Source organism: Caloenas nicobarica, chromosome 4, assembly GCF_036013445.1.
Source record: "Caloenas nicobarica isolate bCalNic1 chromosome 4, bCalNic1.hap1, whole genome shotgun sequence".
NCBI classification, from domain to species: Eukaryota; Metazoa; Chordata; class Aves; order Columbiformes; family Columbidae; genus Caloenas; species Caloenas nicobarica.
The window spans coordinates 24,334,843-24,456,738 of NC_088248.1; the positions used below are offsets into that span (position 1 = coordinate 24,334,843).

General features: G+C 42.8%; 2 protein-coding genes across 2 annotated transcripts; both read right to left on the reverse strand.

Moving 5' to 3' along the window:
- Positions 1-59,263: 59,263 nt before the first annotated feature.
- LOC135987981 (glycerol-3-phosphate acyltransferase 3) lies at positions 59,264-85,106 on the reverse strand. The gene is made up of 12 exons (XM_065633427.1): positions 84,898-85,106; positions 74,656-74,728; positions 67,110-67,380; positions 66,520-66,594; positions 65,929-66,018; positions 64,941-65,034; positions 64,419-64,534; positions 62,782-62,837; positions 62,215-62,300; positions 61,536-61,664; positions 60,995-61,074; positions 59,264-60,406 (listed from the first exon to the last, which is right to left on the reverse strand). The coding sequence occupies exons 1-12, from the start codon at positions 85,039-85,041 to the stop codon at positions 60,280-60,282; spliced, it is 1,341 nt and encodes a 446-aa protein (XP_065489499.1). The 5' UTR covers positions 85,042-85,106; the 3' UTR covers positions 59,264-60,279.
- Positions 85,107-104,031: 18,925 nt separating this feature from the next.
- Positions 104,032-120,597, reverse strand: LOC135988213 (glycerol-3-phosphate acyltransferase 3-like). The gene is made up of 12 exons (XM_065633989.1): positions 120,442-120,597; positions 114,417-114,489; positions 112,589-112,859; positions 111,365-111,439; positions 110,630-110,719; positions 109,623-109,716; positions 109,242-109,357; positions 107,663-107,718; positions 107,240-107,325; positions 106,321-106,449; positions 105,142-105,221; positions 104,032-104,684 (listed from the first exon to the last, which is right to left on the reverse strand). Exons 1-12 carry the CDS (start codon positions 120,595-120,597, stop codon positions 104,570-104,572), a joined length of 1,341 nt encoding a protein of 446 aa, XP_065490061.1. The 3' UTR covers positions 104,032-104,569.
- Between the last annotated feature and the right edge of the window lie 1,299 nt (positions 120,598-121,896).

A 121,896-nucleotide genomic window follows, 5' to 3' on the forward strand; every position in this document is an offset into this window, starting at 1 on the left:
CTTTTTTATGAGCCGCTATTTTTTCCAAGTGTAAATTTGAACCTGCTTTACTATCGTGAGCAGCTGTTAGGCTGATATAGCCAAGGCAGGGCTCCCAGCAGCCTCGCGCTGGAAGTTGGGCACCGTGACCAAAAGGCTATGGCTTTACCGCAACTTCATTCTGCACACTAAAGCTTATGTTGCAGGGTAGAGGGAGAAATTTGGAGCTTGCTGGGCCAAAAAGCCAGCATTTCTGTGATGTTTGCTCTCCTTATTAAGTTCTTTAGACTTACCAGGTTTGCGTATCAAGGAGGAATTATTTTAAAACAAGCAGAAAAAAATAAGCCATTTATAGACAGTAGGTGGTGCTGACACTGGCCATCCAAGTTTGAAAGCCCTCATCCAGTTGAAGCCACAGCCTCCAGTTCTTTTTTGGCCCTGGTTTTCCTACTATCAACAAAAAAAGCGCTATCATCTCTCTATTGTATCTGAAGTCGTTCTGCCGGAATTGCTGAAGCAGTCGGCTATGTTTACCCATACATATATCCATACTTGTGCCATACCTGTCTCCTAGCCGTCCCAGTTACAAGCTGGCAGCTCATGTCCACGTGCACACTGACTAGCACTTTACAAGCCCTTTTCATATGCCTGAACAATATTTCATAGAACAACAGAATCACAGAATGTTAGGGATTGGAAGGGACCTCGAAAGACCATCTAGTCCAATCCCCCTGCCGGAGCAGGAACACCCAGATGAGGTTACATAGGAAGGCGTCCAGGCGGGTTTTGAATGTCTCCAGAGAAGGAGACTCCACAACCTCCCTGGGCAGCCTGTTCCAGTGCTCTGTCACCCTCACTGAGAAGAAGCTTCTTCTCATATTTAAGTGGAACCTCCTATGTTCCAGTTTGCACCCATTGCCCCTTGTCCTATCATTGGTTGTCACTGAGAAGAGCCTGGATCCATCCTCGTGACACTCACCCTTTACATATTTATAAACATTAATGAGGTTATTTGCTTTATAATACCACTGCAACTTTGCTAGTCTAACAGAACAAGCGAAACAAGACCTGTAGGAAGAGTTGCAGCTGTTAACAGACCCACAGGTATAAATCGGGGAAAGGCAGATGAGATTCCAAGACATTCTTCAGGTCCCCTAGCCCCAAGGAGTTTCCAGGCTTCAAAGCAGATCATATGTGTTTGATCTCATTTGTGTATGTACCTAAATAGCCTATGTTTCCACACTTACTGTTCCTTTTGTAGGGCATTGCTCGGATTTGTGAAAACAAGGTATGCCACAAATTACGGGACATGTGGAAACCACGCATGGATGTTATGTGAATGGTTTCTGGCTGGTTTCATCACTTCACTATAAAGGCTTTAATTGTGCTCGAATCACATGTGTTCATAGAGTTTAGACAGCTGCAGTGAGGCAAGGAAAAACTTTCAGTAATTCTCATCAGTCTATGTTTGCTAATACTGGAAAAATGGGATATATATCTCTGACCCTGCTTATTATGATGAAGGAAGATGTGTCACCTCCTAGCACTCAGAGAATGCCTCCCTCTGAATTGTGGGGCCAAATGTAATTACAGCAGTTCTCTATAGTGCTATGGTTTAGGAGGTATAATGAAGTTGGATAACTATGCATCAAGAAATTATGAAGGATGACACTGGTTCACAGAGCAGACTGGAAACTGAGCTAGCATTGGTTTTACAAAACCTTAAAGGAAACACGCAATAGGAAAAAACATTTCCCTAATCCTAAAATCTTTGTCAAGTGCCCACATTGGCTCTAACCTGACACAATCCTCTGCTAGCTCTTTACCACATTTTCTCTACCGTGACTCAGGTACGCTTGCTGCATAGTTTCATCCAGAACCCAACTCTCTGACTGCCAGTAGAACTTGCACTGATTTCTGCAGTGTGCCATGTAGGCTCTAGTCTATAATCAGCTTCCCCTGGATGGTAATGTCTTCCGGACACAGTGAGCATTAAATCTATTTGACCAAAACATTTAATAGGGAAAAACCTCGGTATCCAGCTATCTGTTCCTGGAGCTATGCTTTCCTTCTGCTTGTTAGTGCCAGCTTCATTTCCTCGTTGTTGACGTAGGATGTTGCCATTCCTTGACAAGACATGAAAAGCAGCTGACAAACTAACAAAGCTAGGAGGCTCATCCGTGCAATAGTGGAAAATGTATTAGAAAGCTGCTTGTTTTTTCTAGACTTTTGTGGCAGGCTTGAAATCCTTGTGTAGCCCTCCGCCAGTTCTTCCCTAGATTATTTGTCACACAGCTAATATGTTTGAAATTAAGATGCAGGGAGAGAAGAAGAGAGCGGTGGTTGATTTTTATAAGCAAAAAGGTCTGGAGTCAGAAGTGAAGCAGTTAAAGTAGCAGCAGCATGTTTACTAAGCCATTTGAAGTTGATAGCCCACACGGCCCGGCTTTTTTCTCCATCTTCGTAAACCGCAGTGAATTGATGGAATGACCTGGACTTGATCTTCAGGGCAATATGTCTGATGGCACTGCTGGATTGATAAATTGATTCAAAACTATTACCATGGTGAAAAAGCAATAAGGTCATAAAAATTGCATCAGCTGGCTAAGTAAATCCTGGCATTTCATGACAAGTAATGCAGAAGAATCGCAAGAGGATCTGGGCATGAGGCTGAATGAGTGAGCGAGAAATGACTTTGAAGAGCTCATCATCTCCGATCTATTCTTCCTGCCAGCGATTCATGCCTTCGCATAGTGCCACTTCATTATGGGGAAATAACTGTACACTTCTAGCATATTCCTGGCCGTCCCTGGCGGCCCCTGGAGGACCCTTAGCTGGTTAATACCTCATCATGGGCTTCATTGAACACTTTAATCTGCACTTGTGTGATCAATAGAATCCTGGTGTAAATTAAAAGGACAATTTCATGTAATCAAGCCTGTTAATGCTCATTTTGAAAACCATTATTTGTGGAAGGCATTTAGAAGAAAATTACAAAGCGACAGGCTGATGCACTCAGAGCCGATTCCAAAGGAGGTCTTTTTTTGGTGACACTGTGTGTGGATGGTGGGGGCTACCAGCAAACATATTGCCACGCTGGATAGGGGGAAGGGGGCAGGACGAGATGGAGGGGCAGTAAGAGAAGCAGTCCAGCAGGAATATGCGTCTGCCTGCTTGCCTTCACATGGGGAAGAAAATGAAATTTTCCAGTGTTCTATTTCTGTGGCAAATTCAATTACTGCGGGGACTTGTTCAAAGCGGTGTAACTTCCAAGAGGCAGAAATTGAAAACCTGGCAGCTAATGAAACGGCAAATCACTAGTAAGTTCAGACAGGGGCTGTCAGTCAGATCAAACACCTAGAGAAAAACAGCTGCTTCCTTCTCGTTTTCAACAGGCACAACACACCTTCCACAATGCACACACAAACACACCTTTAAAAAGCAAATCAAAACTTTATAGGGCACAGCAGTGATTCTTTTCCTAAATTTAAAATAATCATCAGCATGACGTGCCATTTATTCCAATGGATGCATAAGCCTGCTCCATCCTGGGAGGCAAATTGTGCTCTCACTGGGTACCAGAAGTTGCTTTTAAGCCAATGAACGATGATAACACTTGTCCAAAGCATGAAGCTGCATGTTGACCTGAGTGGTTCCAGTCTGCACACCTGCCTCCATAGCACAGCATCCTCCCACGTTGCCTGCCATTCAGAAGCTAACAGTTTTGAACCTCTGGGAAACAGAGAGATGGGGAAACCACAGAACACCTTTCAACTACTTCAAAACATAATGCGTGACCTCAGCTGGCCAGTGCTGCCTGAAAGATAGATGTCACTTGTCTAGTGTCTATTGAATGCATCGAACTGCCACTTTACCTTCTCTGCTTCTAGTGTATGGGTCCACCAGCGACAAAGTCACACTTTGCAGATGCAGTTCCATGTAGGTACAGGGCCCAGGCCCCATGACACTTTAAATGCTTCTTGCTTGTGCCTCCCATACACAGAATTATACCCATTATTAAGATCTTTACCCTGTAAAACCTTGTCCCTCTTCCTTTTTCTCTCAATTCCGGAACAGACTAGACTCTTTGTTAGTTTGTTCTTTTAATCTAGATGAGCTTCCTCACTGAGCTTCATAACAGCAGAAGATGCTGTTATAGACTCCGGTCTGAGCTGAATTCCAAAACCACAACTGGTTCCCAAGCAGTGGAAACTAGAAACTTGTCAACCTTCTAGGAGGTCCTTCTGTGTAGTCCTTTCAGAAATCTCTCCATACCAATATTGGCTGTTTCCTCATCAAGACATGTATTCATCTCCAGTTGTCCATACCTCTGCTGTCAGTGAACAGCCATTCAATAATCACCCATTCTCTTCTGAAATTAGAAGAAATTGAACCAAATGTGATCCATTTGACTTAATATCAGACAGCCACTCGCAGTGTCACCAGAGGGGAAAAGGCAGCCTAAATTCAGGGTAAACAGAATACAGCATGTAAAACCTACAAGTGCAAGGAACTGAATTTCTATTTCTAGGACAGGATTCAATGGATTTATACCAGTATAAGTGAGAAAACTTTACCAGCAAAAGCTATGCAAGCTTTCCCCCCCCAAATTATATTCAATGTAGGTCAGAAGCCTTGATGGTCAGGGTTTCAAACACAGAGATGAACAGTTATAAATGTATTCTGATTACACAAAAAATACTCAACTGACTTTCATTTTAATTGCAGCCACTACTTCCCTCTGGAAAATTCCAGAGGAAGGAAAACAGGCCAAACCAGAAAATATCTCAAACCCCCTCTATGTTGTCCCAAGTTCGAGAGATGCAAGAAATTCAGAAAGCAGCAATGCTAAGCTTAGCCATGTTCCAATGAGTACTCTGTGCACAAGTCAGTATGACATGATACCTCCTCCTGGCTTCCAGGTAGCCTAGTTTTCCCTCCATGGTCTAGATGAGAATCACAGACAAGTATTTCCTCCATCTTTTAGTAGCTATTCCCAACATAAGCCTTACGCAAGTAAAGAGTTCTCATCCTTCATAAAGGAATGGGCCCTCCCTTTCCCCTACAGTAAAGGCCATAAACAATCTGACCTACACTTTCTAGTATAGATTGATCTTAACATTAAGACAGGAGCGAGCGCCACCTCTCTCCTTTGTTTGCTGTTCATGGCGAGTACCACTTGGGTTCTTCCATAGGAAAGATGCTTATAAACACAACAGCCATGAGTCATCCACATCCATCGCACATCTTTTTGTGCCACTATTTTTCTCAGTGAAGTCATTTAAACTTCAGATGCCCCCCTTGCTGTCATCCAAACCATTGGGTTCAACTGCTCTGGTTTTGTTTCTCTTTTGAAAGGAGGCAACTTATTAAAAGGAAAAAGCTGGATGAAAATGGGTGGAAGGGGCAGGGACAGAGGAAGGTAGTTGTACTTAAATATATGGTATGTAAATACATTTTTTTCTATATAGCCAGACTTCTCAGAGGCCTATAATATGTTGGTTGCAAATGGTGTGCGGAAGATTTATTTTATTCATGCTTCTTTTTTCTGCCTAAGCCAGCCCAGGCAGTCATGGAGAGAAAAGCTAATTTGTCTAGGAATCACTGGGAATGTGCTAAAATGCTGAAGATTAATCAGAGGACAGAACGAAGCAACTCTTAGAAAAACTCCGAAGGAGAGAAAGCCACAAGGGAGGACGCTAATAACATGGTACTTCTGCTACTTATTTTTATCTCATTGTCTGTTTTGGAATGAAGATCTTTGCACTCCTCCAAAACTAAGAAAGCAAGAGCACTAAGCCTTGGTTAACGAGGCTCATCAGCAGAAGACGTCCTGTGAACTTGACAGAAGTTTTTCATTGTCTGTGAAAATTTGTGTTGGCTGTGCAGACAGATGTTCAAGTTCAGCATATTTATTTTGAGGAGGACTACAGAAAATGAAAGGAAGTGGGAACAACATGAGTGAATAGAGCAGAATTTGACCCTTTAGAAAAGGAATTCTTCAAACCGATTTGGAAGTAGCAAAGACACCTTGTGCTAACGAGAATTTAGATTTCATCTTTAGAAGTTTTACCAAAAGTTGCCTAAGAAAGTGATATGAGCCCGATTTTCCATTGTCCTGCATATTTGTAAAAGCCGATACAAGAAACAAACTAGGTATGAGATACTACCCAGTCAGCATACACTTGGGTCAAACAGTAAGAAGCTCTACGTTCCCTGCTCCAGGTCAATTAAACTACACAGCCAACATAGTGAATAAGAAATTTTCCTGGGACCTGTGCCAAGATGCAAAATCTCTTGTAGAAGTTAAAGGAGAAGCTTATCCCGTATTTATGGATACATAAATCAGATTCGAAGTCACTGCACAAATCCTAGAACAAAAAAGGAGACACTGGGATGATAATCCATGTTTATATTCTGCATCTAAGTTTTTAAATATATTAATATTTTTAAAGTGCGACTACCAAGTGAGTAATTTTGAACGTGATTCTTTCTTGTATTAAAGCTTGCACTATACATGGTTTTTGTCTAGAAATACTAGTTTTGGTTATAACTGAAGAAATAAAACTTGCAATCATGCTATCTGTCTTGATGACCCTTCCCAATAATTCTTCAAGCCAAGAATAAGTTCTGACCAACTCCAATGCAGACAGAGCTCTCCCTGACATTGAATTCCCACAGCCTCAGGAAAACGGGTGGCCAGAGAGAAGAGAGAGGCAGTGAGCAAAGCCTCTGTCAGTTCCCCAGTAGAGATCAAAGCGGCAACATAAACTCACCATCAGGGACACAAATGCTCTTGGACTCCTTTCACAGACTCCACACAGAAGCACATTCTTGAGACAGACCCATACAGAGCCAGACTTTATCAGTTTCCCTGTTAAAGGGACTGATTGTTCCACCCCTGCAGTTCTGACAGCCGTAACCCCAAATAACTTCTACACCCAAAGAACTGTAGTTACAGCAAACAGGCAAGGAGGTGGAGGAATCAAACCACTTTCACTTGGAAGCGATATAATGCCAGGGCGGTTTCCACTGCACTGCTGGTGAGCTCATTTGCATTACAAAGCTCTTCTACACTGTGGTTGATGTCAAGGTGCTGAAAAAATGAAAACTGGAATAATCCAGAGACAATTCACCGTGAGCACTCTGGCTTTCCTGGCATTTTATAAGCAGGAACAGAAGATATCCGACCACATTAATGCCACGTTCCACCCACTTCACTTAGCCAGTCGGTGCCAACAACCTCAAGTGCAAGCAGAGAGTCATCAGTGTCACTGCAGAATGCGTTTTGTTCTACTACTTAAAATGGTTCTGTGCTGAACTACCTTTAAAGTACGCACTACACTGTGCGAAGTTTACAACATACAAAACAAATGTGGGTTTTTTCCCTCCTATAGTCACAGGCTTGGTTTCAAACCCGCTCCACCCAAGCTGACCTTGGACTTCTGGCAGAGTTTTGCTGAAATAAGCACAGCTCTGCATAGGAGATGGCAGTTCAGCTTGGACTGCAAGACCGGGACTGAAACTCATGTAAAGGAAAAGAGAAAAATAGTGACTCTTAAAATGTGTGATGAAGACTTAGCATTTACTGGATAATAAATTATTTGCTAAAACTCTAAGATGAACTGGAGCCTTATAATGATTTTACTGTTAATTCAATCATTCTGGAGTTCTTGATGTTAGGTTAATTAATTGTTGTTGGCATAATTATAAAATATATTCAGTTTTATAATGGGTATAAAGTTCTGAAATATAAATTGAAGATACCTCAGGTTTTTAATAGTTGTTCCTTAACCTTTAAGGCATTTAGTTTTGTGTGGTCAAAGAAGTCAATGTCAGCTTTTTTCTTTTACATAGAGGACGTTATCTATGATATTATTTATTAGGCAACTGAACAGGTAGTGTTTTGTGTTCTTACTTTTCCCTATTTGTCCCCCTGTGATACTTCTATACCAAACATAGATCTCTTATAGATCATCCCATTCTGACACCCAGCAGATATACCAAGTACAGTCTCAGTTTACTCCATTTTGCCCCTTTTCAGTTTATGTAGAATAACCTTTCATAGAAGCTGCAGTACAACTGCCATGCAGTGGTCCAGGAGATGCAGTAGTCTTGTTCCAAACACCAAACTCCAAAACGTCCAGCATCTATACCTTACAATGACCTTACTGGCGTTCAGAGGCATTCTTCCCACTCTCCTACAACAAACAACAATGTTCCAGTAAGTATTTCCCCACGAGCAGATCATTCCCCCTAACCAGCTCAGAGCACAGTCAACTTCTTTCCAGCTTCACTGGGAGGCACCCCACAACTATGTGGGGATTTCACATTATTTCTGGATATCTTACCACTGTGAAGCCACACGTCCCTGAAGAAATTGCTCTTCATGGGGGGTGAGAAGCTGAAAGGCTTCTGAAAACCATGAAATCATATTGGATACTAAGAAACATGGAGATAGGAGTGGAACATGAGTCAATGGGATCACAAGCTCAAATAAATACTGTCTTTTTCACAATAAGTGAGAAATTATAACCACCAGCAATACTGGAGGTTGGTTTCTCTGCTTCTCCTGTTCCTGCCAGTCACCAGAGTGCCAGATAAAACTAATTCTCAAGGCATTTCTTACTGCCCTCCACCTTCCAGACAATAAATCCCATCTTTGGGATCCTTTCTCAAAATGTACACTGTTCTAGCAACAAACTCTCCCCAATGCAATCCCTGAGAGTCACAGTCAGAGCTCAGCTTCTCCCTCAAGGGTTTCCTGTAATCCATAAGCTCGCTGCTTAATTGAAAAGTAATGAAGATATCCATGCTTAGCATTTCCCACAAGACTGTCAAGCTTTTTCCTAGACATGCAAAGAATGCTTGAAAGTGCTCATATCCCTTGGGTGTTGCCAGGCAGCCTTGTTTACTGGCTGTCTAGGAAATAACTCTATCAGTCAGAGGTGGCTGCAGAATCTAAAGACCTGCCTGGTACTTAACTTGACTATAAAAAAAAAAATATTTATCCATTCTCCCTTCACACCAGCAGGGAAGGATTTAAGTTTCAGCTCAACATATGAACTGAAAAAAACCAAAATCACTTTTTATACAATCATATAAAAGACAGCAATGAACACAGCTCATTACTAGTTTTTGATAGGGCTTACCATGCCAGCAACCAAAGCAATGTGAGGATTATAACATTTCAGAGTGAAAGATGTCAAAACATGTCTGGGTAGATTTGAAGTGCAGTGTGCTATAACATAGCACAAAGAATTAGCTCGCTATGAGAAGCTGCAGGGTCAAAAAAAAAAAATTCGTAATAGGTCCTAGTAGCATCATCTCCACACCTTAACTTCAGCAAGACAATGTCTCGGCACTTCTCACTCAGAACTTACACTGTCATGCAAAAGAGCCCACCCAGATTTCTTACCCATTCCTGTTGCTCAACTTTCTTCTCTGGCTTCAGGCATGGTGAAGAATTTCCTTAGATAAACTCTGGCTGTAAGCTTGAGACTGTCCCTTATAGCTGTGTTCTTACTACATATCAAGAAAATATGGCATATTTTACGAGTGTGATCCCCTCTCATGCATGATTAACTTTTCCTATGGCAAGTGCATTACATCTGTGACCATCCCCTTCCAGGCGCCTCACACCAATACAAAGTGTTATGTTGCTGTTTCTTCCAATGCTTAAAATAAGTTTTGAACAGAGATCATCTTTATACTGAAAAGCAAAAGGCAAAGAGAAATGGACTTTTCTGTTCCCGTTTTCCCTTGAGCATGCTGAGCCGTAGGCCCACTTTTGGGTAAGTGCATTAACCTCCTCATCTGTCTGAGAGAATCACCACCAGCAGCACCATTTAAATAACACTGTTCCTCCACATATTGAAATTCATTACAAATTGATTTTAAGTAGATTGTCTTTTTAGGACTGACGCTGTTTTCTTTCACTACTGGGACAGGAAATTGTACATTTTAGGTTGGCAACAAAAAAGGAAAATGTATAGACTTCCACAAAATCCTTTTTTTTTCCTGCTTCGGTCACAGAATATTCTTAGGATCACAACTAGTAACAATAATAACTGATCTGAAGTATTTTCCTTTCATCCATGCATACTCTGTCTCCATCCATCAACAAGAACAAAGTCACAAGATTTATAGAATCATAGAATCATTTCAGTTGGAAGTGACCCTCAGGCTCATCGAGTCCAACCATAATCTAACCTAACTCTAGCACTAAACCACGCCCCTAAGAACCTCGTTTCAATGCCTTTTAAACACCTCCAGGGATGGTGACTCCACTACTGCCCTAGGCAGCCTGTTCCAATGCCTGACAACACTTTTCGTAGAAGCATTTTTCCTAATATCCAATCTAAACCTCCCCTGGTGCAACTTGAGGCCATTTCCTCTTGTCCTGTCAGTTGCTACTTGGGAGAAGATGCCCATTAGCCAAAGATATCAGCGCATTGAAGAGGCTGTGGGAAGCACTATTCTTTATTGCAAGTTGGCGAGACCTTTTTCCTAACTATGGAAAGGGATACACTGTATCCTCTGCATGTTTAAGCATCATTAAAAGTGGATTAAAAAATACTATCAAACCAATTTTATCGTTGCAGAAAAGAATATCACATGGGTGAATCAATATGCCTCACAAGATACATAGTGAAATGATACAGAGGAACCTACCAAATGCAAGAGTTGAGGCTGTGGATATGGCACCCAACAGTCATAAAATACATTCAAATTTTGCTGTAAACAGGAAAGGAGTAACTCGTTCTTCACACTCACAGTGGATAAGCCAAGAAAGAACGCGCATAAAGTGCAGGCAGAGGAATAAAAATGTTAGACATTAAAAAGCCTTCTAATGGGAAGGATGATGAAGCCCAGACAGGCTGCGAAAGCCTCCAGAATGGGACATCTTTAAACTCTCTTTTGATAGACATCTGTCAGGAATGACAGAAGTATTGCTGAGTCTGCTTGGGGCAGAGGAATGCACAGAACTGCTTTCAATGGTCCCTACTGTCCTGTTTTTCAAGAGTTTTTGTGGCTAGTTCAGAAATGCAGCTGCGGTAAAAATCATGGCAGTTAAAGAGGGAAATCCTCCACCTTTTTTTAGCAAAGGAATCTGCAGGTGCCACAGTGTCCCAGTACTGTTCCTATTTTGTGTTGAGGAACGACGCTATGAATAAAGTCTAGCAAGACTTAACAATGTTAATACTTTATTTTAAAGTTGATAGAGCAAGCCAGTCAAATGTGGATGCTGAATGCTCCCCCTAATTTATTTCAAATATTCCACTAGAAACTGTACAGCTACTCAAAGACAATTTCTGCTTACAGCCTATGCAGAAAAAGACAAGTGAGAGACAGACACACATCAGGATGGCAGGATATACCCTGAGACATGGGCAGTCATGTGAAACCCCAGATCTCTTTTCTGTAGGTCATGGTGGGAGGAAGAGGACCGCAGGAGTTCGTCTCACTAGAGGAGGTCATCTTGGCTATTTAGCCTGTTCTGGGCACCACACTGCATGTCGTGATACATCCTCCTCACGGACAGCTCTACAGGAGCTTGGCTGGTTTTTCATTTGGAAATTCGCTTTGCATTCCCAGCCCAAAGGCTGCAGCAGAGCTGGTAACTCTCAAAAGGGCAAAGGTAAGATTAGTTTTGATTGACTTTCAGCCATTTATAGTTTTCTCATGCAATCACGGCACAGGCGCTTCCTCAAGTGTACACACATTTTCTAATTGTAAACAGCTCGGTGAAAGGACCATCTCTGTCTCTAGTCTTGTATTCGTACAGCACCTAGCACAACACTGCCAAGCCCATAACTAGCATCTCCATGATAAACTGTAACAGAAATGTGAAATATCAAGCTAAGTAAAGAAGCAAGGATTTAAAGGAAACCTATGTGACTGCCAGAAACTGTAATTTGATAGTATATAAATTTGATGCTTTGTACATTTAGTAGTCAATGTTTCTTAAGGCAAAACACCAGACAGAGAAGTTTAGGGACTCTTATGAAGTCCTTTTTAGAGCTGCGTCAAAGAAACAACTTAGGAAAAAAAAATCTCCTCTATAGGAAATGTTTATTAAAACCTCCTTGGGGAGACTCAAGGGCCCAGTTCGTGAGGCTTACAGTTCAAGGCTCAGTAGAGATGCAAATTTTTAAAATGCTAAGTAGGCAGAGTTGTCTATTTGAATATTTGGTTCAAGAAAGTTCAGAGGTTGCTCCTGTGACGCACTATGCTGAGGCTATCATGGAAATCATGATAAATGTGTTTTCCAATGCACTGACCTGGATGTTAGCATATTTTTTTGCTGAATGTTATGGGGTACTTTGCCTACTACATAATTGATTTTCCAGTAAAGCTTAGACTCCCTTCTGATTCCAATAGAAATCTGCAAACCATTTTCTTTCTTATCATCCAGCACTGGGGAAGGGTGAGGAAAAATGGGGGAAGGAGCGGATTATGAAAATCAGGTAGGTTTGCAAAGTACTAAAGTACTAGTTTAGTAGCTCTAAGAATAATCTGTCAAATGCTTTGTGTGCATGTACATGCTCCTATATTCACATAAACAAGGACATCTGCAAAGTCCCAAAGGTCTTTGAAAGCACAATAACACTTAAACAACTGCATGCATGCCCAAGCACTTATCCAAGTATTCAAAGATATTGAAATGAGACCTAGTGAAAACTCACAGCTGGGATTATTTTTTCCTGTTCTATATATGTTAGTTGTACCCCTTCATCCTCTCACCTTCAGCACAAATATTTTTTCAATTTGCAGAATCCTTCTGCACAAAGCTAGTTTTTTATTCCTCCCAAGTTTTTTTCCACTATCAAAGCCTCCTGGGGAAAAAAAAAAAAAAAAGAAACTTTTGTATATTTACTTGCTTTTGAAACATATGAAAGATGTAATTTGGAAAAAGATCTCAGGACGTGCTATAGAGCAAGTTAGTATGTACAGTCAAACATATATAACAAATGCCACATACGGCATGCAGTGTGTAACTTGCCTGTAATTAGATCACCTACCATATGTAAAAAAAATCAATATTTTAGATCCCACTGACAGAAAAAACAAACAAAAAACAAACCAAACAAAAAAGCAACCAACCAAACAAAAAAACCCCGCAAAACCAAAAACAACAAAAACCCAACCAACCAACCAAACAAAAAACAAAACCAAAGAAACAACAAAAAAAACCCCACACCAAAACAACCATCTCTTCTACTTGATATATTCAAGCTGCAGAATTCATTATTTCAAGAGTGCTTTGGCCCAAGGCACTGATATGTATATTCACTCTTCCTCCCTATCAGGGCAGACGCCTTCTCCAGGCATTCAGAGAGAATGTGAGATTGTCTGCCAAACCAAAGGGAAGGCGTTAGGTGGGACATCAACCGGAGAGTCGCTGGGTTTCTGTTCAAAGCATCGAGAACAAACTGGCTGCTTGCTGGTCTCTCATATACGTCCCTCTACTAGCACGAGCCCATGCTATAATTTCTTTGACAGTATCTAGATATGCAAGATTGCCCCTTTCTAGTAAACTGAGGCTCTTCTCCAGAATAGTCCAAATGAAAACTATTTCCCAATATAGAAGCCCACAACCATTTTGACTCCTTTGTCCTCTGTTATAATTTACTTTGCAATCATACTTTCCTCCAAAAGATCACAAAGTACATGGGAAAAAAATGCACGCATTAACAGCAGCAATACATGGAGAAGGCATAAAGAATGGACCTAGTGCATCAGTGCATCTGTGGGCTTGCCAGAGCCCCATTCTAAAAAGGTTCATCCTATTCCAGCAGTGATGGCTTTGACTGCTTTAATTCAGAGGTACGTGTCCAGGAGCTAAGGCTGCCTTGTCATTGATGCACTTGACTGGCAGGCGTGGATCTTCCCTGTCAAAATACCCAAGTGTTTAAGTAATGACTAGTGCCACTTGAGTGGAAAAAACTAGGCGAGCTGTCAATACAATGGGTGTCAGAAGCACATTGTTACTCATCCTAATCACAGTAATTGTACACAGGGACAGGCAGGGAAGAAAAGGAAATGAATGCCTATCTGCTGGCAACAATGCAACTTCATTTAACCTTAACAGACCAGGCATTGATATCATTTCTTCCTGGCACTCCTGCGATCCTGATGTCAAAATAGCTTCTCATTTGCAATGTATGACAATTTCCTCACATCTGAAAAGACACTGCTGCAAGTCAATAGACTATAAATTGCACTTGGAAATGGGATCATCTTAACTAAAGCCTGCCTGCTTTCCCCAAGAGGCCCAAGCCCGCTCCCCCCTCCTTTTAATAATTTGTATGTTTAGGTGTTCGGTCAATTTACTCTACACTTGTAATGTCTTATAGCCAAGACCATCAATCAGACTCCGTGCGACAAAAATATCCTGCTACGATATTACAGGTTATTAAAGGGACGATGGGAGAAGACTGTATGCGTTCGCTGGGCCCCTGTTTTTCTCATCTCAGGAAACCTGTCACAGACCTAAGCTGGTGATTCATCTTCTCTTCACTATCAACAGGTAGCAGCCAAGAGTGGACTTTGATGAGCTGCTTTCACTGCTCTTTTCTCCTCCCTCTCTATCTTCCTCTAGCTGTCCCCATCCCATTTTTCCCTGCTCCTGGGAGAAAGCATGGCCCAGTCTCCATTGTGAAGTTCAAGTGGGTAATTAGCTCACAGCTTCCAAAGAGGCCGGCAAAATGTCCCAGAGAAGTTCCATGTCCACTGAAGGGCTTTCCAGAAGGTGCTCATCAGAGCCTGGAGCACTGTATTTTTTGAGGAAGCCAGATTCACCCCGTAAACATTTTGCATAAAGCAAATGTTGGCGGAATGCTACCATTCAGATATTCTTCTCCAAGATTTTTAAAAGAAAAAATAAGTTAAAATATACCTAGTATTCTTGTACATAAAAGAAATATATAAATAATTTTACTTACTAGGACTCACACCATTTTCTCTGAGCTTTATAGCCTAGGGCAAAGCGGGGGGAGTGGAAGGGCAACAGCTCACTCCCTGATTTCCCAAGCTACTAACTGTCTGCACTCAGGGTGTCTATTTATGACACTGCACATCACCACCAGAGCCACATGTCAATTCCAAAATTGAAAAAGAAAGGGCTGAAATAAAGTAATAAGCACAAAGAACAACGTGAGGCCTACACGCTGCCCTGGGATTTCTACAAGTGACAGCCTGGGTCAGTGAGAGTCTGAAAGGATGCAGCAGCCAGTGCACAGGTGCTGAAGAGGGATAAGTGATCTCTCTTCCCATGTTTAGTTCAGTGGGAGAGAGTGTCACCCTGACTGTTTGCAATATTCCAGCAGTCTTAACATTTTAACCCAAAGGTCTTATTCCAGTAGTGTAACATCTCCTGTCTTCCTTTGAAATAAAGATGATACTGTACACCTGACCAATAACAGCCATGCAGCATCCCCACGCTGGCAGATCTGACACACAGAGAACTTCTGGGAAAACCAGGTATTTATTTTCTGCACCACAGTGGTCATGAATGGGGACAGTGTTACTCTCACAACAAAATACACGACTGAACTGATGAAGCTCTGCTGAGAAACAAGATATGCGCAACCCAACTGACCTGTGTACTGAAGGATGTTTATTATGTACATACAGAAATATCTAAGTTACAGATAGACTCAGGCCCCATCACCTTCTCTCAAGCTTTGTCATATTCTAACACCTCTTTAATACCCTCAGGTCCCCATCAACTGATCACACCGAAAAGCTCCATGCTACCAAGAACAACAGACGGTATCCAGTGAGTGAACGAACTGCAGAAATCGACGTGAGACACACTGGTAACCACATCCCCAGGCTTGTTTGGGACCCAGTCTTTAGGAGAGCGCTTTATTTAAAAGTAGTCTGTCATCACCAGATACAGTCTGGCTTAGTACCCAGGAAACACACCAGGCAACCAGAGACGACAGTCCTTTTGGGCCTTTCTGGACATGGTATCTATTAAATGGTCACCAATTTCTGTGAGGGAGCTGACACACTGGTGTCCATGATCCTTAAAATCCTGCATTCCTCTCTCTTGCAACCTTTAAGAAGAAATCCAAGCTTGCTTTTGGAACTTGATTGTGTCTTGTATATAATTCAGTTACTGTTCTCTATTTTAATTTATTTAAATCTCTTCTTTTTTAAATCGATTTGTCTGGGTTGGTTTTTTTAGCACTAGCTCTCCTGCAAATGTGCAGGAACAGTCAGGGAACACACACAGCATTAACCCCAAAGACTTCCACCACACTTCTGACCACTGGTCAAAACATCATCATTGCCTGGCTGCAAACATTTCACGAGGTGGCACAATTGCACTGAGCTGAACCTATGGCAGGAGATGGTGAATTGCCATGGGTTGGTCTGCTAGTTATTACGTTTTTAAAGAGGCAGGTGCCTGCCAATAGCAGTCATGCAGTGAAATGAATGTAAAAATATCACAGAGAACATTTACAACACCAGTTCACAGTATTTAATCTTTTTAGTCTCAGATAGCTGTTCTACTATGCACTCGTTACTCAGATTCCTCCACAGATAGCATTGTCTGTGTAAGAAACAGTGCATTGGTCTGGACCTTGAGGAGGACATGCTTCCTACACCCCTGCCTTCCCATCCTGTGTGCAGGCTGAAAACCTGTTAGCCTGCCCTGAAATGCAGTTTCCTACTGATAAAAGGCAAGAAAACATTTCTCCCGGGCTATGTAGGGCTAGGAGGAGTTTTGCACCAGCTAATATGGACTAAGATGATGATCACATCATTAGACAGAAAAGTTAACAGCTTATGTTCGAAGAGATGGAACAATCAGTCCCAGAGAGGCCATTACACAAGTAATGCATGAGTGTGCAAGTTACACCGAAAGCTTTATGTGGAATAAGCGAAGAAAGTCTGGAAAAAAGTGTCAGTTGCTGTAAAGATCACAGGGCTCTCCTGATGACATTGGGGAGGAGGTAGTAGCGCACTCTCACCTTCAAGATGGTTTGGTTGCAGGACACAGCTCCATCCCGTGCTGTGAGATGGCCATATGGACAGCGGAGCCACTGTGAGGCTTCCAGAACCTGGCAGGCAGGGTAGGGGGTCACAACATGGGGTCCCTGCAAACCAATAGCTTGTGCTGGCTTTTTGCTCGCTATTAGTGGCTGACGTCAGCACGGTTTTATTTCCCAGGTGGGGAAAATGTAAAGGCAGGACAGGCAACAAAGAAAGAAAAGTGTGTCTAGAGGTACAAACTGATGGAGCCACAGATTTGTGTTCCTACCCGGATGCCTGTGGGTGCTGAGGCTACCTGGCACGAACTCCCTCCTCTCCTCCCAAGGTCAGCTGCCGGACCACGGACAAGCTCTGATATGTCCCAGCCACATCGCCATGACTCAGAGTGCCAAGCAAGAGCTGTGAGAAAATCCACAGAGGGATAAGGAAATGTGAATACATCACCAAGAGAGGCAGGATTGTTAAAACAGAGGACCCAAGAGGAAAAACAGCAACACAAGAAAATGTGTACAACACTAGAAGGAGAAAGCCCACAGCAAGCGGGGTACAGCCAGAACTGTCCTTACAGGGCCACGTGGCTGCCAGCCGCCTCCCCTGCCTGCCCGAGCCCACCTGGCCAGCAGGAGCCTTCGGAGGCGTCTGCCAGCCTGCGCATTCTGCCATGTGAGCTGATGAAGCATTTGGGTGGCTACGTGGTGTGGAGGCCCTGCAGCAGGGATGCTTCCCCCATCTGTCCTCCCTGTCTGGCAAAGCCACCCACTAATCCAACGGTGTTTTCACGCCCGTATACTTTTCTGTTTCTTCCATATTCACAACAAAGTCGTTATGCAAAAATGTTGCTTGTTTTTGTGTTTTTCAAGAGCGCAACTTTAAGCATGGCTGAGTTTTGTATATTGTTTATTAAAAGAAAAGGTCATAGCAGTTTTGCTTTGCAAGCGATTAAGGAGGATATTCATAAGGCTCAGATCCTCAGCACAAATTAATATAGCCCTCCAATAACCCTGGGTTTCACACTTCGCTTTTCATTAGCATGAGTCTTTTCTGTAGTTTAGGCAGCCCCACAAGAGGCCTGCAGGGCAACAGCCTTATCTCGAAGGCTGAGGATGAGGACAATTAATTTAGTGAATTATTTTCTTTTTTTTTTTTTGAGCAGTGGCAAATTTTAAAAGAGCAAAACGGTGTCCTCCAAATTACAGGCAATTTCACTAATTTACTATTATCTAGTGTAGCAGAATTTTGACAGCAGCAGCCACCGTATGACTTACCGTGAGGCATGTTGTAAGATGCTGTGATCTTTGCACAGCCAGCCCATATTTTTTATATTGAACTTTGAACACACTGTAGCATCTGCGCCTGTAGAGAGATGGCCCAGGAAACAGCTAGAATATTAAATACCCCGTTATATGTCTCCCAAAGGAGGCTACTGCTAATATTATACATTGCAACAACATTGTCTGAATGGTTTATTAATGGTAGCAAAACAGAGTGAATGCGACATACAATGATAATAACAATAAATGTTATTTATATGGTGCCTATCTGCAACAGCGCTCTAGAGGCCTCACAAAAATACACTTAAAATGCTAGCATTACAGTATTAGAACGTACCCAAAGCTTCAGCGAATAAAATGGATTTGGTGTTTAAAATGTGCTTTACTTATACGTCAGTGCCCTTAGCAGCAAATTTACATTTTAGATGGACAGACAGACTTTTTAAAAAATGACTGATTTTTTTTTTTCCCCATGTGTTTGGAAGCCAATTCGAGGTGATATAAAAAGATTTTGAGCCCAAGCCATCTGCAGTCAGGTTTGTTTTAGGACTCAGAGAAGATTACATGGAAAGAGAAGTTCCTGAAGCAACCAGTTACTTTGGACTACGTGTGCATGCAATTATAACTGCAAAGTAAGTATAAATGAACCTGGTTTTAAAACATACCTAGAGCGTGGGAAAGTCAAGATAAAGCCAAATGCCCCTCAAGTCCTTGATCCTCCTTTGATATTGCTGGATAAACAGTGCTGTATATTTGAGAGTCTGCCTCTACTCCCCATGCATTGCCAGCTTTGGAAACAACTTTCTCAGAGCTTATTACGTGTGTCAGGGTTTAGCTCCCCGAGCAGGCTGGTGCTGCAGCGGCTGCGGCTGCCTTCTGGCCCCTGAGCCCAGCCTGGCTTTCCGCAAGAAAGGGGCTGAAGCTCACAAACATGGACTGCTATATCATAACCTGCACCCCCCTGGTTCTCTTTCCCCTTCCCAAAACCTCTCAGCACCTTCTCACCAACACCTGGGCTCTAACCCTCGCACAAATTAAACGTGACAGATTCTCGGTGTCAAAATGAGCAATGCTGAGAGAAGCAGCAAGAGCCAGACTGCAAAGCCAACAATTTCCAGGGCTCACATCCCCTCCAGGATTACAGGGTCTTTCTTTTCAATATCTGTAACTTCAAAAGTTACCAGCAAAGAATGAATATTAGAGCTGCCAAAAAGCTCTGCAAATGAGCCTGGGGAAAGCAGTCAGGATGGAGGGGACAGAGACTTTAACTTAATGCATTTATCCTTAGTCGGTGATGACAGCAGGGTTAACTCACAACGTCAAACCCAACTCCTCATTCTTAAGTGCTGTATCTGATCAAACAGCCAAAATCGTGTTCCACCATTGTGCCTGGTATGCAATTACAGAGCCATCTCCTAGTTTTGTTTTGTTTTACAAAGTGTTGCAAGGCCCAGAGATAGCTGACCACATCTGAAAGGTTTATTAAGAAATACTAACGAGACTTTGACCAGTGCCCTATTTATCAGCTAAAACCCCTTCTGTATGTACTTCTGACAGCATCGCAGCACAGGTAAAAGGAGAAGGAGCTCATCTTTCTGCCTGAAGACTTCTCCCATTGAACATTCTGAACTGGGAATCAAACATCTCATGTTCCATCACCTCTTCCCATGCCAAAATAAATTTAAAATGGAAAACACTGAATTTGTAAGGAGTGCACATGGCATAACCCGGAGATATACTGTGCTCATCAAATGCTATTTTACAAAAGTTCATTTATATATATGTGTGTGTATACACACACAAACATATTTATCCCCATGCAGTTTTCTAAAACAACTACTGTCATACCACAGAGAGCACACATCTGGTCCAGATTTACTGTGCAGATGCACAACTGCAGGGAAAATCCACTAGTTTGAACTGAACATTGCCGTTGATAAAAAAAGGCTATTATCATTTATATACTTTAAACATACGTAAGTGTAGGGTTTTATTTCTCTGGAAACAAAAACCCAACCAAACAAAAAAAAAAACACAACAAAAAAACCCCAAACAACTGAGGTCACTTACAGGGAAAGGGTCTTGGACACCATAGAAGAGAATCTGGCAAAAGGGCACAACCTGCAGGTTAAAAAAAATAATAAATTATTTTTCAAAAATCAATCAGTAAAATTTCGGTGGACTCCAAGTTAGCAGCTGCATTTTAAGCCATCAGAAAATTTGGCCAGTTTCCTTGTAGAAGGTCTATCAATAACTACAGTAAAACTGGTTTTAGTCCCAGGGCTTCTCTGTGACCACACAAGGATCTTCCACCATCCCTCTCCACATAATAATCGTGGCCTTTTTCTTTAACTGTGAACAATGACAATTTCTCCATTATCAAAGAACCCGGGGGATAAAAATCATCCTGTCTTTGCATAAAACACCACTCGTTTTTATGCTTTATATAAAATAATAATGAATGTGGAAGGATCACTAAGTTCCAAATCAATCACAGTCTTTTGATGTTATTATTAACTGCACATACTCCATTCTTGTGGTTTATGGTATCATCAGAACCCCTCAATTGATTTATACCCTGATGATCTAGTTGTCTCTATTCATTATCCCATATTTAATTAATATATGCCTCAGAAGGAGTTGTCAAAAGACAAAGTTAATTATAACTGAAAAAAAAATCTCGTTGAAATCACGTCATATTTTAGTTTAGTGACAGCTCCCACAAAATGTCATTTTAACTGTTTTCGGGGTTTTTTGTCTGCTTCTCTGAATAAATACTATTGTATTTTCCCACCCAAATAATACAGAAGACTCGTCTCTGCTATTTACAAGGCACTTTAGACTGCAAACAGGTTTCTTACGTAATTAATCTTTTACTAAATATTTGCAATCTTTGAGCTACACTTAAAAATCTGATTCTGAGGACTGGAGAATTTGGCAATAGATTATTAATCTTATTCACCAAGCTCAAATAGCTCCCTTTATGAGGGCTAAGCGAGTATTATACAACCTGTGGGTAAATACATCGGAATTTTTATTCAAAATTATTCCAGCTGTGCAGGCAACCTTTTTTGAGACGCTTTCACCACGTTCAAACAAGTGACTCCTTCTGGAGGAATGTTTGCAGAAACAGTACATTTTAAGTTCACGTTGGAAAATATTGATACAAAATGAACATTTTAAGTCTTAAGTATAAATATATTCACTGTGGGAATTCAAAGTGTTACATTCATCCAATCAGAGGCGTGAGACTCACATATCCAAAGAAAGCTGTTTGGCTTGTCTTGACTTCGGAATATTTAAAGTGATATTTGTCAGAGCCCACTTACAAATAATATTCATTTTAAGATAGATTCACAGAATTTCAGTAAATTATTTTGAATTATGAATATATTGATGAAATCCTATCTGTTCCCAGGTGTAACTTATTAAAAGTAAAAAATACTAGTCTCAGAACCAGATGCAGTGAGTAAGCTCGGGCTGAATGCTGCCATGTATATAGCACTTGCACTCTTTCCATCACGTATGCCAATGCAAGGAAACTATTAAGCTGATATGTTCCATAATTGTCGTTTAGGATTCTTTTCTCATGTACTTCTGTTCATATGGGCACTGACCTTTGTTACTGCAGGTCTAATAGCAAAATCCCAGAATGATTGCAAAGTTAGAAATATAAAAAATGTCAAAAAATGACCTAAAACTATTCAATCCATTAAAAATGCCCTCCTTTCATATGCTCATACCTTCCATTACACAAAAACTTACTATATACGTCCTCTGCCCAGATTCCTTTATAGAAACCCCTGCACAGGGTTCAACCAGGCAGCTGATGTCCCTTTACTACAAAGATTCCCAGATGTTTTAGGCTGATGATTGCAGTCACCACCCCCCAAATTTTCTCCAGCGCCAGCACGGATACTTAAAAATCCATAATTATATAAATGTTATTCCGGGTCACAGGTCCACAGACCCGCCACAGACCACTTAAGACCTGACGGACCGCAGACTACCATGTGGAAACCAAGGATTTGAGACTCAGTTTCCAGCTGTCCATGTTTACATAGGGTCCACCAACTGTATATGAGGGACACCTATGGAATGGACAGTACTGCTGCAAAGCATCCGAGGACACCCACGTTAAGAGGCACAACTCTGCTCTTGATTACAGCACTGTATAGATAAAAACACTAACCCATCTATTTTATTTCCTGAAATCTTTCAGGGGGTATTTTTTGTCGTCAGCAGTTTCTTAAACAAAGTGGAATTTCAGACTTCATTTTTTCCCCCATCAGATTTGATGAGATTTTCTGGCTGCCGCTCGGCAACACTGCTGCTATGGGGTAACCCAATCCTTTCCTTGGAGTCCCAAAAGTTTTAAAGCTCTTCTGAAGGCCGTTTCTGGTTTGGAACCCATAACATTAGTATCCACGACAGCCATACCACATGGGAATGTGAAACTGAAAAAAATATCTGTGTCTGTGGGCAATAGTAACAATTAGCTTTTCAAACTGGAAAACACACCCCAGCGTCCTTGTCCTCTACAAAATTAACGCTGCTTCACAAGCCTCCTGGAGGTCAGCAGCCATTTATGTCCCCAGCAGGAACATGGCAAGCATAGATGTTATGATCTGCTGTAGAAAACTATACTATTCATGAAGACCTGACACCCCTCAGCCCCTAAAACTGACGTTTTCAAAACTGGGTGGACAAAACTAGATTCCTTGGTCAACATTTCAATATTTGATGCTTTGATCTTGCAAAGCATGTACTCATTCTTGTTTTGTGTGAAAGTCCAGTTCACCTCAAGAGGGCCACTGCTCCACTCACAAAATTGATCATAGTTTGCAACACATTCCTAATTATTTTTTGCCAAAAGCTGGTCTAAGGATACCACTGCAGGAAGTCTCTGCAGGACCCACAAAACCTCCATCCATCTCCCTTTTGTTACAGCATCCCTAAGGGCATCATCGTCCACATCCCCCACCACCCAGAAATCCCAGGGGATGCAATTTCTGGAGGTACTGTGAACATCTAACAGAGCTGGTCAACTTTTTCTTTATAAGTTATCCAGCAAATTGAGTGACATCAGTCTGGTTCATCAACCATTTCTGAGCAGACTTCAACTCTTTACCTGTTCATTTATTGTTCGTAACCATGGAGTCATAGAATAGTTTGGGTTAGGAAGGACCTCCAAAGCTCATCTAGTCCAACCCCCCTGCCATGAGCAGGGACGTCTTCATCCAGATCAGGTTCCTCTGAGCTCCATGCAGCCTGGCCTTGAGTGTCTGGAGATGATCTTTAAGGTACTTTCCAACCCAAACCTTTCTATATTTCTATGATCATGAACAAGTCATTCAAAAGAGGAATATGCTTTTGCAACATTTGACCTGTTATGATTTCTAAGAGTGAGACTGACCATAGAATACCACAGTTTATAACCATTCTACCTATATAAATGTATTTGTTGACTTTGAGTTTTCTTGCTTAATTTCTATCCTCATTCAATCCTTTTTCTTCTCCATACGCACACATTCACAGCTTTAGGATTTTCTAATACAGCTGTTTAGCCTGGCTTATTGGCATATACCAGTGAATAAAGTACCATGCCCTTTAAGTTATACCTCAGCTAGGACCAGTGGCCGGAATCAGAGAGCTGGTCTGCCAGGGTGGGAAGCAAACATCTCCCATCACCCTCTCAGATGCATTCCCTGCTCCAGCAACTGTATATTTAAGGATAGGATATTATTTCCTTGCAGTACTCTTTTCAAGTAATGCAGGAATACATGTTGGCACTCAGATACAGTGATAATGGATATGGGCTGAGGAAAAAGGGAAAACAAACCAGTATAGGATGGAGGGTATCGATATTCTTTCGTCAATACAAGGACACTAAAAACAGATTTTAAAAAAGCTTCGTCAGATAGCCTGTGCGCATTACCGCCACAAATCACCATGGTCGTCATGCATTTACAGAGGAACCTAGTAAGTAAATACCTCCACTTCACTTGTGTAGCAAAAACGGAAGGAAAAAAAAAAAAAAGGTTGTGAAGTGTCTGCTTGGGAGTATATACAAACTAAATCAAAGGTATTGTTCAAAATTTACAGCAGGTCACCTCTTCTTTTTTCCTATTTCTTTTCAATATCGAATGAAGGGCTGACCAGCAAGGTCAAACTTTCCTTATTAATGAGGCATTGCTAGAGCTTTGTCTCATTAGGGCACTCAGAACTATGCATTTACTGCAATTTGCAGCACTTAATAGAGAAAGGTCAGAGCGGGTTACGTTCAATTTCCACTTGGCAGAGGGAGGAAAAATGGAAGCAATTCATTTGCACAAATTTGAATAATTCTTCTCAGTCTCCTTTTCTTTATCTATGTCTAGATAATTCCTGCATCTTAGCCCACTCACAATCATCCCAAACCTGCCAACCGCCAGCTTTCTATGAAGGCTGTAATGGAGCTGACAGATTCTATGAATCCAGGTGTCAAAATAAAGCCATTCAGCTCACCCCCCTTCCCTCTCTCACAACAGGGAATAGGGGCTGCCTCTAGTGAGCTCTTAAACTTATCATAAATGTATCAAGATTGCTGTGGGCCATGAAACAGCTGTAGACAATTAATCTTTCCACAATTCTTCGGCATAAGAATTGCTTTCCCTGCGAAGTAACATCTGCCATGCTGAGGTGATTATTCATGGGCAATGGGCGCCACCATAGTTTTATGCATAGAGCCATCAGTGGCAATGAAGCAAAATTTATAGTTTTCCCTGGTTCAGTAAAAATAACATTTCAGCTGCATTAAAATGTCATCCATCAGCATTGTCCCAGAGCACGGGGCCCCATCTCACCCAGAGAAATTAAAAAGTATTCATTTTAATGCTAACTTGTGAAGCTTGCAGTGACATAGCTTTTTTTCCCCCCCACTTCTTTTTTTGTAAGCAATATTGAGCAGGAGGAGGACTGAAGGAAAAGGTTACATGGTGCAGCGAAGCTGAGGATTAAATGTGCTACTAGGGAGTAATGATATACCAATTACTGGGCTGCTGGTTCTTATTTATTCATAACCCCTGAAAGCTTAATCAAAAATCCTTGAATCAAATTGAACAACTAAAGAAGGAAAAGTTATTTCACAGGCATAATGTAATTCTTCAACTTTAAAAAAAAAAAAGACAGAGAGAGTGTGCCAAATGGATGTAAACGCAAGACGTGGCTCTTGCCAGAGTGGTAGGGTTAGTCTTTTAAAACATTAGCTTAAACGAGTAGGGAAATTTAAGCCGGAAATGTAATGGTCGTAATTTACAAGCAAGTTCCTATTCTAACTCTGAGAGTAAAGCTGATTAATGTCTGCTTTGGCAACGAGCTCAAGGGAGAGAAGTGTGCAAAACCTGACTGTGTGAGTTTAAAGCGCTCTGTGCTGCTCATGGGTGGATAACAACCCTCGGCTGTCCAGGTAGCACCTTGCTCTGGAAAATACCAACAAGGACAGGACTGCTCAGGAACCAAGGTGCCATTCACATGAGCAAAGATAGCACATCCCGGATTTAAGACTCTGTGTCTTAAGTTTGTCCTCTTCCACAGATGAATGACATTTTTCCTTGGTAAAGAAGTGACCAAAACAAAGAACAGATCACATCCACATCTTTTGGACCTGGACTGCATCGGCTCCAGCGGGTCCAGTTCACACTGCTGACCTACTACTCATGCTCCCGATTTATTTTAGAGTAAAAGAAACAGTGCTTAGAACAGGAAACTATTTATGGAAAAGGTTTCAAAATCTCCAAGAGCTGAATCTAAATATGGCTACATTAAAATTTTCAGGAAAATTGAGCTGACTTAACTTGTATAGCATATTAGTTCAACAGTGGTAGCAGTCTGCACACTCACACTCTTCTGAAAATGAGAACTACAAGGTATTTTATCCTAATCTTTAAAGGTAGGCTGTTTAAAAAGGCACAGCAGCAGCAAGATACTAGGCAAAGCACAGCACCAAAGAAGAGCTTCCCCACTAGAGCAGACTTGGTTCCAGGCAACCTGGAGCACACGCTGAGCACGTTTTGTCTTTACCCACCAGGCGTACCTCAGGGTGTCCACAAACTGATTTTACTGCTTTACCCAGTCAGTTTTTTCCTTTCCACAGCATTTCTGTACAAATAAGCTTTCCCTGAGGGTTCAAATCATCTGCGTTTTGTGTTTCTTTCTGTCATGGTCCACCTCATTACGACATGAGTGCCCACAACAGAAATCCAGGCTTGGACCAGCAATCAGATCTCAAAGCCTTCAGAAAGTAAAATGACACCAAAATACACGCTGCTGAGTCCAGATCAGCTCTAATTTCAATACAACAACTCTAGTAGGTAGGTGGACTATTGTTACACTAGTTAATTCTAAAGTACAGCCTGCTCTAAGAAAAACGCCTCTTTCTCTCATCTGAGAGTCTCTAAACAACAGCAAATGCACAGTAGGAGACAAATTCTCAGTCTAGTGCCTGTATCTGAGAAAGCAATTAATTACGGCCTGAGAGGAAAACCACATTGCCTTAGGTGAGAGGCAGGGCTCTCAGGTGCTGAGTGGTGGTGAGCAACTCCAAGGAGGAACAAGCAGGCTTGTGATGAATTGTTACCTAGAAGTTCGTGTTTAGCTTCATTCTTCTGCTTCCTGTGCAGTAAGAGGACTGGCTCAAGGCCCACGTCCAGGATGAACAAGGCTTGAGCTGATATCTAACAGATCCTACACTTTTAACTGTTTGCTGCAGAAAAGAAAAAAAACGTGTGATGCTATGAGACCTACCCCCAACCTGAGAACAAACAAAATCATTTTGATGGTTTGCATAAACTCTTTCAATGCCACTGCTGATTCACTGGAAAGGACAGGTTCAAGCTCTTGGGTCCTGACTGACCTCACCTGAATTATGAGGGGCCTCGCCTGGAAAAAATATTACTGTTGGCAAGATCAGAAAACAGCAACAGTGCCTGCCAGGCTCTCTTGAGACTTCAGCGATCAGCTTAAGTGGCACGCTAAAGCACACGAGACTCAAGGGCAAAGAAAATACTGAAGGGGAATCGCAAGTGACAAATCCTGTATGGATTCAGAGAGAGAAGGAAACAGCTAGAGAAATTATCTAAGAAATATATTCAGCTTAAGGAGAAAATACAGACTGACTTGTCAGTGTAGAAAGGAAAGGACATCCAATGTTTAGTAGGCTCTTTTTTGAGTGAGAAAGATGAAGTTTAAGGAGGCAAAAGAAACACCTATGAGAAGAAGCCAGAGAATGGAAAGTTCTAGGAAAGTTGGGAAGGCAAAGTATAAAATTAGAAACAAATTTGTGTGAAGGAAAACCACAAAGATAGAGCAGCAGAGAAAGCAGGCATCTGATACAGTGAATTGCCAGCAGTCATGAGACTTCACCATCTGCAACCTTATACTCAACCTGTGAAATTCCATCTAGGGAACAATGATCAAGATTCGTCCTGCCTTCCGCAGTCAATCTGAACTCCGCTGGATTCAGCCTATGTGCAGAAATAGCAACCTTTGGGTCCTGCTGCAGCTGAGAAAGCACAGTAACCCAGAGAAAGGACACGCTTTGCTTCTTCATAGAGATTTTTACTTTGATCTGATCGTGGACTGTATTTTTTAATCTTATAAAATATGGGTTTGGCTTATGAATATGCAGCTCTTTATGAACAGAAAAAGTACACGGACTGTGGATAACCAGCTTAAAAAACAAACAAACAAACAAACACCAAAAAACCCACAAAAACCCACAACAAAAAACCAAAACAAAACCAAAAAGCCACACATACACCAAAAAAAAAAAAAAAACCACACGCCAAAAAAACCCCGTCACAAACTCTTATTTTTTGCAGTCAGAGAGGCCAGGATAAAACAACTCAGACACTTGAACAAACAAAAAAAGTCTGCTATATTTCATATGCTTAACTCTGGGAATGAAAACAAAACAACCTTCATTTTGTTTGCTATGGAGCTTCCCGGAGACTTATATCAAACCATTTTAGTTACTAGTTCAGAGTTTTCACAAGCACTAAGAATGGACTCATGATCCATTCAGTACTGCACCTATCTCTGATAGCTGCAAGTATTAGACTCCTCGAGAAACCGCACAAGATCAAGACAGAGCATTTGTTCTCTGGGTGTTATTCCCAGTTTCCAGCAGAAAGTGTTTCAGGGATCTCCTGAGCCAGAGGCTGCCTCTTCCACATCACTCGTAATATCCAATCCCCCTTAACGGCATAATTGTGCTTTTGATGAACTAACACTTTCGAGCGGCTCTGGAGACCTGCCCTTAACTCAGTGCCATCCCTACCCCTTCCCACTACCACCCATCTCTCGAGAAGGGCATTTAGATGTCAGTCGGAGCTACTGGCAATAGTGCCAGGCAGAAGAACATCACGTGAAGGGCTCATGGAGAGGTTGGCCTTCCTTAGCTGTAACCCACCTTGAGGTCTCCAGCTTTTCCCAGCAGCTTTCAGGGTATTTGCCTTCGTAGGAGGCCAGGCCTCTCATGCATTCAGGAGAGAGACAACTCCTCCAGAACTCCCCTCCTTCAAGTCTCAAGAGAAGAAATTGGCTGAGGTGTTCGAGTAGGTTAGCAATACAAGCATGATCTGGCTTTCAATTTAAAAATGTTTCAACTCAAATGGTAAGCCACAAGGCTTTTAAAATTTGGCTCTTTTTTAAGGGGTACAATTACCTTTCCCAAGAAATGTTAGGACAAGACAATTAACCATGTTATTGATTTTCTAAAATAACAATCTTACTGTGACTTCATCAGGAAATGTGCTGATGCTAGGCCATAACTGCACTCACTGGCCACACCAAGTCATTTTTTCCAATTGGGAAGGTGTCTCTCCCCTTGCAGATGCCTGTGTTTCACCAGGACACAGGCTTAATACCTCGAGGGATTCATGAAGAGCTTTTAACTATCATTTTTCATCTGAGGCCCAGAAACCCCAAATGGAAGCTCATGCTTATAACACAGATCTGCACGGTGTTATCCAACATCCCTGCACAAATCCGCTCTAACAGAGTAAAAACGTGCAGGGAAGCGTCAGTCTCATAACCTACAGCATATTCTAGCAGCCTGGGTATGTCCCCAGGGTCTCCAGAGAACCTGCACCTGAGTCACTCAGCCAGGATGAAACTGAACCTCAGTGTCCTCCCATCCAAGGTCAACCATGCATTGGACTTAAGTCACCAGGCTCCACAAAGAAGTAGAACTGTACATCGCTTTTTCTGGGTGAACATGCCAGAGTCATTAGGAACAGTGTGCCAGCTCCAGCCAGAGAAGATACTGACAGGCAAAAAAAGAAAAGGGAGACCCTGGTAGATAATTGCTCTGTTAGCCACTTGACAGGTGAGGTGATGACGAGATCGCAGATGATCTGCTTAAAGTCATGTGAGACTGCCACCAACCCGGGAACTGTCCTCAGATCTGCAGTCACATTCATCCTTCAAGGTCTCCTTCATGCTCATCTTTCTTCTTGGTACATGGCAAGATGCACTTTCTCAGCAGCAACACAAGTGCACACTGAAAGAAGCAATTTAAGGAGAGCTGAGGTTCTTCAACTAATTTAACAAAATGGTCATTTTTTTCTGCCCAACCAAAGTCAATGCAAGGAGAGAATTTTCAGTGTGAAGGAACAACGTTTCTGCAGCATCAGATCTCAGCCAACAGCACCCATTCGTTCACTTTCTAGCAATAACAAAAAATAAGAGGTGTTCACATTTGAAGCCAAGTAGAGAGCAAATTAAATCTTTCTCATATTCTTCCCATAGGGTTGAACACTTTTTTTTAATATGGTTATTTACTATAACTTTACTTCATTAGTGTTAAAGGCATTATTTCATGTTAAATGTTGGGCGACTTTTAAAATAGAAGACGATGGGAAAAAATAGAGGGTTGCTTTATCAAACGCATTAAACTCTTATCTCTATTTGATTTTTAAAAATTGTGAAGCACAAATTATCTGGAGCTTAGCACTCAGTGTCTCTTCCTTGGCCTATAAAGTCAACAGTTATGGTGTTAAAGTTTAATCAATCCCATAAAATGTTACTCAGAAAGTGACCCCAGTGTTATGGCTGAAGTACATCTCCTACATTAAAAAGCACTTTTGTTGAAGCCAGAGCAGTGTTATTGAAAGAGAGAGCTAATAGGTATCTAGACAAGGTTGTTGAAGGGAGGTGGAAATACAGGAGAATGTTGGGAAAGGCAGTGGAAGGAGGAAAGTAAGAGGAGAAGGAACAGAAAATCCCTTTTTTCAAGTGGTTCCCCACAGAGCTAAATGTAAATACATGAATGTTCAGGTTGGAAGGATAAAAAGCTCTTCTGACAGTTGCTGTGAAGCAGAGTTCTTCGTGAATTTCACAGTAAAGCTGGATGCAATTTTCAGTCAACATGGGAAGATTACAGCAAACAATGCTGATGGCAACATCACTGTAGACAGCTGACAGGGCATGACTGATTTTTGCAAAGAATAGGTTTTTGGAGACTGTTCAGATTAGGTTAATTAAACTACGACTTTATCAGAACATTATATTTGTTGGCAAAAAAATAAAGCCAGAAGATAGCTAATTACAATCCGTGAACATTCTTTTTGATCATTATGATCCTGACTATTGATTCATTTCTGAATATCCAGCTATCTTCCACTGCAACATAGAATCATAGAATGTCCTGAGTTGGAAGGGACCCACAAGGATCATCAAGTCCAGCTCCTGTCCCTGCATATGACAACCCCACAGTTCACACCATGTGTCTGAGGGTGTTGTTCAGTCTCTTCTTGAACACTGCCAGGCTTGGGGCCGTGACACCTCCCTGGGGAGCCTGTTCCAGTGCTCCACCACCCTCTGGGTGAAGAACCTTCTCCCAATGTCCAACCTAAACCTCCCCTGGCACATCTTCCTGCCTTTCCCTCGGGTTCTGTCATTGGTCACCAGAGAGAAGAGTTCAGCACCTGCCCTTCCTCCTCCCCTTGTGAGGAAGCTGTAGCTGCGATGAGGTCTCCCCTCAGTCTCCTCTTCTCCAGGCTGAACAAACCAAGTGACTTTAGCTGCTCCTCATGTGGCTTCCTCTCCAAACCCTTCACCAACTTCGTAGCCCTCTTCTGGACACTCTCCAGTAGCCTAATATCTCTTTTTTATCCTGTGGCGCCCAGAACTGCACACAGTGCTCCAGGTGAGGCTGTACCAGTGCAGAGCAGAGCGGGACAATCACCTCCCTCGCCCGGCTGGCAATGCTATGCTTGATGCACCCAGGACATGTTTGGCCCTCTTGGCTGCCAGGGCACACTGTTGGCTCATGTTCAACTTGCCATCAACCAGAACCCCCAGTTCCTTCTCCACGGAGCTGCTTTGCAGCATCTCACCCCCCAGTCTGTATGTACAGCCAGGGTTGCTGTGTCCCAGGTACAAAATCTGGCATTTGCTCGTGTTGAACTTCATGTGGTTGGTGACTGCCCAGTTCTCCAATTCGTCCAGATCCCTCTGCAGGGCCTCTCTGCTCTCAAGAGTGCCAACAGCTCCTCCCGATTTTGTGTCATCAGCAAACTTGCTAAGCAATCCCTCAAGTCCTGAGTCTAACATGCAAGCATTAGACAGCATATACTAGGCCTTCTCTTGTATTCTACTTCATATATGTTTTGGATTAGAACTGCCAGCATCCTTCAATACCTACATCATGGTACATGATAACTCTGTTTGGGTATCATCATCAGTGAAGACAATGAAAGCACATAAACACTTCTGAGGAAGGCAATATGGCTCAAAATCAGAAGAGTTAAGCCTACCAAAAGCTATTTTCTCAGGGCTATGGATGAGGAGACAGCCACATTGCAGAGGTTATTTCAAGTTTGATATACCCTGAAGTGGGAATGTCATCTGCAGCATCATAACACAGTAAAGTTCTAGCATTTCAGTCTATTTGAACTAAGGTAATTAGTACTTGCTATTTTATTAAAAGGTTAATCCAAGCCTGATTTGGTGTGGATTCCAGTACTGCTATTCCAGACCGTCTTTGACCACAGTAAGGATTTGCTTGTAGTTCTGAAGAGGCAAACAGGAAGGCTCTCATCTTACGGAAAGAAAAAAAATTCTTTTAAGAGGTACCATTGCAAAATTCATGCAGAACACAAGGCTGGACAGTCCCCTCAGCCTGTGGGGCCCTCTGAGACAGAGGCCTCAGCAGCCGGCTTCCCTGCCATGGCTGTTCTCCTCCAGAATACGTTGCAACATCCAAAACCAAACATTCACCAAACTAATTTTAGTTACAGCCAAAATAACCATATGTTCGTTGTCAAGTGACTAATATAGAAGGAAACAGGTATCTTCTGTTTGAGTCATCGCAGGTAATTACTGACTCTGAGGGCTTTGCAGATTAGACTGCACATCAGAAACAAGAGCACAACCTGAAGAATAAATTATGACAAGTTATTTACAATTCCTACGTGTTTGCAGTTCTGCACAAGCCAATCTGTAAAACCTATTATGTGCTAGAACTCAGTTGAACAAACTTGAATCTACATCAGAACATATCATCCAGACTCATACCAAATTATATTAATCTGAAGTTCACTTTGAGCCTCTCAGTTCACATAATTTAGAATTCCTCCAAGTTTTGACAGTGTTCACAGTGGAGCTTTTGACTAGTTTAATCTTGAAATGTATGGCAATGCAAGAAATATTTTAATAAATGTAATCCTTTAATCAAAACGGATTATCATAGTAATAATTCAGTTGTTACTTCTAAGCAGCATTCATGGCTCAAGCACTGTGGCATTCTGGACAGTGTTTATACCTAACTTTGCCAAAACTTGTATTTGACATACCTATTCTGACTGCAAGGCAAAGGTATTTAATAAAATGATGAGAAAACCCACCTTTTTAACTGAAAGACCTTTAATTGTTCAGGCAGATGTGCAAACATGCAGAAGCTGACAACAATGGAGCACAACTTCTAAGATCCTCAACTTATTAATGGGTCCAGATCTCCAGAATGACCAAAGCTGCAAAAGACCAATTAATTAATTGAAGCCATCTTCCAGTCCACTGGGGCAGTTCATATACCTTTTTTTTTTTTAACCTCCAGGCTATCTTTAAACAGCCTTAACCACAGGTTTCCCTCCCTGCCAAGGGACTACTGCAAAGCCATGGCTGCCACCACCAAAGCTTTCCTTCAATATTTAACCTAAACATTTTGCTCTCCTTTTCATCTTGCTATTCTAAATTTCTATTTCCAATATATGATAAATAATTCTTTCACCTTTTACATTTTTTTCCATACAAGGAGTATTTGTAGACCATGATTTCTTGCTCAAAATGAAGATGTTTGTAAGGCAAATAGTAAATCATTCATCTCCCTGCCATGTCTCAGAATAACAAAAATCAAAGTGAAGTTCTCTTTAAATAATCTCACACCAAAATAAAGCTCTTTATTAATATCTTAGCAAGGAACATATTTCTAGTGAACGCACATATAAGTTCCAATGGGAGGAAGGTCTAGCATTTAGCAGAGATGCAATGAATGATGAATAAATAAATATAAGTATGCCTTCACTAGAAAATTTAGATAAGGATTAGAGTTTGAATCTCCCCAGCACAGAGGGAGGGTTGCTATTTCAGTATTCTTTTGACCAGTTTATTCAAATTATGAGCTAAAAAGGGCTTCTTTTTTTTCCCCCTTAAATAACTTATTAGTTAAAAGGATGTGAATTAACTTAGAATGAATGTTCAATTCATATAGTTGAATCGCCATCATCATTATTACAGGAAGCTCTAATCATTACGCAGCCACTAATATAAGACATTCCGCTAGCTTGCCTTTAATGAACATAACTCACATTTCACTTTAATGATTCTTACACCCGTGTCTCCTCTGCACCTTCTGCTTCTACCCAACCATGGGGGAAGGGTGGCCTACATAACTCTTTAAAGATGAAAGGTGGCCTTTTAAGAAGGGAGTCACTTCCAGTACCTCTGTTTTATAGGAGCTCACACTGCAAAGCCTTGGAGAAATCTGAAGTTCAGAAAGTATGCACAGCCATCTCTTTCCAAGGAGTCTCCAACTGGGCCACCCAAAATGGTGGGTGACACACCGAAGAAGTGATCTCCTCAAGGGGGCTGAACAGTCTGCAGCATTTTCTCCAGAAGAGTCACCTTCTCATCCTGCTCAGTCAACTCGCTGTTTTCTACAAGAGAATGCAGCAGCGTAAGCAGAGAAGAGCTGGCAGAGAAGGGGCTTGCAGAGGTGGCAATACAGAGATGCAAGGGTATCGGATTAAGGACACACAACCAAACAGCCTGTGGGAATATTCCAAAAAGAAGCCCCAGCACCTCACGCCCTCCTTTCTCACCCAAATCTAGCCTCACTGTAAAAACCACCTATTGAGATACTGAAGCTTGAGATGGCTAAAATAGGTCATGTGGGCCACTTACATCACCTCCTAGGGTCTTAAATATCTTCACAGAACAGACCATTTCTCAAAAAACACACCCAGTCAATCAGGTCAGAGTCAGAAATATCTCTGTGGCAATAATAAACTATTGTTTGAGAAGCATCACTAATAATAGCAAGAGATAAGCACAAAATTGGCACTTCATGTGTCTGCACATAAAAAACCCAACCACATTCATGGAGCACGGGATAAATGAAACTGCTAATTTGCACAGGACTTCCATCAAATTCCTTCAACTTTTGTTGCTAGTAACTACACAATTCAAGTGCAGAATTCATTTCACTACAAACCCCATCATTTAAACAGAATCCTACTCCTATTAACCTGACTACTAGACACAATTCTATGCTGTGTGTTATCACAGCCTTCCCAAAGGATAAGACCTGAATAGTTCAAGGCAGTCAGGTTCTGGTTTTATGGGTGGTGGTTACAGGCGTAAATAAATTACTTCTTTACACACCAAGATATTCTCTCTTGCACTCCTCAGCTGAATGGACTAAAACCTTTTACAGCATTCCTGGGATAAAGGCAAAGCAGAGACGACTTCACAGAAGCTCCCTCACGTCCATCCCAGGTGTGATGTCTGGCACATAGCCACAAAGCACCCACCCACCCGAGACCAGTGCTGAACAATACTGCAACCACTTCAAACAGTGGTGTTAGTCTAGAGGGAAAACAGCGTCATTATTAAAATGGGTTGAAAATTTTAACATTACACCTTGCTTCCCTTTATTTGGCAGTCTTTAGGCTTTTTCTTAACTTTTACACACATAAACTCCTTTCCTCCTGCCACTAAATTTAGAGAACCCGGCAAAGTTCAATCTCACTAACTTTCTTAAATGACTTTAATGGTCCAGAACTGATTTAACATCCAGCCTTAAGGCAGCACCATATAGAAATCAGGTTGGGTCCACTCCTGACTAAGAGGCTTAAAAATACAACTGTCATTCAAACTCTACAGGGGTGCTCCTAGCAAGGGACAAGCATGTGGCATAGGGTGCAGTTCCCATGTCAAGAGACTTGACTGCAAGCAGGGGACACATGACATTTTAAGAACAGCACAGGGAGAAAAATGGGTCTCTGATCCTGCACTAAAGCAACATCTTGCAGCCAACGAAGAACCCCTTTCCTAGTAACCAGAGAAAGAGAGGAGACTTCCCTTTACCCTATGCTTTTCGGCTACCACTATTTGTGACATTTATGCCCATGCTCGGCTTGGCATTTCTTATCCCTTTACAGCACATCCCTTGATGCCCAGTGCTCTTAAGAGGTGCAGGACTTCCTTCCATTTTGGTTTTGGAGGACTACAACTATTTCAGCTCTTCTGCAATTGCTTCCTATCACTCCTTAAATCTACACAACAATCTTTTCTCACTCTTTGGTCTAACAGCACACAAGTATTCCTGGAAATGCTAAACATCTCACACCCAAAATTCACCCGTGGTGTAGCTCAGCAGCTTGATCCACCACCAGCGCATTTGGCCTAACATGTTTGAACAGTTTTGGAACAGGAATGAAACAACAAGGTCAGCTAAAACAAAATTTCTGGTATTAAATGTTGACCAAAGCTTTTGGTGATGCCAGAATAAAATGGTTTTCTTTTTGATTTTGATGATAACAAAACTAAGATCCTCTCCTCAGTACTCACTCATTGCTGTCGCCCTACTTCACATCTACTATGACCAGGAATAGAAGCAGAATTGTTGATTATCATTGGAAAGACTGTTTTCTACGTTGACTTCCAGAAGGAAGAACCAGTTAACCCAGAAGAAAATGTAGTATGAGCGCAGATGCCTGTGAAACCATCCTGAGGCATCCAAGCACTGCCCACACAAAGTCCCTGAGTCTCTCAGGCCAAATTCAGACATTTCAGCTGGTGCCAAATAGCATCCTCCTCAAGTGGCTGCACAATAAGTGACTGTGAGCCCATGAGTTAGACTCTGACCCTCACAGGCTTGTTCAAGTTCGCAATTATCCCAAACTGTATTCTTGTCAACAACACACAATTTTCAATACATCACCTGATTCTCGAGTCAAATTAACACTTCACAGTCAGATTCTGCTTCCTAGACAGCTCTATCCTAATTGAGACTTCTGTGATTTTATTACAAGAGAGTGCAAGAGCTTTCACTTGTGATTTTAGCTGCAGGGACAGATAGATAATGAACTGCGTAGGTTTCTCCAAACAAATATCACATCCCCTGAATGCAGCTACCTGACAAAAGACATTAGACCACAGGAGCTGGGACTGTGCTTAAGCTCAGACATGTATTGTTAAATGTGACATGCTCAATTTATCATTAGTTATGAAGTGAAAACGGATGAATACACATTCAATTTAGTTCAGCTGCTTTCTTCATTTATCATACTCTTTCATCATCCATCATTCTTCCATGCCACCCTTTTGATTTGAACAAATAACACACTTTCATAAGTTTAATCTAATTAATCATAATTGTAAGGTAATCTTCACTTAATGAAGCGTATATTGGGCTTTATAAAGTTTGTTGCAATTTTAATAAAATCTGTTCAAGATAAAATCTACAAATGTTTTCAGTGGAGCCCAAACCAGCCCTATCTCTCTCCCACTCATTACTAAGGTTGATGATGATGTATCAGTACAAAGGGTTGCTCAAGCATATTGTTCTTTTATAGAACCACTGTTTCAATAAATTGGAAGGCGTTCATCATTTTATGAGACAAGACATGCAGTTTAAAAAGTTAATTGAAGCAGAAACAAATTAGAAAATCAACCTAAAAGATTTTTCACACATTATTGCTATGAAATAAACCACGCTCGCTATCTTGCGAGGGCATATCGCGTACCCAGGGCACTATAAATAAGTTGCTCCATAGCAGCAGAAGCAGTGTCAGAGCTACTAAGTTTTGTTGCACTGCCACTTTCTAGTAACATCAGTGAACATCTATCTTCAGGCATCAGACCAAGTCAAGAAGTCTCAGTTCTGCTCAGGACAACTTGAAAACTTTCAGTGAAGAAAGCCAAGTCATTGTGACCCCAGATTTCATTTCCCCATCCCACTGCCTGCGTTAGACAGAATTGCTAACCCCGTCTTCCTGTGATTTTCAAAGGTTCATAAAACATTTTGGAGCATCTGGTTGGAAAGGGCTGTGGAGATCAATATTACTTATGATGACTATTAATGAGCAATTTTATTTGATCATTATTAACATACATAGACTCTTCATACCAAGATTAACATAACTTCCATTTGCTAACACCATAGCATACTCATTTGTATCTGTTTCCACTCTTATTATTTCTAAGTTGCAAAATCAGAAACAGCACATTAGAAAATGAACTTCTGTTCCTACCAATGGGATTTCACAACTCTGGGCTGCTAATGACATGTGTCTGCCCTTTTCAAAATTGGGCTATCTGGCTGAAAGTTATAGTCCTTTGTTCCAGGGTTTTTTTCCCAAGTCAGCTCCCTGGTCATAAAGATTACCGCAGATGTATCAGCAAGTTCACACTCCACCCATTCAACCATTTATTCACAACGTAATGTCCCTATTTTCATTTTCAAGTGCCGTTTTACTAGCTTTACCTCAGCCTTTTTCCAAACTAGTGAGGAATTTCAGCAAGAGGAACAATTCCAACCATTGTATGCTGCGACCATCACCTCCCTCGAGATGAAGGCTCACCTGGCAAAAGGACAGGTGAAAAAATCAGAAAGCATCTATTCCAGCATCCTGTTCAGATGTGAGTCATTGTAGGACCCTTTTTCCTTTCATCAGGAAGGAGGAAAGACAATGTAGTTGTACAGCTGGTTCCCTGATTTACGTTGAGGAGCTGCAGAGCTTTTTCCTCCCACTTTGTGAAATGAATGTGTGATGGTTTCTGGCAGACTGTTAGACAAAATCTGACTGCAACTCTCCCTTGTTGCACACAAGATTAGAGCTGCGCAGCTGCCAGGGCTCCCTTTAGACCTGGCAAGTTATTTTACATACCGTACAAACAAGTGGCAGAAAATAGGGATTTGCTGGTTACAAAGACAAAGGCAATGCTAACAGGAACTAACTTCATGGCTGACATGGACTTACTGTGGCCAATTGCCTCTTTTAACAGCCACTTATTTCTGTGACTCACCCTTGGAAACACAGGAGTATAGGGCTTAATAATCCGCCAAGGACACAGAACACCTAGGCAGTACTGCCGGGAAGAGGAAATAGCACAATAGCGGTAACAAGTCCTTGTAGCTGGGGCTTGCTGCAATAAATTCATTTACAAAGGGAGCAGATACCCAGGAGAGATACCCAGGGTCAGCCTCAGACATTTCACATGCTTCTGCATTCTCCTGAAAAGAGAGAAATTGAGGTCTCAGCTGGTAAGGGAGACGAAGGTTGCAATGCAAGCTCTTCTCTCCATACAGCAGGAGTTTCCACATCTCCCCTGCTGGGAACATTCCTGCTGCACTCCCCTGTCCCAGCTCTCTCCTCCGCTCTCATTTTACCCACAAAAATTACGTGGGCCAGTGAGGATACTTATGGGTGGCACTTTGTTCCTTGTCCTATGGCCCTTTCTTTTTTTAATTTTATTTTTGACACAGAATGGTATATCCTCTAAGTCTAAGCTGCTGCAGCAGCCAGTGCAGCCAAAGCACTGCTATCAATTAAGTTAAGTACAAAGTATGAGATCAATTAATCATTCATTATCTTTACAATGCAATAGCTAAAGCTCCAGCGTAGGCAGTCCAATAATCCTCACAACCGCCAAGCTGCTCACCTTCTTCTAGGCTGGTTATTCATTATCCAGAGCATAACAGCATAGAAAATTCTTTATTTTTCAAGGCAATAAGTCTAGTAGAAATGACAAGTCTTTGAAGTTTGGTCCACCTTAAACATTTGGGTTTAAGAGCCTGTAAACACATTTAATCTTGAACGGGTTTAAGGCCTGATCCTGCTTTCAGTGAAAACAAAGGGAAAAACTCTTAGCAAGTGTGGCAGATGTACTCGACCCCCAGCACTTGCAATTCAAATTCTTTTCACAATGCTGACGAAACCAGGTAATCTTTACAAACACACTGGCCTGCCTGACGCACAACCTCTCTTCCAAGGCAGAAATATATAAGAATCCAATCCAAGAGATGCATACGCAGTGAAGAAAGCTGCCTTTGGTAAACTGAATGTAGGCAAGAAGTGCCTTCAGATTTCTGGTGTATGAAAGCAAGAAAGCACCAGCGCAAAACATCCCAGCTTCTGCCTTCCTTGCCCCAAAATGACCTGTGACCTCTGGTGCAGAACAAATAGCAAGATGGCAGCACAAATCACAGAAATCCCAGGAGGTGCATATGTTGGTTAATTCCATACTGGAAAAACATTCAGACACAAAATGATGCTAGTTGCCTGGTGGTATGGTGCACCTGTTCACTTTTTTAACAAAAAGGTACTTTATTATGAAAGACCTCGACTTTACAGAGGAAGATTCTGCAGGAAAAGAGGTAATGCAACACATCCCTGCTCCTTAAAACAGGTCAGTAACAGAAGAGAGGAGAGAAGGCAACTCTACAGAAATGGTGAAGCCTGTGACCTTAAGCTCTCAAAACAGGACCATTCAGAGTAATACAGAGCATTATTTAGAGAAAAGCCACCACCAAAAAGATAATAACTTAGATGATGCAAGATGATGCACTCGGAAGCTTTCGCAGGTCACTGAGTGCCCTGGATCCTATGCAGCTTTATTATCCAGCCGCAACTTTGCCACATGTCTGTAAACACCTGAGACATAGGATGGTATTCAAAGTCCAGTTATCAGCCGAAAGAACCTTGCCTACAGTCCGTTTCCTCTCTCTGGACGAGCTCCTTCCATACAGTAGGACTAAAGAAGCTCGTTCACATCTGGGAAATGTAAAAGACTAGGAATGATATTCCCCAAACGGCTAAAGAAATGTGGTCCAACTTTTCTAAATAAGAAATCATTCACGAAAGAAAAACAAACAAATGCACGACAACAACAAAACTCCTTTATTCTTACGAAATGAAGAAAATACAAAAAATCCCCTCAGAAACTACTTCCTCTCTATCTTTCCATAATTTTTTGAAGGAAACTAATGAGTGGGAAGATTCTCTTGTGTATCCAAGTGTCCCTCCTCCTGTGTTTCCTTGGAAAAGAGAAACCTTAACACAGTGGAGTTGTAACATGGTATTTTTGTTAAGATCCTTCCAAATTCAATTCTTCCTTCCCCACGAAGCACATATGAAAAGGAATTTTGCAGTTTTTCCATTGCAGTTTCCATAAGATTTCCAGCAACTCTCATGCAAAGGGGTAGCTTTCCTGGAGCAAACTGCATTCATCTGAGTTTTCCCATCCCTACAACTCTCACACCGTGAAGGACTTGAGGCTGCTCAGGGGTTGTGTCCTACTTATTATTGGCAATCGTGTCCACTTCAGTGCACTCATTGAGCCAGGAGGCTTCATCCGGTGAAGCCAGTGGAAGACCCTTCTATTTAAGAACTAATTTGTTATGAAGAACAATCTCTTGCATTTGGGTGTTGTTTGTCCAGGGAGTGCCTTTGTCATTTACTTGCTTGGTGCAAGGTATTTACTGAGCTCCGTGTTCCTGGCAGCACCACAGAAAGCACTTGGACTCAATTCATTAACGTTTAATATTATAGTTGCAATATGATCCGCTGCTTAACAAGCACTAGTAAACATTGCCTCTATATTATGCTGCAAGCACAAGATGAGTAGAAAATGTACTAAACATCATTTTTGTTACATATCTCTCAACACTAACTTTACTGTATGTGGCCATTATAACCTTGCTTTCAACTCTACTGCACCAGCTCATAAAATCTGCTTCAGCCATATAGCACTGTCTGCTCAGACACAGCACTAACATTTAATTAAACAGATACTTCATAAGAAAAGCACAAGGAAGGACAGGGACCCTTCCACAGTTTCAGTCAGACCGTAACTCACTCGTACACAAACATATCCACTGTTTCAACTTTACGAGCGCATAACAGCACAAAATCAACACCCCCCAGCTCCTGAGCAATGCAGGTGTATTTGCTCAACACCCATTCCCAACACAAGAAAGCATTTCAGTAGGGCAAGAACTTGACTATTAACACCGCCCCTACCCCCCACCCCAAATCTTAACACCATGTTAACATTCACTTTTTCTAAAGTGAGCAATTACTTTTTCTTTTGTTTTCCAGCTTCTGGTTAAAAAGGTGCTTTGTTGGAATTGTATAAAAGAAAATTGCCAGGGAATGGAGCTGATCCATTAACACCATGGAAGAAGAACTGCGTGCTTATGTATAAGTAGGGAAAAAGTGCAGGGAAAAAAGAAGTGATAATGAAGGGGTAGAGAAGGAAGGGAGTTGAGTGTTTCCTGTCTTCCGTATGTTGGCACCTTATCCAGCTTTTAAAAGGACTCAGTCTAGCGATAAAATTCAGCAGCGTCTACTTGAAAGGTAGGAGCAAACTTAGACCCTGACGATTACTAAATAAGAACATAATTAATTATTTCTTCAGCTGAATAGTCCTGAATCCTACCACAAATCAATCCACTCTTCTTGCCTAAGAAGCTCTGACTCTATTTTAGCTCAATGAAAACAAAATCAATGAAGGCCAATTATAGCCCATCTCGTTAGGGTATGCAAATAGTGCACCATATAGACGAGCTCCTATTGCCCTGCCGAGCAAGACAATTGTCAGGCAAAATGCAAACGTGAGCTGGTGCTGGCCCCTAGCTGTATGTGCTGTAAGACACCAGCTCCTTTCCAAGCTATTTGAAGGGAATGCAAAAGTAGCAAAGACCAAATGTGCCCAATAGCAGTTTTTCATTAGCTTCCCATCCATTAATTTAAGATGCCCACAAATCTGTCTTAAAGCAGATTCAAGGTTAGTTAAAAGAAATGGTGCACGTGAAGCTAGACAAAACTAAGCTAGTCTACCTTCTTTTCATCATTTTACATTAAGAAAAGGCACTTTAAGAAGCACATCATTGTCTTGCAAGGAAAGCATTTAATCCAACTGCCACCTACATCAATTAAGCATCTTGTCCTCTCAAATGACAACTGAGAGATTTGAGTCTCTAAAACAGATTTCTGGTTACCAACACAGACAGCAGTATACATCCACCCTGCCACCGCTCTCATCTGAGCCTGCTTTTTCCCCCTCACCAAACCTAAAATCATAGCATTTTAGGAAGCTTTGTCCTCTTCCCTGTAGAAATTCAAAAACACGGAGGAAAAGTTGGCCAAAATTTTCACAAAGGGTTGTATGCTCCTTAGCCGTATGGGGACACAAGGCTACTGCATGATGAACTGTTTTGAGCTGAACCGCTTTTTCCTGCTGATGCTCCACAGCTCTGCGTACCCCAGCCACAGGAAGTATTGACCACAGGACCCAATTTCACACAGCCACAAAAATCTGGCCTTTCTGGGTCCTGTTCACCCTGATCAGTTTTCCCAGTTTGCTCACAACAGAATCATTCCTTTCAAGGAGCTACCTGCAGGGACTGAGCTTCCCAGTTCTCTGGCTACAGCCCAAGCACATTTTTGGCCAAAAGCCTCCTGTGCAGTGGCTTTCTGCCCATGTAGTAGGACTCTACCCTCAGCTTCATAGATATCTTTGATAGACGGCTTCATCTTTCTATTGGTTACCTCAAAATTATGCCTGAATACTTACTTCACTGCCACACTTGCCAATGTTGCCAAGACTTGGCGGTGAACTACATAACAACAGCTACCAAAGGACTTAAAGCATGCAACCTCTGCAAGGCTAGGGTGCCATCGGTTTTGTTTGGGGTGTTGAAACTCCAATGTCACAGCATGGCCAAGGCTTTTGGGTTGTGTGTGTTTGGGGTTTCTGAATGTTTGTTTGTTTGTTTTTCATTTGTTTGGGGGTTTTCCATTGTTTTTGTTTGGTTTTCTCTTGTTATTTTTATGTTAGTCATAGTATAGTTAGGTTTTTTTAAAACGCCTTGTAAAGGAACAGAATTATGCTGTATTTGAAGCACGGAAGACAAACAATTACTGCTTTTAACACTAAATCTTGACACACACCTAGGAGATGTGACAAGCCAAACGTGGGGGTTCACCTGCTCCAAACACAGTTGACTCTCACTTCCTCTGCATGTCTGCAGGTAACAGCAACTTGTGTCCCAAATCGGGACATAAGCAGTTTTGCACTGTGGACCGCATTAAAAACAAACAAACAAACAAACCTTCCTATTTAAATAATGTACATTTCTAACTTCAAGAACTGAAATCTTTAAAGAAAAAAAGGAAAAAAAAAATTGTTCACTACTTCATAAGCAACTACATGCAATAAAAAGCACCCTCTTCAGACAGTTTTGGAAACACTGAGCAAACCCTTTCACAAAGTAACATGATACCTGATAGCATAATAGCCTCCTTGAAGCAGTACCCTTAAGAGTTTATTTTACCTTTCTGCTAAAAGAATAGTGTGAAATAACCACTCGTGTCAGGATACACACACCAACACACGCAATTAGAAGGCTGTGTGAGACACTGCAGCATGGGGATTGTGTAAGCTGTAATGAGGTCAGCTAGAATTGTCATCATGTGCACAAGAAAAAAAATTTCAGGGCTATCAAGGGCATTCTTGAGACAGCACTTCTCCTGTCGCATCCTGGGATGTATTTCTTCTGCTTTCTCTCAGGGTCACAACAAATTCAAATAGCAATTTTCTTAATGGCTAAGAGGTTTACTCCCCACAGAGTCCATCTTCTTAAGGAACCACAGTGACAAAACCAACAAACTTTATTCTTTATGTATTTACTCATCTACTTCTCTATTTTTCAAGCCTGCAGGAAAAGATGCTCCACAAACAGCCAGAACATAACAGTAGACAAGATGGGTGAACGCTGCCTTACTGATGGAAAACCTCAAGGACAGCAGCAAGCCCAGAGAACTGGCAGGAGTAACACACAACTTGCTGTGAGGAAAGCAGCCCTATGCAGAGGGCTAAAATCACAGATTCACAGAATCACAGAATGTTAGGGATTGGAGGGGACCTCAAAAGATCATCCAGTCCAATCCCCCTGCCAGGGCAGGAACACCTATGTGAGGTTACACAGGAAGGCGTCCAGGCGGGTTTTGAATGTCTCCAGAGAAGGAGAATCCACAACCTCCCTGGGCAGCCTGTTCCAGTGCTCTGTCACCCTCACTGGGAAGAAGTTTCTTCTCAAATTTAAGTGGAACCTCTTGTGTTCCAGCTTGCACCCATTACCCTTGTCTTACTGTTGGTTGTCACCGAGAAGAGCCTGGCTCCATCCTCCTGACACCCACCCTTTATATATTTATAAAACATTAATGAGGTCACCCCTCAGTCTCCTCTTCTCCAAGCTAAAGAGACCCAGCTCCCTCAGCCTTTCCTCATAAGGCAGATGCTCCACTCCCTTAATCATCTTTGTTGCCCTGCGCTGGACTCTGTCCAGCAGTTCCCTGTCCTTCTTGAACTGAGGGGCCCAGAACTGGACACAATATTCCAGATGAGGTCTCACCAGGGCAGAGTAGAGGGGAAGCAGAACCTCTCTCGACCTACTAACCACCCCCCTTCTAATACACCCCAGGATGCCATTGGCCTTCTTGGCCACAAGGGCACAGTGCTGGCTCATGGTCATCCTGTCCACCAGGACCCCCAGGTCCCTTTCCCCTACACTGCTCTCTAATAGGTCATTCCCCAACCTATACTGGAACCTGGAGTTGTTCCCGCCCAGATGCAAGACTCTACATTTTCCCTTGTTATATTTCATTAAATTTTTGCAACAAAAAATGCAACACCCTGCAAGCCTCAACAGTGGGCCCATATATAGGGATTCTTTCTTTGCCCAATTTCGTTTGTTGGTGATGTAGCAAGGCAAATAAGGCTAAATCAAGCAAAGGTTAATCCAGTTTAAGGTCACAAATTGTTAAACCGCTTCAACTCCGCAAAGCTGGCCCAGTATAGGTTTAAGTAAACAATTTTATCTTTTTGACAATAAGCTCGTATATGGCAGGCTTCCTAAACTGGATTTATATAATACAAGTTTCCTATGATTTAGCCAGGTCAGACTCAAACTATGTGAGAAACTGGTATGTGTTTCCACCAGGAAGAGACAAATGGTCCTATTAATATTTGCTCCTACAAAGTAAAACTCAAAGGGAGAGCAGCAGTAGCCCCAAAACAGCAGTTACCAGTTCCTGGTGCTGCCATCAGCAATGACTGTAAAACTGCACTCCACGCAGAGCCCACCAGAGGAGCAAGGTCTGATTTACTAGGTACAGATTTGAATAACTTCAGACTATCACAAAAATCCCCATTTCCCTTTGTATCTGATCTTCTACTACAATACTACCTGCACTTTCATAATCTTTAAATTTTTGGTTGGTTTTTGGTTTGGCTTTTTCATTTGTTGTTTTTGTTTGTTTTTGTTACTCTAACGCCTCAAGGGATCCAGTGCAAATTAGGAATCTCAATGTCATTGGCATAAACCTGAGGCCACACAGGAAGCACGTGGATCTGTTTTTACCAAATTACATGCAATTGTTTTATTCTTTTTCAATAAAATGTCCAATTAATTATGGCCCCCAAACTTGTATAGCTAAAGAGCTGGAAGAGTTGCTAATGGACCTCGGTGGTCAGAATGACTTCGGAAATTCCTTTATCTAGGAGCGCTACGAGAACATGAGGTAATGCAAATTTCCAGGAGCTTTTTGCCAGGCAATCAGGCAAAATGTGAAAATGGAGTCTGGTCATTTTATACTATTGTGTTGGCAGTTGCACTTCCCCCCCCACACACACCCTGAGAACTGGTGTGGTGGTTGCACGTCCCCCTCTCACAACTGGGGCCTTCAATGGGGCAGCTGACGGCTCTTTGTGGAGACCCAGAATCGTTAGCAGAGGAGGGGCCAAGAGCACCCACAGCCCGGAGAAGCCGAGAAGCTTCTCGAAGGCCCACAGCCAGATCTGAGCAGACTATAAATGGGGTTCCCACCGGAGAACCCCTTAGTGTGGTCTCCTCGGAGCTGCGGGTCTGCCGTGCTGCCGGAGTCCCTCCCCTTAGACGGAGAAGCCGTGCAAGGTAGCCTCCCGGGATGGGGAGCGCCTCACCTCCGCGTGTGGGTGAGTGATAAATTACTGAATATATGCTTTAACAAGGCCTTGTCTGGTAGGCGAGTGTAACTTCCTTGCCTGTGACAGGCAAGTGTTTATCTCTTACAGGCAAAACAGGGCAGAGAGGGCTCTGGTTCATTTTCTTGTGAGTGCGTATATGCACTCATTATTTGGGGTGCAGAGAAATAAGAATAATCTCCTAACCTAATATCTGAACCTGTATCTTATGTTATCAGAGTGCTAACTAATTGTATAAACCCCGTTTCTAATTGGTTTATTTGCGGTACTTTTCCATCCAGAATAAAGTTTGTTTTGGACCTTTTTGTCTGCCTAAGCTTATTTTGGGGTGCCTCCGTGACAACCATGCACATGACAGTACTTACGTCAAAGGCACGTTCGTTTCTTATGAAACATGTGGAGGATTCAAAGTGGTAAAACTTATCTACACAGTTCATGGTCTGACATTTTGCCAATGGACTCTGGCAGTATTTTGGATTCATAACCACTCTAGGCTGTGTGAAACTGAGATCAGTAAGTGGGACTTGAAACCTGTGTGTGTGTGTAAAACATATATGTATAAAATATACATATATGTATGTATATGTATAAAATATATAGAGTGCCAGATGCTCACTGCCAGTGTCCTGCTGGAAGATGCAGTATCTGAAGAGAACCTAAAATGAGGATTATACGCAGTTTAAAAGGATGTGAAATTCATTTGATAGAAATGTAGTTATGCCAGAGGCTGATTACTGTATAAAAATGATAACAGTAATTTAAACAAAGTAATGGCATGCCTTAATTTTGGAAATTGGAGATGACACCTGCAGTGGTGGTTAAATAAGACAGGCTGGTTAGTACTTGCTAGTGAGTACATGCATCTGACCTTCATCTTTTCTCTATACTATATATTAACATGACAGTGATGCCACTCTGGCTTGAAGTTAACTCTCAGTCTTAGCCCTTAGTACAAACCGTAGCCCTTTTGGGAAACCACCCCAGCCCTTTCAGTGTGCTTCGAAAACTTCTGCAAATACTGCAGTTAACACTCTGTTCAAGTAACTTCAGGACTGGAAATAAACAAAAATTTTGGAAATCCTAGTCCTGAGATAGCACAGATTATCAACTCCTCATGAGTTTTCTTAAATAGATAAATGAGGTTTCAAGGGAGAAGCAGGATATAAGACAAACACTGCTGCCATCCTCAATGTTTATTTTGAGCTCCTTTGAAACACAGTAAATCCTGCACTGACTGAATTTGGAGCACAGGTGGGTCTTGACCAAAACACATTCAAAACTGTGATAAAGAAAACATTTCAAGCTCAAACACAAGCAAAGCTTTTGCTCCTTCGATGCATGAAGAGGTCATTAGTGGTCATTAGACTGCCTAGCAATTTGAACACTACATTTTCTGAACAGCAAGGTATTTCAAAAGCCATGACTGCACTCCCTCCCCAGTCATGTCTTCTTTTAATTTCATGTCTTACCTGCAGTTTCACAGACTAGTGAAAGTCTGTGCTGCTTCTGAACTTATTAAGACTGAAGACTTACATTTGGGCACTACCTTTTCCCAAGGTACAGGGGACAATTTCCAAAGATCTTTTAGCACCTGAAGATTAAGATAAAGGTTTTTAGGCATTCCAAGACAGCATCTAATACCCACCAGGCACGTAACCCTACAAGCCTAAACACATTCCCTCACCCCTCAACCCCTCCCCAAAACCCCTGACAAAATATTTAACTTGCACCCTAAGCCCGCCCAGCTAAATATCAGTTGGGTTCGGGACTCCAGTTGATAATTGTTTTCTTCATACAGCTAACTTGGGCATTGGGGCTTTACTACCTCCTAAACAAGATTCTCCTTCTCCCTCCCCAACAGGTAAGGTCGTTATTATTGTAGCACGCGGTAAGAAATTTCTGCTGCTGACAAGAGACCATGCTTCTGAATTTCTATCCCTTCCCTAAGCACGAACCCAGCATTAGGAGTTAAACGCACAAGTGGAAGTTTGATTGCAATTGTTGGAAAGGATTAATCCCTGCCCAGGCTGCTGACATCTGCAGTGCAATAATTAAGTGGAACCACTGCACGAGATAAAGCATAAGGAAGAAAATTAGAGTATGCTGTGCAAGGGTTGTTTTGTGCTAGGGCTGTCCCCATGTGGGTTTGTACTCTATCACACTTACTTTATGCAATGCTGTCAAGCATTTGGATTAATCCGTTATCCTAGGGTGAAGTGAGGAGAACACAGGGCCAATCTCATCCTTCTTCTACACCAAAGTGTAACTAATTGCAGGAGACAGTGACTTGCTATTGTATAGGAATGGAGATAGAAAGACAGAGCCCACAGACAAGCAACATGAGAAAATCAAAACTGAAAGCAGACACAGACATCATTCTTCAGTGACAAAACTGGAAAACACATGAAGGCATGAAATCACACAGCCGGAGACCATTTGTGAAAAAAAAAGTTACAAAAAACACATGATAAGAAATACGGAAAGGTGGGAATCCTGATGAGCAAAGCACACACAAAAACCTGCTGCTGTTCAGTAAAGCTCTAACTCCTGTCAACAAATCACTCTGGAGGCAGAAAGTCTTAGCACGTCTAGCCTAACACCAACACAGGGTTCTAAACTCTAGTTGGAAATGCTCTGGTAAGAATCCTCTTGTCCTGGTTTTGTTTAAAATAAGACCAGTTCTCGTTTAGTGAGTTTTCCTTTCAGCTAAGTTCTTCTACGTAACTGCACTTTTCTGAATTTGGCTGCTTGTTTTTCAGACACTGTTCGCTCCGGAGCTGATAATGGTAGCAATGGTATGCAGAAGAGGCCCAGGTTTAGACTTACTGCTACGGCAGCCAAGGTTACTGATAAATTTTTTCACATCCTGTAAGTGAGAGGGGTGTATTTGCAAGGAGGGGCGGACAGAACAGGCAACTAAAATTGACCAACTAAGTATTCCATCCCATCCACATCATATACCCTATAAAAGTGGGAGATCACAAGGATCTCCCTCTTTTCAACCATGGCCGGCATCTGAAGAGGACCCTGCCTGTCGTGCCTGCAATCCCAGGCCTGGTTCCAGACCCTGCATCCCTAAATCCAGTTCAGATTTACTGCGGAGTCCAGCCCAAGACTTCCGGGTACCTGCCCTGCAGCCACTGGAGCCATGCCACCTCCCTCCTTAGGCAACGCTGAGCTGCCCCAGGAAATTCAAGAGTGGTTTTCTATATTTTGTATTATTTTCTCTATTTATTGGTAGCATTAGTAAAGCATTTTTAACTTTTCCAACTTGCAAGTCTCTCTCCTTTTTCCTCCTATTACCTTTCCTTAGTGGGGAGGGCAGGGGGTTAACAGAGAGCGTCTGCCACAGTTTGTTGTCTTCCTGCAGTAAACAGTGACACCCCTTTACATGAAAACTGCAAGAGCATCAAGACTTACCTGTAAAAGGCAGGAGTCTCATCCTAGCACAGTACCAGTTCATGCAAAAAGCCGGCCTCCCTACTCAAACCAAGAACGTTTCCACGGTTTTGTAAAAAGATAAGATTATAAGTTACACCTCAGGCAATTCATTGCACAAGGATGTAACTTGGGGAGAAAAAAAAACCAAAACAAACAAAAAAACCCCAACCACACGAAAAAACCCCACACCACTCAAACTTTTATGCAGTCATCAGATGAAAGATGGGACTGCTTTGTAAGGAAGTCTCTTTCCTGCAACATATTCATTATATGTCTGGATTAAGGTAATGGCCTCAAGATCCCAAAGTAAATTTCCTTTAGATTTCTGTATGACATGAGACACTTCTGGACTTATCAGAACTTGAAAGTTTAAGTACTAAGACAGGACATGTATTGAAGGTATAGCAAAAAACCTCACTCCTCAGATCCATCTTGTTTTAAACTGACACAACCCCAGTAACACAAACCAAGTTACACTGGTGGAATAGTGTCAACACATCATATGGCAGAGCAATTCACAGAAATTAATGGTTATTAACCTCTCATGCTCCCTCTGAAATTAAAACCCCTGTGAAGTTAGGTCTCTGATACATGCTGTGCACACAGAACATCTGGTGTGTGAGAAAAAAGCTGAATACAGTCCAGCCTGTGAGCTGTTCAATACCACGGCATAAGGACACACCAGAGTCACATGCTGCTGACGGGAGTACTGGAAGCATCTTGGAATTCAGTGGGGATCACTGGAAACATCTTGGAATTCAGTGGGGCAAGGTCCAGGCCAGGCAGCCCTTCCCAACACGCAGAGATGCAGAAGCTGCAGCCTGGCTCCATCTAGCACAGAAAGCTGAGTTTCCAGCCCTGTGCCACACCTAGCCTAGGGGGGAGAGGTAGAAAGCAGCCAAGGGCATATCTCTGTGCCTCCTCACCATGCTGTGGGGTAGCTCCACGGAAGCTTGGACACAGGCAACTCCATACCCCTTTCCCCAAAGGTGGTCCCATGACCAGCCTACAATTTGGAAAAGTGAGCCAAGCACTTGCCAACAGCGTGCTGTTTAACAGACGTAGCAGTCTTACACAAGTATCATACCTTGTGTCTGCTTTGTATTGAAAAACAGTATCATTTTTCTCAATAGTCAAAGGGTAAGAAGGGGTCACACAAACCGTTATAGAGCCTAAAAGCCAGATATTAATTTTGAAAGACCATAATAGCTTCATGATCTGTGCAAAAAAAAAAAAATTGCCATCATTCCAGATGATGTCTTACATGCACTAGCTTCTCTGTAAAATGAATTTACCTTTTCATTATTATTTACTGACTGTTCTTGTATTTCATTTGTATGGATTTTATCCAGCAAATCGGGGGAAAAAATAGCCTCAGAAAATCTAATAAAAAGATGGAGACAGTGAACAATCATTGGAGTCTGTATCTTGACTCTTGAGGTCACATTCCTGCCTTTTTTATTATGTTCATTTCAGGGAAACAAAAAATAACATTCTGGATGGGAAGAAATCAGAGCTGGTAATGGCATGGACACATTCATCAGGAGCAGCACTGCCAAAAAGCACAGCTGTGACACAATCAAGAGTTTACCCTCACTGTTAGACTTGAACAATGAGTTTGTCATGCAAATCAGTATGAAAAATCCCCAAGACTTTTTAGCAGCCTCCTAGTCCAACCACACATGCTGAGGCATGGTTGAGTCGAAACCCATATTATTTTGCAGCACATACTGGCCTACATCCATGCTCAGAACAACTACACTCAAACCTGGTGCCTCCCACCCCTCAGCAATTCAGAACTTTGTTCTCAACCACCATCCTGAAATCAGCAGAGAGACCAGAGCCCTTCAAAGCTCCTGCTGTTCATGAAACCTCATACAGACCCACTTGTTTAACTGCGGAACTGCGGTCAGACTGGCCTGAAAGAGCTGAAGAATATGATTAGTTAGCATTTAAACAAAGCTTTCTCAATGCAACATTGTCTGGAAAGGCTGATTAGTGTGTAGTACAAAGCAGGAAAAAAAAAATGCAGCTGTACAGAAACTATGATGTGAGGATGGCCAGGAGCTGCTCCCTCACCATAAAACACAGTCCAATAAAGATTAACAAGATATCACCCTGTAGTCTCCTACACCACTAAAGTCAGTTGGGTTCACTGGTCTTCATTAAAAATACGAGTGTCTCCAAACAAACAAGGATAACATAACCCAGGGGTGAGGTCAGAATGGGTAAAGCAGTCAACCCAGGATATGGGGAGAAAACAGCTTTGTGCCTTCACTGTCCTGAGATGCCACATGCCTCCACTTCCCATCTGTCTCACAAAGGCACCACCAGCACGGCAGTGGAAAGGCACATTTCTCCCCTTACTGAACCTGAAAAGTTGTGCAGAAGTGAAGGCAGATTAGTGAAAAAGAAATCAGGGGCGGGGAAATAGAAACTTAACAGTTTGAGCAGTGTCATCAAGAGTGGGCTCTTCTCCAAAAACTTACTTGAGTTTTGAGTTGTTTTCCACAGGAAATGAAATTTGCAGCACCATGGCAGTTGCGTCCCCAATAACTTGGCACTTGTCAATCGCTTTCCAACAAATTTTTAAAACTAGAGTAAAAGTCTGTAAGATCAATACAGCTCTAGCAGTTGCATGAACACAGCTAGCCCGAGGACGGATTTAATTCAGATCTCCACACAAAATAACGGAGACATTAGACAGGGACATCCACAGCCAAAACACCATGTTGTACCACAACTTCAGTTAGAGCTTGCAGCCTAAGTTGACGCACATATAAAATCAGGCTTCCTTAGTGCTAGCACTGATAGCATTTATCGAACAGCTACTTTATGTCCAACATCCACAAAAAAAATCAGTAACTAGGAATCTCCTTCAAGGGCATTAGTACTAGTACCTTGGGCAAAGTTTCATAGTTGAAGTCTGCTTTCATTTTAGTAATGTGTCTTTAGGGGGTTCTTTGGCTCTTTCCTTAAGTAACTCAACACTGCTTAAAATCCTTTCCATTCCTCAAGTGAGAACTTGCAGATTGGATATCTGGACTGTCCAATTCTTGAGACATTCTAGTCAAAACAAAGGAGAGCAGCAATATATCACCACGCTTGCAAACCTGGTGCTTAAAGTTGTATCAGTTATATCAGATAAATATTGAGGGTAGACCTAATCTCAGCCAGAAACCCCTATTGAACCATTCAGTAGTAGAAAGAACAAGGACGCTTTTAAGTACCTTAAAGATCAGGGTAAAACATAATTTAGACTTTGGCCCAAGAGTTTCCAGAACCAATACCGAATTCTTCATCACAAATTTCCAAAGGTTTGTGATTTGAGCATTTTCATTAGTCTCCTTCACATGTAGCATGAGTTTTCTACAGTCTGCATATATTTAATGTCTAATGTACTAAAAGCAGAGCAACTTAACAAGATACAAAAAGAACCCTTGACTATACTTACTGTGCTCAAGGTAGAACTAGCATGTAGATTTATTTCAGCAATAGGAAAAGAATTAATGATATTTGAATTGGATTCCATAACCGTCTTCAAAACCAACTACCTGCTCTTCTGCCCAAAGCCAGTGAGGAACATACCTGTTTTGTCAGAACTTGAAAGGGGCCATCCCTTCTCTAAACTCAAAGGTCTTCCTCTAAATCTAGACAAAAATAATATGTATTTAGGTCCTTAAATAAGAATCAATGCTATTATGTGCCCAGCACTAACAACTAAGACTTCAACTGCTGTATGGATTTCTTGAGCTGTCTCTACTGATCCAACCCAATTTAGCTGCAACATTTCCAAGGTCTATCAGGGGAAAGGAAAAAAATTGAACAAAAAGCTTTCCAAAGGCAGAAGAAAGAAAAAGAGTAGCTTAACTAGCAATGAGCCAAGTGATATCTTCAATTCGTTGTCCTTCTATTAGCCATTATGGTATATTGTATATTATATATTGCTGCCCTGTAAAAATACTTCTCCAAAGTTAAACTCATTTCCAAACCATTCGAATCATGTGGGTCCCACATCTGTAACAAATTTGGGGTATGTTCCATAACCATCTATTAGTAGTCACCACTACTCACTCACACAGCCTCCCTGAACACAACATTTGCAGAGGATATACAAAAAGTCTAGGGATACAACACCAAAAATGTATTGAGTCTTGCCAGGGACAGGGTCCAAGAACAACCAATACAACATTTTTCTTAGCAAAGCTGTATAAGCAACTGCAGGTTCAAGAAACCTCATCAGCTTATTCCTTTGTCTGCATCTTCAGCACTCATGCAGCAATTAAGAACTGAATGATGCCCCTTCTCATGGCCATGCAGATGCCATCTACTCATGCAGTCCTTAGTGCCACCCATACATCTAACCTACATCTTCCTTGTAAGTTCTCTCCAAAATAACGTAGATTTTGCTTAACAATTAGTTCAGAGGCTATTTGTAAATTTGTTGAAATCAGATTCTAAGGAAGTCACAAAAGTCCATTTGGCTTGCCAAACATTTCATTATGATGTCACTGTATTATCTTATCCTTGGACATAACAGGCCTTTTTGCCTTAAAATCCACTTTTGCCCTAAGCAACAAGCAAACTACAGACTTCAGGGCTTTTCCTAAAGCTCACAATCCTATTGCTGTAAACCTCTGCACGTATCAGGGTATCCCAGTGAGCACAGTAAGATTTCAAAACCCACTGCAGCATAGTTACTGATGATCAAATCCAAAAGCAGGAAGAAAACAGAGGGACATGAGCCTAATAAACTGTGAGGATTCCCTTAAGAATCATGTATTTAAGTCTTCTTCAAAACAATTCTTGGTCTATCTATAGATACATCACAATCTATACCTTAGAACTGTTATACACATATATACACACGCACATATATCAGTATTTATACATAGTAAGATTTTTAAATGTTTTATCTAGATTTTATTTCATGTGCCTATGCATGTGGATACAGGCAGGCACATTTTTAAAAAGATAAGCTGTCCTTGCAAAATTTCCTATGAGGAGCGCAATCCAGGGAAACTCAAACTCAGAGCTAATATCCCTAAGTTACGACAAATACATTCATTAGCCCAAAGCTTGCATAACTAGTTTCTCTTAATAGTAATAATATAACTCAGGTCAAAGTTAAACTAGGTCCACATCAGGTAAAAAAACCTTTACTGCGTCTCTCTTACCACTCTAATCCTTTTAATATACTGTCATGGAGGCATCCCAAATATAAGTTTAGGCAGACTACCACTCCAATAACATAAGATAAAGGTTCAGATATTAGGTTAGGAAATTATTTGGGGTGCAGCGAAATGAGGATCCAGAGCATGCATATACGCACTCACAAGAAAACAAACCAGAGCCCTCTCTGCCCCGTTTTGCCCATAATAGATAAACACTAGCCTACTGCGGTCAGGACTTACACTCATCTGCCCCAGACGAGGAAGGTACACTTGCCTACCAGGCAAGGACTTATTAAAGCATGTATTCAGTAATTTATCACTCACCCACACGCGGAGGTGAGGCGCTCCCCATCCCGGGAGGCTACCTTACACGGCTTCTCCGTCTAAGGGGAGGGACTCCGGCAGCACGGCAGACCCGCAGCTCCGAGGAGACCACACTAAGGGAATCGGCGGAGGGAACCCCATTTATAGTCTGCTCAGATCTGGCTGTGGGCATTCCAGAAGCTTCTCGGCTTCTCTACACCCCACCCCCTCGAGTGTGGGCCTTCCAGAAGCTTCTCGGCTTCTCTGGGCTGTGGGCGCTCTTGGCCCCTCCTCTGCTAACGATTCTGGGTCTCCACAAAGAGCCGTCAGCTGCCCCATTGAAGGCCCCAGTTGTGAGAGGGGGATGTGCAACCACCACACCAGTTCTCAGGGCGTGTGGGGGAGGAAAGTGCAACTGCCAACACAATCCACCCCGTGACCACAGTGATGATCTGACAGACCACTTTGGAGTGGTGGTGCGGTCACCTCTTGCCTCCGAAGTCAAAGGGGGCATTCTGTTGGTGAGTTTTAATGCCCACTGTGGATCACCATACCTTATGTGTCACCTCCTTGTTATCATTATCATCACAAATCAACCTGCTAATAACCAATAGAATAGTGCAAATTACAACAATTACAGTTAACAACAAATATCGGAGGAGGCTGGTTAGCCATCCTGATAAAGAAAACAAATACAGTGAAAGTTCTTATCAGTTGGTCCCCAGTATGGCAACAATTGCCCGTGTCCTCAGTTATTTGTCCTTGTAGTGGTTCTTGTGATGGCACCCAGATGCTCAGGATGTAGACACAGCTTCCAGCACTAATCTTCCTCAATGGTGTCACCCTGGTGTGACTCATTCCAAAGACTGACTTTAACCACCACACAGTTTCAGCTGGAGCTTCTTCCACCCTGTCTATATGTTGGAGCGGTCAGGATTGTTCATCTTCCTTTTTTTCCTACAAGAGAACACAAAGACAGACCTCGGTCCCTTTGGAACCGGGCTTTGTAGTTGTTAGAAGTCCAGGACTATCCACTGGACACTAATGCAGTGGGTTTTCCCATTTTACTGTTGCTTTCTGTGCCATCCCCTCGAAGAGGGGGGGCGGTGACCCTTTGTCTGTTAGCAGCCTCTCAAGGCAAGATGCCCTGATTTCGGAGAAAAGCAAATTGTGCTTTGTCTTCCTCCCTTGGAGGGGAATCATGAAAAGCATATCTTTGTTAATCACCACTGCTCATCAGACACAGGAAGAATGGGTGTGGCTGATTATCTTTTTTTTTTTTCAAGATCATTAATGACCTCCATAGCGCCTCATTTTGCTGCACTCAGCAGGAGATATTAGGAGTGCAAGTTATTTAGATAGCAGCAAAGCAGGAGCAATTTGCCAAACCTTAATATCAGCAGCTCCCTTAGGCTGCAACAGTGCAGAGGTATATTGCAAGGTCCTAATGGCAGCTCCCTCTGCCCCGCGGCTCTCAAATTCTAAGCACCCTTATCAGCTACTAAGCGGGCTGGGCGGTCCAGGTCCCAAGCCGCAGCTTCTGCTTTTTTTCCTCGACCTCGGTGGGGGGGTTGCTCGCGAGGCCGGGCGCCACAGCCGGCTCCGCGATCGCGGAGTGGGAGGACACTCGCGACTCGTTTTCTCTGTGTGACCTCCGGGGTCCCACACAAAGCAAGGCTTCATTACCCACATGCTACCTAAACTGTGCAAGACTTCAGCCCAGATTAATACATGTGCAGGAGGATTTCGGGGGTTCTGCTTACTAAGGTCGATGTCCTCCTGGATTCTCTCCCTGAGGGACTGAACACGTATCTTTAAGGCGTTCGGCAGCTCAAGCGGCTGGAGGTGGGTCGGATTTACCGGCGCAGCCACGGTGGGGGAAGTCCCCGTAAGCCTGTCTCAGACCCCTGAGCGCCCTCGACTAGCTCCGGCAAGCCTCCTGCACTAATGGTGTCGGTCTTTCCACCTTCCTCAGTGCGGGGGGAGCCTCGCAGCCTGTTCTCCAAACTCTTTTGTTCTCATCTCGTTCCCGGGGTCGGGGAAGAAGCCGCCCGGACTATCACTTGAGAACATATCAAGCTTCCAAAAGCCCGCAACTTCCTCATTCTGATCAACCCCCAGAAGTGGAACATGATAAACATATTCAGTTTGTATCTCGCCCGGCTCGTGTGAGAATTTAGATTGCAAGTCCCCGAGTTCAGGTTCCCGGGGCGCCGCGGAGCCGTCCGGATAAAGCCGTCTCGGGGGGGGAATTTCCACCTCGTGGTCCCGTACGGGTCTCACTTCTAACGAGAGGACGCACATACTTAGTCTCCACCTCCTCATCAGCACTATTTTCAGAATCTCCCCAGATATCTCCGCCCCAGTCCTCGGTTACATACCGGTGCTCCCGGCTCCCAATTACTTTCCGAATTCGGGGAGCCCTGGTGGGGGGGTGGGTCTTGCCCGGCTTAACAAAGACCATCTCCTTTGTTCTAACATGTTCTAAGCATGTGCTTTTCCTCCCAATAGCGATTCCACCCTCAACTTTATTTCTAACAAATCCAACCTCCTTCTCAAATGATCTATTTCCAGCTGCTTCTTACAATCACATCTCCCTGACTGGTCCTGTGTTTGCTTAGGGCATTCACGCAGGACAAACAGTAGCACACACGTGGCAACACAGAACACAGCACATGGGGCTACGATCATTTCGGGACTGAACCACCTCACTTCAGCCTGGATGCAGGCAGCCGCGGGAGGATTATTACAGCTGTAACCCCAAAATAATTCCATTTTTAATACCCTGCTCGCTGCGCCATTTAAATGTCATGGGTGCGTGGGGGGGAAGTGCAACTGCCAACACATATACACAATTTTCTTCTTTAAGGCCCAGCATCCTAAATCTGAAAACATTTATCTAAAGGGCCCATTCCCAGTATTTACTTCCAAGGTCAGACCTCCAGTGGGCTATACAACCACACTTCCAAGACAAAGTACAATCTGCAGCATGCCTATCTAATATTCAATGAAAAAAACCCACATTTGCCCTTGTGTAAGAGCATGTACTGAGGGATAATGGAAAACAGACTAGAAATCCTTATTTGGGAGACTCTATTCTAACAATTTTTTAAATTTGATTATCAGTCATGGAACAGTAATTTATTTTTCTTTTCAGCATTAACTTGAAAATCTCTTTGCTACAGAAAAAGTCTATTTACAAATGAACTCATGGTTTGTTACAAACCTAGAAGCTCAGAGTTGTTTTCCAGTTAATTATAGATTCATTAGTTGAATCTCCCTGATGCGACTTCATGTTCTAATTTCAAGTTCAGTCTCCACAATGAATCACTCCTACTCTAGACAGGAGAAACACTAACTTAGAGTCTGAGGGCAAAAAATAAAAAAAGGAGAAGAGTCAGGTTATGTCACAGTGACTGAAGTATCCATGACCCTAATTTTAAGTTTTCAGAAAGTATAACCTTTTTACTCACATTTACAGAAGAGTATAAATGCCACACAAGACCCATTAGAAATATAAAATTTATTTCTCTTTAAGACAGCAATATATTGCAGATTTGAACATGCCACATCTTGCATCATAGGTGACTTACGGATCCTATGTTTATATTATACTTGTGATAGCTATTGCTAGGCCAGATCAACACAAAATGTTATTTCTGGAGTGGATCTCTTGAGATCATTAAGCTGTTAGCAGCAACTTATGCAGAAGGGTAGTCTTGAACACCTACCATGTAAAAATTCATCTGTCATAGCCTACATTCTCCAGCTGCTTACTGTATCTTACCTTTACAGCTCCTGATCAAGAAAGCAATTTCAACAGTAGCAGTGGAAAGAGATTGAGGACTTGCCCCTTCCCTCAGGCAGCAGTTCTCAATAAAGGCAATACCATGTTATAAGGCCACCAAATTCCTTGTGGTCTTTGAACTGCAATTTTGGCAGGGCAGCTCCTTTCCTATCCTTTAGGGTCTGCAGCCCTTGCTTCCCTTCCCCACTTGCACATCCAGGTGCAAGCTAACCACAAGAGTCAGCCTTACAGTTCTGACGACATCCTAAAACATGTTATTTAAGTCATCTACAACTAAATGTCTGTGAGCAACAGGAAAAGACAAAACTTATGTTTAAAGCTTACAAGTACCATGAACAAGAGGTATCATCACAACCAGTGTCCTGGCAGCATGTTCAGTGTTCTTCCCTTCATTCTTACAGACTCAAAAACCATGGTGTTTCTACCCTTTTGTCCCTCAACTCTCCACACATTCAGCTCAAGAACACCAGGAGCTGCAGTGCATCATCATGAGGAGAGGCAGGGGAGTGCGAAGAATGAAAAGGCAGGAAGAGATTCAGAGACACTGCCCTTGGCAGGCTCTGCACCAGCCATACAGAGAATATGCATACATGACATGGGATTTTGTTGCTCTGGTTTTTGTGGTGTTTGGAGTTTGTGTGTTTCTTTTTGTTTTGTTGTTTTAATTAAAAAAATTCCTGCTAAGGCTGGTTGTGCAAAATTACTTTTCAAGAACCACCATTCAGTCTGATTCTGTTCCTGCAGAGAGACTTCCTATTGATCCATTTCTCACTAGCATCTTGCTGTAGTTTTTCTGTTGTTCTTCTTTGAAAGTATCTTTGACTTTTGCTCTTTTCAGACCTCCATCCCTGAAACAGAGCAAGACAAAAAAGTAACCCATCAAAATTGCTATTACTGTTATCAAACTGTATTATATTAACTATCTTGGTCAACTCTAGAGTCTCAACCTAAAAGCTTATTAAGAAGGCTTTTACATCGAGGTTTAAGGCATGTTTATTAAAACAAAATTTACCTTAACTTCACTTCTGCTCCTTAATCTCCACATGAGTCTCAACATTTGAAACAAGTGTGATGGGGCTCTCTTCAAAAGCATCAAGACTTCGGTGAAAAGGTGAAACTCACTGCATGACAGCTACATGCTCCAAATATTATATGCATTGGGTTTTGTTTGTTTGTCAGGTTTTTTTTGGTTGGGTGGGTTGTTGTTTTTGTTTGGGGCTTTTTTTGTCATTTTGTTTGTTTCAGAGGGTTGTGTTTGGTTAGTTTGGTCTTTTCACTTTCACATACAGGCACATGAAGTTACTCCCTTGTTTTCTCCCAAGTGGAATAAAGTTATGTTGAACATTATCTGTCACAAAGCTAAGGGAGGAAGCACCTGTCAGTCAAAGTCTAACAACAGATAGTCTGTCAAGTTGAACAAGGATGGCATCACTCACCAGGGAAGTTCAGTCAGTCCTCCTTGGCGAGCAATGGCTGATTTCACTCTGTTGGCAAACTGAACAGCATCTTCACCTTCCTTCAAGGGTTGTAAATTTGACATAATAAAGCAGAAAGAAGTGAATTGAAATGTTTCTATGACATTTTTCATCTGCTGCCTCTTCAAATAAGCTCACTGACAAATGATCCATCCCTTAACAGGTCAACACAATCTGAGGTTACAATGTGATAATTTACTTTGTTTTTCCCCTGAAGTGTTAAAATTCAGGGAAAACTTTTCTCCAGTGGGATAGAACATTAACAGCAATGCTATTGTGAACAGCAGCATATTTACTGCTGATAAAGCTGCATCAGGAAAAGCTAAGTCAAATCATGCAAAGCCAATGCTAACAGAAGTCCAATATAAAACTCCAATTTGGAGACACAGAGTGGGAGGTTGGCGTTTTGGAGAAAAAAAAGTGTGAAATCCATTTGCATGTCTGCACTTGCAGACACAGTTAGGTTCTTAAATAGTGATTAGCCAAACAGATGCTAGATTACCTTTCTAACCATTGGTGGCAGGTACCACACATTGCAAACGATGGCCCAGCTCGTCATTATTCGCAGCAGATAGCTCACAATGTTATATTTGCTGCTGTTCCAGAATGCATCTCCAAACTGAGGATCATACTGCAAGGGATCACAAAAACAAAAGATACTAAAATGATAATAAAATCATTTCCCCATAGACCATTACAGCCTGCCTCACACCTGAGGTGGATGCTTTCAGTCACAGGCCAGTCAGAAAACTCACAGTTAACACACCTGCTTAGAATGAGGCTTTACAAAACTGAGCCTGTGCTTCTAAGTGCTGCTTGTGATTACAGGACAGAACCAGCAGCAGACATCACTCATTTGCCCAAATAGCCAAAAAAGCTACCTCTGCTGCAAGTTGCATGCTTCTCTTCCCTTCAGCACTGGGAAGGACTATAGCTGATCTCCCTTCCAGCTTGCTGGAGGAAGAAGCTGACCCCACCAGGTCCTACCAGCCAGGCCCCACAGGCTTAAGGACTTCACTTTCTCATTTCAGCCATTGATAGTCCAGAAGTCAACCACAGCAGGTGGCCCATTACCAGAGCTCCTGTGCTTTCATTAGCAGCTCTAGTGAGACAGCTTCCTACTGCCTTGAAAAGAACAGACCTCAAACTTGAAAATTCAGCAGCCAGCTATTTCCACTCACTTTGATTGCAACAGGATAGATTGTGCCTCCTATTTCAAAGCTCCCCTTCTTGAACATCATCACAGATGTATTGTTTATGCAGGTGCCTGTTCAGAAGAGAAACTGAAGCCATTACTTCACACAGTCCAACACATTTCAGTAGCAACACCAACACACCAATCTTACACTCACTGAGGAGCAAATGCACGCCCTTTACAGGTAAGTTAAGCATCTCTCCCCAGTTGCTTTTGTTACTTGTGTTGTGACTGACTCCCTGAACAAAGCCAGGACACATGTGAGATAAAAAGCACAAGGCTGAGGTTATATCTGTAGAACAGTGAATTGATATTCACAGGGCAAAATAAAGGTTCTTCCCATTTTTTGGCCTACAGATTCTGCCAGCAGACCCAACAGCCAGGCCAAGTACTGTGTTGTCTTCATGGAATCTCATATTAAAGATGAAAAACAGGAAAATGCTAACAAAATCTAATCCAGAAGTTAAAATACATTCGAGCACCAGAAGCCATGAAAAGAGAACAGGGATGACATCTACACTGAATGGAGATAAGGAGCAGTTTAGCTTCTTACCTTCTGGAAAAATTAAGATTGGGAGCTTATTCTTATCCGCCACATGTTCCCTGAGTCTGTGGAAGCAGAAGAAAAGCTTAAAAAAATAGCTCCTTTACACTCTTCTTTCCTCATGCAAATGCACTCAAAATATATTTACTTATAAAATATTTTACTTATAAAAATATCTTTACTTACAACACATTTGTTTGAAATAAAATCATTTACTAGAGTTAGGTTATGGTTGGACTCTATCTTGAGAGTCTCTTCCAACTGGAATGATTCTATGATTCTACTGGACACAAATTTGTACTTGCCTTTCTGTTTCTGGCAAAGCTGAAGCTTTGTGCAAACCATCTCTTAAGCATCTGGCAATTTACACTGAGGCAACATCCTGTTTTCTTTCCTGCCTGCTATTTTATTAATGATTGTCAGGGAAACCAACAAATGTATGCCATTAAGACAGTCCACTGAACTCTCATCAACTAAACTTGGAAGAAAAAACACACCTCTTGTGCAGTTGTTCATCTAGGCTCTGCTTATTTAACAGCAGATTTCTTAAAAGAACGGCTCCTAAATGCCTACAGCTCACACTACTTGAATAACACTTGGATGACTTGGCAAAGCTGTCCTGCTGTGCAGAGGCCAATGAGGTGGTGAAGTTAACCTGTCAAAATTAACCTAGAAGTTCTTTCAAAATTAGGAAGAATTTCTGACACTGTAATACGGTGTTCATGGTTATGCCTTTGGTGACATTCTGCAGAAAACTGCCTTTGTTAGCAGCTCAGTCTTATAACTAGACACATTCTTTCCCCTCATCCAAACAGGTAAAGCTTGTTATTTCCAGAAGCTCCCAATTTAGAATGAAGACAAGGCAGTTTGTGCCACAGAAAGCTATTTTTCCATGAGTATTTCTCTTCAACAGAAAGTCCCAGAATTTGAAGTATCTTCACATCCTTTCAAAATGTGTATCTGAATTGATCAGATATTAGTTATTATGCTGATAGCTACCCAAATGAGATGTTTTGTGACAGTCTGCTGCAACCCAAACCTTACCAGAGCCTTTGGTCTGAACCTTTTCACTCTGTATAAACTTTAAGCCTTCCTTGGTGACCTGGGAACAAGACATATTGACCACAGTCTACTGTACCAAAGCCCACACAAGCAACTATGGTTTGGTCATTCTGAATGATCTGATTTGCTGCATACCTCCCTCAAACTCACTCCAAGAACCGCTGTTGAGCCATTACTACACTGCTTGCTTCTGCTCCTATCTACATGTACTCATTTGCAATACCCCGCATCAGTCCAGCCTACATGGAATTACAGGTAACTCGTACCCCTGTGATTAGCATTTTTAAGCAGCAGTCACCATTTGGAATAAGACAACTAGATATGGCCCATGCCAAAAGGTGATGCTTTCACAAGCTGGTCTGTTGCCCTCTCGGGATCCCAAGGTTCCAAGTTCCCTGTTTCCCATCGCAACCTCATCAGCTTCCCCGGCTTCTGATTTTCCAAAGCTTTAATTCCTCATCTGGGTCTCTGATTGTTCAATGACTCTTCAGGGATTATACACCCAGAGGCAGTCTGTCCGGCACTGGTAGGTAGCAGAGTGACACTACCAGCACTGCTATCCCCGGCTCCAACCCACACCTCACCTTTTTGTCACTAGATGGCGGTCTTTGACTTCCGAGCGTTCAAACCAAACGTGAGGACAGGCCTTGACTGTGGCGCTCTGAATAACTCCCATCAGTCCACCGTGAACCTGGCCAACCTGCAAGCCCAAGGCACATCAGCATATGAGACACCTGAAAAGCAGAACTTCCTCTTCTGCCCCCTCAAAAAAAAGGACCACAAACATACAGCAGACTGCAAACAAGGATTGGGCAGTGCCCACAAAAACTATGAAAATGCATTCACTTGAAAGGATCTAGACACATCCATGGAAGCGTATCAAGTATTTCACCAGATGAAGAGCCTAGCACTGACACTGCCAGGACAACTTCACCAGCACCTAACTTGCAGTTCAGCTTCAACACAATTTATACTTTTCCCCAGTGTTCAAGTTAACACCTCTGCTGTAAAATTAAGTACAGGACCCCACAACCAATACCCTGTAAGTCTTTCCCTTTCCTGGCCTTTCTGTCTCTCTGCTATGGTCATCATGGATCTCCTCATACCATGGCATAGCATCCGTCATTTGTCAACATGATCACATCTATCGGTGATGTGTGGTTGGCAACACAAATCCCTCCTTTCTGAGGTTTGTTTTCCCTGCAATTACAAAATTATTTTTGTTAGACTACTACTGCAATAAGCACCACATTATAAACACACACACACACACACACACACACACACACACACACACACACCAGTTCCCATAAAACTGGCAGGTGAGTCAGTATCTAGTGTGACATTAACCCGCAGGTCAGGAAAGAGCTGCCCCATTTCAAATGGGATACTCACACATAAGTAAGTATACACGCGCTCTTGCAATCTGTCCTGGTTTTGTTAAAAAACAGGTTTCTCTTTTAGTGAATTTCCCTGTCAGCTAAAGCCTTCTTACAAACTGCAGTTTTTCTGAAAGTTAGATACATGTTTTGGTAGACATAGCAATGGAATGCAAGGTCATTCATAATGATGCATCTCGCGAGATGTGCAAGCAGGAGGTGAACTGAAAATTGACTAACTAAAGTATTCCATCCCATTCACGTGATCCTCCACTTTTATATGAAGTATCATGAGGATCTCATCCCTTTTTCCTTATGGCTGACACTGGGAGAGGACCTTGCGAGTTGTTCCTGCAAACTGAGGCCTGGTGACAGACTGAATCCAGTTCCAGTTGGCTGCATAGTCCAGTCCAGGACTTTGGGTGACAGCCCTACATCTGCCGGAGCAGTTGCCGGGCCTTTCAAGATTGGTTTTGTATATTTTGTATTATTTTCTCTATTTTATTGGTAGCATTAGTAAAACATCTTTAATTTTTCCAACTCTCTTCTCTCTGTCCTTCTTTCCCTCCCAATCGCCTGTCCTTAGTGGGATGGGGGGAGAGGGAGGGGCTGAAGGGGGAAGTGGGGGGGAGAGGAGGTTAACAATACACCTGCCACGGTTTTGTCGTCACCCCACAATCAAACCACGACACTATCATAACATCAGCTCACTCACTTGTTATGGTAATGGATAGTACCAGACAGAGCTCTGACAAGGATCCGGGAGCACGTGAGGTGGACCACTTCACTCAGATAGTCTTTTACACTGAAAGAAATCACAGGCATCTGGAACATCCTGGAAAGCAGCTAGACACACAATATTCTCCAGCCTACTCAACACAACTCAGGGCTGAAATATTTTTTTGGTGTTCTAGAGCACAGAGGAATATTCCCAGCTCTCCCACTCACTCACTACAGCAGCTCAGTCAAGACATGTCCTACCTTTAGTCTCACTTACCTAGACAAAACTGTCATCTCCTCACTAGGTACTTTTTCTTCCAGCACCATTATCTTCCCTACAATGCTCCCTTTGAGTCTCTCATGACAGCAAGAGGAGCCCATTAGAAAACATCAAGCTCAGTGGTAAGCCTGGCAAGAAGCCACTGTCAGCCTGAGTTCAAAATGCTACCAAAAGCAAGGCCACAAGTTTGTGGAGTGGACTATCAGTAGTCTATCACTTGTAAAATCTGTCCAGTCTTAACTTTGAGCTGTTTGCACTGTGGAAACTTGGCAAGTTCATCCTTCGCACACTACACACAGTACCCACCTGCTGTTTGGCAGCTGTCCTACTACTGTTGTCCCCACAATCATTGAGGTAATCCCAATGGCAGCGAGGGTAAAGCTACAGGCAAAACAGACATTAAATCAAAATAAGTAGGTTTTCTCATTTTAATACCAGTTTCCCATTTAAAATGGAAATGTATTGTAGGAATTTAACTATTCCTCAGATATGTAACATACCCAGTCCTCTTTGACTTAATAATTCCCTGACACATTGCTCAAAATCATGGTCTAGCAAAGGCAGCAGATTCAGGTACCCCAATGCATATAGTGTCAGAGTTCAACTCAGAGTTTGAGAGTTTGCCCAACTTACACTTACTTTGCGAATGCACGTGACTTAAGGAAAGCATCCACAGAAAAGATAACTGTAGCTCTAATCTACTCCCCACAGTAAATAGCAAGATAAAAATGTTCTGAACGGTTTCTTAACCATTCAAAGGAGAGTTTAAGCCAGCTCATCTTCTGTATCTGCTAATGCTGCATTTGGGTTTAAGAAGCTGAGCTGATGCTTCCCAAGAAAAATGCACATTCACATGTTCCCAGACTGTTAAAATCCATCAGCACCCCAAAGCTTACCGCAGGGGCAGGAGGAGGCAGTACCGCACTATCACCCCAATGACCCACACAACAGTCAGCCGCAGGCTGATGTAGTGGAAGTTGACATTAGTCCTTGTGAGGAGATTCCAGGAGACCAGTTCTTCAGAGGAAAACCTTTGGGTGACTTCATCTTCCACAATGGCCTCAAACCCTTTTCTGCAGAAGTAGAATATGTCAGAGAATTCAAATTCTACTCGATGCAGATGCTCAATTTCTTTCTCCATAGGTGTTTCATCTCTTTCGATGATACCTTGGGAAAGAAAGGGTAAACCACATGAGGAAATAATTCTATATAGCAATAGTCATCTTCCAAATCATTTGCTGCTCTCCATGGCTCCAGGAAACATACTGTCAGAGCTCCTCCTATGATAAAGAGATCGGACAGGCAGTTGAACACAGCTCTACCCAGTTCTAGCTCCCCCCTTCCTCACGTGAACACTTTGAGCTGCAAATACATCAAGGTCTGTTTCCTACTGGACATGAATGAAGAAGGCAAACCCTTTCTCACCATTTGATAAGTCCTCAACTCAGAAACTTTATGCAAGACCATCTTATATTTCCCCGGAAAAATCAAGCAAGAACTTGTCCTCTCCATTCCCTTCTCATTCTGCTCTGTATATTTAAGGGCATTCAGTTTCCTCCATGGATGCCTCCTAGCAAGGTTCCACAGGAATCCATCTTGGGTCCAGCACTCCTTAATGTCTTCATAAATGACTTAGGGCTTGAGGGAATACTTAGTAAGTTTGCCGATGACACAAAATTAGGAGGCGCTGTTGGCACTCTCAAGGGGCCCTGCAGAAGGATCTGGACAAATTGGAGAACTGGGCAGTCACCAACCACATGAAGTTCAACAAGAGCAAATGCCAGATTTTGCACCTGGGACACAGCAACCCTGGCTGTACATACAGACTAGGGGGGTGAGATGCTGCAAAGCAGCTCCATGGAGAAGGAACTGGGGGTTCTGGTTGATGGCAAGTTGAACATGAGCCAACAGTGTGCCCTGGCAGCCAAGAGGGCCAAACATGTCCTGGGTGCATCAAGCACAGCATTGCCAGCCGGGCGAGGGAGGTGATTGTCCCGCTCTGCTCTGCACTGGTACAGCCTCACCTGGAGCACTGAGTGCAGTTCTGGGCGCCACAGGATAAAAAAGAGATATTAGACTACTGGAGAGTGTCCAGAAGAGGGCTACGAAGTTGGTGAAGGGTTTGGAGAGGAAGCCACATGAGGAGCAGCTAAAGTCACTTGGTTTGTTCAGCCTGGAGAAGAGGAGACTAGGAAGAGACCTCATCACAGTCTACAGCTTCCTCACAAGGGGAGGAGGAAGAGCAGGTGCTGAACTCTTCTCTTTGGTGACCAATGACAGAACCCAAGGGAAAGGCAGGAAGATGTGCCAGGGGAGGTTAAGGTTGGACATTAGGAAAAGGTTCTTCACCCAGAGGGTGGTGGAGCACTGGAACAGGCTCCCCAGGGAGGTATCAGAGCCTCAAGCCTGACAGTGTTCAAGAAGAGACTGAACAACACCCTCAGACACATGGTGTGAACTGTGGGGTTGTCATATACAGTGACAGGAGTTGGACCTGATCCTTGTGGGTCCCTTCCAACTCAGGACATTCTATGATTCTCCCTGTTCCCTAGGTCCATCTCTTGTCAGGCATTCTGGCTTCCCACAGCCACATCTGGCTGAGACATGCTCTGCTGTTACCTGCCAAAGCCCTAGACTGCAACAGCTACCCGACATCTGCACACAGACCAGCTTTGAAACAAACTCACCTGCCTTCCTTCACAGCACAAGCCTTTCCTATAAGCACAGACAAGACCATACTATTTTTTATTTTAGTGTAAATTAAACAAATAAAGACCCTCTAAAAAAACAAAGTCAAAGCAAGTTGTGCCTAAAGGTGCCTTGATGTAATTTATTTGGCACTAACAGTTGTGTTTCAGCTGAAATCTGCCCACATAATGCCTGGCAATAGAAAAGAAACCCGAAGAGTTTTTGCAGTACAAACAAAGTATTCCCTCTCCCCTCCTTTTTTGTTTTTTTATGCTTACAGTCTGATAAGCACAAATTTCTCACTTGTGTTTTCAAAGGCAGGACAAATTGTGTAAGATAAATCTAAAGATCAAGTAGCTCCTTTCTGGCAAGCTAATCTGGCTCCAGAAAATGATGACTGCAGAAATCTAGAATAACATTTGACCAGAACAACTGTCCCCTGAGACACGCAACTAGGATTACAGAGGTCCAAGTTCAGGTTGCCACTCCATCAGACATCCTCTGATAAATTGCATAATCTATGTTTCAATGTTGAGATTAAAAAATGGGAAAGGAGGAAGCACCCAACTGTTTCAAGCTACTAGGCACTTTCCCAGAAATACACACCACCCAGTGTGGAAATCTGCATCCCAAGGAGGCCTTGCCAGCAGGAAAAACTCCGTGAATATATTTGCTGTGCAAATCACATGCAACATTTAAACTACAAGTGATATGGAAAACATTTCTGTTGCACTGTAGCATAGACATCGGATCACACAAGAAGCTCCAAGACAGAGTCCCACAATTCACTAAGGTAAACACTGAAGAACAACATGCAAGACAAATGTCACATTGCAACAAAACCTACTGGCACCTTCAGATCTCAACTTGGCAGCCACAACCTACAATTCCACCAGCAGACCATCTCACAGTGCATTGTCCTATCACTAGCTTATAAATATAAACCGTTAATACGGCACACTCAGACACCCATGTGCCCTTCGGGACCTAAATTATACAAACACGCATCACAAACATTTAGCTGGATGGACTATGCTTATGTCATATTTTAAACCCAAACCAGAGCTCTAGTTTGTGGTTCAATTCTTCTCTCAGTCAATTCCTTAAACCTCTGAGCTGTGAAACATGCAGGACTGCAGACACGCCAGACCAGCCTGCCTGCCCTGTGCTGCAGCTGGGGTGCGAGACAAGTTGCAGCCAAGAAACTGGCCAAAAGGACTGTCCATCACCCACCACGCTAGTACCACTATTCTCTCCAGTTCCCAGGAGAACTGGGAATGCTTTCTCCTTTCCTGGCCCCCAGCTCAGCATCAGCCAAGCAGGTGCTTCCTCTGCCTCCTTGTTCTTGGCTGAATCCAGCCCAGGGTTCACGTTTAACACGCTGTTGGCACAGCCAAGATAGCACGGCTGTAACATGTCTCACTGCGCTGTCATTGTCACACGACACCCTCATGCACAAGCAGCCTTGGGACAAGGCACTCCAAGCCAAGATCTCAGTCATGCCTGAAGGTATTATGGACAGAATTAAACACATGCTGTGCAGGTGACGTACTTTGCCTTCTTTTAATCAGAGGTAATATTTAATGGCCTTTAATCCCTTGGCCATGGGCAGAGCTGAGTTTGCCAAAGACAGCTGAAAGGCAGCATCATGCAGTGAACATCGCTCAACCAAAAAACCCATAGCCATCACTTCACTCAGTGTCACAGCACAAGCTCCAAGCCTTTGAGCTCCCATACTCCAGGCAGCTAATTATACCAGGCTCAAACTTGACACTATCTACTTAGTCACATTATTTGCATAAGCCTTTCTTGTAATGGATGTCACTTTCAAAACTCTGACTCAAGAGCACTTTAGTGTTTTTAAACCCATCAACTTGAAGTGGACTGCCTTTTGACATAACCAACAGACTCTCCAACAGCTGAGAGCTGGTTATTCAGCCGCAATGAGATAGACAACCACCCATCAAGAATCTGCTCAGCCAGGAGCCACAACTGGGCCCAGCACATAAACACACTGCCCTCCAACACAGAGGGACCTTGAAGTGACAGCACCAAGTAATTCCCCATGCAGCAACTACATCAGCCAACATATTTCTTGGGACTATTCCTTCTCACACCACCAAAGCAGGGGCACTGACTGCCACTTCTGTCATCAGATGTGAAATACACTGGATTTGGTATTGCAGAGAAAGGTGGTGTCTCCTCAGTCATGCTCTCACTTGGCTTTCATGTCGAGGGACAATGGATTTTAAGGTTCTTGGGGAGGATTGTTTTTGCTCTGCCTGGGAACAAGAAAACTTGCCCTTGCATGTGCATCTGCAATGCTCCCTTCTATCCTGACCACCCTCCTAGCAAGGACTGGATGGTCAGGAAAGATGGAAGATGTGCTACATATTCCCCTTGAGTCAGATAGCACTTAACCCACACACACACACACACACACTCTTACCTTTACCCTGTTTTAATCAGCTACCCCATAATTCATTATCATCAGAAGTTTCTCCTCCCTCAACAAATATTGTTTAACACAATTGGGCCTCTCTGCCTGCTTGTGTTCTGTCACCTCAGGGAATGCCAATTTATATACTGCACAGTTAGACCAACACCTGCCCTGGTCCTCAAGTACTTTCATTCACATCCAGGAATCCAGACTCCTAATGACAAGTTAGTTAGTCTTATACTTAAAAAGCAATATACAGAGCACAACTCAGCATGGCAGGCTCCACATCTCTCCTGCTCCCCATACCTTCTCAAGTAAGGAATAGCTAGACTCCAGCTTACTGCAGTAAGAGACACATACACTTGGGAAAGGTTTTAATTTCAAATATAGGATAAAATAAAAGGACATTAAAATGTGTGCTTCAGGCCACCATTGTGATTGCGTATCCCCACCTATAAGATGGCTTGAACATAGCCTATAAACAATCATCCTTATGAATTACCCCAGGCCATTTTTACTATCACTAATGCTCCAGTCACTGGAGTGCACCCAAATTACTCCAAGTTATGAACTACACCACATTTTAGCATTATACACCCCTCAGTCACACATACAGGGGGAACAGCTACTTGTAGTTTTATTCCATAAATAAAACAGCTCAACACATAATCTACAACCCAGGTCCTCTCCTTTTACCTTTCTTCTCTAAAGAATAAAAACTAGATGCTGGAACGATCACATGTCTAAGAAGACAAAAGCTCCTATTGTGTAGATAGAGCAGCACACTTGGATCTCCTGCCCTCTCACTGACCCACAACATGACAGGACATCATCACCCTTACAGGAAGTAAAAGGATATCTCACTGCATCACTGACAACCTGTAAAACAGATAGCAGGGTACCAGCATTATTTGGAAGGATCACTCACTTGGCCTTCCCCTCATCCTTGAAAAACAAAACAAAAAAACCAACAACAACAAAACCCACCCAACCAAAACCAAACAAACCAACCAACCACCCCCCAAACCAAACAAATAAAAAATCCAAAACAAAACACCAACCACACAACTTTCTGGACACTAGCAAGTGATACAGGACCTATTTTTTTTCCTCAGCCACTTCAAAGTCACAAATTAAATAAGACAATTTTTAACCTGTTTTAAGAGCTGCTGTTGAATACCTCCAGTTTATTATTACAGGTATTAAGTGACAGCTGGATCTGCTACCATTGGAGCTTGTTTCATGCCTGGCCTGCAGATAGTACAATACCAGTGTTTACAGTATTGGCAATGATACTCCTTTTGGAGATGAAACACACAAGCAGTTCAGCCCCCAATACTGTATCATGTTCACATGAGATTATTTGTGGGATCAGGTAATGATTGACTTGACACTGCTGTTAAATGTCAAAACCAAGCAAATCAATAGCAATACCAAGGCAGTCAGGAACCAGAGGTGGGGGGGAAAACAAACAAACAAACAAATCCACTGTAGGAGATGATCAGATTCAAGACCCTCTAAGGACTCTGAAGGTGCACAAGTCCATGGGACCTAATGAGATGCATCTGTGGATCCTGGGGGAGCTGCTGGTGGATGAAGTTGCTAAGCCACTATACACCATATCTGAGAAATGGTGGCAGTCCAGTGAAGTTCCCACTGACTGGAAAAGGGGAAACATAACTCCTTTTTTAGAAGGGGGAAAAAAAAAAGGAAGACCTGGGGAAGTAAGGCCAGTCAATGTCACCTCTGTACCTGGCAAGATCATGGAGCAGATCGTCCTGGAACCTATGCTAAGGCACATGGAAAATAACAGCATGACTGCTGATAGCCAACATGGCTTCACTAAGGGCAAATCGTACCTGACAAATTGGGTGGCCTTCTATGATGTGGTTACAGTGTTGGTGGACAAGTGAAAAGCAACTGACAGCATCTACCTGGACTTGTGCAAAGCATTTGACGCTGTCCCACATGACATACATGTTGCTAAATTGGAGAGACATTGATTCAATGGATGCACCACTTGGCGGATCAGGAATTGGCTGGATGGTTGCACTGAAAAGACTTGTGGTCAATGGCTTGACATCCCAAGTGGACAGCAGTGATGAGTGGCTTTCCTCAGGCATCAGTATTGGGACTGGCACTGTTTAACATCTTTGTCAGCTACATGGACAGCGGGACTGAGATCGCCCTCAGCAAGTTTGCTGAGGACACCAAACTGTGTGGTGCAGTCAACATGCTGGAGGAAAGCAATGCCATCCAGAGTGACCATGGCAGGCTTGAGGGGTGGGCCTGTGCAAACTTCATGAAGTTCAACAAGGCCGAGTGCAAGGTCCTGCACATGGGTGGTTCTTTCCCTGACCCTCTGCTCTGCTCTCATGGTCCCTTCTGACCCAAACTACTTGTGATTCAGCCTTCTCCTGTTTCCTAGGCAAACTCAGGCTGCTTTCAGTGCACTTACAGATACTAAATCTCGCAGACAACTCTGACCTAGTACAGCCTATCATGACACACACACACAGTTTGGGTTAAGATATAGTAAAGGAACTAATTTCAAAATTAGGCTAAAGGAAGAAATAGAAAGACAGCTGAATAGTTGCTTCATAAGAAGTTTGCCTGGTAAACACTGAGGTCACTCCATCAGGCAAAAGGTGAATAGCAGCAGACTGAAAAAAGGGAACACGTATAACACCACACACTTCCATCCAGCAGTCCTACAGTGGGGGGGGCGGGGGGGGTGTGGGAAAAAAAAAAAAAAAAAAATCACTGAGCTTGGGAAAGGAAAGTGTTGTCCACTAAATATTCAGATCCTTACAGAGATTATTAAGTGTACTCTGATTCTGTTCGGACTGAGATAGATGGCCCACAGCCTGCAAGCAGTGACCTAAAGACAGGCTTCAAGACAAAAAAACCAAACCAAAACCAAAACAAAAAAACCCCACAACACAAAACAAAAAAACACAACCACACCGACAAGCTCACATTGTAACTTAAATGTTTCCCTCAACTTAAAACACTCTGCATCTTAAGCTCTGCTGTGTTTTGCCCAACTTAATGTTATTTCATACCCTTCATTTCCACATCCCTTCAATTTTTCAACCATTCAGCACAAGCCAGTAGAAGAACCATTTCATTCTGCAGGAACAGTTCTTGTGCCAGTGGTATTGCAAAACAATTAGATGTAACAGTAAGCTTGTAACTACCCCACCTCCTCTCCAGTTCTCTCACGCACACATCTAACTTCTACATTTGAAAAGGACTCAGTTCACCTACTTCAGCACATCAGTCATTCATTTGACTTTACCCCACGCTCTCACCGTTAGCAGCAGGACTCTTTAGCATCTGTGGCTGTGGCTTTTTAACACCTTTTTCTATCCGTATCGTGGCCCACTGTTGAAAAGAAAGAAAACATTAATTTCACAATGTAGTATTCACTTCAGAAAAAAAAGTCACCTAAAAAAGCAACAGTTAATCAAAGACAGGTTGTGATTTTCAAATAATATCTCCACTGGGTAATTATCTCCCTTCTTCCTCAGATGTGTCCACAAACCCATATATCACTCCTCTGAAGAAACACTGCCTGAGTGTATTTAATTTAAAAAAAAAAAAACACACAAAACACACCCTCACAGTGCCAGTCAGTACTTCCCAACTTTGCTTGCCAGTCTTCAGAAAGGCAACTCAGAGCTTCTCAGATGTTTTGGTTCAGACACACAGCCACAAAGAGCCCAATAGGCCACTGTCAGTCTTGCTACTCGCACACCAGCCACCAAGCCATGGCCACATGGGAAGCTCCCAGAGCTGCGCTGGACAACGGCCACTGAGCACACAGCACATGTTCACAGAGCTGACAGACACATCACAACTCAGCTTGTGTTTTTTCCAATTTGTTTCACCACACTGAAGCAAAAAAAAAAAGTCATAACTGGATTAAGTGAAACTGAGGTTTGCACACAGCTAACTCTGCTAAAAACCAAAACAGCATCTGAAGCCACGGAAAGCTTCATTAAAGTTCAGTTTTCATCAAAAGATGATTACACACAAGATTTTTCCAAGCTGGACAAAACTGAAACTTCCCTTGACTCCGCAAGTGCTCATTTCTTGGCATTTTAGGGCTCTGAGTAGCAGAGAAACAGGCCAAATCACCAGCTCTACTGCGCAGCTGCATAGAGCCCTTTTCCCTGCCCTTGGGCAGGGCTGCCAGCTCGCTGGTGTCACCCTGCTATTTTCTAGTGGGTGGGCTGGAAGAATGAGATTGAAATAGGTGATCAAGTCACCTCTGCTCCCCAACCAGTGTCAAAGCTTCCTGGTAGCTCTGCTCCCCGCAAATCCCAGTGGCAGAACCACACGGGCGTCAAGAGACTTCCTCTCATTACCAGCCCTGATGGGATTGGAGCCAGTTTAACCTGTCCCCAGGCCAAAAGGCTTCCTTGACCTTCAGCTGACTCAGTTCCAGACAGTACTTTTAAATATCCCTTCTACCTCCTACGTCAGACTTCATTTTTCCTGGGTTAATGATGACAACACCTTTGCCACCCCCAAGTCTGCCCTTGACAACAGGGCAGCCATTCCACCCTGGATCCTTTCCTTCCCCACATGGCAGTTTTGCCAAGGGATGGAAGGCTCAGCCAAAGAGGACAGGTTTTGTGGCCCTCCGTTATGCACATTAATTCCACCCCCCCCCCAAGACTTAATCCTGTTTCTAGGAATACTGCTACAATAGGGAGCTCCACAACAGACAGGTGACCTGGCAGAATTAAGCTCATATCAAAAGATCAGGATATTATCCTGTTCAAGCCTTAAGAACTTACTCTCCAGTCCCCCAGCAGTATCAAAGGCATACACAGCATACAGATGGGTCTCACTGGTCCGCACAAAAAGGACCCAAGTCAATGTTAAACCATGCAGCTTCCACCTCTTCAACAGAGTTGTGAGGTATTTGGGGATGCAGTTCCCTTTGAAGCGTCAGTATCCTGACTCACCCCATTATCTCCACCACAGCACTTCCCAGGAGTGGCCAGGACTGCTTACTAGATCAGATCTTGCTGAATCACAACGTATCCTACCAGTATGTTCACATCTTTTCTCAGTTCTGCTGCTGCTGAGGCAATAGCTGTTCCAGGAACCATTACTTATAAGAGTAACTCTGTACTATCCAGCTACACATTGTCATCAGCAGTGCTATGGCCTTAAAAGTTCTGGGAAATACTAAAGAGAAACATTGTTCAAGGAAGAAACTATTCACAATACTTCCATTTCTGCATTTCTTCTGCTAAATGGATTTGGTGGTATAGGCAGACCAGCAAATACACTGACACAATCATTCTCTGACCAGACTCGAACCACTGTATTCAACAAATAAAAATCTCTCCAAACAGGTAAGTCACTTATTACACAGAAGAGCAAGAACATACTCGGCTAAGGGTCTCAAGCCATATACACTACCTAAGAAAGTTTTCATCTTCCAAATCCTCTCAACCAGGTAATCAAAACCTGGTGCTGCCACCTTTTGCTTTGCAAAACCTGGCAGAACAGTTTCTGTTTGGTGCTCAGAAAGAGCGTGCAACACACTTCACATTGCTTTTGCTACAGAAATTTTGCAGTTACGAGTAAGCTCATGCTGAAGAGTGTCAGGAAATTTGAGCCTCAGCACAAGTCAGCAATACCATGAGGACACAGGCTATTGAGACATGCCTTTGTAATGCTGCAAAGCTTGCAACATCCTACTGTACCACAGTATCTTTTGACACTTTACTACGCAAAGGAGGCAGTGGGCTTTTCCCAAAGCTGATAGAAATTACAGGGTCATGTTACCCAATTAAGTTTCTACTGCTTAGATGCTTATTCCTGCTTCCAAACTAGTCTGACTTCTGGTCCTCAGGTTCATCTAGCTTCAGAAAGCTGCAGCACCCTACCTAGGGGGTGGCAGGGCAGGTGTAATGACTGGAGGGGACAGTGTCCTTTGTCCTCTACCCAGGAGATGGGAGCACTGCCACAAGCTTGACAGCAACGCCTCATCTTGTACAAAGATTGTACAGAGCATTCCAGGGGACAGCTGACTTGTGCTCCACAAGTCCACAGTTGAGGCAGTTCTACTTTTGGTGCCAGGGGTTTTAAGCATGCATCATAAAAGCAGCAAAGAGGAGACACCAAGGAGGAGACTTTGGGCATTCATAAGTGCCTGCATCTACCATGTGCTACTGCATAACCATTTTAAGTCCTCTGTATCAGCTTTCTTCTTCTGTCAATCCATCATATTTCCAAAAAACTACGCATATTCTAGCAATCAAGCAGTAAGACTTAAGTTCACTTCTTTCTTACTTATCCATCCACTTATTCTCAGGCACCTGCACTAAAGGCACTATCAAAGCCAAAATTTGAACTTTGATCAGGTGAAAAGCTTGTTTATATCCAGCTTGGAAAACAAAAGAGACACCACACACAGCAATGTGAGTAATTTTCCTTCCTTCCTGCTAGCTAGGGATTTGCACCATTCATCACTATTTCACCTGGTTTCTACATTGAATCATAGCTTTATGCTGCAAAGAGCTATCACAATGTAAGCTGATTCATCCCACTGAGAGTATGTGTGTTAAAAAAAAAAAAAAAATCAAAAAGCATCCTGAAACAGTATCATAAACCGTGGCCTCTGTTCTGCTAGGGAGATAAATCCAAAAGACCTGCCAGACTGCTTTTTGCTTATCACAAACATTAACAAATAGTTAAGTGGCTTCTCCCAGCTTGCAAGCTTGTGCTGAGTAGGCAGCCTTGAGTACCTTGGTGTAGGCCTAAGTCTTTAGCAGGGATTCTTGAAGCAGTTTTGGGGAACGAGTATGAAACTCCAAGTTCCTGACCAGACCAAAAATATTTCTGCAGCTGGGGCTACCTATAGAACTAATATGTCAAGTCAGAAAGCAGCATGATCACGGAAATTACAGAAACACCACCAAAGGTCCCGATTTCAAAATTTCGGTATTCAAATTGCTCAGGACAAAGTAGCTTGGATTTTTTTAATCACACACAGCACAGTCTTGAGATAGAACACCTCACTAGGCAAAGATAACATATCCGACCTTCCCTCCTCATCCTCATAAGAAAGGCTTCTAACTTATCAGCACCTGAAAAACAAACACACAGCAAATCAATAGCCTATACAAAATGGCCAAAGGATCCATTTCACTTACATACTGCTGAGCAATTCCCACTTATATAGGACTTATGCAGTACTTGAGAAAGACCCAGTTAGACCTTGGAGGCAAAAACCACATATTATTTACAAAAGATGTCAAAAAACATCTCATCTCCAGGTAAGCAACTATCTCCAAAACCAAGCTTGACATGTTTCATAAAGCACATCTAGAGATACTTTGTTAGGATCAATCACATGTCAAGTTATTGTGAACACTTCCAGGACTTACTCTGTTTCCCTAACAGATAGAGCTTTGTCTTTCACCCCATTATCACCTTTAAACATCAGCTCTGGCTTAGTAGCAATGCTTGACAATGCTTCAGAAGAGGAGACAATTATGATGATGACTGAAATCTGCAGTCATATGGTGTTAGATCACTGGTGCTCTCCTATTTAAGGGCATTGACAGGTCACATTCAGAGCAAAAGTTTATATGCTAGTTTAGGTGAGTGCTCCTCCTTGAAGGCCCTCCAAATCTCAACAACAGAAAGATTTCAAAGCACCCCACACACAATGCTACATCATTTAACGCAGCAAAATCTGAATGCCAATTATTGGGTTGTTTTGTGTGAGGAAGAGAGGAAACCAGCACCACGACGAACAACCATTTCCTAGTGAGGGCAAAAGGTCCTTTGTGGTCTCCCATGCCATCTTTTCCTCATTCTAATGGGACATCCTCCAAGCAGCTTTCCAAATTTTCCTGCACACGAGTTGTATAGCAAGTCCTTCCAGGTGGAGAGGTATCCAAAGAACAAGGAGTCCAGCTCTACAGGAAAGCACAGAGGGCATCAGCAACAGAAATGCCAAGTACCTTCTTTTACATCAACTTTGTGAAGTGTTACTTTAAGGCAAGCTCTGAATACAGGTGCTGGTTTTTTGGTTGTTTTGGTTGGTTGGTTTTGGTTCTGTTTTGTTTGTTTGTTTTGGTGTTTTGTTTTTTGGGGGGTTTTTGGGGGTTGTTTTTTTTTTTTTTTAGACAGCATTTGTTTACCAACAGGGTCGTTGACCAGTAAGATACTGCATGAATTAGTGATGCACATCCAGCAGACAGTAACCTCCACCTCTGCTAACCTTACTTACATGAAAGGAGCCTTGACGAATTAATCTGTGGAAAACATACATAATGGCCTTCACAGGACTGGGCTCTAGGTTAATACAACACAGGGACTTACTTTAAGATTATGTAGCAGATTTGCCAAAATACTATTCCAAAAGCCAGTTCAAGCCCTGTAAACAAGGGTACATCATTCACATCAGGCACATCTCCAAGACATGCTTCTTGTCAAGATCTGAGCTGGCAGCCTTCAGAGTTACCCTGTCCCTTCAGAGCTGTTTCTCCTCTGCCCAGCAGCCCTTGAAGGACACCAGTTACAGAGATACACAGGCCTTCATTAACACTGTGCAACAACATTAGTCAGCAAAGCTTGCTTCAGAGGCCAGCGAGTTGAGGAAACACTCAGAAACCCACAATGACTGACGTATTTACAGCTTACACATTCTCCTTTTCCCTTTCCTGCCCTTATAGCCAGCACCACACACAAACCTGACAGTGGTTCATGGGAAGAAGCTGCAGCCTAGCATACTCAGGACAGGAGATAGCAGCACATCTCACTTACCCTGCACAGCCACAACCTACAGCTTGACCACAGGCACCAAAAGATCCTTTTGGCCCTCTCAGGTATATTATTCTCAACTTTAGGTCCACTCACACTGACAGGGTTATCTCCAATGCAAGTACCTATGGCTTCACCTTCTAGATACCAAATAAAGTTACGCCCTTGTCTAGTAAAAGCACAGTCCCTGCAGGACAGCATAATAAGATATTAGAAACTGTTTCTTTTATAAGAGGCTGCTATAAAACCTGGATCAGTTACAGGGCACATAAAACACCTACAACTTCAAGCATCTGTTTTGCATTACAGCATGACTGGAAAAACAAACACCAAAGAAACGCTTTCACTGCTAACAAAAAGCCCCACAATTGAAGAGCCTGGAGAGAGCAGGGTGGGGGGGGAACAGGAACATCAACAAATCACTACCCCTAACAATACACAGTAAGCTAGTGTTAGTTTTTAGTCAGGGTGTTTCTTAAGACAAGTCTGACCTAACAATTTCACTTCCCTCAGGCTAGCTCACTTAATATTTCACAAGTAACACACACAACAGTCTAAAAAAACAAGAAATATTTTCATTTTAGAAAGATCAAGCAGAGCAGCCTGTACAAGTGTTGCTGACAGTCAGCCCTATTGTCTCATAGTTAGGCACACCCCAAAGAAGACCGCAGACTGGGGAAAAAAAAAAAAAAAAAAAAAGTCGCAGTATTGGAAGTAGTTCTTAAAAAGGTGACCTGCAACTCGTCAAGCAGAGATCATCACTCAGAGAGCACATCACCATCCCTACTACCAAGTATATAGGCACACCAGTCAAAGCTAGTGCTCCAGGTTTTCTACAAACTGATGGAAACAGAGAAACAGATTGCCCTGCGCCAGTGGCTGCTCTGTGGGCCTTAATGCAAGATAAATCACTTCCAAAAAGACTGGATTTCTCCACTGCTTGGCAAGAGATGGCAAATGCCATGCCTGTAGGTACCTCATCAACCCCAACTCATAGCAGAGCTTATAAAAGAGGTAATGGAATAAGATGGAAGAAAAATGAGACCAAGATGTGAAGACACTAAATTTAAAATTGGAAAGTATCTGATGATGTTTTAAACACGGAGAAATGCAGCACGCTGTCATGATTGCGAGAGGGAATCCTCAGCATTTCAGCAATAGGAAAGATTTCTGTGGCGATGTCACAAGCGTCACCATTATAGGTGACTAACTCAGACTAGCTCCTTGTAGGAACAAACAGCTGCCAGAGATGTTTTCATAGCAGTAATCCAACACTTAAACACATGCTAACAGGGTGCCAGAGATCCTTCCACTGACACTGAATGCGAAGCCACAGGCAGAAGAAAGTGAGTAGTTTCCTAAAACTTTGCTTAGTTTGTCAAGGCATTTCTGAAGTTAGTGTACCATAAGGAATACCTATATGATGGAGGAAGTAGGTTTTCTAATAACGAGTGCTGTACTGCATTCCTTTGGTATTAGCATAGTTAGTCATTTTTTCTGCTCTTTTTCCCCTTATCACATATGAAAATTATACATATGCAGTCCATATAAAGCTGGTTATCCCCAGGGCAGTACTTTGGGGTTAAATGTAACCCACAACACAGCTGGACAGCAGCATATCCTCAACAGTGCTGGCTAGCAGCACATCCTCAACAGTGCTGGCTGTACATGCTGCATTTTGCTTAGAAGTATGTGCCTTGCCAAGGAAGCCCAGCAGAAAGAAAAAGCTATTGTACACAGACTGATCTCCCTTGTCAATAATGTCAGAGAATCAAAGCACAAGCACACTTTGTCCTTAAAAGGAGCTTTTGCCTTCCCTTTTCTTGGACCATGCCTGCACCACTGGGCACAAGCTTCTGCCCACGTGAAACAAGGGGGAACAGATTTATTTTTATTGGCATGAAAAAATTCAAGCACGAGTCCAGAGTGCCATCTTCAACTCGCTCCAACCACAGCCTAGACAAGCGAGTGGCAGAGATTCATTTTTATATGCCTTGTTTCATCTGACTTGACAGTGGACAAGCAGACATACCACAGCAAACTGCAGACTCTCCACCTACTTGGTCCTTGGACTATGGTGCCAAAGTTGACAGACTTGGACTCTCACAACAGATTAGCTCTAATAAAGCACATGCTGTTACCTGACAACATATACTGTGTAAGAAACAAGCTGCACAGTCACTATGTCCTGCCACTGTGCCAACATGTGGGATATAAACTAGCAAAGCCAGAGAGCAACTTGGTATAGAGCTGGGGTGTACAAACAGCCACTACTTTGCAGACAGTTCCTGCGATCTAGCCCATCGAAGAGGCAATGAAAGTGGCAGCAGCAGTGCCATTCTGAGCGCTCCACAGGCCCAAAGGCCCATCCTCCTGCAAAGAGAGAAGGGAGCCCACCTGGGAGATCCACAGCTGGAAGCAAAGAAGCAGCTTAAGAAAGCTATGAAATCAACCTCCGTGCTGGAAAAGGACTCAGCCAGAGACTGCAGCATTTTGCAGCTCAGCATCATCACAAAAACAGACTACTGCTTCTCAGCAGAAAGCCTGCAGACTCAGTTCAACAGCCCAGGAAGTTTCAGACACCTGAGCAACTGCACAAGTCCAGCAGCTGTGTATTTAACACTTTCCACTGTTGATGTGATTTTTGGCAGGGAAAATTCAGATGCAACAACACGTATCTTCAAGGGCTTTTACAGGTGACGCCTGGAACTGGCTGGCAAACCATAAGCCTGTCTCAGGCTGCTGACCAAGACAGACTCATGAGCCAAAGAACAGGAAACATTTCACAATGGAACACTTTCTTTCAGGGATTCTCCCCATGCAGGTATTCTGAGGGCATAAAGAATTCATGTCTCAACTTTGCCTTGCTTTGCCTAAGTGGATTACTTAAGTGGATTGAGCTTTACTCTCTCCTGCAGCAAGCCAAACTTACCAGAGTCTTCTCAGAACACTTCCCAATTTGTCATTCGCTTTTTAAATATATATGTACACACAATAAAATTTTATATTAATATATTATATTTTTATATATATAAAACTACATATATATGTAAAGAAAGAGAGAGCAGAATTGGCCATGTAATTCCAGAAGGTATTTCATGCAAAAGTAATGGCAACTGTCAAGATAAGTCATTATTTCCTCCCTTACACATCAGAAGAGCTCTTACTCTTAGCCCAACAAGTCACCGTTATCCACGTCATCAGCTGTGTCTCCATACTTCTGCCGAAGACATTCTGAGTCATCTGTTGTTGCAACATTTGATGACAGTACAAAAATCATGGTTAATGATCTAAGAATAAAGAATGTAAATTGTGGTTAATCACAGGTGAAGGCAAGTCATTCAAACCAGACTATCTTACTAGGCCATCTGGTTTGCACCCTCAGGCCAGTGTGACGTTCCCCTCCTCAGCTTCTACTATCTGAAATTTTTTTTCCAGTAACAACTGTGCTTTTTACCCTTAACAGCTATCTGTGCACTATTCAGGCCACAGAAAGTACTTCAAGTAGGTTCATTCTCACTAAAAACCTTAAAACGTATTAACTTAAGATGCATTTAACAGACACTACTTTTATTGTGTGGCTGGTGGTTTGGTTTTGTTTGTTTTAGCCAAGCACCAAGAATCTCAAAGGCACTGAAGTACATAAGCAAGGTTTGACTGAAAACCTCATAGAACAAGATTAAATTAGACAAAACCTACTTTCCATAGTCACATACCGATGTGACTACATTGCCACAGGCTGTGGCCTTATGTCATTTTACCTTTCATCCCTTACAACTGTTTTGTTAGTGTTGGTTCCCATTCTGCCTAAAAAAAAAAAAAAAAAAAAAAAAATTGAAGTCACACCATTTTCACCAATCATTTTGAAACACTCTTCCTCAACAGCACCACAAGCTTCAGAAGACCACCTTCACACTCAGATGAACTACACGCTGTCCAGAAAGCTCTTCCTTTGCAAGAAGCTTGCTTTCCCGGAGAATTTGGAGGAAGATGGCGAGTGAGGTGATGGACACGGTCGACTCGGACAGGAGCCCACACCAGGGCACGCTGCCAGGCACCGACACCCTCTGGGAGCATGACCAGCACCGCTTCTCCCAGGTGGGGAACGGCCGACACCAGGCAGAGACAACCGCGCCTAGGGCACGGTACAGCCTCAGGTAACAAGGTTTATCTCACGCTGCTACGGGTTCCAGGAGCACACGCCAGAGTCTGCACAACCAGCGAATTCACACGGACTTGGGTTTCTGCCTCGGGGCTTGAATTCCAAAACTACAAGTGAACGCGCACGACGCCACACAGGACATAACGCACTCCGCCTCCTCCACAGCCCTCGCTCCCCAAGGCCGGTCGGGGGACACAGACGCTTCCCTGGGCTCCCTGGGCAGGGTCTCGGGGAGGGAAAGGCCGCCCCATCCCCTCACGCCCGCCCGCGGGGCCCTCCCGCCCGCGCCGGAGCAATTACGCTTCCCCCGGCCGGAGGAACCCGAACCCGGCCTGCGGGGCTCACCACGTCCCCTCAGGACGAGGCACAAATGCGCCGGCGCCACTGGGCCGAGGGGCGCTGCCGGAGAGGGTGAGCCCGGGCCGGGGAAAAGGGAGAGAGACCCGGCGCCCCGCCTCACAGCGGCCCCAGGCGACACCTCAGCGGGGGTCGCCATTTTGGAGTCCCCCGGAGCGGCGGGACGGGCCCCGCGGGGCGCCCCTCACCCCGAGTGAGGGACGGCGGCCGGGCTGAGGGGACGGCGGCCCCCGCCTACCTCCAGCGTCTTCACCAGGACCCACATGTAGGCCTCGGAGATGCCCAGCGAGATGCCCAGCGCCGAGGGCAGCACGATGAGGGCGAACACCAGCGCCAGCCACACCGCGCCCACCCGCGCCACCACCGAGCCCAGCTCCTCCATGTCGGGCAGCACCCGGCGACGCGGTCCGTGCTGCCGGCAGGGCGGGCACCGCCACCCGCCGCCCTAAAGCCCCGCCGCCGCCGCCCCCGGCCCGCCCCCGGCCCGCCCCGCCCCGCCTGCCCGGGGCCGGACAGGGACAGCGAAGGGGCGGGGGGGGACAGCACCTTCCCGCCGCCGCGTGAGGTCGACGGGGGCATAAGGTGTTTTATTTAGGTAGATGTTTCCATAGGGAGCGTCTGCTTGTGAAGAGGAAGCACGGGTGCTTCGTTAACGGGCACGTCCTTCTGGAAGCACAGGGCGAAGGGGCATGGGGCTTCGCCGTGGGGGGTGATGTTCGGGGAGGAGGAAAGCGGCTGAAACCGGGCCACATCCACGCTAAAAACTCCTTCTGTGGGAAAAACGGCTCCTAGGGAGCTGGGCGGGAGCGGGGTTCATGCTGGCTGCCGCAGCTGTGGCACTCGGCAGGTGCATGTGCAGGAGAGCCATAGCAGAGACATTGTACTCGCAAATTTATATCGCAAGGGTGGGTGTCAAGAGGATGGGACCAGACTCCTTTCAGTGGTGCCCAACAACAGGATGAGGCTGATACAGCTGCAACAAGTGAGGTGATTCCTTAAACATCTGGATTTAATGTCTCGGGGTTTGTTGGGGACCGCTGTGGCATTGCTGTGCGACCTGAGGGCTGCCCCTCTGGAGCAGGGGAGGTGAGTAGAGGACGAATTAAAGATACTCTAATAAAACAGCATTGTTAGGATGCCTTCCTTTATTATCCACTTCTCGGAGTTCTCCCATGTCACCCATTTTCCTTGTCCATTTGTAGCCACTATAGAAGATTGTGTCCAGTAAGGTGCCTCAAAGGTACCTGCAAAAGTGTAGTCACCTGTAAATTTCACGTGGTTTGGGGTATTGATGCATGTGTGTTAAGTATATAAGACAGACGGAGAGGAGAAAAAGCTTGATTGCAACAAAATGCTAGTAATTTCTTACTTCTTACAGGACAACTTACTAATAGTGAGCTACAGGAAAAGTCACCCCAGTCCCAAAGTTGAACATGCTGCCAAATAGTAATCCCACCCCTTGGGGTTTTCCTTTTGTGGGTTTTTGGTTGTTGTTAGTGGTTTTGGGAGTGGCGGGGAGCAGAGCTGAAGAGGCTTCTGTAATTCAGAATATTTAGGAATTTACGAGCATACAAAGATTTTTCTACAAAAAAAACCTGAGAGGCAACAAGCACAGACTGAAACACAGGAGGTTACATCTAAACATGAGGAGAAAGTTCTTTCCTTTGAGGGTGCCAGAGCCCTGGAACAGGCTGCCCAGAGAGGCTGTGGAGTCTCCTCTGGAGACATTCTAAACCTGCCTGGACACATTCCTGTGCCATCTGCTCTGGTGACCCTGCTTTAGCAGGTGGGTTGGACTGGGTGATCTGCAGAGGTCCCTTCCAACCCCAACCATTCTGTGATTCTGTGAAGCCCTATCACAGTAGCTGGTGATGTGAAGGAGAAAAGGCAAACCAGGGGCATCTCCTGGATCTGTGACCAGTGAAGCAGGCAAAATTTTAAAAGAGGGATGAGTTCTGCACTTCAGCTAGAAGCCGGGGAGAGGGATTCACTGAGGGACCAGCCCCAAGGCTACTGGACCAGGCACTAGGTGCGCACGCCAAAAGAAATAGAACTTTGTGGAAACCAGCTAGAGGAGGGTTTATCTGCCCAGGCCTGAAGGTCAGCAGTTGTATAGCACTTGGCGTGCTGAGAAAGCAGTGTTAGCAGAAAGAGGCTGAAGTAGAAGAGGGATGGCAGCCCTGCCAAAGCATCCTGAAGGAAGGGAAGAATGTTTTCCTCCAGGAAAAAGGCTGTCAGCATAATGTCTGCATGCAGCATTCATAGGCATCTTCTAGAAAAGGGACATTTGATTTCCATCTCAGTATTTGAGAGGACAGAAATGTATCTAAGAGCCAAGTCCATTGGAAAAACTGGAATTAGACTCCAAGGCCCTAAGAACTATTTCCAGGAGGGTCATGTGGACTGGGGTGTGGAATACTGGCTCCTATTTTTGGCTCTGGCACTGCACCACCGGAGACAAGTCTCCTCTGCTCTCATCGTCTCACTTCTCCTCCCACTTATCTATTTGGATAATTTCTCTGAGGCAGCAACAGGATGATCCCTCAATGGGCACAACAACCACAGAAACAATCTGGGATCTTCAACCAGCACTTAAGTATTTTTATCCCCCAAAGTGTTTAGTTGTGATTGTGCCCAAAACACCCAGTTAGGACTGAAGGCAGTAGGCTATCAGTGCCGTATACACATTAACATAAAAGCTGTGCTACAAGTGGTTTTCAAATATTACAGGGGTGCATGGATCCAAGTCAATTAAGAATGCCCAAAGTCTGGAACAGAAACAAATCAGAAGGACATTACTTTCCAAACTGAGTGCTCTTCACAGCACACACACCTGCGGGTAGCTTATTTTAAATTTGTATTTTGTCTGTTGCTTCGCAAGCAAAAAGTGATACAGGGCATTTAGTATTTGCTCATGAATTTTCATCTTGCGGGCAAAAGGCAGAGACCAAAGGGAGTGGTTGCTTTGTTTGCTTTTACCTGGCATTAAGGAGCAGGAGTCTCCATCCAAAGGACAGATGAAGCCCAGGGAGAAACAGTGGAAACTGTTTAGCTCTTGAGGAAAACAATACCATGTTCACAGTAACGTATCACACATTTTGTGTCCACTGCGTTTCAGTATCTTCATTGAGATAGTAACATCTAAAATTGCCAGCTGAAGCAAGAACTGCTACATAGATAATCCCATGCAAGGCAAAGCTTTTTGTGTTTGATGACAACAACCCTAAAAACTGAAAATAAAGAATTTGTTTGACTTAGACCACGTGCTTGTTGGCCTCTCTTTTAGTGAAATGCGAACATGTCTTGACTTAGCACAGTGTGTGTGAAATTTGGTGGCATATGGCAAATTCCTGAGTCACAGGAGCTGAAATCCATCGCTGTTCCTGAAGCATCAGAAGAAAATTCTGGAGACCTCTACTTGTAACATTTCTCTCCTGGAATTAAGGCATCGCTTTTCTGCTGCAATAGCCTGACTGTTGTACCTACTACTGCTGTCTGCAAGCTCCGTAAACGAATAGTTGGAATAAGAAATCTCCACTAACATGTGTGTTTTGGACCAGGGGAAGATGACTGTTTTGTCCCTCATTATACACCAGTGGGGCAAAAAACACCAGCAAAAGGAATTTTGGGGGGAGGCAGCTTTAGGCACAGCCAGCCACACTCTATAAACTGAAGAGAAGCAGCATGGAGGAAAGACTCACATGTAAAAAGCAACTTATTTTACTGTATCCACATTTCCCCTCCACGCTTGCATGAGTAATTTACAGAGCCATTAATGTTAAATTGGAAAAAAAATTAATTCTGTTCTTGAGTTGCTTGAATAACCACCTTCTCTGGCTGGGTCAGCAGGGAAGAAACATGCTTGCTATCCCAACAGCCTTCTCCTAAAGCTGTTGGCAAAGTCATATCGCAAATGTGCTGAAGTTCATCCTTTGCGGGTATTTTGCACTCACATCACAGAAAAGCTGGCTGTTAGCTGCAAAAACTCTTGACTTATCTAAAAAAAAAAAAACCAGCTTGCTCTCTTTGCCAAGTGGCCTTTGTCTTTTACAAGATAGAACTGTTGTAAACCACTGATGGCTTATCTACTGATAAAATAGTTTCGACTTAATTCCATCAATCACATTTTATTTGTTTGCTTTCTAGCCTCTGAGAACATACAATTTCTCTGCCTCACTTTTACCAGTGGGCCTGTTTCTCTAAGAGAGGACAACTTTTTTCTTTCAAGCACTAAGACCATACTTTCACCATGAGTAAGGCACAATTCCACAGAAGACACAGAAAAAGTAGTAATTTTAACCATTTTCCATGCTTTCATTTTTTGAAGGCTTGTTTTATGTGCACACAGGTAGTCATACTTTATAGGGGAGTATTTTTCAATTAAAACTGCAAACTGTGAGAAAGAAGCATCCCTATACAATATATCAGAGTTGATAAACCTGGGAGAAAACATTTTCATATAAGCATCTTATTTTAACTACCCTGATGTTTGCTGGAAGGACTACTCAGCCAGCCAGCCTCAGTCTAGGAGGTTCCTCCAGTGCATTGACGATAACTTTCTGATGCAAATGGTGGAGGAGCCGACTAGAAGAGGTGCGCTGCTGGATCTCGTCCTCGCTAACAAGGAGGGTCTGGTCGAAGCAGTAAAGGTGGGGGGCTGCCTTGGTTGCAGTGACCATGAGATGGTGGAGTTCAGAATCTCCTGTGGTGGGAGCAGAATACCGAGCAGAATTGCAACCCTGGACTTCAGCAGGGCCGACTTTGGCCTTTTCAAACAGTTGCTGGAGGAAATCCCGTGGGCAAGGCTGCTTGAAGGTAAAGGCGCCCAAGATAGTTGGTTAACATTCAGGGACTGCTTCTACCAAGCTCAAGATCAGTGCATCCCGACGCGCAGGAAGTCAAGGAAGGGAGCCAGGAGACCTGCGTGGTTAAACAGGGAACTGCTGGGCAAACTCAAGTGGAAGAGGAGGGTTTACAAATCATGGAAGGAGGGGCTGGCCACTTGGGAAGAATATAAGGCTGTTGTCAGAGGATGTAGGGAGGCAACTAGGAAAGCTAAGGCCTCCTTAGAGTTAAACCTGGCGAGAGGGGTCAAGGACAACAGGAAGAGCTTCTTCAAATACATGGCAGATAAAACTAACACCAGAGGCAACGTAGGCCCACTGATGAATGGGGTGGGTGCCCTGGTGACAGAAGATACAGAGAAGGCAGAATTACTGAATGCCTTCTTTGTCTCTGTCTACTCTGCCAGAGGCTGTCCTGAGGAGCCCCGTACCCCTGAGGCCCCAGAGGAAGGCAGGGCAATGGAGGAGTCTGCCTCAGTTGATGAGGACTGGGTTAGGGAGCAATTAAGCAATCTGGACATCCATAAATCCATGGGTCCAGATGGGATGCACCCGCGGGTGCTGAGGGAGCTGGCTGAAGTCATTGCTGGACCGCTCTCCATCATCTTTGCCAAGTCTTGGGAAACGGGAGAGGTGCCTGAGGACTGGAGGAAAGCAAATGTCACTCCGGTCTTCAAAAAGGGCAAGAAGGAGGACCCGGGCAACTATAGACCGGTCAGCCTCACCTCCATCCCTGGGAAAGTGATGGAACACCTTATCCTTGGTGCCATCTTAAGACATATCAAGGATAAGAGGGTCATCAGGGACAGTCAACATGGCTTCACCAAGGGGAAGTCGTGTTTGACCAACCTCATAGCCTTTTATGAAGACGTAACAAGGTGGATTGACGATGGCAGAGCAGTGGATGTGGTCTACCTTGACTTCAGCAAAGCATTTGACACCGTCTCCCACAGTATCCTCACGGCAAAACTGAGGAAGTGTGGACTGGATGATCGGGTAGTGAGGTGGACTGCAAACTGGCTGAAGGAGAGAAGCCAGAGAGTTGTGATCAATGGGGCGGAGTCTGGTTGGAGGCCTGTATCTAGTGGAGTGCCTCAAGGGTCAGTTCTGGGACCAATACTGTTCAATATATTCATCAATGACTTGGATGAGGGAATTGAGTGTACTATCAGCAAGTTTGCTGATGACACCAAGCTGGGAGGAGTGGCTGACACGCCAGAGGGCTGTGCTGCCATCCAGCGAGATCTGGACAGGCTAGAGAGTTGGGCGGGGAAAAATTTAATGAAATATAACAAGGGGAAATGTAGAGTCTTGCATCTGGGCAGGAACAACCCCAGGTTCCAGTATAGGTTGGGGAATGACCTATTAGAGAGCAGTGTAGGGGAAAGAGACCTGGGGGTCCTGGTGGACAGCAGGATGACCATGAGCCAGCACTGTGCCCTTGTGGCCAAGAAGGCCAATGGCATCCTGGGGTGTATTAGAAGGGGGGTGGTTAGTAGGTCCAGAGAGGTTCTCCTTCCCCTCTACTCTGCCCTGGTGAGACCTCATCTGGAATATTGTGTCCAGTTCTGGGCCCCTCAGTTCAAGAAGGACAGGGAACTGCTGGAGAGAGTCCAGCGCAGGGCCACAAAGATGATTAAGGGAGTGGAGCATCTCCCTTATGAGGAAAGGCTGAGGGAGCTGGGTCTCTTTAGCTTGCAGAAGAGGAGACTGAGGGGTGACCTCATTAATGTTTATAAATATATAAAGGGTGGGTGTCACGAGGATGGAGCTAGGCTCTTCTCAGTGACAACCAACAGTAAGACAAGGGGTAATGGGTTCAAGCTGGAACACAAGAGGTTCCACTTAAATGTGAGAAGAAACTTCTTCTCAGTGAGGGTGACAGAGCACTGGAACAGGCTGCCCAGGGGGGTTGTGGATTCTCCTTCTCTGGAGACATTCAAAACCCGCCTGGACGCCTTCCTGTGTAACCTCACCTAAGTTTTCCTGCTCTGGCAGGGGGATTGGACTAGATGATCTTTTGAGGTCCCTTCCAATCCCTAACATTCTGTGATTCTGTGATTCTGTGATCTTTTTCAATTTATTTCACAAACTACAGTGCATGCAAAAAGGCTTCAGTTGCAATTATATGCTTCAAGTTTATCTAAACCAGTTGCTCCAAATGGATCCAAAAAGTTTTGGTTCGTTTTTGAACTTTGTGAGAAATTATAACGATTCTTAATTTTTGTTCTGTCAACACTAGTAACAGTGTATTTTTATGACTGTAGTAAGAACACATTTACAGTTATTGCCTTAATATGCACAGCTATGTAATGTAACGAATGATTTTGGCAGAGGATTTGATTCAGTAAAAGACTGGGGAAAAGCATGTGTAAAATTCTCATCCATCTTACCACACTGCTTTTCTGAACAACTTATTTTTATATTCCTTTGACTATGCTTATTTTATCCCACTTAATTATCAGAGCCTATTGAGGTTTGGGTATGTGGAGCATGGCTGCAAACTTGGTTTTCAGGATGAGGGAAATCGTGTTGACCAGACTCAGGAAGAGAGCCTGGACAGTGTCACCTCCTGCAGCAGTCACACTTTCCCGTGGTTAAATTATTGCAAGCGTTATTGGCTTCTGGTATGGCAGAGCTAATGCAAAAGTAGCTTTTTGTTTGTCTCCTGTCACTAGAGCCAAGCAGCTTCAGAACATCAAACAGTTTCATGTCATGTAAATATCTTTATTGTGTTGGAAATAAAGAGGGTCAGGGTAGTTATCCTGGTCCTCCCTTTTATCCCCCACCGCTGAGGAAAGGCAGGTACCCAGCAAACTGCTCGGGGGAATTCTGCGCTCTCTCATCTGTCTTCTGGCTGCAGGCAGGTCGTGCTTTCTTTCCACTGCTTATTTGCCATAGCTCACTGTAAATATAGATACACTTTATGCAAGGAGTCAGTTTTCAGCTTTGCTTTGTATCCAGGAACCTAAGGAATTTTACCTTTTTGCTGTCATTGACCTCCATTTCTCTTTACACTGAAATTAGCCTGGCTTCTACGTACCCGTTAAGCCTGGCGGTATGCATTGATGGAGCTGCAGCCTCGTGTGTCATCTCCAGCACAGGTGAGGGCTCAGGAGCACTGTGCTCTTCATAAACACAGTGCCCAGGCATGGCCCACCTCAAAAAATTTAACTTCCATAATTTAGAAATTTAGGTTTCTAGGAGTTCAGTAATCCAGCTACAGTTAAAACCCTGTTAAAAGCCCCAAGCCCAGTTTCTCCTTACAAGTGAGAAAATGTGAACACCCAAGAATGACATTTAACAGAAGCAAGCAGAAGCAGAGGGGGTTCTAGCTATAACAGAACAGCTAACGGGAAGCACATTGTGGTGGAGGCAACTGCGGGATGCAGAAACCGCACACATGTCCCACACAACCTCAAGTGTCTCAGATGTGCCGATGCTGAGGTGACTCGGTGAGAACCTGAGTATGTAATGCTGGAGGGGAAAGGAGGAGGAGAGAGACCTTCTCTAATGCAATGGTCACTTGAATAAATCACAGAGGCAAATATTCCCAGGTGTTCATCATCCAGTGCTTTTCATGTGGCTACCCTAAGCACAGCTTTGTTATCACTTGCCTCCCATCTAAAGCAGGATTTTATCACTTGAAGCGCAACAGCTGAGGCTCCCTGACAGTCTGGAAATGGTACCTTGGGACCTTTCTATCAAGCTCAACATTTTTCAGTGAGACATCTGGGTGCTTTTTCCTGCAAGTTGCTAATGTTCTGGCCTTTATATAATACAACAAAATATTTAAGAGCATACTTAAAGCTTAGTTCTGCAGCGGTAGAGGAGCATCAGAAGGCAACTCAGCAATGGCCTTCCCTTCATCACCTTAAAAGCATCTGCGTTCAACTGAGCAAACTGCTGAGAAATCCTCACCCACTGTGTTAACATCAAAGGGATTTTTTGAGTATCCGAGCAGTTCTATGCATCAAGCACAGGTGGGGATGCAGACACCATCTTCAGAGCAAAAATAATACAAATGGAAAAGCCAGCAAACGCACGAGAATCTGTGGCATCAACACCAGGAGCACATCACAAGGATGGCACCTCCTTTTACTGTCCACCATGCCCCAAGGCCTGGCAGCCTGGCTTTCTGCCACACCTGGAGAGGAGAAACTATAAAGAAAAAAAATATATATGTATTTCTTTAGAACTTCATGATGTCTTCATAGACTTAAGCTTCCACTAGAACAAAATTACCACTTAAAATGATACTGTACTTTTCTGTTCATGCCAGTATTTTAAGGAAAGACAAAGCACACTGCTGTCGAATACATTAATTTATCTTTTCACCTCTTTTTTTTTTTTTTCCTTGAATAATCTTAAGGCTTGTAGTTCCCAAACGAGCATTAAGGTTCTAGTCCTCATGGCACTGTTATACACGCTTATGGTGCTGCCACCTCCTGGTCCCACTGCAAGGGGAACGAATCCCCATTTGAAACATGAAACACTGTCCGGTGCAACTATGGGCTTGATGCACCCGCCAGGATCCTGCATCACACCTACAATGCAAAGCATGACAGTGCAACACGCAAAAAATAATTTACAAGCCCAAATGTATAAGACAGCATCTGGATAGAAATCAGCTCAAATCTAACATAAATGTATATTTATATAGAAATGTTTCCTTATAATCTCTTGTAGGTGTATTTTATAAAATAAAATTGACAAAACATAGACAAATGGAGCAGTTATTTGAAGTATAAAATACATGGAAAAGACAAGGGGTAATGGGTACAAGTTACTCCTCAGGAGATTCCGATTGGACACAAGAGGAAAATTTTTCATGATGAGAACAATCAGCCACTCGAATAATCTCTCCAGTGAAATGGTGGACTGTGTTTTTGCCAAGAAAGTTTGGACCAGGTGATCCTTGAGGTCCCTTTCAACCTGGTATTCTACAATTCTATGATACAGTTTATTTTACTGAATTTGTGTACATACTCATGTCTTGTGTGAAGTCATAAATTATATGAGTAAAGGAGGCTGCCTGTAGCCCTATATGATGAACACTTAAAAAAAACCCAACAACAACAAAACCCAAACGATTATATAATTGCTAAACACAGTATTGACTGTATAAAATAGTAAATGTTTATGACGTAGTTACAAAATATGCTGTAAAAAATAGACATCTGTATAAATTTCAAAGGTAGTATTTAATAGCTATCTTATATAAAAAGAATATACCTTTCTAAATTATCTAATAACCTATTTCTTAAAACTCTGATATACAAAGCTTTAGTATTTTTTCCCAGTATTATTCTATTTATTTGATATCCACCATGTGGATATTAAATGTTTCACCATGGGCATTTTTCTTATAGTCAGATACAAATACTAAGGGATATCAACCAATGCCAATAATCCACAATTGCACACAAATCATGACTACTGATTAGTAATGCAATTACCATATTAAAAGAGTTCAACAGGGCTCAACATACTGTAAAATTAGAAATCAGTCAATACCACAGCCATTATACAGAATGTCACTGATTGGATGTACTAAACGCTAGCCTTGATGACAATTGATCACGATGAACCCTGCTCACAAAGGAGTCTGGTACACTAATTGAGGAGCCATCGTTAAATAGAATAATAAATCAAGGAGGAGGAGGGGAGAGGAGAAATGGTTTGAAGCTAAGGTCCTTCATATCTGTACAATAACAACAATAAAAGAGCCAAGAAGAGCCAGGAAGGCCTCTATCTCTATCACATGTCCACTAACTTCTAAGCTTACTTCTCCAAAACAAAATTAACCTATGAGCCCCTCGCAGGGCTTGAGGCTGCAAACAGACACCAGGTGAAGAACATTCCTGGCTGGTTTCCTTGCTTTCACTCAGGGCAGGCTGCATGAGGAAGAGTTGGAGTAAAACCCTGGGTCATCAAATTCAGCACTAACTGCTCGCTGTTCTCACTATGGCTGAAGGAAACATGTGCTGCTAGAAAACAAGTTCAGAACATATCCTTCATGATCCTGAAAACGTGTTTTCTTCTGAAAGTGTCCCCAGTCCCAGATCAGTAGCAAACAGCATCAAGATACTGAAGAAACTTGTTGCAGCAAATCCAAGTGTCATACTGCCTTCAGGAACATCCCAGGCTTGCCACCTGCCCCTGCTGAATTTTAAAATGCAATAAAAGCTCAGGTGTTAGACCCATACCTGATTTTCAAACAACTAAAGGATGGAAGTATTTCAGATTTTGCTTTGTCAGGGGGAAGAGATGGCCTGGGGAAGCCTCACACAATATAGACTGCTGAAACTTAGAACAAGCACAAGCTTTGCGTTTAGTACACCACAAGCCATAATGAAAGATCCAGCATTTGGGGTATGCAGAGTTATTTCTATGTTTTCACGGTTTCCTGGAAGTGTTGGAAAAATAACAGGCTTATTCATCAGAATTTAGGGCAACTGCACTAAATGGAACATGGAGAAAGCTCTGCAAGAGAGCTTGCTGGCACTAACTAGATGCCACTAGATGGCATTCCTTGCACATTTCTTATAATACACAGATGCACAAGTACTGAAACAAAATCTTAAAACAACAGGGAGTCAGGAAAAAGGGAGTCATCTCCCAAGAGCATGGAATAGGTCAGCAGAAGTCGGAGAGGGAAGAGCATTTCAGACATTCCAAAGATGAGACACAGCTGTAGAAATAGGCAGTTGGAGAACAGAGGAGTAAGGAGTTTGTAGCTACAACAGTGAGCCTTAACATGCAGGTACATTACAGTGGAAGATTATTAGATGTTTCAGCAAACTCCAATTCCATTCTCACAGAGTACAAGAAGTCACTAATTTGCTTCTCACTACACCTTCTAATAATCTGTAACATTTCTATTGTTACAATTAACTCACATTTCTCATGTCCACACTATGCTCCTAATAGATAGTAGGCACTCATGCATTCCTTTATATATAAATAAAATGTGTGTATACATATGTATGCACACACAGGAAAAAAAACATATGTATTTTAACATATATATAAAGAGACCTCAAAACTTTTGGTCCCATCTCATATTTGAGTCACACAAGTTCTTGGAGGCCTAGAAAATGTAGAGAACCTGTCTCAAAAACTGGCTCAAACACACTGAGGCAATGACACTCATTTACACAGAACTCACACTGCTTTAATGCTTGATAGCTACAACCTGTTTCAGGTTACTATACCCTGTTAGCAAAGCAGCACACTATGCTTTAAACATGAGACCCCCCCAGAGACCGTCCCAGTGTGATGCCGGGGTCACCCTGGGAGCCCCCCCAGGGACCCTGCCGGCATGACCTTGGGGTCATCCTGAGAACTCCCTGGCATGATTCCGGGCTTACACCAGGACCCCCCAGGACCTCATCGGCATGACCCTGGGGTCATCCTGAGAACCCCCTGGCGTGATGCTGTGACCACCCTGGGAGCCCCCAGGGACCCTGCCAGCATGACCTTGGGGTCATCCTGAGAACTCCCTGGCGTGATTCCGGGCTTACACCGGGACCTCCAAGGACCTCACTGGCATGACCCTGGGGTCATCCTGAGAACCCCCTGGCGTGATTCTGGGCTTACACCAATACCCACCAGAACACCCCCAGAATGACCATGGGGACATCCCGAGATCCCCCATGGTGTAATGCTGGGGTGACCATGGGACTGCCCTGAGACCCCACCAGCATGACCCCAGGGTCATGCCAAGACCCTGCCAGCACGATGCGGGGTCAACCCCAGGACCCCACAGGAATGACCACGGGCTTATGCCGAGACCCCTCAGGCGTGATGCCGGGGTCGACCCCGGGATCCCCCCAGTGTGATTCCACAGCCACCCTGGGACCCCCACAGAGACCCTGCCAGCATGACCCCGAGGTCATGCCAAGAGCCCCTGGCGTGATGCCGAGGTCAACCCCAGGACCACCCTGGGGCCCCACTGGAATGACCGCGAGGTCGCACTGAGACCCCCCCGGCGTGATGGCGGAGTCAACCCCGGGACCTTGCCGGCATGACGCTGGGGTCATGCCAGGACCCCCCTGGTGCGATGCCAGGGTCAACCCTGGGACCCCGCTGGGACCCTGCCGGCATGAGGCCAAGTGGGGGCAGCTCTGCAAGTCACCACCCAAACAATACCATACTCTGTGGCTGAATTATCAAAGATTCAGGAAAAACATAGTAGGTTAGCCAAGAAACAGAAAATATTTGGAGAATTTCGTTAAGTAGGGGTGGGGGATCAAATTCTGCTTTCAGAAGAGGAAGCGCAAGGGTATTGGGGGCCTGGAGTGTTTCTGACAACTAATGATCAAAGGGAGTCATGGTCATTAACTCAACGAGCCATCTACTGGGCAGAGGGGCTGGACCCTTTAGAAAGGGGAGACCCAGTATACATCGATACCCCCACTACAAATCACCTAACTGAAAGTTTGCAAAAGTCTGCTGCCTCCAGCTAATGCACAGCAGGTGCCTAGTTCCCCAACCGCCTTCCCCAATGCTGTCAAATGCAGACCCTGACAGGATGACTCCCCTGATCCGGGGTCTTCCCGACTCACTGAAACTGTATGCGATGCAATTGCAAGACCATTTTAGGGACACGCTAATCCCGCAGGGAGGCACAGTTCTCAAAAGAGCCGGGCCATGACTTGGGGGAACATGGCTCAGGAGCTAATCAATCATGGCAGGAGTGATACCTGTATTTCTAAATATTAGACTGCATTTTAAGGAATTATAGAACACATACAGTTTAGGAGAATACTAAGGTATCAATCTTTAAAGATTAACCAAACATGTAACCGTAGAATTTTTTGTATGAGCAGACCTTGTAACCGTAGAATCTTCGTACTTAGCAATCATACCCTGTTCTTAAAATTGACATAGATTTATGACATATTCTTTTAAAACAGGTAACTGAGAAACATGCAAATGTCGCTTAGCATCACTTAACAGAGAGCTTGTGTTAGAGAAGGTGTGGAATAAGTTAATGGTTTCCAAGAATTGTAATGAATATGTAATTTTTCTGTCACTATAAGCCATGTATGACCAACTAGTCAGTGGTGGACCTATGGAGGGACGCCCCCAGTCTGGCCTCGGTGCTGAATAAGAAACGCTACTTTTAAAACCTTAAAACGTCGTTTTAAGAGTCTGTTACTTTGCCAATTTTATGGAGGAGTTGCAAAAACAAAAGCCGCTGTATGGAGAGTGGAACCGCAGGTAAATCGAACTCCCTTAGGTGTCTTGGAGACAAAGAGAAACCTTTTGTGGGCTCAGGGAATACAGACGGGAATCCCCTGAGAAGTGATGGACCAAATGCCTACCATGTCCTTGGAAAAGCTTATCAGGACATGGAAGATACTCCACAAAAATGAACTGCCCGCTAGAGGGAGCATAAGGGCAGAGCTGGGAGACATCTGATTGACCTGTGGGCAGGAAACGAGATGTGCCGCCCACGGTAAGCGAGCCCGCAGACGGCCAGTGGATTCATTTAAGAAGGCTCACAGAAACTGTGATTTGATTATCGCCTTCCTTCTCAGTCCCTTTAAGACCCTAGTTACCTTTTTAGTTGACACGGGTGCTCAAATGTCAGCTCTCTGAATGGACATTGCTAAACGCAATGGAATAGTCACTGATAAAAACCAGATTTGGGTCACAGACCTGTTTGGAAATTCCCGGCCCCAGCCAACGGCTCAGGTTAAGGGCTGATTGCGTGGAGATGACACTACAGTAGAGGTTATTATGATCCTAGGAGATTTACCAGCAAACATTCTCAGGTTTGATTTACTTAAACGGCATGCCTGGGTGGACTCGGGGGGAAGGAGTGGGTGTTCGGCCTCCCACCTGTCTCGGTGTGATTACTCCAACCTGCGCCAGGACTGCCCCCTTCAAAAATTGTAAATATCAAACCTCAGCCCCTTCCCTTAGGGGCCCAGCAGGAATAACTCCTGTGACAACCGAGCTGCAGGAGCAAGAGATAATTATCCCATCTCACCTTATAACTCCCCTGTGTGGCCAGTCCACAAACCAAAGAGGAAGTAGTGATTAACAATTGATTATCAGCACCCGAATGCCAATACTGGTCCCTTAACAGCTGCTGTGCCCAACTTGGCTGAACTAATTGCCACCATATAGGAACAAGTCCACCCAATCTTAGCAACTATTGATGTGAAAGGTACGTTTTTTTATGGCTCCCTTAGAGGAAGCGGATAGAGACTGTTTTGCTTTTACTTGGGAAGGGGTGCAGTATACCTTTACACGCCTTCCTCGGGGATATCGCCACTCACCGCTCACTATGCACTGGCACAGGAGACTGCCGAGGTTATCCCTGAAAAGGGAGTTAAGGTATACCAATATATCGATGATATACCAATTGGCAGCCCTGACACTGGTGTGGTGGGGCAAATAGAAATAATCATTCATTTGGAGAGTTTAGGGCTACAGGTCCCAGCAGAGAACGTGCAGCCTCCACCCTCGGAAGTAAAGCTCCTGGGTATGTGGTGGAGGGGCGGAACAGTGTGTATCCCCCCTGAAACTCGGACAACCCTTGAACAAGTAAGAATGCCTGGAAACAAGAAGGAACTCCAACATGCCTTAGGCCTGCTGGTGTTCTGGAGAAAGCACATCCCAGATTTTTCCATCATAGCCCAACTGCTACATGATCTAACACAGAGAATGGCCTCTTAGGATTGGGCCACTGTCCATGAGGAGGCCTTGAAACTACTGATTTTTGAGGCTGAGGTATGTCAGGCCTTAGGGCCAACACGCCCAACAGATCCCCTCCATGTCGAATGGGATTTTGCCATTCATGGGCTGTCAACACATACATGGCAACGTGGACCTGCAGGCCCAACCCGACCTATCAGTTTCTTCTCACCAAGCTTTAAGGATGCAGAAAAGCAATATTCGATTTGGGGAAAAGGCCTTTTTACAGTCAATCTAGCCCTACAAGAGGCTGAAAAGGTCATAAGGCAAGAAACAATTATTTTGAGAAGGCCTTTTAAGGTCCTAAAGCCAATATTGGCTGGGGCCCCACCTCCTGCAGGGGTCGCACAACCAGACAGCAAATGGTATGCACGACTGGACTATTATTGTCATGCAGGTAAAACAGAAGAAGGAGCTCCTAAGATACTTCAGATACAGGAGTCACCTGATAACCAATCCAACCAGGAGATTCCCTCTTTCCTAATAAAACCAGCTCCTCCATTTGAACCTCACTTAAAGAATGTGTGGTTTACTGATGCATCCTCAAAAAGAGAAGGAAAGGTACGGAAATACTGGGCAGTGGCCTTACATGTTGATTCAGGTGAACCGATTATTATGGAGGGGGAGGGGAGTGCTCACGTTGGGGAACTGATGGCGGTTTGGAGTAATAAAAAGAGAGGCTGAGAACAAAGAACCAATATTTATTTATACAGATTCATACTCTGTGTTTAAAGGCTGCACTGAGCAGCTCCCTTTCTGGGAACAAAATCAGTGGGAAGTTAATCAAGTACCTGTGTGGCAAAGAGATAAGTGGGAAGAAATCCTAAATGTTGCTAAACAGGGGACCTTCTTGGTGGGATGGCTGGCTGCCCACCAAAAGGGAGACCACCCAACCCACATTCGGAATAATCAAATGGATTCACTAACCCATTCAGCTACAGCAGCAGCAGAAGCTGAAGAAAAATGGGAGCATCTGTTAAAATGGCTACATGTGAAACATGGTCATTTGGGGGTTAAAGACCTTTTTAAGGAAGCTGGTGGTAGGGGCTGGCCTGTAACCCGGGAACTGTGTAACATGGTCATTTCTGCTTGCAATCAATGCCGTACCCAATTAGAGTCATCCCTTGCAAGAGCCCCCTCTCCACTTGTGGGACGGAAAGGGTCTCTGAGAAACTTGGCAAGGTGATTACATAGGACCCTTTAAGAAGCCAGACGGGAAGCAGTATGTCCTTGTCGGGGTGAAAGTGGTATTGGGACTTACCCAGGCTGTGTCCCTTGCAAAAGCGACTGGGGACAACGCAGTAAAAGGACTGAAACTATGGTTTAGTTATCTACCTAAACCCCAGTCAATCCAATCAGATAATGGCACCCACTTTACTGCCAGGGTGGTTCAGGAATGGGCAAAAGGTGAAGGAATACAATAGATGTTTCATACGCCCTACTATCTTCAAGCTAACGGAATAGTGGAAAAAACAAATGGATTATTAAAACGTGCCCTTAGCCCCTACAATTCTGGATGGCCTGCAAGACTTTCTGAGGCTGTAGGAAAGTGAACAGTTGCAGGGGGATCAATGGATGTCCCAGGATCACCACATTCTTTCCCAAAGCCCCCTCCCTGCTCCTAGGGAAGATGGAAGCAAATAACCTGGTACAGCCACACCAATGCTCAGAATAACCTGTTCTGGTAAACTTACTAACAGTAGGAGAAGTACCTTTAACCCTGAAAACTCCACTTAACCTCCATGCCTGGACAGTCATGGACGCTTTCAGAAAGGACCATCAAATCAATACTGGATGAATTGTACCATCCTTTTAAACCTGTTCCGTTCTATGTATTTGCAGGTTGTCGTGGAAGCCTTTACAGACCTAGTAATTATTGACAAAGCGTTGTTGTCATTTTGTAAAATACGACATTTTGGAAAATCCTCTTCCCCACCTTCGCCATCCTCAATGACACAAGAGGAAGTGAGTCCCCCAGCCTTACCTGGGAACCGATTCAAGGGTTTGTGTGTGCCTGGAATCACACCAATCAGGGAGTCTGTGTCCCTATTCCCAAGTCTTCAGGAGAAGGTATTGGCTTTTCCATAGTTAAGATTAACTTCTCCAAGTTGCTGGAGAGTAAATTGCGTACAGTTGTTGAAAACTGTACCACCAGTTGCACTTGGGGCAGAGTGAAAGCTCCATTTGAAAAACAGTATGCTTTTGATGGAGCCTGGAGGGTGAATTAAGAGGCATTCCATCAAGTTCCTCCCAAAAACTGGACCAGCCTTTGGAATGAAACATGTAATAGATGGTACCCGAGTAATCCAATGACCCCTTTAAGGGGCGCTCAGGTTATATTATCAATATCTCCTTGTCCTGAGGAGTTGATGAATATATATAACGCTTCAGGTAAATGGTGGAGTCAAATTCATTGTATAAACCCACACCAGATATCATGTACCCAAATTCCCTATTGGCCAGGGTGGGTCCTGGGGTGGGAGGATTCTTGGGGTATCCTGGCTGTGCCTCAGGGTGGCACTGGGAGGGTCTTGGGGTGATGCTGGGATGACACCGGGGGGGGCAGGGTCTCGGCGTTACACCAGGGTGACACCAGGGGGGTCTCCGGGTGACACTGGGAGTGCCCCAAGGGTGACACCAAGAGGGTCTTGGGGTGACCCTGGGATGACACTGGGCGGGGGGGGGCGGTCTCAGGGTGACCCCGGGAGTGCCCCAGGGTGTATCTGTGCTCACTGCAACAGGTCCTCAATCTCTGTTGAGACAACAGTCAATAAGCTGCTGTCACTCAAACCTTATTAACTGTCCTTACCACCTCATTTATCTTAACACAACTTGATCAAAATATTATAATACCTGTTTGTGTGTGCTTCATGAGTGACATTCAGATCATTAAAGAAGCTAGATTCTTCCATGCAGGAGCTACTTAACAGGAGAGCAAATATTTTATACAAAGAAATACTATAGGTGATGGGAATACTTTCATCTCAGATTCCCTAAATGCACTCACTGTATTTCTGGATTGTGGGTTTGTCAGAGAGCAAATCAGTAGCCTTGACATAAAGTGGTAACACAAGCAGGTGCTGATCCAGAAATAATTACAACAGAAGAAAACAGATGTCATTACATCGGTTTTCTTTAATTTGTGTAATGCATACAAATAGACATAGAAAGGAATAGAGCAAAATTGGAAGTCACAATATGAATTAAAATTACTATGTATTTTTCTATGACATTGTCTTTGGCTGTGACTAATTTATCCCAGCGTCACACAACCACGTCAGGGACATGCTGCCCTGGCCGCTATCCTGCTGTTTGTCAGTGGGACCCTGGAAAACTTGCTGCTTGGCCATCCCTGGTCTTGTGACACAGAGGGATGAAAGTCATCGACTACCCCTTTCCCTCTGACATCCAACACTTCATCTCCAACTTGCAATGCAAAAATGTGTTTTGGTGAATGGCTCAATGTCTTCTGGCATCAGGAGGTCTGTTTTACAGCAGCACAGCGCCTGTGGCTCACAAGAAAACTGCTACTCTAAGCCATTGATAGAGGCTAAAAGTATGGAGCTGTTTTATTAAGAAGTTAACATTTAAATCTTCAGGGTAACTTAAAAGATTTTTTTAAAACTGTGGTTGTGTACACATACGCAGGCACATCGCAAGAAGAGCCAGAGGCCACGAATGCATTGCAAAGAGCAAGTTTTATTTTAGCTACCTCTCTACTGGGGGATCTCCGAAGTCACACCTGAGCTCCCAGGCAGAGGTGACACAAGCAGGGACGCAGGTGCTGGTAAGTTCAGCCCTGCTGGAAAATCACTGGGCCTGCTGAGCTCGCCTGTATTTCAAGGCTTCAGGCAGGCGCAACCTCCCGCTCTTTCTCACAACAAAGCAGGAATCTCAGACATAGTGATAAGGTGCCTAGAGTTTCTCGCAGGCCTATGTTATCTAACACAGAAGTTCTACTCATCAAGCACACAAGGTCAGTAAAACAATTAGTGTGATGTATGTGCTTTTTCTACAGACAGCTGCAAGTCACTTGAGCGTATTACATTTAACTAACCTCCTTGCCAAATCTTCCACTACATTCCCATACAGTGGTTTAATGAACCTAAGTAATTTTATTGCAGATTCTTCTCACTCAACGTTGGAGAGAATTTTACTAGTATATTGTAAATCTGTTTATAAAATGACACCCTTATTTAAAACAAAATACTATCTCTTTATGGCTTCCCTGCTGTGTCATCACATGGAAAATATCTTACAGGGACAGCAGGAAAATATGTCAGTTTTAATATAAAAAATAGCCCATTTTCTGGTGGAGATAAGCACAGAAAAATGAGATAAAGTAAATACCATTTAACAAACACTTCCCTTTCCTATAGATCCATTTTCTGTTACTATCTGGCAATATTTTTTCTGTTGCTCTTCCTTGAAAGACTCTTCGATCTTTTTCCTTTTCAGTCCCCCATCCCTGAAAGATATAGAAAAGAAACAGTCTTGAGCTCACTGTAAAGGCAGAAAAATGTTAAAAGATTTTGACTACACAGTCAAAGCAGCTTTCACCCTAAATGCTGGCTTTTGCAATACAATGCTAAACGATCTGTACTCCCAGGACTTACCACACAACACAAACAATGCCTCTCCTTTAATCCAGCACTGAACAGGCAAATAATTTATTTTCACCAAATATTACCTGCTGGCTAGATCCACCTGTCAGCTCCATTTCTCTTTTTGTAATATATTAGTCTATTTATTCTAGTGAAGCTATTCAAGGAATAAAGTAATATTTTCTCAGTCAGTAAGGGTGATGGACTGCAGCCCAAGCAAAGCTTATCTGGAAGAGGTTTTAAAAGAATCCAGACTACTGTTTCAGAATACAGAACACATAAATATGCTTTAAACCCCACCTCAAAGGTGTTGCTTCTTACCAAGGAAGCACTGACATTCCTCCCCGAGCAGCAATGACAGCCTTGACTCTGTTGGCAAAGTGAACAGCATCTTCTCCCTCCTGAAAAAAGAAATTAATGATTTGTTTTGCAACTTGAACATTTTCTCCGTGTCTCACTTTAGGAGTCACTTCTGGTCAGAGAGCAAGAATTTTGATTTATGCCAGGCCCACAACCCAAATGTGACCTGCAGGGCAGCTCCAGCTGGTCCCAAGGAACACCGCCTGGTTTGCCACTATTCAGTGCCAAAAAGAACAAAGTGGAAGGCTCTGTAGTTTCTGGGGCTGTCTCAAACAACAGAGTGAGGTGACAGGTCTGTCAGAGCACAGGATGCATCTGCTCCCAGTACTCCAGTAAGGTCTGAAGCTGGGAACACACTGACAGGATCACCTTGGAGAAGATGGGGTGCCTTGAACACAGTTGGGGCCTGGTGCTTTCAGAATCAGTGCAGGTCCACAGGACTCTGTTTGCCCAAACTGCAGAGGACTGACGACATGTGTTTTACAGCAGCTTCCCTGCCAAGACCAGGGTAGGCAGTACCAAACTGGGGCATTGCTGGTGCAAAGGCCTTGGCCACTCTTTCAGCATCGGGTCAGTATCCAGGGGCAATGGGCTGAGAGGCTGTGCCAAGTTGTGGGGTAAAGCCACTGGGCAAAGGATTAGCCAGATATGCTGCATGGCCAAGAAGCAAGGAGGTGACACAAAGTTGTGCAGATGGAGGTAGGGGGGGACACAGAAGGCAGAAGTACCCCAGTATGAAGGACTAAATCTGTATATCAGTTCTGGAGTGAAAAAGGGAGGTCTGTGCCAGGCTGGGGGGCAGGACTCCTGCAGCATAAAACCACATTTTAACATCTCTTCTAGTCTATGGGAGCAGAAGGAAGTAAGGCAGCTGCACGGAAGTAAAGAAGCTGTTTGGGAACAATAGGGAGCATGATGCAGAAATGTCTGAATCTCTGTAAGAGTAATTTTTAACTGAAAATAACTAACCTGCAGAAATCCATGCTCACTTAAGACTACAATGTTGCTTTCTGGCCTTCATCCATTAAGTTGTCAATAAAAATTCACAAACATGATGCCAAATTACCATGCCTAGTAATGCAGACTTCCTCCCAGACAACATTTTATGAGCATTTTCAAAACATATGAAAGCCTAAGTACCTCTTTGACCATCGGTGGCAGGTACCACACATTGCAGACAATAGCCCAGCTGGTCATCACATTAAAAACAAAGGTCATAATGGAATGCTTTGCGCTGTTCCAGAACGCATCTCCAAAGCGGGGGTCATACTGGAAGACAAGAAGAATAAGCAAAAGGGCATGATCTGCTATGTTAGTTTAAACCACATAAGCTGCTCTTTTTTGGCCATGCAGTCATAGCTTAATTTGTGAAATCAGGAGAAAATCTAATCACATCTCCCCTAAAAGCAGCAGTAAATTCAGGGTAAAGCTCCACATTTCTATATTTATCACAAGTTTCTAACAGTTAACAAGGCAATGCAAGACCTCAAACTATAAGAGACCCACTGAAACACATCTCAATTATAACCAGATAGATCTACTATAAAACCATAAAGACTTGTCATCTATAGATATGCTGACTACAAAGGTTTCCTTGATAATACTCACAGCACCTTTAACAATTTCCATAAGATTAGGCAGCATTATCATTCTGGTAGAAGTAACTAATGTATCTAGAGGTAGGGTGACTTGGCTAAAGCTACACAGAAAGCCTTGGAAGTGCCAAGTAAAGTGCCTTTTTTTCCCAGAGCATGCAAAAGCCAGGAGCACTAGGACAGAAGGAGCAGGCAGAACTGAACGTACAGCATAGCAAGTTGCAACTGTTCTTTTCAGGTTGCTCGTAAACAGTTGTAAAGACACCCAGTGAAATATTTCCCATACTGCACTGAGCCAAAATACATTGCACACTGTGAAAAGATTCCATTTTTCTCAGGGCTTATTTGGTGCCTTATTCACACAGAACAAACCCCTTCTTAAAGTTTATATGTTTACAGCTTCTCTGACTTGACAAGCTTCTGCCAATAATCCTTCCATGTTTGGGAAACTGCAGGTACATTACCTTGATCGCTACTGGATGGATGGTCCCTCCTACCTCAAAGCTTCCCTTCTTAAACATCATTACTGATGTGTTATTTATGCAGGTACCTAGCCAGGATTAAAACAGAGTAAGAAAAAGAAAATTATCAGCAGATGAATCCTAAACTGTTTTACAGAGACTTAAGTTGCTAAAGGAGAAAGTAAGCTTCAGTTCTGAAACATAACCCCAGAGCCCGTTCTCAGTTCCATTATGCTACACACTAAAGCAAATGGACTGTCATAAAACTGTATTAAAATATTAAAATCTGACATTCAATATCTCACAAGAGCTAATCAATTGTACAGATTAAAAGCAAACACCTCACTTGTAAAGACTGGGTATAATAAACTAGACTTAGTGGCAAGAAGTGAGCAAAGCAATCAAATCAATGTATTTGTTTCCTACCTTCTGGAAAAATTAAAATAGGTAATTTGGCCTTATCTGCAACCTGTTCTCTAATTCTGTGGAGAGACAACAAAATTTCAGTATATACTTCATTTTCGTAGAGGACTTTCATATTTGGCCAGGAATCTAAACACCCGTTATCTCTTACATAGGACAAGAAAAGCCCTTGCCAGTCGGTAGCCTGAGTCAGGATGTGTACTAGTTTCATGTCTTTATCTTGGCGGTTTTCTCCTGTTAATCACAAGAGTAGGTTTTCTACAAAACTATGTGCAGTTTTATTTCACCTTTTTAACCCAATTAACACAAAGCCAGAGAACAGTGGTACTTGAGGCATGTAAAGATCACTTCCTGTTTATCTTTGACAGGTTCCAGCTACAAACACAGTCGAACTTTTCTTTTGACTGAAGTACATTCCAGATACCAAGTTTTCATGTCTTCCAGATTCATAACACCAGTTTCGTATAAGTATCTAATGATTCTCCACATACAGTTAAGAGATAGGCCGCTATTTTACTACATATTCTTCATCACTTAAAAAGAAACATATTACCAATAAAGAGATTACTGACACACAAAATCTGTTGTTTTCTGAGATACCCATCTTTCCTATGACTCAAAACCATGCAGTTCCTCTCCAGTCTGCATTAAAGAACAAGAACATAACATCAGATACCAAAAAAAAGAAGAGAAAGATCCAGCACAGGGGGACCGTCTCAGTTTTCCTAAGGACAAACTGTCATAGACACTTCGTTAATGTTAGCTGTGTTGCACTCTATTTCATGAAGATTTAGGATGACTAACAACAGTCTGTGCAAACACCTGAGAACATGAGAACTGCCACACTGAGACAATCCTGCTCACATCCTTGAAGTCCAACCTGCTGCCTCTGCCAGCAATCCATACTGCAGGCCTAGAGAGCAGTATAGGCATTAAGCAAACATATTACGACACTGCTCTAGGATGCTCTTCCACCTGTTGCTAGAGCAGCTACATGATACCTACCTCATATTCCACCCCTTCCCCACCCTGAACTTGCTTAATTCCTTCTGCAAACTTCTACATGTAAGTCTGATGAGAGTTGAGGATGTTTCTATTTGAGAGAGCCAGTCACAACTCAATCTGAACACCTACACAAGCAAACACATAAGCCTAAGGTTAAGATTTGCTATGATCAGCCTACCTTTATCCCATACTCACAACAGATATAACCAGCCTCCTGGTGCTCAGGGCTGATGAAAAACATACCAGGGTAAGGCATGATATAGGAAGCAGATGTGCTGACAGAACTCCAATCTGTCCTAACATCCTGAATTATCAGCCTCAAAAATGAACAAGCAGGTTTCTGCCTGTGGCAGACAGGGCAATTGTGTTAATGTGGAAATTCCCAGATGTTACAGTGCTAACAATCAACAGTTCAGAAGGTGATTGCTACACCCTGCACCTTCATTGATGGAGCAGTTCCAACCCTTACAGTGATGACAATCTACAGCTGCCCACCAAAAAGATATGCAGGGTGAGAAGAGTCTCAACTCATACTTGGACCTCACACAACAATTAAGCAAACACCTCACTACCTTACTTTTTCCTCACCAGATGACGGTCTTTCATTTCTGAGCGTTCAAACAAAACATGCTGAGTGGTTTGCATGCAAGATCTTAAAATAAGTCCCAGAAGCCCTCCATGTGCCTGGCTAACCTGCAAGCCCAAAATACATTGGTTACTATGCAAATACACACAGACGATAAAATTCTGAATACAGATGCTTTAGTTTCTAAGCTCATTCATTAATTATACCAACCCTCTCAGTAATAACTGTGCACAGTCATGTTTTGCAGTCATGAATGCGAGTTTGAATTCCATCAAGTCCCGCGCTCTCTACCAGTAATTTTATCCTCTTATCCAACACTACATCTACAGACATCTCAACATTACCAATATTTACCGACTCTCTTGTTCATACCCAGGAATAGCATCCATCACTGGTCAGGATTAGAACATCTAACGGAGACGTGTGGTTGGCTACACAGATGCCTCCTCCCTGCGGTCTGTTTTCCCTGCAATGACAACCATAGAAGTAATTACTTGATGTTTATGCTCCAGCCTACAAGGCCCCATCAGGTGACCTATCCAGTGAGCATAGACCCACAATTGAGACTCTCAGTGACAAAAGCCTTTCAGGCACACAGCTTATCTGCAGATCCACAGGAAGAGGAAGAACAAAACATTTTAAAATACTAATATCACTATGAGATATGTTGAAACTTCTGACAGTACATTACAGCAGATAAGTCATCTTCCCTCACATTTTCAAGAGTCCCTTCATATTTTAGTAGTTTTGGCATTTCACCAAAACCAGTATCCTTTCAGCAGAGAATATGTGACTTCATTGGAGTCGGCATTTTAGCCGCCTACATTACGATTCACAGAGGCATATATTGAATACAGCCTGGACACTAACACTCTAAAATGAAAGATACTAGAACATGATTTTCATTGTTTCATAAAGCACAAGCAAAAACATATTTCAGAGGCCTCCATGACAAGTATCTACCACTAAGCAAGCAAGATATTAGAAGAACTTCTTGAAATATCATCCAAAACTTACTTTAGGAAACAGCATGAAGAACTAGTTACCAAACAAATTGGCTAATAGAACAACTGAATAGTTTGTGGCAATGTTCTTGCATGTGATTATAATGAGTTAGTGGTACACATTGAGAAAAATGTCTAAGTGCACATTTAATCAATAATACAGTATTACTCCACTTTCGCACACCCTGCCAATACACAATAGAAAACACAGTAGGGCACGCAAACATCTTGACAGATTCTAGACAATCTAAACAGCTTCTTGGATCAAACTGCACCATCATAGTACCTGTGCAGTAATGGAATAAGAATCCCACTTGGAAACTGGAGACATTGAGTACTGCAAGAAATAAATACCCAACCAACGGTACCGCTCACCTGTTGTGGAAATGCACCAGACCGCTCAGACATCGAACACCTAATGCAGCACACGTCATCTGAACCTGGTTGCTCAGCCAGCATTTAACTCTAAAAGAAATTAAGCCACACGTACATTTCCAGTCCTGTGTACTCACTCGTAAGACAACATAATGTAAACTCTCCAACTTACTCCCATTATGTAAACTCCCAAACAATGCTATGCAGGAGGAGTTTATTGGGTATTAAAGATATTCTTTGGTTCATTCTTCTACTGTAATCTATTCTAAACCCACCATATTCAAAGCAGAGAAGATAATAGTCACGGTTTTGTTTTACAGATATTCTCTGGAAGGAACGGCTATTGACTCATTCATTAGTATTCATTAAATATAAAAATATTTAGCTAGTGAATCACATTTGATTTTTTTTTTGCACTGACAGGACATAACTAGCTCACTGTATTAATATGGAATTACTCATGATAGATTATTTACGTGCACTATTCTGACTCAAGTAGAGCATCCTCTTTATTTTCCACCGTAAGATGCACTTCCAGCAGTATCTATCTGGCTTATACTGCATGTCTGCTTTCAGATGCCATTGCCATACTCTCTCTCATAGTGCTTTATGACTTTACAGTAGAGAAAAATCACCCCACAATAGTCCACATGAAGCCTCAGGACTCAACATCCTAATGCAAATCCCTAAAGAAATGAAAAAAAGAAACTGCAACATCCCTCAGCAAACACCCACCTGCCATTTGGAAACTGTCTTACTACTGTAGTGGCCAAGACCAGCAAGAGGATGCTGAAAACAGCCAAGCAGACACTGCAAAGTAAAATAATTAAATGCTAAGAAGCAAAACTGGAAAAACAAGCAAGAAAATATTTTACTTAACCTTTTGATCCATTTCATTATGCTTCCCTCCACCACCAATAGCATCTAACTGGCAATACAAACTAGTTAAGGCCAACAGGATAACATGAGCACAGATTTTTCACTCAACTAATATTACACTGAACACAAAGCCTTGTACTGCCTGAACCCTGCCTTCCAAAAAGCATCACATCCTGATCGGAAGTGATCAATTAGTAGAGAAGCTATCGTGTTCAGAGGACGGTGAGTAATGGCTCATATTCTTTAATGCAGGTGACATTTTTAAGTACAAAAATGGACAAATCATTTCATTTTTAAAAACTTATCCAGAGATTTCAGTGCATATTTCTACTCCAACCAGTGAGCTACTATATAATAATGAAAATTAAATGCCATTGGTTACTAATTCCTGAGCAAAAACCATACTGAAGCCACTTCTACATACATGTTGTCGTCCTAAGCTTCATGTCTAAGTTTACACACAGGCTTATGTGCTCTGCTATATGATGGACTGGTATTAAATCCTTCTATGCACTACCGCTGTATTTTGAATATACTGTCTTTCCATCAAAGGAATAAGAGGTTTTAAAAGCTCCTGCTCTTGACAAGACAACGCGAATATTTGTAACTGGTCAATGTGATAAAAGCTGGTTTTGCTTAAAAGAATATTCAAAAAGCCTGAAAACCAAAAATGTCCTATGTGGATGTCTCTTCATTTTCCATTTAGCCCTGTGCTCCCAGAACATTGGCTTTGCTTCAAATTCCAAGTCTCCCTCTCTCTTATTCAGACAGGCAGAGCCTGATCCTTTCAGTTGAAACAGTTGTTACTCTCCATAACAGAAAGGTCTCCAGATGATTTCTATGAAGTTTTGCTGGATTTTAAAACCAAATTAAGACATTGCATACTAATAAAACACATGGAACATGAGAAATGTACCTCTTTAGCACTTTTTTTCTTTTAAGGATATTTGAATTTAAATGACATATTGGAAAAAAGTCATGCCAGGTTCTCCTTTCTGCGCTAGTCAATAGCATATTATTGCACAGCTTTTGTAAAAAGTAACATGAAAAACTGATCCCAGCAAATTACATCTGGCTCACCGAAAAGGCAACAGGAGACAATACCGAATTAGGATCCCAAAGACCCACACAACGGTCAGTTGCCAGCTGACATTGTGCAAGTTGGCGTTGGTTCTGCTGAGTAGATTCCAGGACACCAGCTCCTCCGAGTAGAATCGTCGGGTGACTTCATCTTCTGCAACTGCCTCGCACCCCTTCTTGGAGAAGTACATCACGTCAGCAAGGTTGAAGTATCCTCGGCGGTGGCCAGCAAACTCCTTTTCCATGGAGGTTTCCTCTCTCTGGATGATCCCTGCATGAAGAAAATGAGTCTTCCTTCCACACAGTAGAATGGACAATACAGATTCCAAAAAGAGTAAAGTACACATGCTTTTTAGAAATAGTTCTCCTCCTCCTCCAAGCACCATAATTGCATTTTTATAATTCATTTATGTACTGGCATTTAATTCCACAAGTTACTTCTCTAATCCTATGCGATATAACACCACTAAGTATTCACAGAGAGCTGCAAATAAAAGCTTGAGTGTAACACCTGCTTCATTATAATCTACTAAACAATGTATTTACACACATATAGAAACACCAACAGTGCACTGCCAAGATTGCAGACCCCTCCTCATGCCATGACTCCAACTCAGCCACTGTTTGTACCATTGCTCTTCTTGCTGCCCTTGATTAGTTTTACTTTTTCCACAATATTTTCCCAGCTGTAACAAACACCTTCTTCTGGTAGTTTTTCCTCAGAGCCTTCTCTCTTCCCCCAACTCTTTTCCTTTAAGAGTCACTTCACTACCAATAAACACCGAAGTGTCTAGATTTTTTACCCCAAGATATACACAGTGTAACACAGAGGCATTGAGCAGGAAGAATGACAACACATTCATGCTCCGTATCTATAAAATTACACCTCATACAATGGCCACACAATAAGTCTGAGTTATGTTTGCTGAGGTCACTCTGAGACCAGATTGTTGCCTGGCCGGTTACAGTGACTAACATGGTATACCAGCTAACACTTTGGGTTTTTTTTGTCAGGGGGTAATGGACAACATTAAATGTATTTTGAATAATGCATATTGAATTTATCTTAATCAGCATACTAGCACCTGGTCAGATTCACAAAACTTTTCTCCAGCTGCACTTCTGTCAAGCCTCAAATGTCCAAGGAAATCCTCAGACCTGCAAGTCATTAGCTGACAAACAAAGCAGTCTACATGACTAATGACTAAAAATGGCACTACAAGTAAAAGGATTATTATGAGAATTCTTTGCTCAAAAACAAAAGGAAAAATAGTTGAGAAGAAAAAAAAATTACTCTCTCAGCTTTTATCCCCATGCCTAGAGAACAGTGAAAATTGTAGCTGTGATCCATGGGATGGTGTATTGCCTTTACTTGAGAGACCACGTCTTTTTGCATGCTGAGAATTACAAGAAGCAAGAGAGAATCCACACAGAACCATGTCAGGGGCACAGAATACTCATTCCTCCCAGTCTTTTAAAGAGAGAGAACTGCTGGAATCAGAAAATACAAAACACTCCTGAAAAGGACAACAGCTTCCCAACTGCTTATCAACAATGTCTTTCTCTAACCCCAGTAGTCTCTAACACCATTTATTCAGAAGACTCAGTCACTCACAGCTTATCTTGCTGATAACATAAAGTCTTTTTTGTAGGTTTGTAACTTCGGCAGTTATTTGCCCGTCAAACTCCATTTTGGCAATTCCAGTTTTCTTACTTAACGACAGATAAAATTTATGTTTCTGTTAACTCTTCTTCTGGATAAGTTATTAGAATAGTTGCCCTTTTACAAGAGGAATAGTGCTACGTCACCTTCATTCACAGATCTTACCAGTGGAGATTAAATTTTCAAGTGCCATTGCCTTCCGCTTTTTCACTCCCTCTTCAATCTGCAGGGTGGCCCACTATTCCCAAAACAAAAAAAGCAGATGTTGATGGTTTTCATTTTGTAATTTCCAGGCATTCTGTAGTTAGCTTTGGTGAATTGTCTGAGCCTCTTTTAATGAAGCCAGGTCTTAGATTTTAGTTTTTCAAATTCACCCTGATGGCTGTCTTGCATACCTCCCGTTTCATTTTTTACAATGGTTACTTTTTGCCATTGTCAGGAAAAATTGTTTGGCCCAAACTTCTTTTTAGGACATAGGCAGGTTTTTTTTTTTTTAACCTGGGGCTTTCTGTTGGTTTGTTTTGTTTGTTTGCTTTTTAAACAAAGGAAGAAAAAAAAAACCAAAAAACACCACAAAAAAACACCACACAAATTACTGAGCTACTTGAGAGACCCTAGAAGGTCCATGGGTCCAAAACTCTCTCTTCTCCAGTTAGTTTCAGGCAATATACTGATGCAAAATACTATCACTGACATCACAGACATGCTGGAAAAATAGATCTAAAAATAGATTTTAAAGAATAAAAGATAATATATCAGCCTCAGGACATTCATGCACTTTCTGTTAACAGAAGACCGAGGAGCAACCATTTAGTATCTGTAGTATTTCTGAAGTAGTAGTTTTGGTAATAACATTTCACCTGACCCTGTCTTTACCTTTTTGAGCTAAATCACGTTTCTCCTCCCTGTGCAAAGCAGCATAAAACTCCATTAGCAAAAGCAAACATACTGATATGCCTAATTTTGTAAGTTTTCATGTTTTTCAATGTTTTCATAATACCTATATAGATATATAAACAATAGCTTTCGTCAGTACCATTATATATCTTCCCACATTTACGTTGAGATATCTGCCCTAACAAAGGACATATGCTTGTGTGTAGGCTCAACTCATTATTAAGGAATCAACAACCCACTCAGTGTATATCCTCCCCTGTTATTAAGGCTTCCCACCTACAGCAGATAAGGATCCATCCTTCTGCTTCAGGATAAACTCTTGCTAAACAGTCTCTTCCCCTCTTACTGACATGCACAGCCATTTGTGTCACCACAAAGCTTGATCTCAAATGGTCTTCACCACATCACAAACCTGATAATTTGCATGTGTCCACAATGTCAACTAACTTTTTGCCATCCTTAAGTTTTGCGTGCTCTCTACCAGCTCCTTCTGTAGCTATTGAAATTAAAGTCAATAACAAAAAGGGATACTTTATCACGGCATAATTAAGATATTTTAGCTACTCTTAGTTGACTTTTTTTACCTACCCTTAGCTGTCTTTTTTTACCAGCCATCTTAAAAGAAAATAAAAAACCAGAAAGCAGAATGGGCAGTTAGGTGGTATTTTAAACTCCACGCAAAGTATCTGTTATAACTCCATGGAAAAAAAAATACAGACTTTCACCTTGCCTATACTCTCCAATTATTCCCTAGGAAAGGTAAACTGGTCCATTGTCTGTCTCAATCTTCTGCAATACATGGAGCACTGCAGAAGCAGGGAGCCAGGGGATGTCACGAAAACAGCAGCCTTGAGAAATGAAAGAATATATGGCACGGAACAAGAATGTTGCAAAAGAGAGTAAAGACACACATTGCAAACTTAACCTCTTTATGATGTACTGCTGGTCCTCACCCCTTCCTCAATATCCTTTAGGATAGCTGTATGGCATGAGGGAGGAAATAAAATAGAAGTCACCTAGCTTGCCAAATAAAGCCCTTTGCCTTACTCTCTGCTTTCCTGTCTCTTGTCTACCTCCCTTATCTCGTCCATCACAGTCCTACATGAACAGGTACCTGCCAGTTGGCAAGTGCTGCCAAAAATGAGCTTGCTTATACTGTCTTCAGCAGTTCAGAATACATCAAGGAGGCTTGGTTTTGGTTGCCAGCTGGAAAAAGGGTGATAAACACTAACCAAAGTGACCCAAAAATATGTTAACTAATTCAAATAAACAAGACCAGTCAAAACCAAACAAAAATTTCTAAAGTTGACTAATAAAGTATGAAGTCCTGCCAGGCTATTACCTAGTGCCTTATAGCACAAAGAAACAGTGGGACAAAAGTGGCAGCCTGTAATTAGTCAGCCAAGGATACAGAGGCAGAGGACAAAGGCAGCTGAGAAGAGTTTTCAACAGGTGACCAGTTACATACGGCTTGTTAGCTTGGAAAAGAGCTAGTTTGAGGGCTTATGACAGCAGCCTACAAAGTCTGGACTGCCACAGAGCAGGTACATAAGGAACAGTGATCCATTTTCTCTTCCAATACAAGAACTGCGGAGCATCATATGAAAGTGTTGGGCAGGGGGTATGAGCAAGAAAAGGGTAACATATTCCACAAAACACAGTTATTGTCCAGGACATATTGCCAGAGATCAACTGAAATGGGAGTATTTACATAAAAACATGGATGAAAATCATCATGGGACACAGAACACAAAGCCACCTCTCCTAACTCATGAATCAGCAAGGGAGGCTGAAGGAAGAAGTAACTGGGAGAGTATTCCTGACAGCTCTTCAGCTTTTCATCAAGTAATTGAGTTCACACCTGTCAAAGCCAGGCTATCAGTGTGAGCCAACTCCACACTGACCCAGCGGAGTAGTTTCTATGATCTTCTGCACTTCATGGCATCCGTATATTTAATTTGTTTTTAAAAGATGAAATACAGCTTTGTGATAACCTCTGTTTGCCACAGTATTAAGACAGAGCTGTCGTGCAGGTCTTTGTTGCAAAACAGTAATGAAAGGATGTTTTAAGTACCTTACGAAACCACTGATGTTGCAACTAACACAGAATTTAAGTGTTAAATGGAGCAACTTCATTCTTAACTTTGCTGACTGAATGACTGCTCAGGTGCTGTGCTTTCCTCCCTCCCATTTCTGAAGTGATGAGCGCACAAGCAGTCCAAACATCCAGCAAGCGATCCAAACATCCAGGAAGCAATCCCAGCTGGAATACTGAAGACTTGACACCTTAACTCCAACAGCCCATTCATTTAAGGCTTCCTATAATTACATTCTGAAAAAAATAAGTGTGTCTAATAACATCATTATATTATTGTCTTCATAGTACACAATATGAAAAGCTATAAAGTACAGAATGTTGATTTTTTAAACTCTCACTTCTTCTGGTTTTTTTCCTCCCTTTTTCCTTTTAAGTACAGCTCAGCATGTTGTTCAGTAGCTCATTTTTCCACACTGTGTAATAATTTGGTTTTGCCTCTCTTCCATTCTGTTCGCATGTTTTACTACCTCTTCTCCCATGTTCTCACAAAAGCTTTTTCTAATTACTCATTACACTGGCCTTGAGGCAATTACTTAAATGTAAAGTCTTCCCATGTAATTACAAAGAGAAGGTCAGTAGGTTTTTAGTGAAAGCTAAAATCACCATCCAAGATGAAACACTTACGACCTTTTCATCCAACAGTCCTTTCTGTCTGGCCTCATTCCATCCTTTCCACCAAATGCCATTGCAGACAAGCAAATACAAAGCTTAGGGAAAACATGTTATTCCACAAATAAAAGCTTACAAGCATATGAGAAAGAATAATCTTATCAGAAACCAAAACAAATTCTTTTTTATCATTTCCAGAAATATTTTGAGGTCAAATAAACAGTAATAATAGTAATCATGGGTTAACAGTTACGCAATTGCGAAATTACTGTCTTGGAGACCTTTTACTATTATACCATCCATTGCTCTCAAAAAAAAAAAAGCGCCCCCAAAACCCAACAACTACAAAACCAAAAAACCCACAAACAAACAGGGTAACCCGCAAAATTTTCGAACCTTGAATCTTGCTTTTGTAAAAAGGTTTGTTTTGTTTCTGAAAAAAACAAGTATCTAGATTCCTTAATGGAGAAGCAGCAAAGGGTACAAATTCAAGTCCTTCCATACATGGGTTACATCTTGCCCATGTGTTCCAGTCACCATTTATACTGCTAACATACATCACTGAAGTAAGGAAATCAAAATGATGTCATTTGCCACCACTACTCAGTGCTTAGCAACGGATGTGCAAACTTGGGCTTTATCCTAAAACACCTACAGCTCTTCGCAAATTCAGTATGGGCTACAGGTAATACAACTTTTAAAAGTCCTTAAAGTCCTTGATTTCAATCTCTACTCTTATTTTTCTCAAATTGACAAAACATGGAGGAAAATGAAAGAAGTTTTCCCCTCTGACTCTCAATTTGCACACTCATCTAAAGCTGTAAGAAGCAAATATGAAGTGTTCTCAGGTGAGAAGTTTTCTATTAATTTCGCTGGTCTATGTAACAGACTAAATCAAATGCAACACAATGGAGAACGAAATCATAGTGTTCAATTCTGGATTTTTGGTGAAACATCAACCAGTTGTTTGGTACTTCCTAGAATATAGACATTCCTGCAGTATAGTCAGTAGTGTGCTAATACGTGACTAGACACAAAAGGCTGTATCTGATCAAGTAACAACTAATCTAATTACTCCTTTTTTGATAAATTAATCCTCCACATTGTGAATACAAAAATACCACGCTCATAACCTGTTACAAAAATTGTGGAAAGAAAAACATTTGATGTGCTTTTCCAAAGAGAAGTGCCTTCTTATATTAAGCACCTTCGGGGTGGATCAAATGTCCTTTCAAAGTTGGTATGCGCAAAGAAAAAAAAAAAATTAATGTCTGCCAACTGCAGCAGCAAAGCTGTCCAAAGACGACCTCCGGTTTGCGTTTGATAAGAGAGAGCCTGACAAAATTAATTCCACATACAAGTGCCATAAGCCTCTTACTCAGAGTACTGATAAGAATTTAATTAGCATACCATTGGCTGATTAAAAAAAGTACCACATCTAAAAGCCAATATTACATACACCCACTGGAGGCACTTATTTCCTGTTGACATCAGTATCTGAAAAATCAAGTAAGCCCTGAAGGCTGCAGTCATATCCACTATGCTAAAGAATGTTTGTATAGCTGAAGACAGTCACTACCAAAGAGCTCTTAATCAGTGTTTAAAAAAAAAAAAAAAGACAGAAGAATTATATTAAGATGGAAATAAAAGAGAATTGGCAAGGTAAGATGGACATGATATTAACTGTATCACAATGTTACAGACATGTTCTACTGCACAAATAGATAGCTCAAACAGCTTCATAATAGTAGCAGTAACAATACTAGTAATAAGTTTTCTGCCACAAGTAGAAAAGTATGTTCATGAAAAGCAAGTTTCTGCCGGAAAGACTAAGTTAATTTACTGGAAAATTGAAAGGCTTCACTGTTCAATACGATGAATTCACAGCACCTACTTTTAGCCACTGATGTACATGAAAAGTCAGACTTGAAAAATTAAAAACAATTCTGCCTTATCAAAAGCCCTAGAAAACTTGTACTGATATCAGCAGAATCAGGATCTTAGCCATGACCTGTTTATCTCTAGAAGTATGCTTTTAGAAGGTGGCATGCATTCCTCAAGTCTTGTAGAGCAGAACTTGTGACTACTGGATACCCCAGATTTGTAAGTGGAAGGAGCAAACACAGAGTCAATATTCTTACCTAGAACAGCATTCATTAATAACATGTAATTACAATAATCCAAATAAACCCACTGAAACTTACATACATCTAAAATACATGTTCTTGTTACTTACCAACTGCCATAAACTAATACATCTTCTTATTTATATTTGATTTAAGTATATCATGAAGTATTATAACCAGCTTGAACTAGAAGCAATGTATCATGCAACCTCTAACTCAAGAAAACCTCAAACTGGTACCAGACTATAAATGAGCACATAACTCAGTATCATTAAAGACACCATTCAAAAGAATTGACATGTAAGTTAAAGCTGCAAGCAACGCAGCCAAGACTCTCAAAGTGAAAGGAAATCCTTCTGTCAACTTTTATGGCATCTATATCAAATGTACATATTTTTTGGTTTTTATTAAACATATCTTAGAGTAAAACACATACCTTTTAACACAATTCTCAACTTACCTCTAACACTTTTGTTATAATTTTCACATAGAGATGAGAAATCCCTAATGACACTCTAAATATCGAAGGCAACAAAACTAGCACCACAAACAAAATCATCCAGATAGACAAAATCTTGCCCTTTACAAGGCTGTAGCCCTCTCTTTTTTCTTCCATGCTTGCTTCTTCAAAATGTCAACCCACTGCCTTTCTGAGAATGTTTGCAATCTTCAAGAGACAGAGGCAAATAAAAACTACACATTCTAATAGCCAAAGCTATCTCTAGGAGAAGGCTGTTGCCCTCAGAAGCCTGCCACCACAGATACTCTCAATGATAACGTCCTTTTTAAACTTTGTCCTGCCCTAACTCCACCTACTTCCTTTTAATTGATAGGCATTTACTCACCAGTTATAGGGGAGAAGAAAAACATGACAAGTAATAATATATGTTAGGTAATCAGATACCGCCAATAAAGAAACTTGTCAATGTGTCAACGAGTTTTCACAAGGCATCCCACCAATAAATTACAACACAGAACCAAGGCGGCGTGGTTTGCAGACTGACTAAAACAGGGGATATATAAATGTAGGAGTGCAGTCCTAAAATTACATTTGGCCCTTTGAAGGCAACCGTGAGGCTGATGTGGCCCCCGGTGAAAATGAGTTTGACACCCATGGCCTAAAATCTTCTCTTCTAAAACATTTAATACAAACGAAGCACTTCCCCAACTGACATTTGCTCAAATTAGCAACTTATTTGGTCAGACTTTCTACTTCATGGTGAAATGACTGCCTCCTTTTGGTATTTGACCAAAGGAATCAAACTGAAGCTTGAGGTGCAAGTCAGGTTTTTTTCTTTTTTTCAATAACACCTGTGAGATGGAGACACAAATTTCAGCAGGCAGGAATTAACAATACAATAAAACCTTCTCCCTCCACTGTTTTACAAGAAATTAGCCAAACTGTATTCCAAGGCTACAAAATGTACTGTGGTGAAGTAACAAGTCACCTACATTTGCTTTTATTCAACTGCAGCATTTAAATACAATAGATAACCAGGCTTTTACTCCTATCAAATGCCAATAATTTAATTCAGTATTTTTAAGAAAGACCCAGTTCAGTCCCTGACACCAGCCTGTCTTGTGCCTTTCTGTATACATCACAGAAGAAGATGTCAGTAACTGCACCTCTAGAATCTAATAGGAGCCCACCAGATGCTTATTTACAAATTTACCACAGAATAAATTAACTAACCTTGGTGGAATGAGCATTTGGGCCATGACTTCCAAGATACTGACATGCCGGTCCACAAAAGATCTTTCCTTTGCACTTGCTTACATTAGCGTGTTTGACTAAAGCTGGGGCTGTTCTTTTAAAATGTCCCCATGTACCACTATTTAGTTTATGTTACAGAGCAGCCTTCGTACATGCAAACTGGCTTCCTCAGAAGAGAAAGCAAACCCAAAGACACTCTGT

What these genes read in the sequence shown, in the direction of transcription:
- LOC135987981 (XM_065633427.1), bottom strand. Translation starts at nt 85,041, where the DNA reads ATGGAGGAGCTGGGCTCGGTGGTGGCGCGGGTGGGCGCGGTGTGGCTG. An exon ending in TGCCACCAATGGTTAGAAAG is followed by an intron (nt 61,075 to 61,535) that starts GTAATCTAGCAT and finishes CAACCCTTGAAG; the next exon opens with GAAGGTGAAGATGCTGTTCA. An exon ending in GGACTGACTGAACTTCCCTG is followed by an intron (nt 60,407 to 60,994) that starts GTGAGTGATGCC and finishes GCTCTGTTTCAG; the next exon opens with GGATGGAGGTCTGAAAAGAG.
- LOC135988213 (XM_065633989.1), bottom strand. Translation starts at nt 120,597, where the DNA reads ATGGAAGAAAAAAGAGAGGGCTACAGCCTTGTAAAGGGCAAGATTTTG. An exon ending in TGTCTCCTGTTGCCTTTTCG is followed by an intron (nt 111,440 to 112,588) that starts GTGAGCCAGATG and finishes TTTACTTTGCAG; the next exon opens with TGTCTGCTTGGCTGTTTTCA. An exon ending in AGACAGTTTCCAAATGGCAG is followed by an intron (nt 110,720 to 111,364) that starts GTGGGTGTTTGC and finishes AATTTCTTTTAG; the next exon opens with AGTTAAATGCTGGCTGAGCA.